The following is a 143,402-nucleotide window of genomic DNA, read 5'->3' as shown; positions in this document are numbered from 1 at the left end:
TTTACTGGTTCATCTGCCCCATTCAAACCAAAAACAAACCTATTGGGATTGTAAATTTGAAAAGAGGCTTTGATTCTGTAGGAAGGTGCTGTGGGGTTGCGAGAGAGACAGATACCAGCCATACCTAGAAGCAGAACATTTGATCTGGTAAAAAAAAAAAAGTGAAAATTTTCACTACAGATGATCTGGTAAGCAAGGTAAGCCCCATGCTTACCTTGTCTATTGCAAAATATACCCTTGACGACTTCCCTCCAAATCAGTAGGAGATAGGGTATAACATTTCTTCCTGGACAACCAAATTGTCAGTTTTATCAGAAAACAGAGTTTAGTACTATCTCTGCCATTTACTGGGTGACCTTGACCAAGTTGCTTCTCTTCTCTGGGACTCATTTGACCCATCCGTAAAAGAAACATAGTATGGAGGGGGACAACTTAGGTGATGTTCCAAGAAAGCAATCAAAGAACCTCAGTAAGAGTGGCTGATCTGGTTGAAGGTAAAGAAACATAGAGGGGGTAACCTAGAGTCCCAGCGCACACTCACCTGCCCTTTTAACCCACTGGTACCCTTGAAGCGCCAAACTTTCTGGAATCCCTAGGGTATCAAGGAGCACAGTTTGGGAACTCCTCTCTGTACTGCTCTCCTCGTTGTAGAGATGAGAAGGGTGAGGGTCTTGCCAAGGTCATACAAGAAGTTAGTGGACATGACGAAATCAGGACACAGGTTACTTGACCTCTAGTTCAATGTTCTTTCCCTCATCATTTTGCCTCAAACCTGTCGTGGCCACTTATTGTTTATTGAGTGAGAAACACCCTACAAACCCAAACATGAGCTCTGCCCTCTGGGAATGGAAACTGCAGCCCACGCACCAATCTTTGCCACCACCTGTGCAACAGCACCCACACAGATGGCCAGGAGTACAACTCCGACCCTGGGAGATTGTCCTTGTTTGTAACTAAGTATGAGATTCTTGAGGCCCCAAAAGCCTCTGTTAAAGATTTGTCGGGGATTAGGATGAGCCATTAGTTGAGTCTCAGGCAACGTTATCATTTGTCCTCCGCGCCAGCGCGGTGCTTAGTTATGCACAGCCTTGTATTCTTACAGATAAGACCGATACACTCTCATGAGTATTGGTCTTATCTCTCCAACTAGATGTTCTACTCCATAAGAACACAGTTGCCCAATGCTCAGTTTCGTGTTCTGTACACGGTGGGTGATTCATTCATAGCGTCTTTTCTCAAGACCATTGGAAATATCTCTGCTTCTAAAATGGGGAGGAGAGCAACGTCAGAAGAGAGTTCCTGGGGCAGACAAGCTTTTGAACCTATCTGAAAGGGCATGGCACCGCTTCACCCAGATGCAGAGCAGGAAGGAGCTAAGCTGGTATCAGGGCAACCAATGGGAGCATACTACAAATAGTAGTTACCAATTTGGAGTGAAGCCCTGGTGGCACAGTGGTTAAAAGCTTGGCTGCTAACCAAAAGGTTGGCAGTTCAAATCTACCTGGCACTCCTTGGAAACACTATGGGGCAGTTCTACTCTGTCCTATAGGGTCGCTATGAGTCGGAATTGACTCAACGGCAATAGGTTTGGTTTTGGTTTTTTAGAGGAACCTCAGAAGAAAGGCCTGGTGACTTCCAAAAAATTGGCCGTTGAAAACCCTATGGGGCGCAGTTCTACTCTGACACACATGGAGTCACCACGAGTGAGAACTGACTTGATGGCAACTTTTTTTTTAACGGGTAACATAAAGAGCTTGAGTATCATATTTTTTGATATTGCTCTGTCTGGCCTTTACCCTTCAGTCCACCTTACTGTCTCCCCCTCCTGTAGCCTCCCAAAGAATTTACTAATGACGACACAAGGGAAATGGCTACAGAATGTGTAGCAGGTGACTTTGCAAAGTAAACATATTAACCTGGCCCAGAGGCCACTAGGGACGGGGGAGGGGGTGCTGGTTGAGACTTTAACGTAGCCAGAAATTGGGCAGTAAATACAAAGAATCTGTAACATTTATCCAAAAGGCCCTTGGATCAGGAACATTGTGAGCCTACTAAGTGGTCCACAGATATGATCAACTAAAGCTTTCCTCAATGACCACTAGGGGCTCCGAGAGAGTGAGCAGGTGGTTACTCATGGATCTCACTCAGAGTCTGACAGACATGAGTTTGAATCCCAGATCTGCCATTTGTTAGCTGAGGGAACATGGGACAAATTACCTAAGCTCCTTGAAACCTCAGCTTCCTGTTTGCTTCTTGGGAATAACAACACCTTCCTCAGCAGATTGTAAAGATTAAATCAGGTTCTTATTTACTGCTTAGCAAGAATCTGGTATTTTATAAGAATTCAATAAACAGTTGCTGTTATTGTGATCATTATTAATATTATTCAGGTTCAATGTCTCATCAAGGTAGATTTGGTCCTTTCATTGAACTCTCTTCAGTTAAACCCTTTTGAATGACATGCCCTTCTCCTCCTCTGTGCCTTCATTTATTTATTTTCCAAATCTGGATCAGAGCCTCCTCCCTTACCTCCAATCCAAAGCTTCCTATGCTTTGGTGTCTCCCCTCTCTGCCTGATCCTCCAGTCCCCCAAGAAGCCTCCTGACTTCTACAGTACATAACAATACTGTTGTTACCATGGCTATACTGTCAGGGCAGCAGGCTCCTGTTTCTATTGACCTTGTGGCTCTATGACTGATGGGCTTGTTAATCTTCTCACCCCAGCAGGGGATGTAGTTCTTTGGGAGTAAGGAATGCTTTAGCAAATGGAATCCTAAAATCATAAACACAGTAGGAACCTTAGAAGTTATCTCATCCCAACCCATTATTCTACAAGTGGGGAGGTGGAGGAGGCTTAGACACAGAAAGAGACTTATTTATGATCATGGAGTTACATGGTGGCAGAACCAGGTCCAGAAGACAGAGTCTTCTCACTACTTCACTATGCTACAATATTGCACCGGGCATTTTAGTAGGCCTTCAGTATGCTGATGACTTGTCCCCCAGTATTTGCCTCTAGCCCAGACTTCTCCCCAGAACTCCTGACTTGTAAATCCCACTTCCTATTCAACATCTCCATTTGGATAAATAAGGGACATCTCAAAGGGTCCAAATATGAGCTACTGGCCTTCCTCCCCAAACTTGCTCCTCCACTTTATAACAAACGAAAAGGAGCCTTGGTGGTGCAGTGGTTAAGTGATACGGTTGCTAACCAAAAGTTTGGCAGTTCAAATTCACCAGCTACTCCTTGGAAACCTTATGGGGGCAGTTCTACTTTGTTTTCACCAAATCTGTTCATGGTAACTCCACCCTTTTAGTTCTCAGGTCCACACCTTCGCGTCATTTTTGGCTCTTCTTTATTTCACACCCCCATGTAATCCATCAGAAAATCCAGTAAACTATGTTGTTGTTGTTGTTAGGTGCTGTCCAGTCGATTTTTGACTCATAACAACCCTCTGTGACAAAGTAGAACTGCCCCCATAGAGTTTTCTAGGCTGTAATCTTTATGGGAGCAGATCATCACGTCTTTCTCCCACAGAGCCGCTGGGTGGGTTTGAACCACCAACATTTTGGTTAGCAGCCAAACATTTAACCATTTTGATACCAGGGCTCCTTTCATAAGCTATATGGGCCCACAAATTAGGTTGCTGGTCCCTGACCAGAAAATATACCAATCAGAATAGAATCAAAATTACTTTGAAAATGTCCAGAATCTAACCTCTTTTCACCACTTCCATGGCTACCACCATGGCTTAAGCCGCCATCATTATTCTTACAGATTATGGCAATACCCTTATAACTGATGTCCCCTTGCAGTCTATTCCCAACACAGTATTATCTTGTTAAAGTTATCTTGTTATCTTTTTAAAGCATACATCAAGTCATAGCAGTCCTTTGCTCAAATCTTCCCAATGGCTTTCCATCTCACTCATGGTAAAAGCTAAAATCCTTCAGAATGACATCATACTGTTCCAACTCTTGTACTATCGAGAGGTTGAGACCTCCAAGTTCAATTTCACATAATATGAAATAGACTACTTTAACCCGAAAATTTGTTAGGCCAGATGTTTTCTGTTATCAGCTGTTCACCCTTTAGAGAGAATTTTAGTGTGGCCTATGTAGTACTTTCTCTATTTTTCCCCTCTGCTTTTCCTGCTAAGGACTATCTTCTTGGAATTGCTTGTATGAAAGAACTGACAAATACAACTCTACGTGGGAGAATGATTTTAAAAAGGGTAGTTGCTGTCCAGTCAAATCCAACTCATGGCGACCCCTGTGTGTCAGAGTAGAACTGGGCTCCCTAGGGTTTTCATGGCTGATTTTTCAGAAGTAAATCACCCTTGAGTGGACTCTAACCTCCAACCTTTTCATGAGCAGTGGATAGTGTTAACCATTTGTACCACCCAGGGACTCTGGGAGAATGATACAACCCGTTGTACAGATTGATCAGAGATCAAGTGAACACCTACCAAATACCAATATCTTTATTGATGCTAAGCTTCTTCCTCCAGCAAAGATAACCAACAAATTCAACTGCTTCTTAAGACTGCACTAAGTCAGGAAAAATCAAACCAGGTTGAAGGCCACCAAACAGTACAAGATCTCTAATTTTCCATGACAGGTAAGTACACACCAACTTGTCCAGGCGAAGACTCAACAGGAGGGCTCTACCATATGCAGTCCTTTCAAATATCTTTTGTACCACTCAGGGACTCCCTCAAGTATCTTTAAAACTGGAGATCGTGTTTCTCATAAGATAATGCCTCCTCTTCTCTGACTTTTGCAGTTGTCTTATGTGTTCATGGCAACCCAGTAGTGGTTAAGAGCTACTGCTGCTAACCGAAAGGTTGGCAGTTTGAATCTACAAGGCGCTCCTTGGAAACCGTATGGGGCAGTTCTGCTCTGTTCTGTAGGGTCACTATGAGTCGGAATCAACTCAACGACAACAGGTTTGGTTTTGATTTTTTATGTGTTCATAGCTGAAGAAATAGTAACACAATCGGAAACTATACCAAAGTCATAGATATTGGCCCTATAACACTCTATGTCTGTTGGACAGAAGACAGATAAGTTGGTCCACTCCTCAGAAAGTCTGCATGGCCTTGAGTCAGTTTCCTTTTGTTGGTCTTTAGGAAATAGAGTGTTAGAATGATTATATCCAAACTTCACAGGATAGAAATTAGTGATAACGCAGAGAAGGGAAAAGGGAAGCAGAAAAAGTCCAAGGTACAGTCAGTTCCTTACTGACAAGCTGATTACAGGTGTTGCTTTTCGGCATCTGCACACTGTTTTCTGTCATTGCTCATGCGGTCAGGGAAGGCACCTTCCTTCCTCAAGACATCTTCCTCAGCAGCCTGAACAAGCTTAAATTTCTCCTGAGATGAAAGCTCTGTTCTTTCCATGAGATCTGCCCCTCCTAGACTAGAGGCTAAACGTGGCTTTATCTAATTTCTTCAATGTACCCTCACAGAACCAATGACAGAACAGAAAAAAAACCAAAACCCGGGGCTGTCGAGTCGATTCCAACTTATAGCGACCCTATAGGACAGAGTAGAACTGCCCCGTAGAGTTTCCTAGGAGCACCTGGCGGATTTGAACGACCCTTTGGTTAGCAGCCGTAGCACTTAACCACTACACCACCAGGGTTTCCAACAGAAGACAGTAAATGAAAATAGACATGAAGACATTGCCTCTTAAATAGAAAAAAGAAAAAACTCTGTTCCAGTTTGAGAGAAAAGGAGCTAACAACAGGGAGAGAAGAAGGAGGTTTTTGATGTACATCTAGGAGGTGTTCCTCAAAAATAATATTTTAATAAGATGCTCAGATATCTATTGCTGTGTAATAAACCAACCCAAAATGCAGAGGCTTACAACAACTACCATTTATTAGTACTCACCATTCTGTGAGTTTGTTGGGCCAGTCTTCTGCTGATCTTGTCTGGCTCTCCCATAGTTGCATTGGGTGGGCAGGTCAGCCAAGCCCTAGGCTCAGTGGCAACAGTGAAGATGGCTGGGAATCTCTTTCCATGTAGTCTATTATTGTTAAGGAAGCTAGACTGGGCTTCTTCACATGGCAATGGCCGCATCTCAAGAGAATGAAAGCAAAACCTGCAAGGCCTTTTAAGACCTAGCCCAGAAAGTCACACACATCACTTCTGCCACATCCTATTGGCCAAAACAAGCCAAAAGACCAGACCAGGTTCAAGGGGTGGGAAATAGACTCTATCTTTTGATGGAAGGGACTAGAAATTATACAGAAAAGTAGTGTGGACACCGGATAGGCATGATTTATTAGGGACCATTATTATAACAATCTACCGCATAGGGCAATTGTTGGGTCCTAGGACATTGGAGCCAGAAGGACCTGGACTGAAACCCAGGACTCTTAACTTCTAGTTCAAGCCTCTTCCCACTGAACCAGTTATTTCAAGTGATCAAACAACAGCTTGTTACTTCTCTCAAAATTGCCAAAAGATTCAAGTACATCATGAGGCTGGCTGTGGCTTCCAGCATCAGCCTAGTGAAATGGAAAGGTCTGCCTTCTGCCCTGAGTGAGCCTGGCATCTTCCTGCCCTTCCCCAAACTTTGCACACCATTTTTATACTCATTGCAGCCTGAAAACATTCTCCATAAATTTTAACAAGTCGGCGAGGAATTTCTACAGTGGAAACTTTTATTTTTCCTGTAGAAAACTTGAGCAACATCAAACCCATCATTGGAGGAGCACATGTCTGGGAGAGCAGCCATTTTTAAAGAAGAGTACAGGAAGTCACCAACAGTCACAGCTGATCCACATAGCAGTGTCACCATACATGCCTAACTAAATATTGAAATCCCTCCAAAATCACTGCACATCATGTTCCAGAAACCAATTTTGTAAATGAACTTTAAAAGAGTACATTTTGTCCATTGGGATGTATAATATGTATTTTCCCCCTGCTTATCCTACCCTTCTCCCAGTGTTCCATTTTTCACCATTGTCAAAAAACATTTCTATGTGTACAGACTAAGGTTTATTAGTGGGAAAGTCAAAACCAAACCTGTTGACGTCAAGTTGATCTGACTCATGGCAGCCCCATGGGTTACAGAGTAGAATGACCCATAGGATTTTCTTGGCTTTTTTTTAATGTTTATGAAAGCAGATCACCAGGCTTTCTTCTGTGGCACTGCTGGGTCGGTTCGAACAACCAACCTTTAGGTCAGTAGGCAAGTACAAACCATTTGCACCACCCAAGGGCCTTGCCAGAAAAGGAGGAGGGGGAAAGAGGGAGTCATTGCTTAGGGGGCGCTGAGCCTATGTTAAGGGTGATGGAAAAATTTGGAAAGAGATATTGGTGATGGGTGTACAACAGGATGAACGTAGTTAATGTCACTGAATTGCACATGCAGAAGATATTGACACAGCTAGTGTGTTGTTATATATACTCTTAACAAAATTAAAACATTTTTTCTATAAAAGGTTAATTTCAGGTAGGGCAGGGCAAAGAGAACCACCCTTCTTCTAGGACAGTGGTTCTCAACTGGGGGCAGTTTCCCCCTTTAGGGGGACATTTAGCAATGTCTGGAGACATTTTTAATTTTGACTGGGGTGGTGCTACTGGTATCTAGTGGGTAGAGGCCAGGGATGCTGCTAAATACCCTGCAAAGCACAGGACAGTCCCTAACACAAGTCCAAGATGTCCATAGTGCTGCTGTTGACTAATCCTGCTCTAAAACCCATTGCTGTCAAGTTGATTCCGACTCAGAGCAACCCTGCTAGAGGAGTTTACAATTATGAATCAGGCTGGCCTGTTTTCCATTCAATGAGAACGGTATTACAGATATCTGGAAGCAGATACAGCAACTGCTGATGCAGGAACAAGAGGTTTGAGACCCTTTCCTGTTACAAACAGAAAACTAGCCTCTTCCCAAAAAGGGCCTGGATCGACAGGTGGAGTGAGACAGGTCAAGGTCTGATCTTGTCAATTTCTGAGCATATAGCTCTGGAATCAGGTGCTCTTTCCCAGGGCTCTCTCAGCCATCCAGGCCCAGGAAAGCCTGTATCCAGCACTAACTGTAACAGCAGAGGGTAGACAGTCTTATCTCCATTGTGAGCCAGGAACTCAAGCTCAGAAAATTTATGTGATTTGCCTAACAACGCAAAACTGGTACAAATTGAAACCAGATGTGAAGCCCAATTTTCTGTCTTGTAGAGTGGGTCACTTTCTTACTGACTTGCTATGTCAGAAAGAGCGCTAGATTGGGAGTCAAAAGTAACTCCAAATTTTCTGTGCCTTTGGGCAAGTATTTTCAGTTTCTTCTTCTGTAAAGTGGGATAGCAAGAGCTTCAGGTGTTTCCATAGCCCCTCACAGTTTCTGTAATCTCTTCAGATCCTTGAGGATTCTAGTCTACTTCATCCATAAGAGCGAGTAGTAGCTGCTGGAAGGGGACAAGGCTACTGCTGAGTGGCTGGAGAGGTGAGGGGCAGGAGTTGCTGGTTCACCTCAGGCTCTCTCTGCTCCAAAATCAATGAGGCCAAGGATAAAGAGGGTGCGATGTGAACATGGGCCTTGCAGAGCCTGGTAGATAGGCCAGGACTGCTATAGCAACAAGAGCAGAGTCAAGCTAGACAGAGGCTGGACAAAACAGAGCCCTGGAGACCATCTTCCTGACTTTTCTTTAGTATTGGAGAGTGCCATTCATTCAAGTATCCATCCATCCATCCACCCATCATCCATCCACCCATCATCCATCCGTCTACCCATCACCCATCCATCCATCCATCCATCCATCCATCCATCCATCCATCCATCCATCCATCCATCCATCCATCCATCCATCCACCCTTCCATCCATCAAGCATTCATTGAGCCCAAACTGTGCCAAAAACATGCTGGGGAGTTCAAGTTGACTAAGACAGGATGGATTCCTGCCCTCCTGAGGTTGAATATCTGAGTAGCGATGTGGAACAGCAGTTAAAGAGTGTGAGCTTGGGCGTCAGTGACCTGCATTTTACTCCTAGCTCTGCCACTTCCTTGGGCAAACTCTTTAATGTCTCTGTGCCTCAGTCTCCTTAACTGTAAAATGAGAATAATAATACCCATAGTAAACTGATTCTGAGAGTGTTAAATGATGTAATTTAGGTAAAGCACTTAGCACAACGTGTGGCACATACCAAGTATTCCATAAATGTTCACTACTGTCATTGCTATTAAGTGGCGAGACAGAGACGTCATTAGGCAATTATTAGCTGGTAGGTGGGATTCACTGAAGGAAGCGGAAACATTAAGGCAGGAAACAAGGCATCAAAGAAGAGAAGAGAGAGAGAAAAAGAGACCAATAAATAAATAAAGCCACAATGGTGGTTGTATTTTTCCCCCCTACTTGGGCAGAAGAATGAACAAGTAGAAACATCTCCATAATTGGAGAGCTCAGATGCCACTAAAATGTAGAAAGTACTTGCCCAAAGCCAAGCAGATGTGTCTTCATGGCCTCCGTTGAACCTTGTTACAAGTCTGTGAGATGGGTAACAAGCCTCTGGCTGTACATTTGTATTTGTTTCATGTGTCTGGTGCAACAAATTACCACAACCTTGGTGGCTTAAAACAACAGAAATTTATTCTTTCACAATTCTGGAGGCCAGAAGTCAGATTCCACATCACTGGGCCCAAATCAAGGGGCCACCAGAGCCACACTCCCTCCAGAGGCCCTCAGGGAAAATCTTCCTGGCCTCTTCCAGCTTCTGGTGGCTGCTGGAATTATTGACTTGTGGCCATATCACACCAGTCTGCCTCCGTGGTCACATTGCCTCCTCTATCGCGGTTATCTTCCTCTGCCTCTCCCTCATACGGACACTTGTAATGGCATTTAGAACCCACCTCTAATCCAGGATAATCACCTCATCTCAAAATCATTAATTTAGTCATATCTACAAAGACCCTTTTTCCAAATGAAGTAACATTTACCGGTGTCATTTTCAACCTATCCCATCACCCCATAATACAGATGGGAACACTGATGCTCTTCGAGGTAAGGAAACCTGCCCAATGCTACAAAGAAAGCAGAGGCAGAGGCAGTCTTCCAAACACAAGGTTTGGGCTCAATCCATTGCTCCTTCCATTCCATCAAGCTGTGCCCCAGATGAAGAGCAGCCAGACAGAAGGACCCTGCTGAGGAGGGCACACCCACCGAGAGGTTCCACACCAGAGAAGATGGCACAATGACTCAGCAATGGACGGTGTGGTGAGAGAACCTATTATCAGTTTACTTGGGGTGAGACCAGAGACCCATGCTTATGATCAAACAATTCCTAGAAGAAAGGAATGTGACATGAGCCTTGGATCCACAGAGAAATGGAATTTATTTTGGAAAATGTCTCAGGTGCAAAAGGGCCAGGTCGGCTGGAAGAACTCCGTGGTGATTCCGCTCAGCAAGCCAAGCCTGGAGACAATGTTTGTTCTCTTCAGGAATGAAGCAGTGGACACGGAAGAACTTGCTGTGTCTTGTTCAGACACTCAGAGGCTCCCAGACACAGTGAGGGTAGTGGCCTGCGCTGTGGTTTGGACCTAGGAGTAGGAGGGGGGATGGGGCTGGGACTCTGATAGGTGCTTTTCTGTTTGAGGAAGTAGATGCTTGCTATAACCACAAGGAGCAGATGGGGCGACCAACTCACCCCGATTTGCTGGAGACTTCCCCCGTTTAAGCGCTGAGATTTCCACATCCCAGGAAACACCTTATCCCTGAGCAAACAAGGACAGCTGTTTACCCTAGCTCCAGCACTCATTTGAGTATAACGAGCGCTCATAAATGTATCGCAGATGTCGAGGTCAAGGCCACACACAACTCTGTCTTCTCAGTGAAGGGAAATGGTCCATCTCTGCAAACTGCCCCAGACCAGGAAATCTTACAAGAGGTGCATTCATTGGATATGGGTCTGGCTGCTTTCACAGAGACTCCAAGTAACAGTAGCTGAGACATAATAGAATTTTATTTTCCTCCACTTAATTTTTTTAATAGTCTGGACTTATATAACTCAGAGATACTCAGATGGCTTCTTGGAGTGGGAGACCCAAGTTCCTTCAATCTTGCTGCTCCACCATCTCTAGGATGGTGTCCTTGTTCATGTGGTCCGTGATGTTCACATTCCTCACCATCTGGCTTCTCAGCTCTTCTATCCCCCAGGTAAACAACTCCCTATATTAAATTTTCTCTGTTTAGAGATGTTTCTGTTTTCCTGATTGGATGCTGACTAATGGAGTCACCTACCTCAAAATGATAAATCCAGAGAGAAAACGGGCAAAGAATGCTACCAACACACCCACTGCAGACACATCTCAAGAATGGAGACAAGACAGAGCATGGGCATTTATGCTTGTATGTGCTGGTAGTTTGAACTGGGTGAGGCTGCAGAATTTAAACCTGGGTGGAGCTGGGACAATGGGCTCTTGAGCGAAGATCCATTCAAAGATGGAACTGGACTCAGGCAGTGGGCAGGTCTGAGCTGGGATGAGGAAGACAGGGCATACTCAGCAGGCTGGCTGGAGGAAGGAGTTGATGCCAAGTAGGACCAAAAATAGACCGGCAGTGGAGCAATCAGAGACCCCTGACCGCATAACCAGGATGCTGGAAAAAGGAGGGGTGAGCAGCAGAGACAGTCAGCAGACGGATGGGAGATTCTGGGGTGGCGAAGTAGGTCAGCCAGGACCGGACCGTCAATTAAGCCTCCGTATTTACCGAATATTTTGAGTGATCAAACCTTTTTTTTTTTCTTTTTTAAATTTTGAAAAAATCAAAAAGTACAAAAAGAGTATGAAGAATATTAAATAAATATGATATTCTCATTAGACTACCACTGTAAAAAATGTTTTCTTGTTCATATCACATACTTTTGATAAAATAATTAAAACATTATGAATATGGTTACAGTTCCTTAGACCCCCAACCCTCAGCCCTTTTCTCTTCTCTCCCACCTCAGAGGCAATCACTGTCAAAGAATGAATATGAATTTGTTCAATCCATGTGACCATGAATAACATTTGGTCTTGTTTTCTGTGAGTTTTCGATTTTCTACAACCATGCTATATGTACTGTGAACCTTGGCTCGACTACTTCCTAACCTCATGTTTGGTATTTCCCAAAGTATAGCAGCCAACTGTCATCATAGTACAGGAGATTATGGTAAAGATACATTGACTAACAGGACATTAATAATGTTGAACACAATAGTGACAGAGTTATTCCCCACAGATGAAATCAGAAGTCTCAGGGCGGGCTAGGTCTTTAATACTAGCTGATTGCCCTTTTTAACAGAGAAAGTGCAGGCTCTAAGTTTTCTGCAAGCAAAGTTATCTGGCTAGATTTTCATAACATTGTCATTTTCCATGTACTCATTTCTACAATCATCTTCTATTTAAGGTAAGTGATATTGGTCTTTTATTTATGACAATAAAGGTACCTAATGATATTTTTTTTTTTTTTTTTTAATGATATGGACTGAACTGTGTTCCTCCAAAATGTGTGTTGTAAAAGCTAACCTCTATGCCGGAACAAAACACCGCCTGGTCCTGCACCATCCTTACAATTGTTGTTATACTTGAGCCCATTTGTTTGTTCTTCTGGCAATACACGGTATATTCAATATTCTTCCCCAACACCATAACTCAATGGCATCCATTCTTCTTTGGTCTTTCTTATTCATTGTCCAGCTTTCACATGCATATAGGGGAATTGAAAACACCATGGCTTGGCTCAGGAGTATATTAGTCCTTAAAGTGACATCTTTGCTTTTTAACACTTTAAAGAGGTCTTTTGCAGCAGATTTGCCCCATGTAATACGTCTTTTGATTTCTTGACTGCTGCTTCCATGGGCGTTGATTGTGGATCCAAGTAAAATGAAATCCTTGACAACTTCAATTCTTTCTCCATTTATTGTGATGTTTCTTATTGGTCCAGTTGGGAAGCTATTTGTTTTCTTTATGTTGAGGTGTAATCCATACTGAAGGCTGTCTTTGATTTTCATCAATAAGTGCTTCAAGTCTTCTTGACTTTCAGCAAGCAAGGTTGTGTCATCTGCATATTGAAGGTTGTTAATGAGTCACTCTCCAATCCTGATGCCGCATTCTTCTTCATATAGTCCAACTTCTCGGGTTATTTGCTCAGCATTCAGATTGAGTAGGTATGGCGAAAGGATATAATCCTGACGTACATCTTTCCTGATTTTAAACCACTCAGTATCCTCTTGTTCTGTTTGAATGACTGCCTCTTGATCTAGGTACAGGTTCCTCATGAGGACAATTAAGTGTTCTGGAATTCCCATTCTTCACAAAGTTATCCATAATTTGTTATGATCCACACAGTTGAATGCCTTTACGTAGTCAATAAAACACAGGTAATCATCTCTCTGATATTCTCTGTTTCAGCCAAGATCCATTAGACACTGGCAATGATATTTGTAGTCCCACATCCTCTTCTGAATCCAGTTTGAATTTCTGACAGTTCCCTGTTGATTTACTGCTGCAACTCCTTTTGAATGATCTTCAGCAAAATTTTACTTGTGTTTGATATTAATGATATTATTAGATAATTTCCACATTCTGTTGGATCATCTTCCTTTGGAATGGGCACAACTATGGATCTCTTCTAGTCTGTTGGCCAGGCAGCTGTCTTCCAAATTTCTTGGCATAAACAAATGAGGGCTTTCAGCTCCGTATCTGTTTGTTGAAACATCTCAGATGGTGTTCTGTCAATTACTGGAGCCTTGTTTTGTTTTTTGCCAATGCCTTCAGTGCACCTTGGACTTCTTCCTTCATTACTGTTGGTTCTTGATCCTATGCTACTTCCTGAAATGGTTGAAACGTCACCCAGTTCTTTTCGGTACAGTGACTCTGTGTATTCCTTCCATCTTCTTTTGATGCTTCTAGTGTTGTTTAATATTTTCCATGTAGAATCCTTCCATAGTGCAACTCGAGGCTTGGATTTTTTTCTTAATTTCTTTCAGCTGAGCAGGTTCTTCCTTTTTGGTTTTCCAACTCCAAATCTTGCCCATTTCATTATACTTTACCTTCTCTTCTTAAGCTGCCCTTTGGAATCTTCTGTTCAGCTCTCTTACTTCACCGTTTCCTCCTTTCACTTTAGGTATTCTACATTCAAAAGCAAGCTTCAGAATCTCTTCTACATCCATTTTGGTCTTTTCTTTCTTCTCTGCCTTTTCAATGACCTCTTGCTTTCTTCAAGTATGATGTCCTTGATGTCATTATACAACTCGTCTGGTCTTCAATCATTAGTGTTCAATGTGTCAAATCTATTCTTGAGATCGTCTCTCAATTCAGGTGGGATAGACTCAAGATAGTACTTTGGCTCTCGTAGGTAGATTTAAATAAAAAAATATTGAGTTAAAAATTGTAAGATTGTGTGTGAATATTGACAATTAGTGAAGGCACCCAAACCAGGCAAATGAACTAAGAAAGCTAAGGGACTGGAAGACTGTCTAAAACTTTAAAGCATTCAATGAATCTAAAAAGAAAAGCTTTTAAAATGGTTAAGAGAGATCTGTGAAAAAGGCAGAGTGAGGAAGGTGGCAACATGTGTGGAGACCACAACAGCTTCCTGGGAAACCAGCAAGTCAACTTAGAGTGAGGAAAGAAACCAGAGCAACCAGATGGTGCCCGGTTACTACCACCAACTGCTCTGGCAGGGATCACAATAGAGGGTCCCGGACAGAGTGGGGGAAAAATGTAGAACAAAATTCAAATTCACATGCACACAAAAAGACCAGGCTTGCTGGTCTGACAGAGACTGAAGAAATCCCATGAATATGGCCTCCTGACACCCTTTTAACTCAGTACTGAAGTCACTCCTGAGGTTCACCTCTCAGCCAGAGATTAGACAGGTCAATAGGGCCAACAATAACACACGTGAAGGTCGTACTTCATAGTTCAATCATGTATACCAAACTAATGGGCACACCAGCTCAAAAACAAAAACAAGAAGGCAGGAAGGGACAGGAAAACAGGACAAACAGAAACAGAGAACCTGGGGTGGAGAAGGAGAGACCGTTGACACATCGTGGGGTGGGCAACCAATGTCACAAAACAATTTATATATTAACTGCTTAATGAGAAACGAATTTGTCCTGTAAACTTTTACCTAAATCACAATTAAAAAAAAAAAAAAAAAGAATGAGGAAAGAAAAACAAAGAAAATCCATACCCATAGAGTAGAAATCAACGGGTTAGGAGATAAAGAAGACTGCAGGAAATGGGAGAATTACGCTAAGCAGAGCTGACTCATGAAATGTTTGCTCTAACAGGCCCCTGGGGAGCTTACCTAAATTCCATGGTGGGAGTGACAGCTGCTAGCCTGGTCTCTGATGGGCCACTGAGAGATTTCTGGGGCCAGCTGGCCAATGCTCCGGAAAGAAAGAGTGGGTAGATGCTGTCTCCAAAGAAAGCAACTCAGGGCCTTGGGAAAAAGTAAAGAGGGCAGAGGAGAATGGAGATTTGAAGTGAGCGGAGCAGCAAATGGCATGGCAAAAATGCTTCAGTTCAAAAAGGAAGGCCAATGCCAGGGGAAATGAACAGACAAATGACGCATACAGCGGGGAAGAAGGCAACCACCAGCCGGCTACAAATGAGCATGTGAATTTCTGATGTTCATGAGAGATGTGATACGTGGATGGTTTTGTTTGTGGGAAAGGACATGTAATACTTATGTTACACATTTAATTGCATAATTTGTGAAGAATTGAAAACCCGCACAAAACAATACCAGATGTTATTCGTGAACACCTGGATTGCAAAAGAAGACTCCCTGAGGAGGTGACCAGGCTGTATACATGCAAGGAATAATTCTTCTACAGCACAGACCTCTGAAAGCGAGAGCCACAGACTGGGAAGAGTATTTGGAATCAGACTTAAATCTGCATGCTGCCACTCTTAGCAGTTGATTATAGTTATTTAAGTTACTTAAATTACAGCTTCATTATTCATAAAATGAGGGAAAGTAATATTTGTCGTGGCTGTGCCACAGGGTGGTTTGCAGACTTCTATGGGGAAAAAATGTATGTGTAATAGCTTTGTAAACTGTACATCACTTCAAACATAAAATATTGTTTCTTTGCTCATTTATTTACTATAAATCCAAGTATTCCCATTACTGCAGCTAAGCAAAAAGTGTTAGCACAAATCCTATAATTCAGTCCTCTTTGTCCTTCATTTTATTTTTGTTATTAGGGAAAGGTGGGCTGACATGGGGCTTCATCTACACATTCTTTCACTTATCGTTCTTTTTGTTGGACCCATCATTCATTCAAACTACAGTGACTGAGTCAATTCCTGGGGCCTTGTTTTTCGTCAGTGACTTCAGTGCAGCTTGGACTTCTTCCTTCAGTATCATTGATTCTTGATCATATGCTACCTCCTGAAATGACTGAATGTCAACCAATTCTTTTTAGTACAGTGATTCTGTGTATTCCTTCCATCTTCTTTTGATGCTTCCTGTGAAGAAGAATTGACTCACTTGAATCATAGTTTTGGCGAAGAATATTGACTATACCACGGACTGCCAGAAGAATGAACAAATCTGCCTTGGAAGAAGTGCAGCTGGCATGCTCCTTAGGAGCAAGGATGGCAAGACTTCGTCTTACGTACTTCGGACATGTTATCAGAAGGGATCAGTCCCTGGAGAAGGACATCATGCTTGGTAAAGTAGAAGATCAGAGAAAAAGAGGAAGAACCTCAAGGAGATAGTTTGACACAGTGGCTGCAACAATGGGCTCAGACATGGCAATGATTGTGAGGATGGCACAGGGCAGGGTGGTGTTTTTTCTGTTGTACATAGGGTCACTATGAGTCAGAACTGACTCGATGGCACGTAATAACCAGAACAGTGACTGAGACCCTACTGAAGGCCAGACATCCTACAAGTCACAGGGGAGAGAATGAGGCATTTTCTATCCTAGAGAATTCATTGGCTAGTGAAAGTTCGATGTCCCAACAACAGGAGGGGAACAATCCTCTGTACAGCACAGTCTAAGCCTCAACACCATTTTACCTCCATTCATGGTGGAGTTCGTTCTGTTTTGAAATTTTTGCCAAACCAAAGCAAAATTTTCTCCAGGCTTCTAGAGATTAACTTGACTTCTACCTGGGCCACTGCTAGTTTTTCTCATTTCCATTTCTTTGAGACCCAGCTGGTTTCTGCTCAATGTGTGTGTCAATTAACCCCAACCTTGGGGAGACCACTTTTTTTTTTTTAATTTGTTCCAGCTATAAAAAAAAAATATGACACCCTCTCCTTGGACTACAAATTTCTTAAGGGTAAAAGCCTCATTTCTCTCAAATTAACCTAACCTCTAAATCCCACGACTCAAAAGATGTAGAAGTACTGTCCTTTGGAGTCTATCTATCATCCCTCCAGGGAAACTCAATACTTGGGAAAGATGTATCAGCATTCCTTCTTTATCCTGCTCCTTCCTCAAGGTGACTTCCAAAGCCCGAGTTGGGAATATGAAAAGCTAAGTCCGGACCGTGGTCGTGCCCTTGGAGGTTGATCACAGCCAGCTGGGAATGCTCACCCAGGGGCTGTAGGAAGTCCTGCAAAGAAGTGGAGGAGTGGAAGCATCTGTCAGTGCAGAACATCGGTACTGTAACATGGGAGGGTGCCATGAGCTTCTGTGGTCACAGACTGAGGAGCACAGTGGTGACAATTCAGGTTATTTAAGTTACACTAACACAAAAATAGAGTAAAGTCTTGATGCCCTCTCTAAGCCTAGGAACTCTTTGCTGAAAAAAAAAAAATCTACTAGTAACACGCCCCATCCATGCTCCTCCCCAGTGCATGCCTCATCCAACTCATGTCCCCTCCCTACCATGGTTCCCTTCTCTGATCCACTTCCTTCTATTGCACCATGTTTTGTTTTGTTTTTTTCTAAGCAAAACACTCCTGCACCTGGTACCTTTTCCAAGCATGCTCAGGACCAATTACACTTCAGCTCACCTGAAACGAACTTGCCCCAGACGCTATTCTGTCTTTGAAAACTTTACTTTTCCCCTCTCCTGAGACAGGACAGCGCACCTAGGGTTCCTCCGTGTCCCAAATCCATGTTATTATTCAGCTACCATCAACTAAATGCTTCTTCTCCTCCTTCTCCTTCTGCCCCCCTCCTTCTTCTTTTTAATTTTATTGTAGTTAAAATATATATAGCAAAAAACTTGCCATTGTAACCATCTATAAGTGTCCAATTCCGTGACATTAATTACATTCACAATGTTGTCTAGCCATCACCACTATCTATTTCCAAAACTTTTTCATCACGTCAAACAGAAACTCAGTGCCCGTTAGCAATGCCTCCCTTTTTCCCCCTCCCACCTATCCCTGGTAATGAGTAATAAACTTTCGTCTCTACCCATTTGCCTTTTCTGGATATTTCATAGATGTGGGATCATGCAATGTCTGTCCTTTTGTGTCTGATTTATTTCACTTAGCAGCATGTTTTCATGGTTCTTCCATGTCGTGGCATATATTCATTTCTCTTTATGGCTGAATAATATTCCATTCTTTGTATAGACCACATTTTGTTTATCCATTCCTCTATTGACGAACAGTTGGGTTGTTTTCACTGTTTGGCTTTTGTGAATAACACTGCAGTGAACACTGGTGTACAGGTATCTGTTTGCATCCCTGCTTTTAAGTCTTTGGGGTATATACCTAGGAATGGAATTGCTGGAGCATATGCTAATTATATGTCTACCTATACTCGAGAGTCCTTTCCACCTTGTAGGGTCTTGCTCCATCACTGTTTCCCTTCTTCTAGCATCCTTTTTTTTTTCTTTTTTCTCTCTCTATTGACTTCTTCCTTTCTGTCTTGCAGGCCTGGGTGAAAATTCAACTTTACCCACCCAGGAGATGGGAGACTGCATTGTATCTAGGAAGAGACCACAGCTCTGGAGGCAGCTGGGCCTATTGCTTATTAACTCTCTGACCTTGGCAAATTATTTTATTTTTTAAATGGTAATTCCTTCATCTGTAAAATAGACACAATAGCACCCAACCCAACGAGGTAATACGAGAATTGAATTAGATGTCGTCTGGAAGATGTAGACTGGGAAGCAATAGCATTGAGAGCGCCGGCATGGGTTTGAATCCTGGATCCGCCGTTTCTTAGCTGTATAACCTAGGAGGAATTATTTGACCTCTGAGCTAAGGACCCTGGTTTTTCTATGTGCAAAATGAGGATAATAACTGTACTCACCTCATAGGATTAAAGGAGATAATGTGTATATGGCACTCAGCATGGTCCTGGGACATGGTGAACCTTCTGCTGTTAGAGACAATCCCACCATATCTGGTACACACCAGACTTCCAGGGAACGTTCGTTACCTTCTTTCCTTCCCAAGCGAATACTGTAAACACGATAATGGGAACCACATTTTAACTATTAGAGAGAAATGTTTTCTGGGACTGTAGAACATTTTATGCAACCACTGTGCCTAATTACCAGTCTTATTAGGTTATTTGTGTTTCTCTCCTGCACTAACCTGTAAGCAGCTCCAGGGTGGGGCTGTGACTAGTCATCGTTGCTTCCCCAGCACATAAAACAGCCCTGGGTACACAGTAGGTGATCAGAAAGGTTGGCTGAATCATTATTTTACATTGGCTCTTTAGGGGGAAAAAAATGAAGCATTGCATGAAAAAAGAAATGCAAAGTAGCATTAATATTTTCTTGGTGGAATATAAATATAAAATAATAAAATCTGAGGACAATTTCTGAGGGACAGGTACTATTCCGAGTATGTGATAACGTGTTTTAATCTTGCTACAACCCTATAAGATGTGTACTGTTGTTATCCCCATTTTATGAATGAAGAAACGGAGGCTCAGAGAGGTTAAGTCACTTGCTAGAGGCTGTGTAAATGGCGAGTAGTAGAACCAGGACTGGAAGCCAGGTGACATGGCAATAGAGCCTGTCCTTCTAACCACTATGCTAAATTCCCCTCCCTCTCAGGATTATGCCTTATATCTGTCCAGGGACTTGTGAGGATTAAATAAATGTAAAACACAATGGCCCAGCACACACTACATGCTTAATAACTATGCAAACAAACAAACAAACAGAAACAGCTGCCATCAAGCTGATTCCGACTCATAGCCACCCCATGTGTATCAGAGTAGAACTGTCCTTCATGGCTTTTCAATGGCTGATTTTTCCAGAACACTTTTCTTTTGAGGCACCTCTGCGTGGACTTGAACCTCCAACCCTTCAATTAGCAGCCAAGCACATTAACTGTTTGCACCACCCAGGGACTCCTCCAATAACTATTAGCTTCTTAGAAAAACACCCCAGCTACCCAGGCCATTAGAGATTTGCACTTGGCAAGCTAGGAATGCGAGAGGGGTTGCTCTTGACAGACGTAGGGGTTGCTCTTGACAGACGTGTTAGCAATATAATAGGGTTTCCTTTAAAGACATTTTCTGACTAACTGGACTCCTCTTTCACCTTCTACTTCCATCTCCCCACCTATGACCCACACCTTTCAGTTGATGTAATCCTTTGTGCAGGTATCTGACTCCTCCACCAGATGGAATCTCTGACTTGAGGAAAGAGACCAGGTTAAAAGGTGACTGCCATCAAGTCTGACTCCTAGCAACCTTACAGAACAGGGTAGAACTGTCCCACAGTGTTTCCAAGGAGTGGCTGGTGGATTTGAACTGCCGACCTTTTTTTGGTTAGCAGCCGAACTCTTAACTACTGCTCCACCAGGACCCCAGAGACCCAATAACGCCTCATTAATCTTTCCATTTCCTGCCGTGCCTAGGACAGTGCTTGGCTCATAATAAGCGTTCCATAAATAGTTGTGGAATTTTTGAACTAAATGAAATCTTCGCAGTGGAAAAACGAGAATGAAAAAGGGAACGTAATCTGTAGCATCATAGCGCCAATGATTTATAAGCTTTATGCTTCCTTTTAAAATAAAAATTCCATTTCATTAGGCAAATAATACATATTTGTGGTAGAAAAATGAGAAAATATAGATAAGCAGAGAAAACTGTTGTAATCGCCTATGATTTCATGGGCAACATTTTAGCTTGTTTCCTTACTTCTCCTTTTTGTTTTTCTCTGCTCACTTCTGATCTGTACAGACAGACACTTTGCATAGCAACGCTAAGTGAATATGACCTATTTTCTGATCATTTTTCTCCCTAACTGTATTTTATATAGACTTACTCATTTGTTTGAAGATGGCACAGGACCGAGTTTTGTCGTTATACATGGGGTCTCCATGAGTCAGAGCTGACTCAAAGGCAGCTAACAATGACCATCCATGTGTTTAACGGGGGAATCTTTGCTGTTAACTTTCACTGTAGAAAATCGGGGTCCAGGTAGCGCGGTGGTGAAAAACCAGAAAGCTAGGAATAACAAAACAGAAAGTAAACTTAGTCTTGGCACCCAGAGTTAATATCTGGGTCTTTCCTTGCTCTCTCCGCCTATACACACACACACACACACACACACACACACACACACACACGATATATATAACAAAATTAGCACCTTCTATTTTTTATGTACCTAGTTTTATATCTTTTTTTTTTTTTAGAAACTATACCTTACATTTATATAGTGAATATTTATTTTCCTATGTTTTCAAGTGTTCTTCAAAAGTGTGAATTTTCATGGTTACTTGTTATTCCGTGAGTTGGATGTTACCATAATGTACTTTTTAAATGTTGTAGGCTATTTAATAATAGGCAAAAACTTTAAGGCTCAAGGTTCAAAGGATGAATCTCTCATGGGGAAGTTTTTTTTTTTTTTTCCTTTTAAAAATAGCTTTATTGAAGTAGAATTCAATGGTAGTAAGTGTACCATTCAATGATTTATACAATTGTGCAAACATGAAGACAATCCAGTTTTCAAATAATTCCATCTCCCCCAATGGGGAGATTTTAAGCATTATAGATAGGTTTACCAGTTGGTATTGAGTTGATTCTGAGTCACGAGACTCCTGATTTTTCAGAAGTAGATTGCCAGGCTTTTCTTCTGAGGTGCCTCTTGATGGACTCGCACTTCCAACCTTTCAGTTAGCAGCCTAGTGTGTTAACCTTTTGAACCACCCAATGCAGGAAACCCAGGTTCAATTCTTCATCAATGAGCCTTGCAGGGCCAATGTCCCTCAAGGGTAGTCATCACCCATCTGTCAGTGGAAGCTCGCGTGTTGCTATGATGCTGAACAGGTTTTGGTGGAGCTTCCAGACTAATATGGACTGGGAAGAAAGCCCTGGTGATCTGTTTTCGAAAACCAGCTGTTGAAAACCCTATGGAGTGCAGGTCTACACTGACACACGTGGGGTTGCCATGTGTCAGAGTCGACTGGAGGCAACTGGTTCGTATCCTACACCTATGGAATCAGAAACTCCAGGGTTGGGCCCAGGGATGTGATCTGTGTTTTAATAAGCCCTGCAGGTGGCCCTGGTGTTTGCTCAAGTTTGGGAACCAAACTGGCTGCAAAAGAACTCTTTAAAGTGTGGAAAAACAAAGATGTCACCTTGAGGACTAAAGTAGGCCTGACCCAAGCCATGGTGTTTTCAATCGCCTCATATGCATCTGAAAGCTGGACAATGAATAAGGAAGTTTGAAGAATTGAAGCCTTTGAGTTGTGGTGTTGGTGAAGAATATTGAATATATTATGGACTGCCTAAAGTGGACTTGAACTGCCGACCATTTGGTTAGCAGCCATAGCACTTAGCCGCTATGCCACCAGGGTTTCCTCTTAAAGAACAAACAAATCTGTCTTGGAAGAAGTACAACCAGAACGCCCCTTAGAGGCAAGGATCTTGAGACTACATTTCACATACTTTGGACGTGTTATAAGGAGGGATCAGTCCCTGGAGAAGGACATCATGTTTGTTAAAGTAGAGGGTCAGTGGAAAAGAGGAAGACCCTCAATGAGATGGATTGACACAGTGGCTGCAACAATGGACTCAAGCATAGCAACAATTGTGAGGCTGGCACAGAACCAGGCAGTGTTTTGTTCTGCTGTGCATAGGGTCGCTATGAGTTGTAATCAACTTGACAGCACCTAACAACAACAACAACAACAACAATATGAGACAGTAAACTGATAGCCAACAGGATGAGTGAGGCTCACAGATGTTTTTGCCTGGCCTACACAATGGCTGAATTTTTTTCAATTCTCAGCCAAACCAAACCAAACCCGTTGCCGTCGAGTTGATTCCGACTCACAGCGACCCTATGGGGCAGAGTAGAACTGCCCATGGGGTTTCCAACGAGCGCCTGGTGGATTTGAACTGGCGACCTTTTGGTTAGCAGCTGTAGCTCTTAACCACTACATCACCAGGGCTCCCTTTTAGGTGCCAACATATTAAATTGTGCAAATTTCACATAAAATCTCAGATTTCCACCTTCTCAGTTGGCTGGAGGGGACTAGTAGCTGCCCTTAAAGAAGCAAGGCCCATCTACTCCACTTCCTGGTATATGTCACCTGGCAAGTTTTACGCATTCACTTTACCTATCTGAGCCTTGCAGCACCTGTTATAAAGCCATTTATCTATAAGGGGTATTAGATGTCATTCGACAGAACCCTCACCTGGTGCAGATGAGGGGACAGAATCCATGGAGGGGAAGTGGTCTGAGTGCCTGCCATGACCAAGTCCCAAGATGATGGGACCCCAGACCTGCCCTCTGGAGGGAACCAGAGCACGGGGGTCACTGATGGGTCAGAGCCTTTCAGAGCCTCTGGCCTCAAAGGTGAAGTCATTAAGGTGCTTTTGAAGATGAGGCTCTGAAGATATGGAGAATTCCCCTTTTGCCTTGGAGGCTGGGAGTGAGAAGAGAGAGGATGAGCTGATGGAGAAGATCTCTTACTTTTCTGGGCTCAGCCTGACAGAAACGCCGGTGGGGAGAGAGATGGGGGGAGGGGCTGTTGCTAAAGAGGGACCCTGAACATCTGCGGGGCCAGCCCAGACATTAGCTTTTATCATGCAAAGCGGGCACCCCTCAGACTCCATCGGGGCTAAAGCCGCAAAGAACAAAGCCCCAGTGGCCGCCTGGCTAAAGCGAGGACAGCCGCAGCTAAGTCGGCTTAACTCTGAGCAACCCGCGTTATTTACTTCACGGGGCTGCCAAGAAAGAGCTCACTGAGAGGAGGAGCAGGAGGAGGACCCTGCAAGGCGAGACGTGGTTTCCAGGCCACCAGGGAAGCTTCTTCCTCTAGGTTCTGGGAAGGCCACTCTGAACCTTTTCCAGTTTTTCCTTTACCCGCATCACAAGTCACTTCTCTTCTCAAACTTGTCCTTGAACACCTTTTTGCCTCCTGTTTCAAGGACCCCCCTTCTCATCCTCCCTTCGCCTTAACCCCTCTCCGCACTATGAGGTAAGATATCCCTCTGAGGGAATACCTTTTCCTCAGAACTGACCCCAGACTCCAGACCCCAAACATTATCCCCTTTCTTCACGAAACGCTGGTGGCCTAGTGGTTAAGTGCTACGGCTGCTAACCAAGAGGTCGGCAGTTCAAATCCGCCAGGCTCTCCTTGGAAACTCTATGGGGGCAGTTCTACTCTGTCCTATAGGGTCGCTATGAGTCGAAACCGACTCGACAGCAGTGGGTTTTTGGTTTTCACGTAAAAAAAAAAAATTTTTTTTTTTTTAATAACCCAAAGCCTGCTCCCTTCAACTCCTACCTGCTCTGACTGTAAAATGCCAACCTTCCCCCATCGTTGCCTCCTCCTCCTTCCCTCCGAGCCCCAAGGGCTATCATGGCCAACTCCCCCGCCATCTACTTGTCCACACCCAGAGCACTTGTCTGGATTCCTACAGTGGGGAGGCCTCTGGGAGAGGAGGAACAGGGTCACTTAGAGATCAGAGGGGGAGGGGAAAGTCAAATCTCTGTGACTCCGAGGAGGAAGGGAAGGATTTGTGTGTAAGAGAAGAGGAAGTGGTGTTTGTTTGCTCAGAAGGAGCAAGGGTGTTGAAAAGCGTGAAGGGTAGAATTACGGAGAATTTAGGTGATTTAAACTAAAGCAGTGGTTTCAAATTTTTTTGACCATGATCCACACGGTAAGAAACACATTTTACATTGCAACACGATCCACCGCACATGCAGACGCACACACATACACATAATCGAAACTCAAGTTGCACAGAATATTACCATTGCTGCATCTGATTCACCAATATTTTCTATTGTACGTATCATTTGTTCCCTATATGCTTGTGTTAACCTATTAATGGGCTCCTCACAACTCACTAATTGTTCATAACCCACAGATTGAAAAGCAATGGCCTGAAGAACGAACTTCTTACTGGATTCTAAATCTATGGGGAGTCAATAGTAAATAATTACAACAATAATAAATAATGATAGCTAACCAGCACAGTTCTAAGCACTTATACATACACAATTTTATTTAATCTTTCTTTTTTTTTTTTTTTTTTTTACCAGTTGCCAGATTTCAATTCAAGGCGACCTCATCAGTGTCAGAGTAGAACTGTGCTCCATAGGGTTTTCAATGCCTAATCTTTTGGAAGTAGATTGCCAGGCCTTTCTTCCCAGGCACATCTAAGTGGACTCAAACTTCCAACCTTTCAGCTAGCAGCCAGGCATTGTTAACCTAGGGACTCCGTAATACAAGGGCACTCAGTTAAATCTGGATTTCAGATAAACTGAATAAATATCTTTTACTAAAAATTATTTGCTATTTATCTGAAATTCAGATTTAACTGGCATGCTCTAGTTTATCTAGCAAAGGAGCTAGAGAGCACTTGCTTCTGGGCTCTGGTCACACCACTGCCTCTTGGGGTCCCTCCAGCCCAAGAAGGCTTTCTATCACCTCTGGAGACAATTTGCTTTATTAAAGTAAAGGACCTAGAGTGCCCCTGTCCCTACCCCCTACCCATTCCCTGACTGGACCCTGACTGATGCAGACCGTGAGAAACCTCCACTCCCCAATCCCTAAGTCCCTGATGTCAGAATAGGGTCCCTGAGTTAGCGGGGCAATTCTGAGTGTCCTCCCATCTCACTCAGCCCCTGCTCCATCAGCCCTTCGTTCCTCAGCAGCTCTTAATCCCCTCTTCCAGAAACCAGGCCAGGTGTCCTTTTAATTCTCAGGTGCACCTCCCCCCGCATAGCCTCGGGTAATTGCTTCCATGTGTCTGTCTGCCTTTGTCAAACAGCCTCCCCCTCTATCCCCCCCGCTCAGCCATCCGCCCACCTGCCTCCTTACTCACAGCTCCTTGTCTCTCAGAGCCCTTCCTGTGGCACGTTTGGCACGTCTCCTGCGTCTGCAGGCTCTCCTGCTCCCTCCCTGCCCCCTTTCAGGACACGACAAAGGAAAGAAAGGGGTGGCTCTTGTTGCATTCACTACTTTTATTAATGAACGCATGGACAGAAACAGCTGGCCGTGCGCACATTTCTGCTGAGCTGGGCTGTTGCAAAAGGAGGCAGAATCCTAGCATTTTGGCTTTGGAAGAGACCTTAGAAGCTAACAGAGCTCACTCCTGTACAGTTCAGGGGACTTTTCCCGAATCTTCGAAACCAGAAACATGGAGGGAGAGTCTCTCACCAGTCTTTAAGGCTGGGATGGGTGGTAGAGGTTACCCACTTCAGCCCTTGGAATCCAGGCAAGTAATTCTTTTCAGGGCCCAACTGGGGACTTGGCATCCTCAAAGCCCGTGGAGTGTATAGGGAGGCGGCTTAGCATAGGGCCACTCAGAGTGTGTGGCCAGTGGACCCGAGCTGCCCCATGTTTCATCACTACCCCATGATGAGATGAGCATAGAAACCAAGAGTTAGCCTTCAGAAACGTTTAGAGCAATTATATCGCTGCACCACCTGAGGGTGTGATCATTTTTCTGGTAACTAATTTCATTATTGTATTTGACAAGTGTTAGCCTGCAATTAGTTGCAGGGTAGAAAACTAGTCCTTGGCCACTGAAGCACTGTTTTAGAGAGTGGACTCTGGAACCGAGTCTGGGTTTGAAAACAGGATATATGTGCTAAGGAAAGTGATTTAACGTCTCTGTAACTCAGTTTCCTTATCTGTGAAAGGGGGATAATAACAGTTCCTACCTCATGGTAAGAATTATACGAGTTCACAAAGATAAGCACCAGGAGTGTCTGCCATATAGCGAGTAGCATATGTGTTGTTGTTGTTAGGTGCCATTGAATCCATTTCAACTCATAGCAACCCCGTGTGACAAATTAGAACAGCCCCATAGATTTTTCTTGGCTGATCTTTCCCCTATTGTGCTGCTCGTTTGGTTGGAACCTCTCCGTTAGCAGCCGAGCGCTTAACCATTTTGTCACCAGGGCTCGTTGGTATATGTGTTGTTGTTGTTAGGTGCTGTTGAGTTAGCTCCGACTCATAGCAACCCCATGTACAACAGAGCAAAACACTGCCTGGTCCCACTCCATCCTCACGATCATTGTTACGCTTGAGCCCATTGTTGCAGCCACTGTGTCAGTCCATCTCATTGAGAGTCTTCCTCTTTTCTGCTGACCCTCTACTTTACCAAGCATGATGTCCTTCTCCAGGGACTGATCCCTCCTGATAACATGTCCAAAATAATGTGTTAGCTGTTATTATTGCTAGATGCTTCTTGATTTTTGAGTTGACTAAGCCACCAAGATCACTGTCCATTGAGCTTCTTTCTGGGGGTATCTGAGAATATAGCATCTTTTCTCACTCTTTTTTTGTTTGCTGTTATAGTAATTACTGACCTTAAAGTTCTTTCCTTTCAGTGGGCACATTTCCATCCCTGCCCCCACATCTTTTTCCTTTCTACTCTACGCTTCATCTCTTACTCCGTCCCTCTTCCCCAATCTCTGCTCAACTGGCATTAGCACCTGTACAGCCTTTCTAAGGTACTTAGACCCTACGTGTGGTCCTGGAGTCTCCAAGCCTTTTCTCACCCTGGGTCCCCTACTTACTTGGACTAATATTAAAATTTACAGTAATATATAGAAATCTCTCTCGTGGTATGCCTCCCCTACAACTCAAGATCACACTCTCATCATTTCTCCATGGACGTGGCCACAGCTTTCTGTCTTCCCTACCTTCAAACTCTTTCTCCCCATACGGTGATGTACGTACATGATACAGATTTCTGACACTAATCTCTGTAAGTAAGTTCCATAATAAAGTCTCGTCTGATCAAACTGGCTTTTACTGTCTCTTTTTTTGGAATCTGACCTGTGCCCCTTGGAACCACTCCTGCGGCTGGTCTGGTAGGGTGCAACGCCACTACAGTGTGAATTTCCGGAGAAAGAATGCATCAAAATGGGTCACCAGCCAAGCCTGTCTCTAGGAAGGTGCTGAGCAGGAGGCCTCCAACCTCACAAAGCTTGGGCTTGCACACAAGAAAGCTCTGTCCTGTATCATGTACTCAGTCCTGCATCAGAAAGAGATGCAGGACTGGGCCCTGAAAGTTGCTCTCTATTTGGAGACATGAGAGATGTTCCTTCACTTTATCTATTCATTTAGCATATATTGATTAAGCTCGTACTGTAGGCTGAGATTTGGGGATATAAAAATGAATTGGAGTTTAAATTGAGAAGAACACATTCTTTTGTGGTTGGTTATGAGAGGGGGGAGGGAGGGAGGGTGGGAGAGGGTTATTTACTGATTAGATAGTAGATAAGAACTACTTTAGGTGAAGGGAAGGACAACACTCAATACAGGGAAGGTCAGCTTAACTGGACTGGACCAAAAGCAGTTTCCTGAATAAACCGAATGCTTCAAAGGTCAGCAGAGCAAGGGCAGGGGTTTGGGGACTATGGCTTCAGGCGACATCTAAGTCAATTGGCAAAAATAAATTCTATTAAGAAAACATTCTGCATCCCAGTTTGAAGTGTGGCGTCTGGGGTCTTAAATGCTAACAAGTGGCCATCTAAGACGCATCAATTGGTCTCAACCCACCTGGATCAAGGGAGAATGAAGAACAAGGTCACAAGATAAATATGAGCCCAAGAGACAGGAAGGGCCACATGAACTAGAGACTTACATCATCCTGAGACCAGAAGAACTAGGTGGTGCCCGGCCACAACCGATGACTACCCTGACAGGGAGCACAACAGAGAACCCCTGAGGGAGCAGGAGAACAGTGGAATGCAGACCCCAAAATCTCATAAAAAGACCAGGCTTAATCGTCTGACTAAGACTAGAAGAATCCCGGCAGTCATGGTCCCCAAACCTTCTGTTGGCCCAGGACAGGAACCATTCCCAAAGACAACTCATCAGACATGGATTGGACTGGACAGTGGGTTGGAGAGAGATGCTGATGAGGAGTGAGCTACTTGTATCAGGTGGACACTTAAGACTGTGTTGGCATCTCCTGTCTGGAGGGAAGATGGGAGGGTAGAGAGGGTTAGAAACTGGCAAAATGGTCACGAAAGGAGAGACTGGAAGGAGGGAGTGGGCTGACTCATTAGGGTGAGAGTAAATGGGAGTATGTAGTAAGGTTATATGTGAGAGACTGACTTGATTTGTAAACTTTCATTTAAAGCACAATAAAAATAATTACATATTTAAATCTTCTAATAAATAAATAAATAAATAAAAGATGAATTGGACTCCTGTAGTCCTTGTCCTCAATGACCTGAAAACCTAACAAAGCAGGCAGGGCATGTGAATTTAGGTGAGGGCAGTGTTAAAGATACACCCACGGCAATGTGGGGGCCCCTAACTCAGCTTGGAAACGGCTTCTTGGAGGTGGTAGAGATTCAGGAACTGAGCCTCAAGGACGAAGAGAGTTGGTTGGGCTAGAAAGGGCTTTCCTGGCCATTGGAATGGCCCAGGCAAAGGCACAGAGGCAGATACAACCTGGGTGCAGGAGGAACCGTTAGTGGTTTGGTATTGCTGGGAGGTCAAGTGTAAGACTGAGGATGGTGGGAAATGGTAGAAGGGGCTGGATCAAGAAGTAACTTTTAAGTCCTACTAAGAATCTGGAAGGGAGCAGTGGTGGTTCAGGGGTAGAATTCTCACCTTCCATGCAGGAGACCCTGGCTTGATTCCCAGCCTATGCACCTCCAGTACAGCCACCCCACATCTGTCAATGGAAGCTTGTATGTTGCTGTGATGTTGAACAGGTTCAGCAGAGCTTCCAGGCTAAGACAGACTAGTAAGAAAGGCCTAATGATCCACTTGTGAAAAACCAGCCAGGGAAAACCCTATGAATCATAATAATCCCATCCTGTTGTGCATGGTGTCACCATGAGTCAAAACTGACTTAATGGTAACTAACAGCATTGAAGATTTTAAGCAGAAGAGCAAATTGGATAAAAGTGCATTTTATGTAGAACACAGTGTGCGGTGAAAGAATTTGAAGGTAGGGAAGCCAGTTAGAAAGCTGTGGCCATGTCCACAGAGAAATGATGAAAGCATGATCTTGAGTTGTAGGGGAGGCATATGACAAGAGAAGTTCAAGAAAGGTTTAGTAGGTCTATACATGGAATGGAGCCCTGGTGGCACAGTAGTTAAGAGCTCAGCTGCTAACTTCAAGGTCAGCGGTTTGAATCCACCAACTGCTCCTTAAAAATCCTATGGGAAATTCTCATAAAAAGACCAGACTTAAGGGTCTGACTGAGACTAGAAGAATCCTGGCGGTCATGGTCCCCAAACCTTCTGTTGGCCCAGGACAGGAACCATTCCCGAAGACAACTCATCAGACATGGAAGGGACCAGACAATGGGTTGGAGAGAGATGCTGATGAAGAGTGAGCTACTTGTATCACGTGGACACTTGAGACTGTGTTGGCATCTCCTGTCTGGAGGGGAGATGGGAGGGTAGAGAGGGTTAGAAACTGGCAAAATGGTCACAAAAGGAGAGACTGGAAGGAGGGAGCGGGCTGACTCATTAGGGGGAGAGTAAGTGGGAGTATGGAGAAAGGTGTATATAAGCTTATATGTGACAGACTGACTCGACTTATAAACTTTCACGTAAAGCACAATAAAAATTATTAAAAAAAAAATCCTATGGGGACAGTTCTATTCTATCCTATAGGGTCATTACGAGTCTGAATCGACTTGATAGCTACAAGAATACATGGAATAACTAGGATACAATACAAACAATAATAGCAGTTTCCACCTATTTAACTTCTCTATATGCCAAGCATTATGTTGAGAGAATTTGGTCTTTAGTCCTGAGTTCCTGAGAGATAACCTAGGAAACCTTAGAAATTCCCCAGTGATTGAAATGTCTTTGATGATGGTTTCAGACCACACTTAACCTAACAGGTTATGCTAATGCGGCGTCTTAGTTATCTAGTGCTGCTATACCTGAAATAAAAGAGAGGTTTATTCTCTCACAGCCTGTAAGCTACAAGTCCAAATTCAGGGTGCTAGCTCCAGGGGTAGGCTTTCTGTTTCTGTTGGCTCTGGGGGAAGGTCCTTGTCATAAATCTTTCCCAGGGTGAGGAGCTTCTCGGTGCAGAGACCCCAGGTCCAAAGGACACGCTATGCTCCCGGTGTTTCTTTCCTGGTGGTATGAGGACATGTTGTCTCTCTACTCACTTTTCTCTTTTATGTCTCAAAAGAGGTTGGCTCAAGACACAGTCGAGTCTTGTAGATTGAGTTCTGCCTCATTAACATAACTGCTTATAATCCAATCTTATCAACATCATAGAGATAAGATTTACAACACACAGGAAAATCACATCAGATGACAAAATGGTGGACAATCACACAATACTGGGAATGATGGCCTAGCCAAGCTGACAGGCATTTTGGGGGGACACAATTCAATCCCAGACATAAGGTGACTCTTGAGTGGGGGCTGGCCAGGCCAGAAAGACCCACCTCCTGATATCAGCTGACCTCAGGAGAGAGGGGCATGATTCAGTCAATCATGACTATGTAATGAGACCCCAGTAAAGGCTCTGGACATGGAAGCTCCAGGGTCTTCCTGGTTAATGAAAACCCTCAATGCATGTGGGAGAGTACTCTGTCCCTTTTTGGGACATGAACTCTCCACTTTGGAACCTGCCCAGACCTTGTGCTATGCATCTTTTCATTTGTATCCTGTTTTGGCTGTAATAAAACTATAATTATAAGTGTAACATTTTCCATGAGTTCTGTTAGTCATTCTAGTGAATTATCAAAACCAAGGGAGTAGTTGGAGCCAGAGGGTCAGGAATGAGGGTGTCATGGGAACCCCTCACTTAGGGTTAGCATCTGACAAAGCGCTGATAAGGTCTGTGCACTGTAGTGAGGACTGGGTGTTTATGTAACATATCATTTAATGCTAATGTGTAGGGAGAACAATGTACCTACCTATGTGCAGGGGAGTCTATAAACATGGTTAATGGAGTGGTTTTTGTACTAGTCAATGAGTTTCAACTGATATTACTCTGAAATCAGGTGTTTGGTGTGTTTCCTGGCCCAGGTCACTGCTGGGTCAGGTACTCTGGTTCTTCCCAGAGTCCTTTGTGGGCAGGATCTATCTTGTATTGTTCAGGGCCCTCTCAACTGGCTTCTATTTTTCATCCCAGGTACAGTGACCATCTGACCCAGACTGAGGTCAGGCATTTCTGTCTTTGCCCTCATGACACGCACTTAGGCTACGAGACCACAGGTCCTGATTTGAGATTAGGTGCCATGGTAGCCCTGCCCACAGCTCTTGATTTCCTGCCCTTTCACCTTTTAGGAAAGATTTTCACAGATTGGATGAGAAAATAAAGGGAAGTATGCGGTGGTGTGTAAGAGTCACGTATTTATTCAGCAAATTGTGTGGTACCAGACCTGGTTATGTTCCAGGCTTATGATGGTGAGGGCAACAGACACAGTCCTTGTCTCCAAGGAGCTTACAGTCTAGTGGGGAAGAGAGATATTCACCAAATACTTGCACAAACACATGTGAAACTATAACCATGAGGAGGGCTACAGAGAGGTCCAGGGCACTCGGAGAGTTTGTAGGAGGGGCTTGACAGAGGACAGAGAGGACTTCCATGAGGCTGTGATGACTGAGAAGACATCTGAAGGGAGAGGCAACTAGTGAAAAGGGAAGGGGAGGGTGTCCCAGGAAGATAGGTCCCCTATGAATGGGCTTGGGCAAAGGGAGCGTGGCTGGTTGGAGAAGGGAGAATTCACTGTGATGAGGCTGGAGGGAAAGAGAGTCTTTATCCTAAAAGCAATGGGAAGCCACTGAAGGGTTTGAGTTGATCAGGTTTGTGCCCTGGCTGCAATGTGGAGAACCAATTGGAGCTGAGTCCTGTTTTCTTAATAGGAAGGTAGTGAGGAGATACCTCCTCTGGGGTCTGCCAGCCAACCGTCCCACTGTTTCCTGTTGCTCCCTCCCCATGTAAGCTCCACCAGGGCAGCAACAGTTGTCTGCTTTCTTTCCTGATTTAGCCCAAACAACTAAAACAGTGTCTGGTACATTATCAGGTGCCTCCAAATTACCTGAAAGCCTCAACAATTGCCAAATGCTTTGGGGCACGTTTATGTCATTCTCAGATCTTTCTTGAGTTAAGGTACAAGTCATCTTGGCTCCATTCACCAAAGGTCCAGGGGCCTAGCATGTGCTGATGGGGAGGATACAAAGGACCCCATTGTCTTAAAGGGAAGAAAGATGAGTAATCAAGGAAACAGCAAAGGCAGGATAGCAAAGGGTTCAGCTGTCTACAGTACAGAATGATGAGTTTATCAAACTTGATCTGTTGGAGTTCCTGGATTAAATCAAAGTCAGCAAAATTTCATTGGATACCTTTTTTCTGCAAGCTGTGTGACCCTGGGCAAATCACTGTAACATTTTAGAACCTCACCTTCCTAACCTGAAAAGCAGAGATGATAAGAACTGCTTTGTAGAGTTTTTGTGAGAATTAAATAAGTTAATTGTTATAAATTTTGTGAAAGGCTGACCACATAGCTGTGTCACTGTTCTCTTCCTCCTTCTCCTTCCTAGTCCTCCTCCTCCTTTCCTTGTTATTGTTGTTGCTAGCTTAGCCAGCCTCCCTGGTGTTTCTCCAGAAAACCGTTAACCCGTTGCCAGCCAGTTGATTCCAACTCATGGCGACCCTATAGGACAGAGCAGAACTGCCACATAACGTTTCCAAGGCTTTAATCTTTATGAAGCAGACTGCCACATCTTTCTCCCATGGAGCAGCTCGTGGGTTCAAACCACTGACCTTTTGGTTAGCAGCCGAGCACTTTGATCACTGCGCCACCAGGGCTCCTTAGAAAAGCATTAACCATGGTTAAATAAATAAAACCCTGCTGCTACTCCCTTACAATTATGTAGAGTTGCCCACGTGAGAAGCAACTCAATTGCATCTTGGAGTGTAGGTCCTGGTGACTTTTGGTTTGGGGTTTGTATTTGAAAAGATGTTTATTTTCTCTGTCCTCATTAACTTAATAGGTACAGTGTCTCTCTAATTAGAAATCACTCTGGCCTCTCATTGCACCCCTGGTGAAGCTACTCAGGAGAATGGCACCCACCCAGCCCTTGGGGGTCCCCCCCATCCAGGCCACTTGAAAGGGAATTTCACATAGTCCTCTGAGCCAATATGTGAAGTCGAATCATTTGAAACAAGCCCTCCAAACTGGGTGGAAAATCTCTCCAGCCATTTTTATGTGAGGTGGAAACAGAAAATGTTACTTTTATAGGAACGACCCCTCCAGGGCTTCATAATCTAGTGGAGAACGTGGGGCAGGCCTGGGATGTGTGCTACAGGAAAGGCTGCCAGCTTCCGGGAAAGGTCACATTAAATTCCTGTCTAGCCTTCAGAGCGACCGAGAAGCACCTCAGGAGACAGAAGGTAACAGGGCCCAGCCCTTTCCCACGTCCTCACCAAGGCAGTTTGGGTGAGCAAAGGCGGACTGACTGGCTGTTGAAATGCACGCACTCACATCACACTGTGGCCAGAAGCCACTGGGGCCCAATGGGATGGGGACAGAGTCATAAACAACTCCACTGGCTACATCACACCGTGCTTATCTTGGCAAATATTGACTCTGGAGGATCAAACATGAGGCCTAAAAAACAATAATATTTTCCCCCAGAGAGAAGGTCCTGTTCCGTGCAGCCACCACCAAGTGGGGTGGGTGGGCAGCCACAGGAGACACACCTGCAAGGTAAAGGTCTCTGCACAGAGGTGCTGTGCTGGCTTAGTGGATGCCCTTGAAATTGTTATGGCCAGGTAAAGAGAGGTGGGGCTTGGGGTGCAGTCAGGTGGCCCTGAAGAATACTACCAGTTACCCGTTGCTGCTGAGTCAGTTCTGACTCATGGTGACCCCCGTGTGTCAGAGTAAAACTGTGCTCACTAGGGTTATCAGTGGCTGATTTTTCTGGAAGTTGATTGCCAAGCTTTTTTTCCAAAGCACCTCTGGGCAGATTCAAACTTCCAGCCTTTCAGTTAGCAAACAAGTATGTTCATTGTGCCACTCAGGGACTCCTGAAGAATACCGGGCACTCCATATTACTGGACACTCTGTATTCTGAAACAGAATTTTCAAAGTTACAGGATTGCTTCAAGAGGCAAGTGCTTCACAGTACAGGCCCAGCTTCAGGTTTGGCAATGTGAAAATGGTGTGGCGGGGGCGTCTGACTTCCTCTAACTTCACAAGACAGACGGAGAATCAAGATCAACAACCAAGACTGACTCCAATGAGGTGGAGGTCAGACATGCCTCCACCCTCCAACCTTTTTACCAGTGCTGACACCAACTGTCCCTCCCACGGCATTCTCTACTTCTCTGCTGGGTTCGATAATTTGTTACAATGGTCATACAGAACTCACAAATACTCATGATTATGGGGTTTATTAGGGAAGTAACAGGTTACAATTCAGGGTCAGAAATGCTCCAGGATACAGTTCTTCAATTAGGAGAGCCTCTTCTCAGCCGTGCCTCCAGACACTCCTCTCTCTGGCCCCTCAGCCTTTGCCTTGCTCAAACAAGTGTTACAAAGCTCTTTTAGCTTTGCCATTAAGTGCCCAGAGGCACCCTACTCTGCCAGTAAGCCTCGTGCCTAAAGGCGCTCAGCTTTCTTGCTTTTGTGGGCTGGGAAGCCCCACTGCAGCCGTCTTGCACTGGCCTCCTGATTCCTGCTATCTCGTACCATCTTTCTTGCTGTCTTCTGTGTTACAGCTTCTCTATCTGTCTCCTGGATCTAGGAGGTTCTCAGCATAGGTATCCCAGGTCCAAAGGGTGCACTCCGCTCTTGGATTTTCTTTCTTGGTGGTGTTGAGATTCTCTCTTCCTGCCTCTGGGATGGCTCATTTTCAGCCTAGTGGGATGGCGAAACTGACCAATTCCCTCGTGAGGGTTCCATACACCTTATTTACATGATCCTACCCCCACAAGGGTGCCATGCACCTTATTTACATTATTAGCAAGCTATCCAATCCCTTTGGTGGGCTACAAGCACGTCATTTGCATAGCCCCACCCAATCATTTGGTGGGAGTTACGAAGACTATGGCTAGAAGGGCCATATTAAGTAATTCACTCTACTGCAAGGCAAACATTTAGTTGAGCCCGTGCTGGGCTAGGCATCCTGCCAAAGGTTTTGATGAAGTGATCCTGCTCAATCCCTACCCATTTTGCAGATGAGGAAACTGAGTTTCCAAGCAGCTAAGTGACTTGTACAAAGTCCCACTGTGGGTTACCCCAGCACGCCTGGAATTGGAACCCCCAAATAACTACCTTTAAAGTATGTTGTGCTCATTCTGGTTGTATTAAACTATGAATTTCTTTGAGTTATGATTCCAATGTCCCTTTACACACTGAAAGTCCAGAGAGCAGGCTTCTGGACAAAGAGTAGGAACTGAGGTCATTGACCTGGCTGAGCCTCCAGTTTGTTTATTATTTTGTAAAGATGTGGATGGAAATAATTATTGATTCTCCACTTTGGCCCATGGGCAGGAGGCACAATTTGGAAAGTGCTGGCGAGATGTCTAATGCTGCCCCCCCAGCCATGCAGTGGGTGTGAGCGTGTGTGTGTGTGTGTAGGTGTCTGGTCGTTGTGACCCCCAAACCTTCCCTTCTGCCCAGTCCTCAGATGATGATACCTTAGAGTCCTTTGCCTGCTTATTATCATTACGACATAGCAGAGTCACTACAGATTTCTCTGCAGAAGAAAAGAGCTGGTTCATAGAAGGAAGTCTCCAGCAGGTGGTGCGGGGTGATGACAGATAATATCCTTAATGAAGGTAACAACAAGGGAGGAAAGGAGGCAAAGAATGCAAAGAGAAAGAGAGACTAACCCCGAGATGAGCTAGAGTGTGACAGACAGCAACAACAAGAGATAGAAATAGTTGCACTGTGAGGAGAAGCAGAGAGGAGACAGAAACACTTTACAGAAAGTGAGGAAGAGACGTTTCACGGGGGGGCGGCAGCAGGGAAGATGTGGAGTGAGAGACAGTTCATACCCAGAGGCTGTGCCAGAGGGGGGCAATGGGAGGCTGTGGGGAGGACTTCAGAGCAGCAGAGGGTGCTGAGCACTGGGGACACCCAGAGACACAGCACCGTCACTAACGGCCTTGCAGCCTGGTCAATGGCCAGCGGCCTCCAGAAAAAGAGTTTCCAACAGGCACCAGCCCTCCAGGACTGCAACTCAGGGGGAAGGAGGCAGTGAAATGTAGGAGAGGGAAAAAAGACTCTAGAAATTCTCACAATCAAGGATCCAGAGCTCTGATTGCTAACACCCCTCCAGGAAGTCTTCCCAGTCCATTTTTTAGGCTGCAGCGTTACCCAGCATTCATCCAGAGGCTCACAAGACCCTTGCTTTGCATTCATAACCAACCAATTGGTGTTCAAGTGGATTCCGACTCATGGAGACCCCATGTGTCCCAGAGTAGAACTGTGCTCTAGAGGGTTTTCAATGGCTGGTTTTTCAGAAGTAGATTGCCAGGCCTTTTTTCTGAGGCACCTCTGAGGCACTGCTAACTTTTGGTTAGCAGTCAAGTGCATTAACCGTTGGCACTACCCAAGGATTCCATTGCATTCATAGCTGCATAGAACCAGGGTTATAATTCTCTACACCAAGAAAACCGAACCCATTGCTGTCGAGTTGATTCCAACTCACAGCGACCCTATAGGACAGAGTAGAACTGTTCCATAGAGTTTCCAAGGAGTGGCTGGTGGGTTTGAACTGCCGACCTTTTGTTTAGCAGCTCAGCTCTTAACAACTGTGCTACAAGGGCTCCTAATTCTCTATAGGTTCTTTTGTGTTTTTCATGTGGGTGTATATTGTTTCTTTTAATAGCCCGTACATTTCTCTACTATTTCTGTTATAGCTCTTTCACAGTGTCTAGTATAGGACTCCTATTCTTTCAAGCACATGCAGAACTCTTCATTCCTTCTCCTTTTAGCGATTTATACTTTAAAACAACTCCAAGTTTATTAAATTTTATGCCTTACTCCTGGCCATGTCTTCTATTATGAATTCCGTTTGGTAGCTCTTTGTACTGTTCATTGCCCTTCATGAGGTATTTATCTCATGAAGATAAGGCAGGCATTATTGTTGCCATTTTACAGATGAAGAATCTGAGCCTCAGGGACCAGCCTAAGTTTTTTTTAACTCAGCCAAAAGATTGAAATATCCTTTACATGCCATGCCAACATACGGTACGCAAGATGATTTCAGGTGGTATTCCAAGGAACACTTTGTATTTGAAAAGTTACATATTTTGATTTCATGTGTAAGAAGAAAAACAGCACATTAAACCTGTGCTTTCAAGGATATTATTGCTTGCAATAAGGCTAAACTTGTTTAAATAAAATAAGTGAGTTGATTTAAAGGCAAATATTAAGGAAATAACAATTGAGATGGTTCAAAGATATGGCAAAAATTAGGAGGAGGTCCTTGAATGACTGATGTTTGGAAAACACAGTTTGGGATTAGCTCTGTACACAGCTTGTTCAGTGGTGTCTTCTTGCCTGACTATAGCCAGGATAAAGAGGTAGGAGTGCCAAGTGGAGTGACCAGAGCTCAGAGAGTGGAACTATAGAATCATCCAATGGCCTTGAGTGATGAGTTTCCTTTCTTTGGGCTACACTTCTATTTATGCGAAGGGGAAACATCCTGGCTGCTCACATCTAGATATGTTAGGAGAATGGGGTACTTTCTGTCTACTGTGATAAAACCTGACAGAAGCATGTCTGGAGAGAAGGTGGTGTTTTAGAGGAGTCAGGGAGACCAGTCCCTGCCCACACAGAACTGTCAGTGTCATGGGGCAGATAGAGGAGATGGAGGTAGAACACACTAATGAGCCCAAAGAAACATAAACCTAGGTCTTAGAACAGCTTGGATGGAGCTCTATCCCTGAGTGGGAGCGTTAGGAGTAAAGGACAGGGCTAGATGAGGTTTGTCTGGGAAGGCTTCAAGAAGGTGCTCCGCAAGGATTGAAACAAGAATACACATTAGGAGAACCAAGGCTTCCAACCCAGTTGGGTTTGGTTCAAGCCCCTGCTGAAAATTTGCATTTCTGACAAGTTCCTGCTGAAAATTTGCATTTCCGTTCCAGATGTACTGAAGCAGAATCTTCATTTTAACAAGATTCCCAGGTGATTCTTAAGTATAACTTCCGGGGGAACTTCTTAGAAATGCAAATTCTCAGCAGGGGTTCGAACCAGACTGAACCGGTTCAAAGCCCTGAGGAGAACCTTCCTCCCTCAGAGTGCTTCCCTAATCCTCAAACTGTCCCATAAAGAATACCTAAATTGAGGGTCCTGGTTTTCCCCTAGGGGGATGTTTCTTTGCTACCTCCATCCCCCCAGTGACCCACTTTCCAAATTGAATTATTTCATCATTTCCTTGCATATACCTCCCCAGCCCCCCATCTCGGCTCAGCAATTGCAGCCTCGCCAGCTGGCTTCTGATTGGAGGAGAGAGGCTGCAGGTTAATTACAGAGCAAAGGAGAAACAAGGCTTGCCTGTAAAATTGTACTGTGTCCTCTACACATCCTTCTCCCAGGCAAGAGGCAGAGGGGTATAGTTCAAACTCATTTTTCACAACCACCCAGCAGCAATTTTGTAAGACAGCAAATGTGCCTCCAGCAACTTCTTGCTTTACATGACTCCCGCTGAGGCAACAGATTTCTCGGAAAGGGGAGCGGGGCTGGAGAGTGTGTCTGTGAATTGGGGAGAACAGAGTGGGACACATTTGGGGAAGAGGGAAGGTCTGTGCACTCTGCTGGACACCTAGATTCTGCAGTCTGCATGGTAACCCCCTTTGCCATGAACTTGAGTTTCAGCTGTACGAAGGGTTCAGCTTGTTGTTGTTGTTGTTTTCTATGGTGCTGTCGATGGGGGAGGTGGGTGCCTGTGGGGGGTGGAGAGGAAGGCCAGCTGAGCAAATGACTTTGTGATTCCACATTACCAGGGCCTTGGAAAAGCTGGCTGGGTCGCTTCCCTTCCTTTGTTTATTTAGCCTTGCCTGCTTCTCGGTGGCCTCAAGAGGGTGAGGGTGGGGTTAATGGCAAGATGAGATAATTAAGGGGGCCTGAACAAGTTTGCTCAGACAGTATTGTGTGGCTGAGATCCATTGAGCAAGCAACAAAGAGAGGAGAGAGAGAACCCCTGGGAAGAGAGGGGGAGAGAGAGAAACCAAGCATAAACAATTCTAAAACTAAACGTGAAAACTCAAAAACAAAAAATATGTCAGAGTAGAGAGGGGCCAAAGGTGACCCGCCTTCAGAACGCCTATGAAAGTATATGAAGTCTTTCCCCAAGTTGGGAGCCAGGGGTGGGGGAGCAGGGGGCTTGCTGGGAGGGAAGGGGAGGGGGCGCCTGCAGGCAGATTTAGGATTAAGAAGTCGGCTGTGTTTCGGGGGCTCCCCCATCGGAATAAGATGGGCTATTGTTTGCCAGGGCCTGAAAGGTTTATTTAACGATTCCAGATAGAGTGTCGCCAAACAGATGTAGTCTTGTTCCTCGAAAGAAAAGCCACATCGAAGAGGAGGGGGTAGGCCCATATGATGGAGGCAGCAGCCCCGCTCAAATTTTTCACAGATGCTGCACCCTGCTTGAAACCTTTTTCAGGCAACCTAGTTCTCTCCCACTCAGACCCATTGCATCTGTCCTGCCTCCCTCTACCTCCTGTCCCTCCTTTTTTCTCCAAGCAGTCTCAGGGAGGGCCCTTTCTAGCTCCGAGACTTGCCCCAGATGAACACAGCGTCTGCCACGGCCTGGCCAGCTGCTGTCTGGTGATCTTGGGGACCGGGAACACCCCACAGTGGGATTCTGGCAGGGAATGGGGACCTAGAGAGTGGGAACAGAGAGGGAGGGTTGTATAGATTGAATTGTGTCCCCCCAAAAGATATGTTGAAGTCCTAACTCCTGGGACCTGTGAGTGTGGACTTCTTTGGAAATAGGCTCTTTGAAGATGTGATCAGTTAACATGAGATTATACTGGTGTGGTGTCCTTATAAAAGACAAGGGACACAGAGAGACAAAGGAAGGACAGTCATGTGAAGATACATCTATAAGCCAAAAAACACCTGGGGCGACCGGAAGCTGGGAGAGACAAGAAAGGATCTCCCCTGGAGACTTTGGAGGGAGCACGGCCTGGCCTTCTTGCCTCCAGAACTATAAGGCAATAGATTTCTGCTCTCGTAAGCCACCCTATGTACCACAACGCAAATATTGCCCAACAGAGTACTGGGAGATGAGCCCCTTAGGTTGGAAGGCACTTAAAATATGACTGGGGGAAAAAGTAAAGTCAACCTTAATGACTTTAATGGAGTAAAGCCTTGGGACCTTCAGTTGCTGATACGGCATGACTCAAAAGGAGAAGTAACAGCAGCAAAACTGGCCTGGTGGTGCAGTGGTTAAGAGCTCGGTGGCTAACCAAAAGGTCAGCAGTGCGAATCTACCAGCCTCTCCTTGGAAACCCTATGAGGCACTTATGAGTTGCTATGGGTTTATGGTATTTTATTACAGCAGCCCTAGGGAACTAAGACAGAAAGGGTGGGTGTTGGAGACTGCTGGGAAAACCAAATTCCACTTCTTTGACACCAAATGTAATGATCGATTGCAATCAGTTCTATTCTGTTTTGTTCCCAACTCAACTGCACGTGCAGTACTTCTTCCTCTGACCCTAACCACTCAGAGCTCGGTCAGATCTCACAAGACAAAGAGCACAGTCCTCCAGGCTGCCAAGTCTGCCCAAGATGTCAGGTGGGAGCTGCAAGCTTAGGGGTTCCCATGACACTGTCACTTCGGATCTGCTGGCTACAAATTTGGGGGTTTCCCACTACCTCCTCAGGATACCAGCCATAGGCTTGGGGGTCTACAGGGCCTTTCTCATTTCTGACTTGGTGGCTCCTGCTAGTCCTTCTGTTTGATAATTCACTAGAATGATTAACAGAACTCATGGAAGTGTTACACTTACAGTTACAGTTTTATTATAGTAAAAAAAAGGATACGAATGAAGAGACGCATAGTACAAAGTCTGGGAGGGCTCCCATATGGTGTATCTACGTCCCAAAACGGGATGTACTACCCTCCCACGTGTATGTCTTTCATCAACCAGCAAGTCCTGGAGCTTCTTTCATCAACTTGGAGCTTCTGTGTCTAGAGCCTTCACTGAGGCCTCATTACATGGGCATAATTGATTGAATCATGCCTGAGGTCAGCTGATATCAGGAGGTGGGTCTTTCTGGCCTGGCCAGCCCTCATTAAGAGTCACCTTATTAACATAACCTGTTAGGTTAGGTGAGGTCTGGAGCCCTCATCAAAAACATTTCAATCACAGGGGAATTTCTAAGGTTTTAGAGGTTCTGTCTCAGGAATCCAGGACAAAGAAGATCAAATTCTCTGGGTAAGGTTAAATTCTAAACCTCACAGGCCACTCCCTAGTCTTTGGCCATGTTGTTTTTGTTAGGTGCTGTCGAGTTGCCTGCGACTCATAGTGACTCTATGCACAACAGAAGGAAATGCCGCCTGGTCCTGCGCCATCCTCACAATCTTTGCTATGCTTGAGCCCATTGTTGTAGCTGCTGTGTCAGTCCATCTTGTTGAGGGCCTTCCTCTTTTTCACTGACCCTCTACTTTACCAAGCATGATGTCCTTCCCCAGGGACAGGTCCTTCTTGATAACATGTCTAAAGGCATCAATTCTACTTCAGTCTTCCTTATTCATTATCTAGCTTTCCCATGCCTGTGAGAAGATTGAAAATACCATGGCTTGGGTCAGGCACACCTAAGTCCACAAAGTGACATCCTTGCTTTCCAACATTTTGTTATTGTTGTTAGGTGTCGTCGAGTTGGTGACCCCATGCACAACAGAACAAAACACTGCCTGGTCCTGCACCATCCTCACAATTGTCGCTACGCTTGAGCCAATTGTTGCAGTGACTGTGTCAATCCACCTCATTAAGGGTCTTCCTCTTTCTCACCGACTCTCTATTTTACCAAGCATGATGTCCTTCTCCAGGGACTGATCCCTCCTGATAACATGTCCAAAGTATGTGAGATGTAGTCTCACCATCCTTGTTTCTAAGGAGCATTCTGGTTGTACTTCTTCCAAGACAGATTTATTCGTTCTTTTTGCAGTCCATGGCATATTCAATATTCCTCACGAACACCACAATTCAGAGGCATCAATTCTTCTTCAATCTCCCTTATTCATTGTCCAGCTTTCGCGTGCATATGAGGCGACTGAAAAACACCACGGCTTGGGTCAGGCAGACCTTAGTCCTCAATGTGACATCTTTGCTTTTCAACGCTGTAAAAAGGTCTTTTGCAGCAGATTTTCCCAATGCAATGCACCTTTTGAATCCTTGACTGCTGCTTCCTTGGGCATTGATTGTGGATCCAAGTAAAATGAAACCCTTGACAACCTCAATCTTTTCTCCATTTATCATGATGTTGCTTAATTGGCCCAGTTGTGAGGATTTTTGTTTTATGTTGAGGTATAATCCATACTGAAGGCTGTGATCTTTGATCTTCATCAATAAGTGCTCCAAGTTGTCTCCTTGTTCAGCAAGCAAGGTTGTGTCATCTGCATAACGCAGGTTGTTAAGAAGTCTTCCTCCAATCTAGTCCAGCTTCTTGGATTATTTGCTCAGCGTACAGATTGAATAGGTATGGTGAAAGGATACAACCCTGACGCATACCTTTCCTGACTTTAAACCATGCAGTATCTCCTTATTCTGTTTGAACGACTGCCTCTTGATCAATGTACAGATTCTGCATGAGCACAATTAAGTGTCCTGGAATTCCCATTCTCTGCAATGTTATCCATAATTCGTTATGATCCACACTGTGAATGCCTTAGCATAGTCAATAAAACACTGGTAAACATCTTCCTGATACGTTTTCTGCTTTCAGCCAGGATTCATCTGACATCAGCAATGATATCTCTGGTTTCGTGCCCTCTCGTAAATCTGGCTTGAATTTCTGGCAGTTTCCTGTCAGTGTACTGAATGATCTTCAGCAAAATTTTGCTTGTATGTGATATTAATGATATTGTTCAATAATTTCTACATCCAGTGGGATCGCCTTTCTTGGGAATAGGCATAAATATGGACTTCTTTCAGGTGATTGGCCAGGTAGCTGTCTTCCAAATTTCTCGGCATAGATGAGTGAGCACTTCCAGCAATGCATCCGTTCATTGAAACATCTCAATCGGAGATGTTTCAACACTTTAAAGCGTTCTTTTGCAGCAGACTTGCCCAAGGCAATACGCCGTCTGATTTCTTGACCGCTGCTTCCAGGGGCGTTGGTTGTGGATACAAGTAAAATCCTTGACAACTTCAATCTTTTCTCCTTTTATCATGATGTTTCTTATCGGTCCGTTTGTGAGGATTTTTGTTTTCTTTTTGTTAAGGTGCAATCCGTACTGAAGGCTGTGGTCTTTAGTCTTCAGTAAGTGCTTTCAGCAAGCTAGGTTGTCTCGTCCACATATTGCAGGTTGTTAAAGCATTTTCCTCCAGTCCTGATGCTGATGCTGAGCTCTGTCTTCTTCATATACTCTACCTTCTTGGGTTATTTGCTCAATGTACAGATTGAATAAGTATGGTAAAGGGATACAACCCTGACACACACCTTTTCTGACTTTAAACCACACAGTATCACCTGGTTCTGTTTGAACAACTGCCTCTTGGTCTATGTAGAGGTTCCTGACGAGCACAATTAAGTGTTCTGGAATTCCCATTCTTCACAAGGTTATCCATAATTTGTTATGCTCCACACAGTCAAATGCCTTTGCATAGTCAATAAAACACAAGTAAACATCTTTCTGATATTCTCTACTTTGGCCATAGTTCTTTTTATATGCTTCACACTTGAAGGATTACTCCTACTGCGCCCTTCATTTACTGCTATTTATATGATTATCTGGAGCCCTGGTGGTACAGCGGTTAAGAACTGTGCTGCTAACCAAAAGGTTGGCAGTTCGAGTCTACCAGCTGCTCCATGGAAACCCTATGGCGCAGTTCTACTCTGTCGTATAGGGTCATATGAGTCAGAAATCAACTTGATGGAAATGAGTTTTTGGATTGGTTATATAATTATCTAGATCCAGTTGTTCCTCAAGCCAGTTACTTATTACATCCTGAGGAGGCTTTAACTCAATTTCCCAATACATTTGACCATCAATACCTGTATTATAATCCAATCAATGATACCAATGTTATATCATATGGCAGAACGATAGAAGGAACTGGCATATTACTAGAGTCCCAGTCAGTCATTAGCAATTAGTCCAGTCGATCATCATATCAGATGAGCGAAGCATATCCAAGGCAAGGCCGTTCAAATTTGCTTCAGGCTTCTATTGGATCTTGACAGGTTCTAAAAGCAGGGGTGATCTAAGCAATATATACCTTCACTCTTTCGGACATCTGGTATAACTGTGCTAAAAGACAGTAGCATCTCTTGCTCAGAGCCTCTTTTGAGATGTTAATATAATTTTTGGATTTCCCTTGTTCCTCTTTTGTCTTCTTTTTTCACGATCCAACTTTTGTATACATCTGACCATGGCTTGGATGAAACTCACCTTAGCTATCAAAACGACATCTTTGCTTTTTAAAAAGTTTAAAGGATCTGTTGTAGTAGATTTTCTCAAAGCAAAGACTAAGACAGACCTGGTGAAGAAAGAAAGGCCTGGTGATCTACTTCTGAAAACCCTATGCATCTCAGCAGAATCTTGCCCAATATGGTACTAGGAGATGAGCCCCTCAGATTGGAAGACACTCAAAATACGACTGGGGAAGAACTGCCTTCTCAAAGTAGAGTCAACCTTAATCACATGGATGGAGTAAAGCCTTTGAACCTTCATTAGCGGATATGGCATGACTCAAAAGGAGAAACAGCAGCAGCAAGCATGCATTAGTAATTGGAACATAGAATGTACAATGTATGAAACAATAAAAATTGGAGCTTGTAAAAAATGAAATGGATGGTCCAGACTGGAAAAAACAAAACAAAACTAACCCTTGTACGCTAATGTTTATAGCAACATTATTCAGAATAGCCAAAAAGTGGAAACAGCCTAAGTGTCCATAAACAGATGAATGCACAAATACAATGTGGTACATACATACAATGATGGAATGTTGTTGTTGTTAGTTGCCGTCTCTTGGGGACCCCATGTGTACAGAGTAGAATTGCTCCATAGGGTTTTCAAGCTGTGACCTTTTGGAAACAGATCGCCAGGTCTGTCTCCTGAGGTGCCTCTGGGTGGTTTCAAACTGCCAACCTTTCTTAATCAGTCATAAAGAGAAATGAAGTCCTGATACATGTGACCACATGGGTGAACCTTGAAAACATTACGCTGGGTGAAATAAGTAAGTCACAAAAGGATAAATATTGTATAATTCCACTTAAATATCTAGAATAGGCAAATGTACAGAGGCCAAAGTTCATTAGTGGTTACCAGAGGTGGGAGGTAGGAGGAAAGGGGGAGTTATAACTTAGGGAGCACTGAGTTTCTCTTTAATGTGATGGAATAATTTGGAAATGGAGAGTGGTAATGTTACTATAATATAAACATAATCAATGTCATTGAATTGTACGTGTAAAACATGGTGAACTGGCAAATGTTTTGTCATATATATTTTTACCACAATAAAAAAATTATGAACAGAAAAAAATGAAATGTAACAATTGAAGATCGATATCCCAGGTGTTAACAACAGCTACAAAAAAATCCCAAAACCCATTGTCATTGAGTCGATTCTGACTCACGGTGACTCTAAAGGACAGAGAAGGACTGCCCTATAGGGTTTCCAAGGAGCAGTTGGTGGATTTGAACTGCTGACCTTTTGGCTAGCAACCAAGCTCTTAACCACTGTACCACCAGGGCTCCATCCCAGATGTTAGTGAGCTTAAACTGGCCATTTTGAATGAGACAATCACATGGCCCACTATGCTGGGAACAACAAATTGAAGAGGAATGGCGTTGTACTCATTGTCAAAAAGAACATTTCAAGATCTATCCTGAAGGTCAATGCTACCAGTGATAGGTTAATATTAATATGTCTACAACAAAGACCAGTATTACGATTATTTATTCAAATTAAAGCACCAACCATGAATGCCAAAGATGAAGAAATCAAAGATTTTTACAAACTGCTGCAGTCTGAAACTGGTCAAACATGTAATCGAGATGTACTGATAATTACTGGTGACTGGAATGTGAAAGCTGGAAATAAAGAAGAATCAGTAGTTGGAAAATATGGCCTTGGTGATAGAAATGACGTAGGGGATCACATGATAGAATTCTGCAAGACCACTGACTTATTCATTGGAAATATTTTTTTCAACAACATAATTGATGACTATAAATGTAGACCTTGACAGATGGACTATAGTTATCAACTCAACTACATCTGCGGAAAGAGATGACGGAGAAGCTCAATATCACCAGTCAAGAAAAAGCCGGGGGTTAACTGTAGAACAGACTTGATTAGGCCCCTTTAATATTGGGGAACCAACAGGAGCTCCCACTGGTTCACCTAACTTCCATAGGGCTTCATTAAAGTCTCTGTTTCAACCCCATCAATGCCCACTTATTCATCTTGTTATCAATAACCATCTAAAGACATCTACCCTGCAAAAAAGCCCCAGGTAAGTAAAGCAAAATTGAAGAAGAAGAATAAAGTAAGGGAACTTGCACTACCTGATCTCAGAACCTACTATACAGCCACGGTAGTCAAAACAGCCTGGTACTGGTAGAATGACAGATACATTGACCAATGGAACAGAATTAAGAACCCAGGTGTAATCCATCCACCTGTGGTCACCTGATCTTTGACAAGGGCCCAAGTCTATCAAATTGGGGAAAGACAGTCTTGTTAACAAATCGTGCTGCCAAAACTGGATGTCCACCTGCAAAAAAAATGAAACAGGACCAATATCTCACACCATATACAAAAACTAACTCAAAAGGGATCAAAGACCTAAATATAAAGCCCGAAACCATGAAGTTCGTAGAAGGAAGGATAGGATCAACGCTAGAGGCCCTAATACATGGTGTTAACAGGATATAAACCACAACTAACAACACACAAGCTCCGGAGGATAAGCTAGATAACTGGGATCTTCTAAAAATTAAATGCTTATGCTCATCAAAAGACTTCACCAAAAGAGTAAAAAGAGGACCTACAGATTGGGAAAAAATCTTTGGCTATTACGAATCAGGCAAAGGTCTAAGTCTCTAAAACTACAAGAAAATCTAACACCTACACAACAAAAAGACAATCCAATTAAAAACTGGGCAAAGGAAATGAATAGATACTTCACCAAAGGAGACATTCAAGCGGCCAACACACACATGATGAAATGCTCCTGATCTCTAGCCATTAGAGAAATGCAAATCAAAACCACAATGAGATACCATCTCACCCAAGCATTATGGGCATGAATCAATAGAACAGGGAATAACAAATGTTGGAGAGGCTGTGGGGAGATCGGAACTCTTATGCACTGCTGGTGGGAATGCAAAATGATACAACCATTTTGGAAAATGATATGGTGCTTCCTTAGAAATCTAGAAATAGAAATACCATATGATTCAGCAATTCGACTCCTGGGAATATATCCTAGAGAAATAAGCGTCATCACACGAATAGACTATGCACACCCATGATCACTGAAGCGTTGTTCACAGTATCAAAAAGATGGAAACAACCTAGATGCCCATGAACAGATGAATGGATAAACAAACTATGGTACATACACACAATGGAGTATTACGCATTGATGAAGAACAATGATGAATCTGCAAAGCATCTCATAACATGGATGAATCTGGAGGGCATTATGCTGAGTGAAATAAGTCAATCACAAAAGGACAAATATTGTATGAGACCACCACTGTAAACACTCATGGAAAGTTTATATACAAAAAGAAAAAATCTTTAATGTTTATGAGGGAGGGGAGGGATGGGGGCGGAAAAACTTTGGTGAAGGGTAAGACAGTACACAATACTGGGGAAGCTAGCACAGCCTGCACAAGGCAAGGTCATGGTAACTCCACAGACACATCCAAACTCCCTGACGGACCGAATTGCAGGGCTGAGGGCTGTGGGGATCATGATCTCGTTGAACACTTAGCTCAACTGGCATAACATAGTTTATAAAAAATATGTTCTACAGTCTACTTTAGTGAGTAGTCTCTGGGGTCTTAAAAGCCTGTGAGTGGCCATCTAGGATGCTTCACTGGTCTCACCCCTTCGGGAGCAAGGAAGAATAAAGAAAACTAAAGATAAAAGGGAAAGATTAGTCCAAAGGACTGATGGACCACATCCACCATGGCCTCTTCCAGACTGAGGCCAGTAAAACTAGACAGTGCCCAGCTACCACCACTAACTGCTCTGGATAGGGATCACAATAGAGGGTCCTGGACAGAGCTGGAGAAAAATGTAGAACAATATTCTGACTCAGAAAGGAAGACCAGACTCGCTGGCCTGACAGAGACTGGAAAAATCCAGAGTATGGCCCCTGGACACCTGTTCAGGTCAGTAATGAGGTCATTCGTGAGGTTCACCCTTCAGCCAAAGATTGGACAGGCCTATGGAACAAAGCAAGACTAAAGGGGTGCACCAGCCCTGGGGCAGGGACTGGAAGGTGGGAGGGAACAGGAAAGCTGGTAATAGAGAAGCCAGGGTTGAGAATGGAGAGTGTGGACATGTCGTGAGGTTGTTAACCAATGTCATAGAACAATGTGTGTACTGTTTGATGAGAAACTAGTTTGTTCTGTAAACCTTCACCTAAAGTACCATAAGACAAAAAAAAAAAAAAGATTTCCACCCTGTTTGGATGAGTCCTTTTATCTTAACCTTTGTCTTTTTCCACTTTGGTGAGGATGGGGACTAAGTGGAATCTTCGTACACTGCTGGTAAGAGTATAAGTTCATATATTTACTTGGCAGGACTTACTGACTGTATCTACTGCAGCCAAGCATATCCATGACCTAGCAATTCCAATTCTAAGTGTAGTCCCCACAGAAATGTGTGTATATGCTCAACAAACAAAATGTCCTGGAAAGTTCATAGCAACTCTATTCATAATAGTCCAGAGCTGGAAACTACCCAAATGCCTATCAGTAGCAGAATGGATAAACAAAGGGTGGTGTAGTCATACAAAGGAAGGAGCCCTGGTGGCTCACACATTCAAGCACTAGGCTGCTAACTGCATAGCTGGCAGTTCGAACCCACCTAGTGGCTCCACAGGAGAAAGACCTGGCAATCTGCTTCTGTAAAGATCACAGCCAAGAAAACCCTAGGAGGCAATTCTTTTCTGTCGCACAGGGTTACTATGAATTGGAATCCACCTGCGGGCACTTAACAGCATACAGAGGAACACTACCCAACAATGAGAAGGAATAATCTACAATACAGCCAAGAATATGGGTGAACTCCACAAGCATAGTTGAGCATATTAAGCCAGACACAAAAAAGTGCACACTGTGTGATTTCATTTATGTAAAATACAAAAACTCACCTGTGCTAGAAGAAACCAGGATAACGGTGACACTTGAAGGGGCGGGGTGTAATAGGTGGAAGGGAATGTGAAGGAGACTTCTGGGTGCTGTTAATGTTCTCTTTCTTGATCTGGGTGCTGATTACATGGTATAATTAGTTTGTGAAAATTTACTGAGTTTATATTGTACATACTTTTGCATGTATGTTATACTTCTTAAAATGTTTTTAAAATATTCCTATCCTTGTGATTACTTCATGGAGAAAATCTCAACTTGGGTCTGGTTTGCCTTTAACATTTCTAGACTTGCTCATTTATTTTATCTAGGAGAGAGTGTGCCAGGCTCAGAGGCTTCAGCAAGCAACAATACCCGGCTCAAAGTGAGTAACACTGATTTGTTTTCATTGTGTTTATCTTTATGGTTACCATCCATCTATGGCCATTAATACTGGTTTCCCATTTATGGCAGCAATATAAAGTTTCTATTAAAAATAGCTTTAAGTAAAAAAAAAAAAGAGGAATTAACTAGCATTAAAAAAAATTACGTAAATAATAGTACAGGTAGTATTTAGTTATGATACACCTTGTGAGGGTGGAGTTTGTGAAACACTGTTCAAATGGAAAAAGACAGGGATTTGAGGGAGGAGAGGAAACCAGTCTCAGCCTGTCCTCATCTCTCAACTGGTCCTCATTGCTGGGCACAGACAGGCTCTCAGGCCTAAGAACTTATCCTTTGCCGAGGACTGATGAGAAATCTAAAGTAAGGAGTGCTCCAGGGAATCAAGAGGAAAGCAGAAGACTAGGCATAGAGGACTTGCACTCACGTAACAAATACGCATTGAGCATCTGTGTGGCAGGTACTGTTCTAGGCCCTGGGCCTACAGCAATGAGCAAAACGGTCACGTCCCAGGCCAGCCAGTAAGCAGCCAGACTTGGAGCCTGGGCCAACTCCCCCCACATTGCTAGGTTTCAGTTGATTGAAGATATTCTGTGATGCAAGCCTCACTAGCAACTGGCCTTTCTGGAGTGGGAGTTTCAGTGTTATGGTGTTCAGGAAAGGACTTAAAAAGATGGGGTTAGTGCTAGAGGTGGTGGTGGGGTAATCACTGATTGTTAGCTAGGGAGCTAGAAGAAAGAGAAATCTCACAGAGCACTTTGCACTTGTCAAGTTAGCATCCCGTTGTCTGCCTTCTCTGTAGTCCTTGGCTAAGCAAGAACTTTAAGAGAAGGAAGGAGAATGAATTGCAAAAGGTAAGTGAATAGCTGAATGAATGAATGCCTCTCCTAGCCTGTTAAAAGAGCCATCATTAAGTTTCATCCTTAGTTGCTAAGCATTGTAAGAGAGATGGAATTGAATGTGCGGCCCTGCCAGGAGTATTTTCAGAGAGACATTCACTCACTCATTCATTCATTCAACAAATATGTACTGAGTAACTACTAGGTGCCAGACACTATATTTTTGATCTATGCACTGTCCAATATGGTAGCTGTTAGTCATATGTGGCTACTGAGTATTCGAATTTTGGCTAGTTCAATTTGAGATGTGCTAAGTATAAAACACACTTCAGAGTTCGAGGACTTAGGATGAATACTTTTTAATAATGATCACACATTGAAGTGATAATATTTTGGATCTCTTGAGTTAAAGTGGGTTATTAAAATGAATTTCGCCTGTTCCTTTTTACTATTTTTTTTAATGTGGCTACTAGAAAATTGAAAATTACACATGTGGCTTGCATTTGTGGTTTGCATTAGGTTTCTATTGGACAGTGTCATGCTAGGCACTGTCCTACGCTGAAGGAGCTTAAACTCCTTCATGTTTAATGCTATGACCAGCAGAAACACTACAAGACGCCAGGGCACACGGAGGTGAAGTGATGGGAACCTCCAATGCCTATCTCGACTTCTGCTAGGTCTGCACTACACACAGTTCCAGATGATTTCCAGAGGCCCAGTCCCGTCTATTTCACTCCTCTGCGCAAACATCAATGGTGCCAAGTGAAGCCAAACCTCCCCACAAGCCAACTGGCCTTTCCTGCCAATCTCCCACTGTCCCTCCAAGCACTCTGCTCTTTGGTCAACATGGACTTACTTTCTGGTCTCCAGCCTCACTTTCCCGTTTGGGGGCCCTTGCTTTGGCTAGTTCCTTTGATTGGGTGCCTTTGCTATCCCTCCACTACCCTTGATAAAATTCCCAGCTCCAACTTCAGTTTTGACTCCCCAGAAACCTCCTTCCCAGGACTCCCATCACCCCTCTGTTTAAATATCTCTGCTCCTCAAAGCCTCTGGCAACCAGTTCTTTATTTGTCTTACCCAACTCTGCCACAACATTGTTAGTTCCTGAGATCAGGAACTTATATGAGTTTTACCATCTTCCGGGGCATCTAGCTCACCTCCTTCAGGGTCACGTGGCCACTTGATAAGTAGCTGTTGAATTGACTCAAATGGCTCTGAGCCCTATAGTTAGAAAGAACTGGAAGGAAGGTGTCTGGAGGGGAAGGGTGGCACTGGGGTTGTTGTTGTTAGTAGCCCTGGAGTGGACTCTGACTCATGGCGACTTTAGGTATAACAATTTATATCATGAAACAATGTTGGGTCCTTCGCTGTCCTCACTATCCTTGGGATGTTTGAGCCCATTATTGCAGCTACTGTGTCAGTCCATCTCATCGATGATGCTCCACTTTACTAAACATGGAGTCTTTTATTCTAGTGATGAGTCTTTCATGATGACCATAGTGGGGTATTGGGGAAATTAAACCTGGGCTGGGCTGGAGACAGCTTAATAATTCATCTCTCATTGACTGAGTCTTCTTGACAGGGGTCTTTGTTAGGGTTCCAACCAAGGGAGATGGGTGATAATTAAGGCCAAGTCCTGCCTGGAATAATGGGGAGTGGGGGCAGCTCCAATAGTAAATGAGACAGAACAATGGTGGCCGGTTTTGTCCATCTGTGTTACTGGAGAGAGCAGTAAATGCCCTTCTCCCAGGATTTACACCTGGAGGGCTGACAGCTCCAAGACCCCTCGCAGTAGGGTGTTCTGGGATTTCTCCTGCAACAAATGTCTCTGGATTTGTGGTTGAGGCCCCAGGTCGCTAAGGCATTATGGGGGGGGGGGGGAAGGAAGGGAAAAAATGGAAGTCTCCAAGTTCCCAGAAACTGCATTTCTGGTTCTTACCAAGCGCTCCCAGATTAGGAAGCTGGTTATCACTAAGAGGAGCCCTGCGGGGACTGAAATCTACTTGAAGGTATTTCCTTTGTATCCTTCCCACACCCTGCCCACCCCAGCAGTTAGTCCAGCGCTGGCACATGTGAAGCGCGCAAACCAAGTCCTCCGAAGTAAACTGAGACCGGAGACAAAGCACCCACTCTTCTCCACTCCCACGTGATCCTACCCAAAGCCCCACGTTATTCTTATTCTCCGGGACTCAGGGAACCCGAGGTAGAAGACCGAGGAGGGACAGAGTTCGAAGAGAAGTCGGGACCCATTGAATCAGGAGCAAACCGACGGTGGGCAAGTAGGTGTGCGCGCCCGCTCATGCCCGCGCGCGGGAGTGTCGGGGAAAGGGGGTGGTCTCCAAAAGGGGGAGGGGAGAAGGCAGGGGGCGGGGAGAGACAGGGCCCTTTAGGACCCGGCTGCGGCGGTCTGGGAGGAGAAAGAAGTGGAGGAGGCGGCTCCCGCGCTCCTCGGGTCGAACCACCTGCCCGCTCGCTTGCCGCCGTAGCGCTCACCACCGCCAACATGCTGCCGCTGCTCCTGCCGCTGCTGCTGCTGCCGCCGCTGCTGGGCGCGGGCGGCGGCGTGCGCGCCGAGGTCCTGTTCCGTTGCCCGCCCTGCACGCCCGAGCGCCTGGCCGCCTGCGGGCCCCCGCCGCCCGCGCCGCCTGCCGCCGGGACCGGGCCGGCCGACGACGCCCGCGCGCCCTGCGCTGAGCTCGTCCGCGAGCCGGGCTGCGGCTGCTGCTCTGTGTGTGCCCGGCTGGAAGGCGAGGCGTGCGGCGTCTACACCCCGCGCTGCGCCCAGGGGCTGCGCTGCTATCCCCACCCGGGCTCCGAGTTGCCCCTGCAGGCACTGGTCCTGGGCGAGGGCACTTGCGAAAAGCGTCGGGACGCAGAATACGGCGTCAGCCCCGAGCAGGTTGCAGGTAACGCGGGCGGGTACCGCTAGTTTGGAAAAACTTGGAGGGCGACGGGGGAGCCTGCCTGGCGACCGTTATGTAGGGAAGGAGTGCCGGGAAGGGGGGCGGGGGATGGCCTCAGGAACTGTTTTAGGGGAGGAAGAGCGGAGTCCCTGACCAGCTCTGGGAGGTCGTGGGAAGGGTGCCCCCGAAAGTCAGGCCTGGCGAAGGGATCTGGAGTTCGAGCGTGCGGAAGAGCCCTGGCTACTAATTTGGTGGGGGTACACGGGGAGAAAAAAGGCGCCCTGCTACTATAGTGTTCCCGGGCTGGAACGTAGCCTGTCTTCTATTTTGGTGGGAGGATTTAGCGGGGAGGAGGTTGGTGATCAGATCTGTGGGAGCATGAATCTTGAGGCTGCTTTGGGGTACAGCTTCAGTCGGTGGTCGCAGACCAAAGGGTCCTTTGCGGAGGACGCTGCTGGGGGGCGGAAGCTGCCGGATGCCACTCCCCGCAGGGACCTCGGGTGAAGGAAGGGGGCGCTGGGAGAAGGCACCGGCGTAGAGGGACCCTTCCTTCACTGGACTTGTGAGGTGGGAAGAAAGGATTTGTTGGTACTTTGTAGGGTGGGCTGCTTAGGGGAAAAATAAAAACTACCGCTGTTATTTCACATAGATTATGACGACTCTTGCTACCGTGCTGGATGGAAAAATGAAAGGGGGGCACTTGGGAGGCGAGGAGCAGTTCAGTTAATGTAACTAAGCCCTCGGATCACCGGCTGGAATCCCGGGGCGGGGACTGCCCAGCCGAGTGGCTTGGCATGGGGGCCCCGGGTTGGTGGCAGCAACTACTCCGGGGCGCTGTTAGCCCCCAACTCCGATCCTAAATCGAGGGAGCCCTTCCAATGCGATAGAATGGGAGCTCCTCCAGGGTTCTTAGGAAGGGGACCTCATCCCTCCCAAAAGTTCTTTAGGGGAGAAAACCAAGCTTATATGGATCTCAGTTTTTTTCTTTTTTTTAATTACAAAAGCCTCCTGCCACAGTGGTCTGGAGGAAGCTGTAATTATTTTCTTTCCTCTTGAAAGCGGTACTGAAATGTGCCCACTGCCTGCCTGCTGCTGTTGTTTAAAAAGCAAGCTAGTCTGACCAAGTTTCTCAAACTAAGAAAGAAAAAGTGAAAACATTTCAGCGTGCTTCCCAGACCTCTGCGGTCATTGTGCAACCCCCCTCACCTCCCACCCTTCTCTCTCCCCTCCCCCCGCAACGGGTTTCTGTCCCGATTCTTCTGGCCTGCTATTGTTTTTCCCCAGTTCTCCTTGAGAATGGAATTAGGGGTCAGAGTTGAAATCTTTCTTCTATTTCTCTGGCGCGTTTTGACCTTGAGTGCTGAGCGAGTTGGGGCTTCCTCCAAGTGGAACCTCTCAGTCCCTTTCTTCTCCCTCCTGCTTGCTTCCCGCCCCAGCCGGCAACGCCATTAACCCTTCCCTCCAGCTCCTTTGAAAAAGGATAATAAAAGGAAAAAGACTCGGCGAAGGTCCTTTCCTGCGGGGCGCCCTCCCCCACTCACACGTTCCCCCTCTTTGCGCCCTGTTTTTCGTCCACCCTTGCACCCTGTGGCCCACCTAGGCGATTTCTGATCTGAACTCTGACATTTCCTTCCTGAATGTTTTAGGATTTTTTTTTTTTTTAATTTCACTCTTGATTCACTTTACACCTGAAACCCAACTGTCCTGCTTCCAAACTCCAGCAGCAGGTTAGGGAGCGGATGCTGGAAGTCTCCCCATTCACTTCTCCCTGGAGCCTGGGGTGGGTGGGGGGAGTTGTCAGGGGAGCCCGGGGACAATGGGTAGGTTCATGGGAAGAATGTCACTGTGGATTTTCTGCCTGGGGTTTGGGACTCCCTTCCGCCAGCTCGCCCCAGCTGCTTCCTCAGCCTTCTCCTCCTCCCAGTGCCCAGACGCCTTCCGCATTTTTCTCTTGTGCCCCAGACTGAGAAGAGGGGACACCAAGAACTTTATTTTGGAGGGTGGGGGGTAGAAACTGGATGTGGAGGCTGAGTGGGCCCACTGGAAAGTGGCCAAATGCAGGGGTGCCTGAGTCAGGAGAGGGGGAGGGCACTGTAGGGAGACGCCTGGGAGGAGAGAAGGGCAAGGGCTGAGGCAGGCTCCCATGTGGGAGAGGGTCTCCTGCTGAGGCAGGGACGGGGTGGGGGCTCTGCCCGGAGTGGGGAGGATACACGCTGATCATAGCCTCAAGCACTGAATGCTGCTGTTCGCACTATCATGGCACACCTCCTCTCTCCCCACTCTAAAGAAGCTCCCCTCCAGCCTGCATTACTCTTTGAGCAGGTTGCTTTTGAGAATTTTAAACATACTCTCTTATTTCCAGGCAGCAAACCCCAACAGTTCCGGCTTTGCTATTAGCTCTTTTGTCTTTGTTCCCAGGACTCAGGGGCTGTGTCGCTGGCTTCCTGGGGATGGCAGGGCTGCAGGGGGTGGGGGTGGGCACATCAGCCGTGGAAGGAGTAGGTGGTGGTGAGCCTGGATCCCATGGGAGTGATGGGCTGGGACTTGTTGGCTCAAAGAAGCTGAGAAGTCAAATTGGGGATAGGGGTAGGGAAGCCTGGGAGAAAAATGGGAGGGGGATCTTGAGATCTGCCTGAGGTCAGAAGAGGGTCTGGACTTTAAAAGTGTGTGGGGGTGTTTGGTGGTGGAGGGGGCAGAAGTGCCTATACATGTCCGAGGAAGAGGAGAGAGTGGGCCTGGGCTAGGCTGGGCCCTTTCAGAATTCAGGGCCTCTGAGCAAGCCAGGCTGGACTGCTTCCTTCAGCATCTCCCCTGCCTCCGTCCCTGCCTTTCGCTGCAGTGTACAATGCCGGGGATTATGCCGAGGGGCGGAGCCGCCTAAGTGGCTGTCTGGCCCGCTGCACATATAAAGGTGCTATAGAAATGTGCAGTCATTCAAAGTCCCAGGGCTGTGGGCCTGGGGAAGCTTTGCATCTGCAGTTGCTGAGAGAGAATAAAGGGTGGCAGAGGCGAGCACTGATTTACAGTGGTTCCTTGCAACTTCAAAAAAAGGGGAAAAAAGCAACGAGACTTCTGGCTCCCAGCACGGCTTTGCATCTTGTCTTGCATAAATTTGCATACCGAGTTCAAAGTTGCAAAAAGGACTTGGGAATTAGTGGGACCCACTGTCACTGATTGCTAGCACCACTACCTTCCGCCCACTTCCCCCCTTCTGGACAGAACACCCAGAACTAGCTCTACTAAGCCTCTGTGCCTGACTCACCATTGTGGGGCTGCAAGGAGGCAGTGGAGCTGAGGTGGCTGCTCCTAGTTCTGTCTCCGGAGACGTGCAGATCCTTGGCTAGGAGAACTAGCAGGGTGTGGTTCTGTGCACTCAGGCCCTGGAGGCAGCGTGGGTCTAAAGGATGGGTTTCACTGGTCCCTGACCAGGGCGGTACAGCAGATAGTGTTCCCATTGGCCACCTTGGGCTGGGCTGCCATTGCACTTGGTGGACTGGGATTTGGGGAAGTCATAGTCTCAGGGCCCTCTTTGTCCATGTCTCCTTTTTTGTGGTGATAATGAGCCATTCCTTTGACAAAGTATTTAAGGAAGTCTTCGGAAAAATGTCCTATATAGGTGCACTTGACTACTAGCCAAAAGGTGGGCAGTTTGAACCCTCCCAGAAGTGCCTCAGAGCAAAGGCCTGGGAGTCTGCTTCCAAAAGGTCACAGCCTTAAAAACCCAATAGAACAGTTCTACTCTGCACATGTGGGGTTGAATGGGTTGAAATTGACTTGATAGCAACTAACAACGACAACGTAGAAATGTTAAAATCTCTTAAACAAAAACAGGGCTAAGGAATTTCTGAACCAGAGTAGGTGGTAAAGTCTAGGGAGAAAGAAATCATCTGTTGTTGTCATGAGGGTCTCTCTGCATGGTGATTCTTTTTCCAAATTGGGCTATTGAGTTTCCTGGTAGCCAAAGTGAAAAGAGTTAAGTTAGACTGCTCCTTGTTAGCTTACCTAAACATTTAGCTTTCAAATGAATTTCTCAGGCAAATCACTGCTTTGGGTTAAGGGAATATGTGGACATTGTTGTTGTGTGCCATTGAGCTGATTCCTACTCATAGCGACCCTGTAGGACAGAGTAGAACTGCCCCATAGGGTTTTCTAGGCTGTAATTTTTATGGGAGCAGATCTCCAGGTCTTTTCTCACTGAGCTGCTGGTGGGTTCCAGATGCAGACCTTTCAGTTAGCAGCTGTGTGCTTAACTGTTGTGGCACCAGGGCCTCTTACGTGGACAGTAAAAACCAAACCCATTGCTGTCGAGTCAATTCCGACTCATAGCGACCCTATAGGACAGAGTAGAACTGCCCCATAGGGCTTCCAAGGAGCACCTGGTGGATTCGAACTGCCGACCTTTTGGTCAGCAGTGGTAGCACTTAACCACTACACCACCAGGGTTTCCAATGTGGACAGTAGCCCTATAAAAATGCCTGTAGGTTACCTGGAAACAGGAGCGTATTCAGTCACTGATTACCACATGTTTCTCTGAGGGCTTTGAGAGAATCACGGCTCTCTAGCCCAGTTACCAGGTTAACTCCTGTTGGTTCTCAGATTAGCTGTTCTCCGCCAGTGAATCAGAGCCACAGAAAATGGGACCTACAGCTGCTAAGTATTGATGTGAGGAAGGAGTTCAGCAAATTCTTGGCTCTAATGAAATGAAGAACAGGGCAAAAACTGTACCAGGAGTGTCATGTCAGGGGCTGCCTGAAGGGAATGAGGGAGGGGCAGAAAATAAACAGGCTATGTCTGCATTTGTGTGTGTGTTTTATTTTAATTGTATTGTCATGAAATATATATATATCTCAAAACACTTGCCATTTCAACCATTTTCCAGGCACATTTGGTTTTGTTGTTGGCTTTCAGCATGTACTTTGATGCTACCCAAAACAAAAAAAAAAAAATTTTTTTTTCTTTAAGGGACGCTGTATCTGGGGGCTTAATTTAGTCATCTCTCTTCTCAATGTCTCCGGCCCTCTATGTCTTCCCCTCCTTTCTCTATCCTGTCCACCTTTGTCCCTTCTAGACCATTATCTTCCCTCCTATGCTTCTCTCTTCCATGCCTATCCCACTGCTGGCCTACTACTTAATACTACCTGTTGCCATCAAGTCGATTCTGACCTATGGCAACCCCATGTGTTACACAGCAGAACTGCTCCATAGGGTTTTCTTGGCTGTGATCTTTACGGAAGCAAGTTGCCAGGCTTTTCTTCTGCAGTGCTGCTGGATGGGCTTGAACTGCCAACCCTTAAATTGGCAGCTGATTGTAAACTGCTTGCACCATTCTGGGACCTCTACTACCGGCCTAGTCGAGGAAGACACCTAGATGGACTTTGAGTAGTGACCAGGGCTCAACAAAGAGGCATGGGGAATTTATTGGCTCCCTCCTTTCTTCAGAAATCCTTTTAGAAGAATCGCTCTGTAGGTGGCTGAGGACTGGAATGTTTGGAAAAAGTCTAATCTTTAAAGGAGGAGGGTGGTGGACTGGCAGCACAGGGGCTGGGCTTTGTGGGAAGGGGCTTCTGGGATGGGAGAGATAATGCTTCCCCCCTAAGGGGGTTAGTGCTAGGACTGCTTCTAAGGAAACAAAGGCCCTAGAGAGGGAGTTTATGATTCCACCAGGGGAGCTGGTGATCTGGTTGGCAGATGTTCTAGGCCCCTCTGTTTCTCCTTGCTGTCTCTGGCCAGCATTTTGCTGAGGTGGCAGGCAGCCGCCAGGAGATTGGTCCTCATTGAACCAACTTCTTTGCCTGCTTTGTCTCCTGTTACAACATCCCCGTGAGGGATGCGTTAGCGCCCCCATTTCACAGGTGCGGATGTTGGAGCTTAGTCAAGAGGCAGCTCAGCTGGTAAGTAAGGAGATGACAGAGTTTCCTGCCTTGTGGGCAAGGAAGGGGTTGAGGCTGTTGGCAGAAAAAAGCTTTTTGACCATATCAGCCAGAAGTTTTATTCCCAGGGCTGTAGTAAGGTAAAGTCTTAGTTGACTAGTGTTGCTGTAACACAAATACTGTAACATAAAGCCACAAGCAGGTGGCTTTAAAGAACAGAAGTTTTCTCATAGTTCTGGAGGCTAAAAGTTCAAATGAGAGTCTTGCCTGTGTTGTAGCCCTGGGCATTCACTAGTTCCTTGGGTCCTTGGCTTATAGATGTTCCTCACATGGCGTCTGTCTTCCTCTGGGTGTGCCTGCCTCTGTATCTAATCTGCTCTTTTTGTAACTCAGAAATGATTAGATTTAGAACCCATGCTACAAGAAGGCCTGGTGGTATAAACGGTTAAGTGCCCAATTGCTAACTGAAAGGTTGGCCGTTACTACCCACCCAGCAGCTGCGTGGGAAAAAGACCTGGCAATCTGCTTCTGTAAAGATTACAGCCAAGCAGACCCTATGGGGCAGTTCTGCTCTGTTACATAGGGTGGCATGAGTTGAAAATAACCGGAAGCACCTAACAGCTACTTGGGTGTGGCCTAATTGACATAGCAAAACTCTATTTCCTAATGGTATTATGTTCACAGGTATAGGGTTAGGATTCCAACACATATTTCGGGGGACACAATTTAATTCCTATCAGGCCATTTGTAGAAAGGCTAATGGAACCACACTGAATGCAGTATAAACCCAGCTGATGGTGACTAAATGATCGCTGTCAGTAGGCCTGCTGTTTGGCAGTGCTCTTTGGGGCTGTTGTCTTAATGCTGGAAACAGACCAGTCTGGGTCAGGAAGCTGACTCTGCAGTGCCCAGATCGGGGCTGGGAGGGATGGTGGGGCTCAGAGATGGTTCTAGAGCTCGAACACCTGGGTTCTTGGGTCAGCCTTGTTCATAAGCAGGTGACAGAGGGCTGAGTCCCGCCTTTACCTGGCCAGCCAAATTAAAGGACCCTGTCCTCCAGCTGCACGTGTTCAGGGGATCGATCAGAGAATATTGAGGCTGACTCTCAGGACTGGGAACCACTTTCCTCCAGAGATGGCTGTCCAGAGAAAACGTTCTGGGACCCAGGCTCCGGAATGGTGGGATCAAGTACTAATTAAGCCCGTTTTAAGGGCTCAGTACATAAGGTACGAGGGTATGCAGTTGTCAAAGCCAATGAAGATCCTGTGGCATGCATTTCCTGCTCCAAGAAAATGGGCTTTCAAATCTGCCCTCTGAGCCTAGGGTGCCAGAAAGTCGTATGTGAACCTGGCAAAGAAATTGGATGTTCTGTCCAAAAAGTGACATTTTCTTGCTGCAACATCTCCAGAGTTGACCACAGACCTTAGTGAGGGAGCAGCAGCCCATCTTGCAGGGGGCTTAGGGGTTCTCAACAGAAAAACTGGGGAGGGACAGTGTGTCCTGGGTGCTGGGGCTGCCAGGGGCTGCCAGAAACACCTGTGGAGTGAGGGTCTGTCTATCTGCATATTGATACCTGCTCCTGCTCTCAGGTGTCCAGCCCAGGTTGTCAAGATGGGGCCCATTTGGAGCTGAGGCCTCAGAAAAGCAGACAAAACTCAGCGCCTGAGTCTTAATCAGATCTTGATCTGACGCATATCTTGATCAGACCGTTGTGCTCTGTTGGGTTTTCATTGGCTGATTTTCAGAAGTAGATTGCCAGGCCTTTCTGTCAGTCTGTAGCTCTGCTGAAATGGTTCAGCATCATAGCAACAGGCAAGCCTCCGCTGACAGACGGGTGTTGGCTGCAGCTGAGGTGCTCTGGCTAGGAATCAAACCCGGGTCTCCGACGTGGAAAGTGAGAATTCTACCACTGAGCCACCACTGTCCTTGGTCAGCTCATACTTAGGGTGAAATCTAGGACAATGGGGACAGGAGCAGAGTATTGTCCATTGGGACAATTTGGGGTGGACGGTCCCCCTTAGACTCTGAGGACCTTTATAGCAGGGAAGGGGAAAGGAAAAGCTCCTTTTATAGATGAGGTAGTAGGCCCAAAGAAATTGGTTGGTTTCCAGGTTACAAAGTAACATCCCGTTTCTCACCTCTGGCCCCAGGGTGAGCTGAATGCATGGGATAAAAAACCAAACTCCTTGCCATCGAATTAATTCCAAGTCACAGCAACCCTATAGGACAGAGTAGAACTGCCCCATAGGGTTTCCAAGGAGCAGCTGGTGGATTCAAACTGCTGACCTTTTGGTTAGCAGCAGAGCTCTTAACCGCTAAGGAGATTTTGTTTTACTACTGGAAGAGGGTCTCTCTGCCCTGTGCCCCTCCTACTTGGCTCCTAACCCCGACCTTCTCCCCCTCTCTCCTGGCCTCTCCTGTTTTTTAACAACGCCAGGGAAGATCTGGGCTGGCTCTGTTCCTGGGTGTCAGTCAAGGCTCAGAGGGAGACCTTGCTCAGAAAGCCGGCTCCCCCGGAAAGAAATACACAGAGCCGACTGTAGTCAGGAATTTTTTCTCTTCCTTTTTTTTTTTTTTTTTTGTATGTGTGGGGTGGGAGGGAGAGGGGACATTTGGCAGCCCTTTGGGTCCTTCTGGCCACCAGCCCCACATCTCTTCCTGGCTGTTGGGAGGCAGGGCTGGAGTGGAGATTGGGGAAGGGAGCAAGGGTTGGCGGGCCTCTGGCTGCAGGCGGGAATTGGCCTGCAGGCCTTGGCTGGGTTGGCCCCAGCAGAGCCTGGGGAGGTTTCTAATTAGTGAACTGTGTAGGTGTGTCTTCAAGGTACTGGGAGCTCTGGGCTCTGGAGCTGGGAGGTCAAAGAGAGGAAGGGTATTGAGCCCCAGAAGACCTTGGCAAGCTGGGGGTGGAGGTGAGAGTCTTATGCTCAGCTCTGTTCGCCTGAATAGGCATTGAGAAGATAGGGGGCATTCTAGCTGGAGGGATGCCAGTTCCGTTGTAGGGGAGTAGAGCATCCTGGGTAGGGAGTGGGTGTCGGGTGAAGGAGCAAGTGTGCCACCACCTCAAAGGGTAAATGATAACATGATGATTAAAATAGATTTCTTCTAGATGTCCGTTCCTACCAAAGAGCCCGTAGTTTTTTTTTTTTTTTTTCTCTTTAATTTTATTAAAATACACCTAAGCCCACAGTTTTTTTTCCAGCTTAGGTTAGCAGCAGGGTTTGCCCCACTTCACAGGTAAATCAAGACTGTGCTCATGTTCAAATATCAAGTCAAGCACAGACTAGGATGGAGTCTGGGTCTCGGGGTTCTCATTCCATCAGACTGACACATGCAAAAAAGCAGTGAATTATATAGTGCTTCTTAGAAAAGCTCCTTTTCCCTGGGAGGTAGTAATTAAGGCATAACTTCTCAAAAATGTTCCTTTATGCGACTCCCCAGGAAGTTTCTTTTAGGTCTATTGTCCTTTACTTCTGGGTAGTGGTGCCAAGTCACCTCTGGATGGTGAACTTGCTTTCTGTGCCTGAGGCCAAGATAGAATGAAAATGGCAATTCCCCTGTGCCCTGAGAATGCCTTGTAGTTTCTATAGCAACAGTAGCGGGAGGTGAGCAGGGCAGGATAAAGAGGGTAGGGGCGAGAGTGGGTTTAGGGGATCATGCAGGCTTTGGGGGTTGGGTGGGGCCTGCTGGCATACGGACTGATGGATTCCTTCCCTGGAAGGATGGTGGTGCTATGGAGATGGGGAGGGGGAAGGTGATAGAGAACAGGATTGAAGATCTTGGGTTAAAAGCTTTTGGTTGGAACCTTTTCCTTATGTGATGCCAGATGACCAGAAAACCATTCTGATTCGTGGAGCTATGAAGCTGAACAACCTGGGTTTGGTTGTGGCAGTGTCACTGATGACGTGACTTGGTACAAGTGACCACAAGTTCAAGTTCTCTGGAGCTTTTGTCAAGTATGAGCAGAGATAAGGAATAATCAACTTTGTGGAGTTGCTTGATGATAAAATGAAGTAATGCACACAAACCACCTGGCACAGAGTAAACTTCTGTGTTGGCTATTAGTATTAGAAACTCAGATAACCAAACGCCATCGTGCAGGTTCTGATCCACCCCTTTCTGCTCCCTCTGAGCTCAACATCTAGAACAGAAGAATGACAAATGCTGGTTTTTTAGGTGTTTTCTGATTGGCCAAATTTATTAAGAGTGGACACTTTAGAATCCTGCTACAGGGTGTGGCCTATATGGTGGGGGTGTAGCCTTATCTGGTGTGGTGTGGCTTATCTGGTAGGGTGTGGCCTAGCCCATGGCGTATAGCTTACTTGGACAGCCATCCTTTACTTTGGAAAGGATTTAATGAGTCCCAGAGTAGAGTCAATGGTTGAGGTATTTCCAGTGGGCGGTCACAATGCCAGTGGCACTCATGGTTCTACAGATAGCTGATGGCCAGCTGGCCAATTGATGATGCCCCAGGGCTTGCGGTTATCTCTGGAGACTCTGCTGGTTGTATCTAGTTTGGTTTGCTGCCTCTTAAGCTCAGAGAGTATTACCTAGGAAGGCAACTGGTGTGATGCTGTGTTATATCACACAAAACAGCGAACTTTTCGTCGAGGAAAGAGAAAAACATGGTGACCTATTTAAAGACACTGATTTATATTCAGGACACTTCTTGTGCTGGTTTGAGAGTGTGGCCCGGCAGTCCTAGACATCTTTGCAGGTTTTTGATTTCTTTTTCATCCTCTGGGTTCACTTGGTCTGGCCTGGAGTATTTGGGAGTGGTCTTGTGAGAATGGAGAAGAGGCCAGCCGAGGGGAAGATGCCAAGACCGGTGAGTAGGATTCAGTGTTGATTACGGAATCTGGGCTGTGGAAGTGCATCATTGGAACTGGGTACAGAGACAGTTGTTTGAATGTGGGTCCTTCCTGTCCTGTCTCATACTTCCATTTTCTCAGTGCCTTTCACCACCACTGGAGTTCCTGGGCGGTGCAAGCAATTAAGGGGTGTGCCTGCTAGCCAAAGGGTCGGAGGTTTGAGTCCACCCTTACGTACCTCAGAAGAAAGCCCTATGGAGCACAGTTCTACTCTGATAACATGAGGTTGCCATGAGTTGAAATCAACTTGATGGCAACTTTTTTTTTTTTTCCTATTATGACTCTTGCTGCTGTGGGGCCTAGATGGTTGAGGTAGAGACCAGAAAGGGGAGAAAAAGAATTAGTACAGCCTTGGTTGGTGGAATGCTCTCTGTGTAGTCAGCTGTTCTAATCTTTAAATACTGAGCATATCCTGTGCGGAAGTTATGAGATGAGACTATATAAAAATGCAGTTGTTGTATCGCCTGTAACACATGATTTTCGATCCTGGAGGGGAACAAGAAACACTTAAAAAAAATTGAATATTATTTGAGAAAAAAACAAATTACAGAGGTGTATATAAATATAGGAAACCCTGGTGGCATAGTGGTTAAGAGCTACAGTTGGTAACCAAAAGGTCGGCAGTTCGAATCTACCAGTCACTCCTTGGAAACCCTATGGGGCAGTTCTCCTCTGTCCTGTAGGGTCACTATGAGTCAATTGACTTGATGCAGTGGGTTTTTGGTTTTATATAAATCTTATGCAGACAAACAGGTGGCTCAGTGCTGCTGTAACAGAAATACCACGAATGGATGGCTTTAACAAACACATTTATTTTCTCACAGTTTAGGAGGCTAGAAGTCTGAATTCAGGGCGCCGGCTCTAGGGGAAGCCTTTCTGTCTCTGTCAGCTCTGGGGGAAGGTCCTTGTCTCTTCTGTTCCTTGGCAGACCTCGTTTGGCATGGCATCCGTCTTCCTCTGCCTCTGCTCTGCCCCTTGCTTGCTTAATCTCGCGATTTTGTATCTCAAAAGAGATTAAACACATTCTATACTAATACTAATACTGGAAACCCTGGTGGTGTAGTAGTTAAGAGCTAGGGCTGCTGACCAAGAGGTCAGCAGTTTGAATCTACCAGGCACTCCTTGGAAACCATATGGGGCAGTTCAACTCTGTCCTATAGGGTCGATAGGAGTCAGAATCCACTCCACTGCAATGGTGCAATGGATTTTGGTTTTATACTAATACTGCCTCCTTAACATAACACAGAAAACCCATTCCCAAGTGGGGTTACAACCTCTACATGGGGTGGGATTTACAACACATATTTTCGGGGGGATACAATTCAGTCCATAACAGAAGCTAAGACAAAGTTGGTGTTTTTGAGAAGGCCATGCTACAAAAGAGGAAGGAAAGGCATAGACCCATACCTTTTTGCCAATGGATTCAGGCTAGAGTGCTGTGGATGAAGTTGAGTCAAATGACAGGAGTGTTTGCCCAGTGATGCCCTCCACTAACTCAATCAAGTGGACTTTGGACACTTCTAGGCCAGTTTGTCCATTCTCCTTCCTGCTGAAAAGGTTCCTTTTAAACTGACCAGAAGAAGCCTGTAGAGAAAGATTTTTTTCCAGCTGCAATCTGTCACTTGTTTTAGTTTTTTCCCATGAAACTCTTGGGTGGCTTCTAACCTGGATTTCTTCTGTTTCAGCTTAAGGCCGTTTCCTCTCTAGTCCTCAGGGAGCTGGAACAGCTTTCTTCTTACCACTGGGCATTTCTAGCCCTTGGGCTTCTTCACTTGCCTGCTCCCTCTGGCGCCCCCTACTGCCCTGTGGACTGTACCAGGATTCGCTCGTCCTGTGGCCTTCTCTTCTTGGGCAAGCCATCTTGATTCCTTTCATCTTCTTCCCTTGATCCTGTGACTCTCTTCCACTGTGTTTGGGTCTTTCCTCTGACTCATTTCCCAGTTCTTTGTGGCATAGAGAACTGGCTAGGAGCCCATGGTCAGACCGATGGTGGCTAGGTGATAACGTCTGCTGTGTCACTGTTGTTCGGCTTTTTTCCAGCCAGTAGGCTTCCAAGGACACCCCAAGTTTACTGATACCTCTGCTTGATAAGGAGAGGTGGAGGGCGTGAGAGAGGTGACTCTTAAAATCGAAAATTAAAAAAATGCAGAAACACACTAAAAATAACAATAATAACACCAGTCTACTACCCAGAACTGAGAGTGACTCTTATTTTGTTATATTTGCTTCTAATCTTTTTTTTTTTTTTTAAGTATCAAAAATAAAACATCCCCTGATGGCCCTCCCTATCCCACCTCCTGTTTCCTGCCCCTTCTTCCCAGAGGCAGCCCCTAACATACATTCTTTAGTGTGTATCTTTCTTGCCTAAACAAATTTGCATGCATGCCTATGATTAAAAAAACCAAACCAGTTGCCATTGAGTCGAGTCCATCTCATGGCAACCCCAAGTGGGTCCGAGGAGAACTGTGCTTCATAGGGTTTTCAGGGACTGATTTTTCAGAAGCAGATCACCAGGACCTTCTTCCAAGGCACCTCTGCATGTCGCCTCTGGCTAGACTCGAATCTCCAACCTTTTGGTTGGCAGCACAGTGCATTAACTGCACCAACTGAGACTGTGTACGTGACGGCTGACCGTTATCTGCAGTTGGTCTCTGAAAAGAAATTGAAAACGTACACAAGATGTTCCATTATATAACTTTTTTGTCGTCTTCACCATCAGCATTAGGTTTTTGAGATCTACTGCTATTGATACACACAGGTCAGAGATTGTCTTTTTAAATGCAGTATGATAGTCCATCATATTATTCATTCTGCTGACAAGGCTTTTGGGTTGCTAGTAGTTTTTGCACCTATAAATAATGCTGTAATGAACATTTTTGTGCACACGCCCTGTACACATATATGAGAAAAGCAGAATTGCTGGGTCAGGCATGTTCTTCCTGTTCCCTCAGCCCCTGGTCCACATTTGCATCAAGACACATTCTCTACCCACTTGGGCCTTCATCAACTCGGTCACCTTGCCAGATTCCCAAATGGCTTTAGTTGAACTGGAGGAGAAATGGTAGGGACCCAGGGAAAGAGGTGAAAGCTGATAGCACTGTTTGCCATTTGAGATCAATCTCCCCTGGTTTTTCAAGGACAGTGTAGCTTGCAGAGCCCCAGAGAACCTTGACTGAATTTGAGCATATTTTTGTTTCCTCAAACTGCCTTCCTCAGCCCTGACCCTCTCTGGGTCTTTGCCATCCCAGGAATGACCCTTGTGTTTATAAAGCAGGCCTTTAGAGAGCACATAGGCAGGGAGGCTCTGGAGAGGCTGCGCCGTTTCTGCTCACACAGGGGGAGCCCAAGATGAGATGACGAGGTGAGAGCATGCTCCAGAAATCCCTGTGAGCCTGGCCCAGAAGGGCGCCTCTGCGTGCATCCAGATGGTCGTGTGGATCTGTTTATGAACCCACGAGTCTGTGGGTAGGAAAAGCTCACGAAGCTGTGTCTTTCAAGATGTGTACATGAGACCGTATCACTTGAAAAGAAGAGGTATTGTTCTTCCTCCGCCAAAAAGCTCATCAGGAAACTCGGGTAGGAGAGAGAGAATGCCGGAGCTTCAAGGGGGTTGTTAAAAACTGACTCTTTTGCCCTTGTCCAGACTTGCTGTCTCTGAATGGGCGGGGCCTAACTCCGTTGCCATTGAGTTGATTCCGGCTCAGGGTGAGGTGACCCCATGTGTTTCAGAGTAGAACTGCGCTCCGTAGGGTTTTCAATGGCTGTGATCTTTACTGAGGCAGATTGCCAGGCCTTTCTTCCATTGTGCCTTGGGGCGGATTCACACCACCAACCTTTCGGTTAGTTGCCAAGTGCTTAACCGTTTATATCACCCAGCAAGCTCTTCAGATGATTGCTAGTGAACAGCTAGGTTTGGGAACCACCAACCTCCTCTAATAGCGTCACTCAGAACCCCAGGGTTGGTGGTAAATCCCAGGCTAGTGCTCCTCCTACTGTGCTAGAACTGTCTAGTCAAGGCTTTGAACCCAAGAACCTGGTTCCAAGGGAAAACTAAAAGGCTCCAGGGTGGCTTGGAATGGAGGGGATTAAGTGGCTTTTGTACCCATTTCCACAAGCTGTACTTCCTGTAGCGATTCCTTCACTGTTTAAAGGTGGTGGGGGTATGTGGTATAATTTTTGTCTTCCATATGAGAGATCCGGGTTCGATTCCTGGCCAGTGCACCTCAAGTGCAGCCACCATCCATCTGTCAGTGGAGGTTTACATGTTGTTATGATGCTGAACAGGTTTCACTCAGCAGAGCTTCCAGACTCGGACTAGGAAGAAAGACCAGTCAGCTGATGAAAACCCTACGGATCACAATAGTCTGATCCACCACAGCCGATCATAGGGACGGCACAGGAAGGGGCAGCGTTTTGTTCTCTTGTGCATGGGGTTGCCATGAGTCAGAGAGAGACTCAACAGCAGCCAGCAGCTACCACAGTAAGGGCGGTAGTCTGTCTGCCGGGTGTTGCACTCAGCAGAGTGTACGCACCTTGACAGCACTCAGCGAGGTGCTAGGCCTGTGGTAGCCGCAGCACATGGAGATGATCCCGAGGTGAGAAAGACCAGTTTCTGCCCTTGTTTGATATTAGAACCTGGGTGACTTGTGGTTCTAGAACACTCTGAGGAGGCTGTTTGCAGTCATTTCCTACCAGAAGGGGAATTCAGAGTGGAGGAACCGCCTTTTTTTGTTTTAAAACTATGCTGAGGATATAAGGGGAATTTCTCCCAGAACCTGGTGGCATCGAGGGATGCCAGGCTTTGCTTGGCTGGCTTCTTTGCAGGGAGCAGGGCTCAGAGGGTAGGAATGAATGGGAGGGGCCTTTAGAATGAAGCCAGGTGTCAGCAGGGGGTAGATGGACCAACTGGGAGAGAATGTCATTAGGTTGGAATGTATGCTGGGTTCCAGCCTACACCACAGCAGACATACATGCACCATTCAGAACTGCAGAACTCCAGAGTGAGGGGTTCCTGATGGCTGCCACCCCTGACCTTTTGAAAAAAAGGGGGAAGACACATAAACAGTGTCACTCACCCACAGAGGCTGTAGGCTTCTGGTTAAACTTTAGCCAGAAAGTAACAAATAGACCCCCATCCTCCCCACTTCATGTCTGACTGGTGTGCCCCCCCTCGCCTTCCCCCTCTCACCCCCCAGTGTTGCCTGAATCAGCAGTCCTAGCCTGTGGGTGGGCCATGTTGTTGAACATAGTGGGCACATGCTAGCTGGTTTGACCACAATTGGCCATCCAAAGGAACTGGCTTTGCATTCTAACAAAAGCTGTTTCCCATGTATGATTTTGAGTTTACCTGTGAGCCCCACCTCCCCCGCACATACACAGCAGCTGGGACCACCATCTGTCTCCCACCTAGCTTCCTACCTAGCTCATTGTCCCTTAAGACTTCAGGGTGGCTTTGAAGAAACCTGACGTCTGGACCATATCTCGTATAGCCTGCAGAATTTCCTTCATGTCTGTGTAGCCCATTTTTCTAATCTGGACCGTGGGAAGCCTCAGCCCTGCCTGTTATTATATCACAGGATTTCTACGGAAAAGAAAAATGAAAGCATTCTTGTGAATAGATTGGAAATTTCTGAAGAAGGTGGTCTACGAACTTTCTAGAACCAACCTCTCTCACCTCCCTCCCTCTCTCCCTCCCTTCCTTCCCCTCCATTCCTTCTTTCCTTCTTTCTAAATCTTGTAAACAAAGTTAATTTAGGCAAATCCATGCTATCCAATGACTTCCATCAAATGGTAAGAGAGCTATGATTCGTAGCAATATAGTGTATTTATATAATCAACCAAAGCAAGCTTTAGAAGAAATATGCAAATACAAGTATAGCAGAACTTTCTGATAAGACTTTTTTTTCAATGTGCTTGGCCATCTTACAGATCAGATGTTACTCTTTCCCAGTTTCGTGTAAGTTACATACCTTTCATTCACCCATTTGTTTGCACATTTCTTCCAAAACTTGATTTTTCCCACACTGTGAGTCTCAGCAATAATAATACTGCATCGCATTTAAATAGCAGCCTTCCCTTTAGCAGGATTATTATCCCTATTTTTCAGACTTGAGAAATTAGAGCTCAGAAAGGTTAAAGGGCTTGGGCAAAATCATGGCTGAACAGTAAGCAGCAAAGCCAGGACTGAAATTCAGGGCTCTCGAGTCCTGGTGTTCTTTGCCCATTTTAGTTTGTTAATGACTTGTTCACTGCCCTGTATATTAGTGGAGAAGTTGTCCTGGGAGGAGTAGGAGGGTGGTGGTTAGTATTTATTCTTTTGCCCAGCATATGTCAAGGTTAAATGCATTTCGAGAGAAATTAACAAAGAAGGAGCCATGTGAGTTTTCTGCATAGCCAGGGCGGAACCAGGAAAGCAGCCCGTGTTTTAGGCCTGTTACTTGGCATCAATTCTTGAAGGAGCTGGAATGCTGTTACGTGTTGAAGGAGGTGAATCCACTAGGAGGAATGATAGGCTCAGGATTGGATTACATCATCTCTTGGAGTCCCTGGGTGGATCGAACAGTTAAGCACTTGACCACTAGCCAATAGGTTGATGGTTCGAACCCATCCAGAGGTGCCTTGAAGACCCTATGGAGCAGTTCTGCTTTGCAGACCTGGGGTTGCCATGAGTTGGAATCAACTCGATTCTGACTAACATCAAAACAGCACCGTGCCCCCAGCTCTTATATTTCTAGATAATCATGAGATAAGAGGAGAAGGCTAGAATTGGTTAGAGTTTCTTCAGAATTAAGAAGAAGGGAGACATGTTGACATGTACGAAGACATGTATGAAGATGCATGATGGGTTTGGAAAAGGTCTCATTTTCTCACCAGGCCTGGATAAGGGCCAATCCTAAGACTCCAAGCAAGAAAGAGGAGGGGGCTGCTTTCAGATTCTTGGGGTTTATTTTCCTAAGAGAGCTCAAAGGTCTCTCACAGATCCAGGGTTGCCTTGCAATCTGTTAAATGGAGAATGAAGTTAGAGCATTGCAGTAGGAAAAAATGTGGCCTCCTGAGAGTAAAATCTATCTACCACAAGGGTTTGGATTCTTTGTATAAGGTCATTGGTGCTACAATCAAGATTGTAATGGGAAAAGGGGCTAAAAGTACATTTTAAAAGCAATGTATTAATGCACAGAAGTAGACGTAAGCTCTTCAGCTCCCAGCTGCTCTCCTTGGCTGGAGAAGTAAGAGTGGGTCAAGGGAGAATGTGGGGACCCCATGCCAATCGTGATGCACCTTTGACGGTGGTTGAGAGGTTGTGTTTGCTCCTTTTGGGTCTTAGGTTTGCCATGTGAAAAATGGAACGACTCATCCATGTCCTCAGGTTCCACCTGCCTTTGTCATCTCCAGCTCTCTACCAGGTGTATAAGGTATACCAGTTACCAGTGGCTGTCGTGTCAACTTCAACTCACTTGAGCAGAGGTGCTCCATAGCATTTTCAATGGCTGATGTTTTAGAAGTAGATCACCAAGCCTTTCTTCCAAGGTACCTCTGGGTGGACTTGAACCTCCAACCTCTCAGTTAGCAGCTGAGCTAGTTAACCGGTTTCACCACCCAGGGACTCCTTAGAAGGTATAGAGATGTGGCAGTACCCTTATGGCAGGGGCCGGAGTTCTTCCCTGTGCTCCAAGCCCTACACTAAACGGGGCTGGGAAACTCCGGAACAGTCTCTGTAGTCTCTCCTAGTCTCCCGCTATAGTTTCCCTCACTTTTGAAACATTTCACCTTTTGTATATAATCATGGAACTCCGCTTTAGTGCTAACCCTCTTCCACAATCACTATGTAGGGAGAATAACCAACGCCTACTAATCCTTAGGGGAAATCTCTTCAGGGGCCTTGGAAGTCCCTGTCAGTCAGCTCTAAGCTTGATGGTTTTTCCAGCAGTGTGATATGGGCTTCTAGCAGCTGGACCAGGTAAGGTCTGTTTCTTATAGTGACCTTTACACTGCAGCTCACACAGCTATCTACATAAGTGGTTGCTTAATAAATGTTATTCTGAACCTAACTGTCTTAGGCAGAAAAAATGCATTTTTGTTCTGAGGGCAAATTCTATCTCTACCTGGAGTTGTACATTGGACAGTTTTCTGACAACTGCACCTGTAGCCTTTAAGAGAACGTATGGGAAGAGCTTGGTGATGACGTTCTTGTCTGACTGAGGGGAGCTGTGTGGGTCCTCCTCTCTTGGAGGGGAGGAAATGGAAGCAGCTATAGCTAACGCCACATGCTGCTATCGTGTGCCAGGCACTGTATATACATGCAGCCAATCCGGAGTCTTCCCAGCAGCCCACTGGAGGTGGCTCTTGCTTGTCCACTTTTTACAGATGAACGGTGGAGGCACAGAGAGCTTAAGTAACTTATCTAGGGATGGACAGCTAAGTGGTAAAGCTAGGATTCAGACTCAGTCAATTAGACTTTGGATTCTGAATTCCTGAACTTCTGCAGTCCTTTCTGATCTCCACCCAGTCCACCGTTTCATTTCCCTTCCCCAGGCTTCTGTTTCAAGATGTGGAGTTCAGTGCTGGGCATTGGACTTGGTTCCTGAAGCCTGTTCCAGAAAAGAAACGGATGCTCTAGCTCCTTTAAAAAAGGCTCTGCGCCAGCAAAGCAGGCCCATGGATTTCCTCATCTTGCTGGCACATTCATTGGTAGTGGTGGGGTCAATAAAGGAATGGAACAAAACATACCCTTGAATCCTGGTGGCCTCCGTGAGGGTGGACAAACTGACCTTCACCTCAGAGAGGTTGGAGGTACTTCAGGATACGAAACCAACTCTGTTCTCCCTGGGAAAACAAAACAAAACAAAAGGGCCCAGTTGACCCCCATCTCTGGGACCTGGAGCCATGGACGCATTATGCCTTTCGTAGACTCTAGGCACTTTTGCCTTCATGAGCCTTTTCTTCCATAAAAAGATACTTTAAAATTTATTTTACAACTGCATGGGTATAAAGAAGAATGCTTTAAAATATAATATTGTGTAATAAGACATTTCTATTAACTGAAATGTTTATTTTTTTTCTTCTGATTTTAAAAGAAATGAAAACATTTTTGTGGGTTCCTAGAAGTGTCATGAAAGGCGTTGGTAGTTCAGTGGTAGAATTCTGGCCTTCCATGCAGGAGACACGGGTTCAATTCCCAGCCAGTCCACTTCATGCACAACCATTGCCTGTCTGTCAGAGGAGGCTGGTGTGGTGCTATGGTGCTGAACAGGTTTCAGAGGAGCTTCCAGACTAAGACAGATTAGGAAAAGAGATCTACTTGTAAAAATCAGCCATGAAGACGCTGTGGATCGCAGTGGTCTGATTCTGTTTTGCATGGGGTTGCCCTGAGTTGGAGGCTGACTAGACAGCAGCTAACAACAGAAATGATGGACACGTACGTAGGTCCTGTCTGGTGCCTCCAGGTCTAAGTGTGTATTTCATGCGTGCCCTTCTCCCTTTCTCTTTCAAATATGAGTCCATTTGAAGTGAGCCTTGTTCTAAGGGTTAAATGTGGGCAGACCTCTAGGACTTGGCCAAGGGTTGCTTCTTTGGGCACTGTCAGTGGTACCAGTGGCTGGAGGGCTTAGGGAAGAGGCAGGGACAGGCTGAAAGCCCTCGGGAATGCCCAGACCTCCCAGAAGCTGTGAACTAGCAGGCCAGGTAAACTGCTGGAGCTAGAAGAATGTGGAGGAGTCTTAGTGATGGGTGGAGAATGTGGTAGAACTCAGATCTGCTCTCATATCTTGTAAATGACCCGGAGCTGTTTAAGCAACAGGCTGGGAAACTTACAGACCTTTGAATAAAGTCTAACTCCAGAACAGTGATTCTCAGCTGGGCGTGATTTTGCCTCCAAGGGACACTTAGCAGTGTTCGGAGACATTTGTGATTTTGATTGGAGCTACTGGCATCTAGTGGGTAGAGGCCAGGGATGCTGCTAAACATCCTACAATGCCAGGACAGGCTCCCACAACAAAGACGTATCCAGCCCAAAATGTCAGTAGTGCTGGGGTTGAGAGACCCTGCTCCAGAAAGCTCAGGTGAATGGCGCCTTCTCAGAAGATCCTGATAGGGTGAAACATGGGCCACTTCCCCTTCTTCTGCCAGAGAACGTGTAATTATAGCTGCAGTGGAGACTACTGGCTGTCTTAGCGCAAGCTTTGGGGCAGGCAGCAAGCCTCCCAAAAGGGAGGAGCCAGGTGAGCTTCTGAGAGTCAGGCAGGCTTCCTGCCTGCAGATGGTCCCAGATCCCTGGGGTCCTCATCTTCTGTACCATGTGAGTGGAAATGCAGGATCTCAGGTGTCGTAGAGTAGTGGTGTTGAGGACTCCAGGATTTCTTTCTGCCTCTGTTGGCCTGAAGCCAGCTGGGAAGGGTGCCATGAGAGTGGAGGACCCAGGGGTTCTGCCCAAGGGTGATCACAGGTAGAAAGGGGATTGGATGTGGGCCATTGGAGGGTCCCAGTATGGCTTTCCCAGTTTGATCCTGGGTTGTTAGGGAAGGAGCATTTCTCTGTAGCCTGATGCAGCAGGGGAAAAATGAGTCTTCCTAGTTCCCTTGCTTGCCTCCTCTTTGCTTTGTGTTCCCTGGGCCAGTATCTGCAGGGAAAAGGTGGAGGGGAGCCTGGGACTATTCCACCCCAGGTCTAGGTGAAGAGAGCCCTGTCAGGGGTGGGAAACAGCAGTAGAAGGTAGATCTGACTGGAGGTGGAGGTGGTGGGAATGGGGGTGAGTCCCTCCCGTGCTGTGCCAACATCTGCATTCTGCAAATTGAAAGTCAATTTTAAAGAAATAGAAGGTTATTGGAACTAGACCGCTCCTATTTGTTTTGGTTTATTTCAGACTTTCCCAAGCCCTTCTCCTCCCAGCCTTCTGTCCTCCACCTCTGATGTCCATCTGAAGAGGGAATGGGGGATCTTCTTTGTGGTTGGCCCCAGGTGCCTGACCTATTCCCAGAGGGTGGCCCCCATGCAGACATGGGGAGCAGTGACGTAGTGAAAAGTCTCCACAGCAAGGCAAGGGGACTCGGATCTTCATCCCAGGGCAACTTGGCAAGGGAAACACAGAATACTTCTCATGGGGCCCCTGGATTTCTGCTGCTCTCAGCCTCAAGAAGCAGTAAGGGACAGGCAGGAAGGAGGAAGAGGGTCTGACTGAACCCAGTGGAACAAGACCGGAAGTGCCTCAGAAGAAAGGCCTGGTGATCTGCTTCTGGAAAATCAGTCATTGAAAACCCTGTAGAGCACAGGTGTACTCTAACGCATGTGAGGTCGCCCAACCCTGGCAATGGGTTGGTTTTTGGTAGGTATGGGGCAGTTCTACTCTGTCCTATAGGGTCGCTATGAGAAAGAATCGATTCGAGGGCACGGGGTTTTGCGTGGGTATTTATGTAAAACCTAGACTACCTTTAGGTCCTAGGGAAATAGCCATTCTAGATAGAAGAATTTTCCAGGTTTCCGAGGATTTATTCATTTAAATATTTCAATTTTGTTTTTCTAAAGTTTAGTAATTTGGATAGAAGTTTTCTTTCCAATGCTGGAAAATTTTAACCCTCTCCCCTTTTTTGACATCCCCAAATCATCATCGTCACCATCAACATAATTCTTGTTTTATGCTATCAAATGTCAGAGTTCTCAGAGGCCACCGATGGGTGTGGAATTGTTTGCCGTGCACTAAATGTCCTCAAAGTTCTTAAATTTGGTTTTTTGTTTTTTTTTTTAGTTTTCTCTTTCCTCCCTGCCATTTGATATTTCTTGCCACTGTCCGCATGCATTCCTTCTTTTTTCTTTTAATCTTGTTAATTTTATTTGGCAGTTGACTTGGAGGCTAGGCATGCAGGCCTGCTGGGGGAGTACTGTTGTGAACTGGCAGGGTCCTTCATGGGACGAGTCTTCTGGTGACTCCTGGGGAAATGCCCAAACTTTAAAATATGTGGACACCATGACAGCTATTGAGCATGCTTAGAGGGTGCTCATTTTCCTCTGCTTCCTTGTTCTTGGTTGGGTTCCAGATTGCAGAGATAGCAGATGAAGGAGGCAGCTGTCATCTTCTTCATCATCAAAGTAATAACCACCACCAGCGTGGGCATAGAGTTTCCATGTTTCAGGTCAAGCTCTAGCTGCTTTACCTAGAATATACTCTTCACAGTTCTGTCAAATAGGAACTGTCATTACCCACAACTTACAGCGAAGAAAACGGGCACAGAGATGTTCCATGCAGGGGAATCGCCGCTGATATAGAAAGTGGTGGAGCTGGAATTTAACTTGAGTATGCCTGCTGTCTTAGGGTTCTCTAGAGAAACAGAGCCCTTGAGCGATCTACCTGCCTCCCTCCCTACCTACCTCTCTATCTAGAGATTTATTTCAAGGAATTGGCTCATGTGGTTGTGGGAGATGGCAGTTCCAAAATCTGTAGGTCAGGTGCCAGGCTGGAGACACCTGCAGGTTTGTGTCCCAAGATCTGTAGGTCAGGAGACGGAAAGAATGAAGAGTGAAGAGAGTGAGTTCTGCCAAAATATCTGTTTATAGTCTGGAGGCAGAAGACACCCTAAGGAAACTTTCTTTTCAACTGATGATTGATTCCACTAGATTACATTATGGAAGGTGATTACATTACATACATCACATCACATCACCAAACAGCAACTAGTGTTTGGCCAAACCACTAGGAACCAAAGCTGAGCCAAGTTGACACATAAAATTAACCATCACACCCTCTTACTTAACCAGAGCTGACTACCCTGGAGATAATGTGTTTTAAAGGGATGTTGCTATAGCTAGTGAAAACCAACTGCTTTATCATTAGAGCCCAGCAGGAAGGGGTGGGATGGGAGCAAACCTTTACTGATCACTCCCATTTGCTACAAAATCAGCCTGGTGTTTGTCACCTGCAGTCTGCTGGGCTGTGCTTTCTGTAGAGCAGGTGTTGTGATAATGCCAGCACCCTGTGCATACCTGGCATGGAAGAGGCGCCCCTTCTCTTAGCTGGTGAGTGAGCGAACACTATAGTTCGCGAAGACCTGGGGGTGGACATCACCACCCCCATTTTACAGGCACAGGCTGGCAGCATGTCTGGCTCTTTCCATCGTACAACGCTGCCCCAGAGAGCCCACCACACTGTCTTATCTCTGAAATCCGAAGGGCCCGCCAAGCATGAGGTCCCTTACCTCAAACCCTTGTGTAGAAATATTTCCAAGAGTCATTTGGTTGTGTTATTGGACTGTAAGTTTTCGAAGGTGCATTAAAAGGGAAGACAACATGTGTAAGGTTTGTTTAGAAACACCCCTCCCGCATCCACGCAGGTCTTGTTGGGACCTGCAGGGAGCCGCTCTGGGCACTGTGGTCTGGGGCTCTGTTTGCTTTGCTGTGTCTACAAAGGGCTGGGTCTGGGCTGTGATTCCCTGTCCTTCTAGGACTTGCTGGGACTTGTCTTCCTGGTCACTCTTGGTGCTGACAACTCTACCATACTAACCCTGACTGGACATGTCTAAGCCAGATGAGACTGGGGTAGCTGTGAGTTGCTTCAGGGTCTCCACCCAGGCTGCGCACACAATAGAAGTCTTTTCCTTGTGTTAACTGACGTGTGGCTTAAGACTAAAGAGCCCTGGTGGTGCAATGATGAAGAACTCGGCTGCTAACCAAAAGGTTGGCAGTTCAAATCCACCAGCTGCTCCTCGTAAACCCTATGGAGCAGCTCTACTCTGTCCTATAGTGTTGCTGTGAGTCAGAATCGACTCGATGGCAACGGGTAATAGAGACTGAGGAGTCTGTGGGTGGTGCAGACTGTTAACTTGCTCAGCTGCTAATCCAAAGGTTGGTGGTTGGAGTCCACCCAGAGGCACCTTGGAAGAACAGCCTGGCAATCTACTTCTGAAAAATCAGCCACGAAAACCCTGTGGAGCACAGTCCTCTGACACACAGGGGGCTACCAGGAGTCAGAGTCGACTTGGCGGCAACTGGTTTGAAAAGATTTAATGAATGTTCCCTGGACAAACATCCAAGACTCAGGCCCCGTGATAGTCTCTGAAACTACAAAGCTGAGGAAGTCACAGTTTATGTTCTTGGGATACTCGGTGTAAAGAGGGGGCACACAAACAGACATGGAGACAAGTAGAGTCAATGGGGATGTGCTATAGCAGCTGTGGGAGCAAAGCACTTTGGGGAACACTGAAGCCAGGTGGGCTGGCACATGAAGAGTGAGGCGGCAATGGAGCAGGGGGTGCTGGGACCTGGGGAATCTGGGTGGCAAAGCAGATATCTGCTTTCTGCCTCCCTGCCAGACATGCACGGCTCAGCGATCTCTGCAGCATGCATCTCATCTGCACCATTTCAAACTGACCATAAGAACTTAAACTGGGGGTTAGTGCCAGGAGACTCTGGGAGGTTATTCTAGAGAAGAATGGTGGACTTCAGAATGGACTGAATCCCACTGTGGGTTAAGGGCCCAGTAGACACGTTCATCCTTCATGCTCTGCTCTGTCTTGGTCTCCTAGGATGAGGCAGGATACAGTGGGTGTTTGAGCCATTCTTTTGGAGTTGGCAGCCTGCGTTCAAATCCTGGACCCCTCACTTAGCAGATTTGTGATCTTAGTCAAGTAACTGACCCTGTAAGCATCAACTTCTCCTATCTGTAGAAGTTGGGGGAGGGTGCTAATAGCACCCACCTGAGAGTTACTGTGAAATTTGAAATAGATAATCCATGTAAATGGTTTAGCACAGGGCTTGACACAAAGTGAGCACTCATTAGCATTGATCATCTCTATCCTTGTCATCATTAGCGGTCCAAACGGCAGCCGAGGGCCCGTCCCTCTGGTAAGCTGGGCCTGGAGCTCTCCTTCCCTTCCTCTCTACAGACAATGGCGATGACCACTCTGAAGGAGGCCTGGTTGAGAACCACGTGGATGGGACCATGAACATGCTGGTTGTTGGAGGCACTGCTGCCCGGAAGCCCCTCAAGTCGGGCATGAAGGAGCTGGCTGTGTTCCGGGAGAAGGTGACTGAGCAGCACCGGCAAATGGGCAAAGGTGGCAAGCATCACCTTGGCCTGGAGGAGCCCAAGAAGCTTCGGCCACCGCCTGCCAGGGTCAGTGGGGCAGAACTGGTTGGAGGGATTGAGAGAACATGGAAAGGGAGGCTCCCATCTGGGGGAGGGCATTTCAATAAGATCTCCATCCTGTGTTGCCTACAGTCAAAGTACTTTCATTTCCAGCTCTGCCACTAACATATTCCATGACCTTTGGGTCAATCGTTTAGCTTTTGAGGCCTCAGTATCTTTGGCTGTGAAATGGGGTAGACATATGGTTGAAGTTTGTTCCTTCTAAAAACCTTGACGTTTCTGTTTGGCTCTGGGCCATAGACAAAAGAAAATGGACCCCAGGGATGAAGAAGGATTCACTTAAACTTGCTCACTCTTGTGATAAACTGCGCACACTCAGCTACCGTCCTTCCTTTTTCCAGCTCCTCTCTTGCTGTCTTGAGTCTTGGCCCTAGCTGGATTTATAGAAACGAAGAGGGAGAGCTGGAGTCTAGATACTTAGAAAGAGAATCACTTGAATTCAGTATTCGCAAATAAATCTCATTTTGACCCCACAAAGGCTTTGCTACAGAGCAAGGAGGGGTGGAAAACTCTGATCCCTCTGATTTCTAGGGGTGGGGTGGGGCGCATAGTTCTTTGATAGCGCAACCACTGGGTGGGGTGGCAGAAGTCCTGGTATGGCCAACTAGCTGTGGGACCTGGGAACATCCCTTTCCAGAGATGAGAGTCTTCTTGAGGTTTCTCCCAGAGCCATTGTTCTGTAGCCCACCCGACCACGCTTGTGCCCCCTGCAGACCCCCTGCCAGCAGGAGTTGGACCAGGTCCTGGAGCGGATCTCCACCATGCGCCTGCCCGATGAGAGGGGCCCGCTGGAGCACCTCTACTCCTTGCACATCCCCAATTGCAACAAGCATGGTCTCTACAACCTCAAACAGGCAAGTGGGGGGGGGCTCCACCTGGGCTGGGTGGGTCTTGTTCCCGCCTCACCTGCCTGCAATCTTCTGAGGTTTGACAGCTGAGCAGGAGACCAAACTTCTGTAGTCACGGGGTGCAAGCTGCCAGGCCGGGGAGGCTGGAGATCGTGCCCTCGCCTGGGCGGGTCTGAGGCAGATTCCGCTTACCCAGCTACCTGCCAGCTGCCCTTGGTGTTGGGGTTGGGAGGGAGCCTGTTGGAGAAGAGAAGTGGGTATAAACCAAAGCTTCTCAAATTTGATTGAGCATTAGTTACCTGGAGGTGGTTCCTGGGCCCTGCCCCCAGAGATTTCAAGAATTAGTGGATCTGAGTTTGGACTGGGGTTGGACGGAGAGCCTGCATTTCCAACAAGCTCCCAGGGGATGCTGCTGCTGCTGCCGCTGCTCCTGCTGCCGCTGCCGGTCCGTGGACCACACTTTGCAAATCACTGATTTAAACCACTGACTGATAGCTTCTCTAGTTTTCAAGTGCCCCAGGGATGGAGAAATGTCATTTAGAATATTTGTAAAAATGGTAATTAAAAAACAAAGCCAAACCCACTGCCGTGGAGTTGAACAACGTTATAAGCACATTCGAGGACAGTTAAGAAAGCGTAAGTAAACCACTCAAGAGAGGCCCTCCATATACATTTTAATGATCATTGCGCATATGCAGCGTTCTCCCTTTTGCCCTCTATCATCGCTATTTTTCACACAGCTACATAGATGTCCTTTTATTTAGCCTACTCCTGTTCCCCACCTCCTCCCTTTTATGGGGAGAAAAAGTGTAAGTGCATTTCATTTAAGGCCAAGTGAAGTGATAAAGAGGCCTGGGTACTATGGGCCTCACCTGTCCTTCTGTTTTCAAGGAGAGATTCAACCCTGGCTGCATATTGGGGGAGCCTTAAGAAATAAGGACACCAGGGTCCTGCCCACACGCAGCTGCTCTGCGCTGGGGAGCAGGGGGTGGCGACGGGGGAGACCTGGGGATCTGCTCTCATATGATTATAGCCTCGAAAACCCTATGGGGTACTTCTACTCTGTCACATGGGGTCATTATAAGTCGGAATCCACTTGACAGCACTCAACAACAGCTCTGGTGGTCCTAATGAGCTGTCAGGCAGACTCTAAGAATGGATGCCTGGAGCAAGGAGATGGAGTCAGGGCTCTGCCAATCCTTTGTGGGTCTCACTCCCCCACCTTTTCGCACAGTGCGGGCATCTTGGCCTTCTAGTTATTAGTCTAAGGATGCTGGTGGCACAAAGGTTAAGCACTCAGCTGTTAACCGAATATGTCACATTGGGTCGTTAGGAGTTGGAATCAACACGACAGCACCTAACAACAACAGTTATTAATCTAGTATTAAGAAGGCTATTTGTGTGTAGCAAGCCAGCTACCTCATTTGGAACACAAAAGAAGAAACTGATTTCTTCTAATGAAAAATAGGCTGTCTGCTGTGCCTTGAGGGCGATTAAAGGGCTTTGCAAGAGGCAGGTCAGAGCATGGACCCTGGAACCGCAGGTGGGGGTTGCATTTTAGCTCTGCCTCTTACTCGCTGTATGATCTTGGGAAGTTACTTAGCCAACCTATGCTTCAGTTTCAGCATCTGTAAGGTGGGGATCATAATGGCGTCAAATTTACCGGGTGGTTGTGAGGATTAAACGAATGTACAGTGAAACCTGTGAGAGTCGGAATTTGACGGAAGTGCCTCATTTTTCTGGGTGTTGCGAGTTTTCCGCCTTAGGGTGCAGTTTTACCATTTTTCTGTCATTCTCTATTAGGGGAAAGTATGAATTTTCCTTCTCTGACAGGTTTCCACCTTACACAGTTTCCAGCTTTCGAAGGTTTCACTGTAATGTTAGATATGCGGTATAAACGAGCAGAGTATATATTGGTTCCACAGTGCTGGGCACACAGCGTGGTAAGGGTTATGACAGCACTGGCCTTTATATTACATGCATTTTCACCTTCCACTCTGAGGAACTCCAATGAGATGAGCACTGACCGGGTCCCCACTAGAGGGGCCCAGTCTTTTAATCCCCAGGCATCCCCAATAGTCTTGTTAATCAGAGTGTGGTCCCTGGGCCAGCAGCATCAGCATGACATGGAGCTTGTTAGCAACGCAGAATTTGGGGCTGCCCGAGTTCACAGCGGGAATCGGCATTTTAAAAGATTCGTGTTGGAGAAGCCCCCCCTTGCTGTGCTACCTCTGAGCACACAGTCCCTGCACAACACCCCTCTGTGAAGGAAAGAAGGAAGGCTGGGGGCTGGGGGCTGGGGGCTGGGCAGGGGGTGGCTTCCACATTCTGCTCTTCTCTCTCCTTAGTGCAAGATGTCTCTGAATGGGCAGCGTGGAGAGTGTTGGTGTGTGAACCCCAACACCGGGAAGCTGATCCAGGGCGCCCCCACCATCCGGGGGGACCCCGAGTGCCATCTCTTCTACAACGAACAGCAGGAGGCTCGCGGGGCCCACGCCCAGCGGATGCAGTAACTCCCAGCCAGCCGGTGCCTGGCACCCCCCCTCCCCTCCCAAACACCGGCTGCCGGGTGGTGGGTGGGGAGGATCTTCCAGGAGTTTTGACACGTGTATTTATATTTGGAAAGAGACCAGCACCGAGCTCGGCACACCCCACTGCCCTCCCCCTCCCCAGCTGGAGATGCCCACACCCTCCCTTCTCTCGTCCTGCAGGCGAGGATGGGGCGGTGGTTACGGGGGAGCTGGGTAAACATTTGGGAGGAGGGGGGGAAAGAAATTTTTATTTTTGAACCCCTGTGTCTCTTTTGCTTAAGATTAAAGGAAGGAAAAATAAAGTGTCTTTTGCCTGAGTCTTTGGGGCCTGCCCGTCCATTTGAAGGCCCGCTGCCCATCCCTGCCCTCTTCCCCTACACTTTGCTCTGGTTTCCTGTGTCTGAAAGAGATTGGAGGCCTCGGAGTCGCCTTCCACCCAACTTTGTCCGGTGAAATGGGGAAAGGCCTGGCCTTCCCTGGGCCTCAGCTTCCTATTCAGAACATGGGAATAAGAAGGATGGGGTGTCTTTTCCCTGGAGTGGAGCTGGCCTGTGAACAAGCTCTGAATCTAGATTGGACCTCCAGACTCACCCCAGGAGTCCAGGTCTACCAGGCTGGACTCTGAGGTGAGGCATTCAGCCCCGCCTGGTTGGCTCAGGGACAGGATGAGCCATGGAGGAGCATATGGTATGAGTGTTTTCCTCTCCTGGTTAGGTTAGAAAGGGAAAGTGAAAACATTGGAATTGAGGTTCTCTGGCCCCTGAAATGGAGCCCTGGTGGCACAGTGGTTAAGAGTTCAGCTGCTAACTAAAAGGTCAACAGTTCAAGTCCACTAACCACTCCTTGGAAACCCTATGGGGCAGTTCTACTCTGTTCCATAGGGCTGCTATGAGTTGGAATCCACCGGACCACAATGGGTTTGGTTTTGGTTTGGCCCCTAAAGTAAAGGAGAGTTCTCTTCCCCAGCCTGAGATATTTCAACTATACTCGAAGGGAAGGGGTCCCAGGGCCACTGTTATTCACAAAGGTGTTAGAGAATTCAGATCCAAGTGTTAACTGTTATTAAAAATAATCAAAACAATGAAATAGAAACATGGTTTATTCTGAGCAGTTATTCTTTATATATATAGGGAGACCACTCTGATTCCAAAAAGGTCAAACTGTTCCAATAGGCTGGTTACAGTGAGGTTTATAAAGAAAAGAGGGAGAACTAGAGATCAACCACTGGCTTACCTTAACATGATTGACTGAATACTGCCCTCCCCCTTTTAACTGAGATCAGCTGATACCGGTCACAAGATAGTTTAGTCTCAGCCTCTCCACCCAACTGCAGCTATGCTATCTCCTGGTATTTAAATTAAGCTCCTTGGAAACTCTCTGGGGCAGTTCTACTCCGTCCTATAGGGTCGCTATGAGTAGGAATCGACTCGAGGGCACTGGGTGGGTAAGCCTTACTTCAAACAGGAAAAAAAAAAAGAAGATTAGCAACTTTGGGTGAGAAAGACCCTGGCAGAATGTGTGGCCAGGAATTTTTTTTAAGGCAATATTTGGTTTCATGGGTAAGAAAAACCTTAAAATCAAAGTAAGATGTCTTACTAATTTTTCTCTTCAACACTGGGTATGAAGGTGTGTGTGTGTGAAAGAAGGCTGAGGGACTAGGGAAACTGAGGCAGAGTGCAAGCCCTATTTCTTAACTCTGAGATCTGTACCCACTTTCTTCTCTTGGTCCCCTAAACCCCTGGTGCAAGTCCAGGGGGCCCCCCCTCCCCTTTGCAATGGGGCAAGCGGTGAGGACATACTCAGTATGTGTCCCCCCCCCCCCCCCCCCCCGCCCATACACACGTACACAGCACAGAGCTTCACAGCTCACGTTGCTCTGCTCTCCTGTGTCTGGAGTCAGAATCCTTTCCGGCCACAGAGGAGGGGACGCCATTGGCGGCTTTGCCCAATCCATGTACCCTGACCTTCCATCTTACAGCAAGTCTGGAGAGGCAAAGGAACACCTGGGGCTTTCCGGGGATGGGCTTTGGGTGGAATAAAATCAGGTCCCCAAGGATAGACAAATTCCAGCCAAGCATGTTCCAGGCCGCTCCAGGCCAAGGCCGCTCCAGGCCAATGCCAGCAGGAGATCTGGCCACTGCGCCGGCCGCACACGAAGTACATTAATTCAGTTAATTAATCCTCGTAGCCTCAAGTAAGCAGCTGTATTATTAACAGTACTTTACATATGTGGAAAAATGTCCCTAGAGGTGCCCAACCTCCACCCCGAGGCTGCCCCCCTACCCCCTCCAGCTCCAGAGCCTGGATGTTACTCCGCCCTGATTTATACTGCCCCCTGTGGGCGGAAGCAGGGTGGGCCGCTTGGAGAGAGCTTGGAGTGCTCTGGTCCTTGCAGGCAAACGGTCCCGATGTGGAGCCTGATTTCCTGTCATCCAGTTGAGGGGTGCTCCTGCGTCCCCACCCCTCAGTTGTTGATTGCTGACGGCTGGGGCAGCGCGTGCAGGCTCTCGGGGAGCGCAGTGCCCATTTGCGCGACCTTGGCTGAACCGATTGGGGCACTTAAGAGAAATTAGGATGCCAATGCCTGACCCTCAGCGATTCTGACCCACTTGGTCAAGGCGGAGCTCAGGCCAGGTATTTATTTATTTATTTTTTAAGGCCCCCCAGGTGATTCTAATGTAATTCTAACGTAGGTCTAAGAACCAAAGTGAGGCTGGGGGAATACTGGACAGCTGGCTGTGAATTCCGTTGTACCACTTACCATTACATTGCCCTGGGCGGTGCCACTCACCTTCTCTGACCTTCAGCTTTCTGCATCTGCCTAATGCGGATGGGTTCAGCCTCCGATAACAAGATGGTGTCAGTGTGAGACACGCTTTGAAAACTGTAGGACCCTGAGTGGTTATCATGGAGCCATTGGCCAGGTCAGCCCTCGAGCCAGCCCTATGCCCCCAGGTTACCAGCTTGCTTGGGTCCTTTCTGTAACATTTTGCAGAGGGTTCCTGAAGAAGCCACAACCTCCCTGCCCTTGCCATGTCACATGCCCTCTGAAGAGGTGGGGCAGCATCTCCCCTGTGGCTCTCAGCTACCAAAAAAAAAAAAAAAAAAAAAAAAAAATCCCGAAACCGTTGTCATAGAGCCGAAGAGCCGATTCCAACTCACAGTGACCCTGTAGGACAGAGTAGAACTGCCCATAGGGTTTCCAAGGAGCCGCTGGTGGATTTGAATTGCTAACCTTTTGGTTAGCAGCCGAGCTCTTAACCACTGTGCCACCAGGGCTACACTAACTGGCAAACTGTTGTTAGCTGCCGTCGCCAAGTCGATTCTGGCTCATGGAGACCTTATCTGCAACAGAACAAAACATTGCCCGGTCCTGCATCATCCTGACAATCGCCAGCATGTTTGAGTCAACTGGTATGTAGTATGACCTAAAAACCTTTACTAAGATAAAGCCTAATTGCACCTTTGTGGGAAGGTGGTTGGCTGGGCAGGGATCTTTAAGATGTCGAGGAGATTGCTCACTTTCTAGAACTGCCTCTTTAAAATTTAGCCTTACAAATTCCGGGGCTATACCGCCACAGTGTGGCAGCATCGGAAACTGCAGGTGATCTTACATGGACCCTCCAAGACCCGTGATAATCATTCGTAGTCCTACACTTGTTTCTTAAGAGGTGGCCCCAGAAGTCTAGAATGGAAGTGCTTGTTAAACGTGCAGATTCATGGGCCCTATGCCACACCTCCTCAGTTAGAATTTTGGGAAGGTACCTGGTAATCTCCATTTAACATGCCTCCTGGGTGATTCTTATGGACTGTTGGCCTAATTTGTGGGGCCTAGGGAAAAATGAAAATAAGGAGCCTGTTTTTCAGAAATTATTAAGAATTTCAAGATGGTGGCAGTGGAGCATTAAACCAAGCACAGGGTCGTACACCCATGAAGTTGACCGTGTCCGTAAGCCCTCTAAATTTGCCGTTTTCACTGACTGCCTCCGTTAGATGTGCCTCTGTAGGTATGCCTACATAAGAGGTCGTGGTTAAGAGCGTGGAGGCAAAGCAGCCTTTGATCAGGGGTGGATTAACCAGTAAGCAAGGTACACTGGGCTTAATTGTGTTTACCTACTTATCTGTGGCGAACAATTTCACACGGGTCTCACCACATCGCTGAGACAATATTGGATGAGACAATATTGGACAGTAAGGCTTATCCAGGGCTGGGGTCCTGCAGGGAGGGAGGTGACACCTGCCAAGTGGATGCTAACAGCAGAGCTGTGAGCTTCTGGCTCCTTAGGACAGGGAGCTGAGCCAAAGAGGGCTGATGGATTGGAAAAAAAGGGGGAGGGGACCAAAGGCTGGTGCTTTCATTATGTAAAATACTGGCTGTCCAGCTCCCTCTGCCCATTTCTCCCACGTGATAGCTTATGATTGGAGTGGGATTTTCAGATTTCAGGTGTGGAACACTTTAGGGAACCGAGGCTCAGACTGTGGCTAAAGCGGAGGGGCCTGAAGACTAATGGAGCTGAGGAGGGCAAGGCGCTGTGTTTCCTAAAGCGTGGACCCAGGAGCAGCCACAACACCAGTGCGCGTGAGGGTGGGAGAAAAGCAGATTCCAGGCCCTGCTCCTGTCCTGCTGAATCCGAGGCTCTGGGTGGGGCCCCGGTACCCACGGTGAATTGTAGGATCACTCAGGTGTTATGTAGGTTGTCCCTGTGAGCACTGAGTTGCACAGGGTAGTGGCAGGACAAGCGGTGGAGCAGCCTGGAGCCAGTGTCTAAGTGACTGAGGGACGTGAGCAGGGAGCGAATGATGAGAGTATAAGGGGAGAGGGGAGAGAGAGAGGAAAATGGAGAAGTTGATAGGGTTGGGAGGTATGGGGGTGAGATGAGCCCTCAAGGAGGATCAGTGAGCTAGAGGGACAATGGCTGGTGTCTGTGGGGGTGCAGAGGACTCCTGATTCACAACCCCTCCCAGCAGCAGTTGAGTGAGCAGCTTCTCATGGCAAAGCCTGCAGCCAGTCTCAGGCAGATGGTACATGGGTGTGATCCAGACCATCGCTGGCTTACTGTGCATTCCTCTTCCTGTTCGCCCACTCCTCTGTACACTCAGAATGCAGTGAGGAGGTCACCAGCTCCCTCTCTGTAGCTCCTAGTGCGGCATTCATACCTCCATCTCCACCTTTACTCACTCCTCCATCTCCACCTTTACGGCTGGGTGGTTGGAGGTTGCCGCTAGAGGTGACACAGTGCAGTGGCTGAATGACTGGGTGTGGGAAAGCTGTCCACAGCCTGTTTGGCTAGTCAGACAACTCTAAGACCTTGAGGAAGCCGGGTGCTGAGAGGTCCTCAGGGCAGAGTTTCAGCGACCCTTCTGGGACTTACTCTCTCAGTTACTCCACCTGCCACGTGAGCTGGACGCTGCAGGACACTGGGTTTCTAAAGACCTCAGCCCTTGAGCTGGGGAGAGGGGAGGTGCGGCCAACTCAGCCACCTTGGCTGTCTCAATGGGCTAGGAGGTTTTTGCTAGGGTCAGTCAGGGAATGAACAAGGGGCAGTTTGTGGCTGTGGGCTCTATGAATAAACAAGGGACATGGAGAATTATTGGAAGAGCCTGAGGGAGGAAGGAAAAGTAATCCGTGATTCAGGGAGAAGGGAGGAGAATGTACGAATTGCACTCTTTAAGTTGTTGAAAGGTTGAAATCAGAACATTCATTTCGTGGCTTTCCTCTTCATGGGGCAGAAACAGCAGTAGGGGGTTGGGTAAGAGTGGGAGATAGGATTTGCCTTGGCCAGAGGTTCCCAGGAGTTAAGAGATTATAAACCTGTTGTCTTCGAGTCAATTCCGACTCATAGTGACCCTATAGGACAGAGCAGAACTGCCCCAAAGGGTTTCCAAGGAGCGGCTATTGGATTCGAACTGCTGACCTTTTGGTTAGCAGCCTAAGCTCTTAACCACTATGCCACCAGGGCTCCGACAGCTTATAAGGTAATGGGGTAAGTGACTGAGAAATATGCTAGAAATGCCTTTGTGAAATTTCTCTTTGAGACTCATCATTTGCTTGAGGGAGGTTTAAGGCTGGAGTCCCTGGCTGCGCAAATGGTTAAGTGCTAGGCTACTAACCTAAAGGTTGGCAGTTCAAACACACCCAGAGCTGCCACAGAAGGGCCTGGTGATCTGCTTCATCATAGCCACAAACACCTTATGGAGCGCAGTTCCTCTCTGAGACACATGGGGTTACCGTGAGTCAGAATCAACTGGATGGCAATTGGTTTTTTTGGCTGGAGTTTAAGGCCACTTTGTTTAATGGCAGGGGCTGGGATTAAATGATTATAACGACAACAGGTGGCCATGAATTGAATATTCGCTGTTCTAAGTGCTTTATGTACATGAACCCATTTAATCTTCACGAGAGTCCTATGAGGTTGTTACCCAAGAGGCCAGGGGGGTCACAGAGAGGTTAAGTAAGTTGTCCTAGGGCACACAGTTGCAGAGGCTTTGCTGGGAAAGCAGTTTTCAATGGGATGAAGGGACACCTGTGTTCTGGATTGGGGGTTTGTCTTCAGGGATCAGCCATCTCCACTCAGGGCATGCCCTCTGGAGGGAGCAGGGCCCTTGGCCTGACTTCTCCTGGGTCCCTTCTCCTTCCTCTCTGGTTTGTGGCCTGAGGAGAATCCTGGGGGCTTGCTTCACCATTTGCCTACCTTCCCTGGGCCCTGGGAGGAAGTTGACGCAGGCTAACTGAATGCATAACTTTATTAAATAAATGCTTTGTCATGACAAAAGACAAAGATCAAGGAGTAACATAAATTATAAGTTGAATAAATAGTATACAGCAATCTTCACTTTTTAATAAAGTGTGAGATCCTGTTTTTTATTTTCTTAAGTATGAAATGCTAAACAGGAGCCAAGCTCGTCCGCATTCAGACAATGTTTTTCCGCCTTTTTTTTTTCCCACAAATTTCTTTTGCTTGTTGGTTTATTATTTTTTCCATCCTTTTCACCAGTCAAGATTATGAGCATTTATTTAAAAAACAAAACAAAACAAAAAAAAAAAAAAAAAAAGAGGAGAGAACAGAGCTATGGTATGTATGTCAAACTATAAAGAACTACAGTAATACGTGCTGTGGTTATTGCTGTCTTTAAAAAAAAAAAAACCAGTCGGCAACTCGGAATCTGGAGGAATCTTGTCTGACAACTGTGCTATCCATGTGGGCTACTGTGTGACGGTGGTGGTGGTGGCAGGTGACCAGAGACCAGAGAAGTAGGGTGAAGGGGCGCAGGAAGCTGGGAACCCCTTCGCCTCTGACCCTCCTGCCTTCCCTTTCCCCATCCAAAAGGAGTTAGAGAGGAGGCCAGAGTCTGTGGAAACGGCTAAACTATATACTCCGTTAGAAAACCAAGAAAGTGTTTTTTCAAAAAAGAAACAAAAAACCTAAAATAATAAGTGGAGAAACAGTGCAAAATAATTCTTGCACTTTTAGTGGTTTTAAAAATAAAGACAGTACAACACCCAGGTTGCTAGTTGGTACAACCCCTGTGCCCTGGTCCAACCACTTTTCAAAACGTGGCCAAAACGTTCCTCTTGGAGACCAGAGTTTCTTCTCCTTGGCCCACACCTCTCTGAAGTTCCCATTCTGAACCGGCGCCCTCTAGGGGTCTGAGTGGATGGAGACAGGGGCAGGAGGTGGCGGGGGGGGGGGGTGGGGGTGGGGGGGTGGGGAACAGATGACCCCACGTTGGGCGGGGCTTGGTGGTCACCCTGGCAGTCCTTTTGCTGCTAAGGAGCTAGGAAGTAGGGGACGGTGGTTGAGGGCCACCTCCCCCAGTGGAGGTTAACCCTGTGGGGTTACCATAGAGACCACAGAGGGAGTGATGGAAAAATTGGGCAAAGGGAGAGGAGGTGGGACTGTACAGGGCCCTTCCGGGGGCCTGCTGTGCCTGCCTTCCTCTCCCGTGGGGGTTCAGTGTCTCCAGGCCTGTCTGTCTAGGCCTGGCTGTCAGTGAAACTATCGAGTCTCTTCCTTCCCAGATGCCTGGCTTTGCCTCAGTGGGTCAGAGCAGGCCAGGGGAAAGAGGATCTGTCCTGGCTAGGCCTTCCTCAATTACCTGGCAGTAGTGGGGGAAGACAGAGGTATCTTCTCCACGCTGGAGTGAGGGGATCAGAAGGAGGATGAGAAGAGACCTCCTGTGTCTCTTAGATGGGGGCCATGAAAGGATATTCTGATAACCTGATGTCTGAGCCCTCCAGGTGAGCAGAGTTGGCCAACAGCCAGCCTGCCATCAAAGAGATACCCTCTCAGGACTAAACATCCTCACACCATCCCAAACCTGCCTTCCTGCCAAGGGAAGAGTATTCATTTTTCCTTCAATGACTCCCTTCCCATTGTCTTGTGCCCCTGGCTCAGGTCTGACTTCCCATTTGGTAGGGTTAGTTCCACCTGTCCATGAAGTTCCAGCTTCCTGTAGGAGTGGGCAGCCGCCCAGAATCACCCATCACAGGTTTGGGTCAGTAGGCATGAGCTGGGAACTCTTAAGAGTCTGGCTGAATTAAACCAGCTCATCATCTCCCACCTTATGGTTGACAGCAAAGAAAGAGCCAGTGTAAGGGGCAGAGGCCCATTCAAAGTCCAGCAAACACTGGGGAAAAAGGGAGAGCCCCCTCTTAAGAATCAGGTCCAGGCCTTGGGAGGGCTGGGAGGGGGTATGCGATTCCTGGCTCAGTCTTTTCTTAGGGTGAATGGCACCCTGGTATCCACTTGGCAGATCTCATAGGACTGCTCAAGATCCAAAGAAAGAATGGGCAGAAAGAAGAGTAAGGTGGAAACGGTTTAGGATACTGGCCTAAGACATCTAGAAATGTGAGTCAGGGTTTTGGGGACAGTTGTGCAGAGAGATGGGACATGCTGACGTGGCAGGTCAGTAAGTCCTCACTGTTGCCTTCCCCATCTGGCCCTTTGTCTCATGAAGATTGGCCACCTCTCCCATCCCTGGCCAACTGTCCTGTCCAGGGGAGTAAGAGACATCCCCCCAAGTTCCATAGCGGCACGTTTTCCACTAGTTGAAATAGATTTGCTTCTTTGCCCCAAGTTCAGTGTTTGAGTTGGCTTCCACTGTGTTACGCCATCAGGTAAGAGTGGAGAGTGTGTCCACAGAGAAAGAGAGAGAGACAGCCTCTTTTGCCAGTCCAAGTCCCCTTTCCAGGAAGGCTATTTCTAGCCTTAGAGGACAGCCCCAAGGCCACCCATCAGTTGAGGAAGTCAGTGGAGAATGAGATTTTTCTTGGTTCAGAATCTGGCTGCCAACGATGGCTCCCCCTGAAGCATCCATTCCCTGGTTATCCTGGTCCTTTCTTCCATCCTCCATCCAAGGGAGGAAGCAGGAACTGGCCAGAATGGATGAAGAGCTTGAAAGACACTTTGGTCTCAATCCCTCATTGCAGGCTGAAGGTGGGCATCTGAGCACATAGTCTTGTCCCTTCAAAAGCACGCCAGTCTCTACTGATCCTTGCTCCCTTCCAGCTTCTAACGTCCAGAATCCACCTAATGTTTCCCACCTTCGCTGACTCTATGGCCTGTGTTAAGTTCATTTCTATTTACAATCAGTTTCTCCATTTTCATCTCTCCTTTCTCTTGAATCCCAGAGGGCTTATAGGGTGGGAAAGCCAAGGAAGGTTCTATTGGCTTTTTCTTCCTTTCTGTTGGCTTTGTTCCAAAGCTAGAATGGGCAGTCAGCCCTCTGCTCCTCAAGCCTTCTGTTCCTCCACTCAGGCTACCCTGGCCTGAACCATCAATTTTACTCTTTTCCTTGTATTTAAATGTTTCCCCTTCTATCTCCTTCTTTGCCACCTCTAATTTCAATCTCTCTCCTGCTCTGCCAGCGTAAGGACTGAGAGAGGCTTTCAAAATGTATGCTCTGTCCAGAGGAAATGAAAAAGGTGGTGGGGCAGGATGAGTGGGTCAAACTTGGACCTGTTGAAGTCTTATTGGTGTGATGTCCAGAGACAGTTACTTCCTGATGGTTTGAAGACTAACGTGGGATGTACTGGGGACATGGTGTGTGCATCATTGAATGCTGGCATCTCCCCGGTGTGGCAGCACACACATGTACATATGAAGACACGTGTACATGGGAGATCATTAAAAAATCCAACAGTCTGTCCCATAAAGGCTTGACTAGAAGCAGGTAAAATTGGTATTATGGATTGTAGTAGAAGAACTGGGTTCTCCTGGTTTACCCAAAATGAGGACGCTCCTCAAAGCCCTATAGGAACTACTTCGAAAAGTTAATGCAAACTCATTGAAAGAAAGAAAGAAAGAAAAAAAAGATTTATATGCCTATATATGACTACATGGAGTCTTGCAGATAAACACAAGCCCACACATTTTTTTTTTTTTTTTAACCTATCCTCCCCCCAGGGGCTGTGCTAGCCATGGATTGAATGAAAGGTGGGGCTGAAACCACATACTTGATTGAGCATGTGTTTTTAGTCACCCCGGAGGAACGAGTCTTTTCAATATTGGGGTGTGTATTGATTTCTAAAAGTCTGTATGGGGGGAGGGGGTGGGTGGGAGAAATATGCACCCATATTTAATATTTATGTATCTGTCTAGGAAAATCTATCTATTATCACTCAGTTATTACTTTGCTCTTAAAGGAGTGGAATGCATTTTTGTTTTTATTAATTTTGGGGACAGAGAACACCCTACTGGGGCAAGGGCAGAGGAAGCACAGGGGTTGAGCCATCCAAATCGCTGGCTGGAGGAGGAGAAAGATGCAGGAGAGGTGTCCACATATCCTTTTTTTTTTCCTTTCTCCTACTGACCAATCCAAACTGGGAAAACTCCCAGTGTGGCACCAAATGCCACATCTCGGGCCACACCTTGTAGTGCCCAAGCCTCTCCCCATCTCGGGCCAGGGCTGGATGCAAAAGATGTATCCAGCCGTAGTCCCGGCAACCTCTCCTCCCTGCCCACCACTCTAATCAGCTTTCCTTCTCTCCTACCCACGTGCTTTCTTTCCTGCTCTGTCGCTGTCTCTCGTTCTTCCTCTCCTCCTTCCCTGTTCATTCAACTTGCCTCAAAAACAAAGAAAAAAACATCGTAAAAGGGGTCTCCTTAGCTTTTCATGTCTCTGTTGTTGCCACTTTCAAAGTTGAGAACTTGCTAGAGATTCCGAGGTCCTCAGTTTCCTCAAATAGATATATATATATTTTTTCCCTTAAATGAGATGAAATGAGTGGCGTCCTAGGGTGAAGGAGGCGCTGGGTGGATTCGGGGCTGGGGGTGGGATGGGGTGAGGGAAGGACAGGGAGGGGACGCATCACTCAATGTTGCTGCCGTCGAAGGCGTGGCACTGAAAGTCCCCGTCGACATACTCCAGGCCCGGCAGCTTCATCCCATACTTGTCCACGCACCAGCAGATGCCACGTTTGCGGCCACGGGAGGGCTTGCACTGGGTTGGCGAGAACAACAGGCAGTGAGGGGGGCTGCACCCCCCAGCTCTGCTCCTGCCTGGCCCATCCTCTTCCCCATTCCCAGGTAGAACCCTCATCCTAGAATGCTGTGGAGGGTTATAGTCAACCCTTGGGGGTCTGGTGTCTCCATTTCACCAGGAGGGCCCAGGGAAAAATGTGAATTTAGGTAATCTGCCCTTGGCTAGCTTCCACAATTTCTTTTTTACGTTACACCTTTAGGGTCCTCTAACCTGGCATTCTCAAAAGATTCTCAAGAGAGCTATGGGATCTTATATAGTAATAATAATAGCATCACTTGTATGGCTTTATCATGTGCCAGAGACTAATTACCACTTACCACATAGTGGGTGGAAACCCTGGTGGCGTAGTGGTTAAGAGCTACCGCTGCTAACCAAAAGGTTGGCAGTTTGAATCCACCAGGTGCTCCTTGGAAACCCTATGGGGCAGTTCTACTCTGTCCTATAGGGTTGCTATGAGTCAGAATTGACTCGATGGCAACGGGTTTGATTCGGTTTTATATAGTGGGCACTGTTCTAAGTGCTTTACAAATATTAACTTCTTATTCCTCCTAATTGTGTAAGGTGGGTATTATTATCCCCCATATTACACAGAGGCACCCACCCATAAAGCCCATTGCCATCAAGTTGATTCCAACTCACAGAAACCCTATAGGACAGAGTAGAACTGCCCACAGGGTTTCCAAGGAGTGCCTGGTGGATTCGAACTACCGACCTTTTGGTGAGGCACAGGATAAGTAAGCATTCAGTAACTGGGGTAAGGTGACACAGCTAGGAAGTGGCAGAGCTGAGATTCGACCCAAGGCAGTCTGGCTCTTCACCACGAACTTAGCTCAGGGGTGCACTGAAGGCAGGGGTTCTTGAAGTGTGGTCCCGGGACCTGTAGCATCAGCATTCATCTGGGAGCTCGTTAGAAAATTCTCAGTGTTCACCCCAGACCTAGCAATCAGAGCCTCTGCAGGTGGGGCCCAGTAATCTGTGCTTTACCAAGCCCTTCCGGTAATTCTGATGCCCTAGAAAGTGTGAGAACCACCGTCTTAAGGAAATGTGTACCCCTTTAATAGACTAAGGATTACTCGTTAAATCTGAAGGAGGGTTGTCTCAAGTGTGGCTTGGTTATGTACCACATGAAATGACTGCAGGTGGTATATGGGGAAAACATATATTTTATATATATATATCAGCAGAGAATTTAAGTAGCACCTACAACATGTGATGTGATGCTGTCACATAAAGTTTCCCCTTTAAATGAATTCACGTCAATACTGTGAATCCATCAACATTAAGTAGATTATAGGAAGGGTTGGGAACACTCCTGACTGTGCATTGTGAATGGATGCTGGAGCTTTGGAAAGCACTGTATCCTTTGTGGTAGAAGTCTCAGGCACTTGTTTGAGGGCAAGGTCTCCTCGCAGGTGCCATTTCAGGACCCTTCTAAGCCCAGGACACGTGACGTACCTGCTTTCTCTTGTAGAATCCTTTGCGGTCACAGTTGGGCAGGTAGACGGCCCGGGGCACCATGCGAGGGCTGGCTTTGAGCTCCTGCAGGGACGCTTCCATGTGTCTGCGGCAGGGGCCCTGCGTGCAAACAGGGAGAGATGAGAAGTGTGTATGGGACCGAGGTAGAAGCATCCAGATGTGCAGAACAGGGGGCCCAGGGTGCAGGGGCCAAGGGTCTGCAGTGTGACGGCCCACAGTAAAGTCCCCACTTTTTGTCCCAATCAAGGATCTTGCCTCCCTCTCACCTGTCACGTGCCCTGGGGGGTGTACAGCACCTGTATGTGGCCAGGTACAGAAGCCATATTGTCCCACTGGTCTTCTATGCTGCCCCCTCCCAGCGTTTCCGTTTTGCTGAGTCATTCAGTCCAGAGGTTGCCCTCTCTGGATGCTCCACAGAGGGTGGTCAGCCTCTGGCTAGGACTGGGCAGAGCTACGGGCTTGCACCCCTGGCGTGTGGTTGCTGTGGCTGGCTGGCTGGCAGCGACTCTCTTTAAATTAGCACCACTTCCGCTCCTGCTCCCACGTGCAAGCTCTTGGTCCTGATAAATGCTGCTGTCGTTGTTGGCTGCTACTGGGACATCTTTCCCCCCACCCCACCCCAGAGCAACCCCATGCACAACAGAATGGAAATGCTGCCCAGTCCTGCGCCATCCCCATGATCACCTGGGGATTGGATCGTTGTCATCCACCTGGTTTTCGGTGGCTGATTTTCAGAAGTAGATCCCCAGGCCTTTCTTTCTTCATAGTCTGGCTTAGTCTGGAAGCTCCACTAAAATCTGTTCATTATCGTAGCAAAACACAAGCCTCCACTGACAGAGGGGTGGTGGCTGCACATGAGGTGCACTGGCTGGGAATCGAACCCTGGTCTCTTGCATGGAAGGTGAGAATTCTACCATGGAACCACCAACGCCTCACCCTGATAAATATAACCTCTGAAAGCTCTCCATTCACCACAGTAAGTGGTAGGTCTTTGGTTGTTGGATGCCGTCAAGCGGATTCCCACTCATAGTGACCCCATGTTACAGAGTAGCACTGCCCCAGAGGGTTTCCTAGACTGTAATCTTTATGGAAGGAGTCCTGGTGGTGCAGTGGTTAAGCACTTGACTGGTTACTGAAAGGTCAGCAGTTCGAACCCACCTGCGCCCCTGGGGAGAAAAAGTCTGGCAGTCTGCTTCTGTAAAAATTACAGCCTTGGGAACTCTATAGGACAGTTCTACTCTGTCCTGTAGGGTCACTATGAATCAGAATGGACTGGAGGGCAATGGTGTTTTTGGTTAATCTTTACAGAAGCAGATCGCTGGGTCTTTTGCTAGGTCTAGCCTAAACACTTCTTGCTGCACGAATGCCCCTTGAGCTGCTGGCAGACAGAGGCTGCTGGGGTGGGAAACAGAGGGAGCTGTGGGGTGTCCCTCTGGACTCACCTGCTCAGACTCCTGTCTCATCTCTGGGGCTGTGATGACGTGGGGGTGGGCAGTGTTCTCCGCTCCGCCCACGAACTTGGACTGGGTCAGCTTCTTCCTGCGGTCCTTCTTCACGGCCTCAGCCTTCAGCTCTGAGATGCGGGTATGCTTGGGCCGGAAGATTTTGGGGGAGTAGGTCTCCTCTGCCATCTCTGATGTGGTGGGCTCCTCGTGCTCACGCGAGTCTCTCTCTACTGGAAGAAGTGGGCGAACTATCATCCTCCAGGGTCCACATCAGAGGTTTGGGGTGAGGAGGTAATAAAGGGTAAAGTAGATTCAACCTCTGCTTTCATGGACCTTACTAGACTGGTGAAAGCATGGAAACCAGGACAGGGAATAAGCTTCAGCCAACATTTAAATGGTGAGAAGTAGCTGGGATGACTGGGGTTAAGAACAGAAAGTCCAGGAAGACTTCATGTACTAGGTGAATCTTGAAATTGTTGTGCTGATTTTTAAGGGGAAGTTTGACAAGAGGAAGAAGGCATTCTGGGGGATGGAAAGGGGAGGGACATGGTCTGAAGATGAGGGTGGTGGTCAGTTGGGTTGCCTGCCAGGGAGACAGCTAAGTAGACGGGGCTGAGATGTAAGAACAAAACCTAGAGGCCCATGCTAACAGAGGAAAATAGGGGACAGCCAAGGTGTGGACAAGAAAGGTCACACTTGTCCTCGTTGTGGGGTCTTTGTGCTTTCAGAACTGTTGGGAGTTGAGATATTTTGGGGCCTGGACAACGGCAGCAAGAGGCTTCCGGGGGTTTGGAAGTGGCCAGGGAACATCAAGAAGAGCAGGAGAAAGGGATGTGGGGGATGGTAGAGCCAGAAATACAGCCATGGAGAACAGGGCAAATGGGACCGGGAGGTCTCGCTCCCTGCTCTAGCTCAGAACTGGCTCTGTGCTCTGGGCCCTACATGGCTGGGACATTACTCAGCTCCAGGCGGAGATGGGCGACAGCTGGCCGGGGCTGGAGCAGTTATATATAGGAGTGACTTGGTGACAGTCTATACTTAGCTGACTTATGACCTTTAAAGAAGTAGGACTTTGTTCATTTATTTGTTGATCTGTTAATTCCACCCTCCCCTAGCCTTTTTCTTGGGTCCAAGGATTTCAATTACGTTCTTATCTCATAGGCACCCTTCTCTGGGACCCCATTTCTCCTCTTAACGCCTCGACTCCACCAGCCTGGGTATATGCAAAGTGGGGAGAGCATAGGTTGCTGTTCCCAGGTGGGCAGGGTGTGGCCAGAAGGCTCATTGGTGAGACCAGGTACGAGGGCTCAGGGGGGACAGGGAGGCCAGATCTTCACTGCCCTCTTTTCAAGCGCTGCAAAAAAGAACTAGGGCTTGGGGGTGACCCTAGATAACTAAGATGGGGTGAAGGAAAATCCCGTTCTCCCCCTCTTCCATATCCACAGGGACTGGGATGCCCAGGAGGGGGAATGACTAGAAAGTGGGCCAGGAAGGGGTTGGTGCAAAGAAGCAGAAAGTTTTTGAGAACACAATGTTTTGTGACTCCGGACGCTGGTGTAGAACCTGACTGCTGAGCTCTCGGGGGGTGGGGGTGGGGGGAACCTGTGCACCCCCTCCCGGGGGGAGAGTTCCAGGTGTGTGTGAGGGAGGCAGTCAGAGACCTGGCCTCACCTGGTCAGGATGGCAGGTGGCAGGAAGCACCTAAGCACCTGTTTCTCTCTTGGCTCAGGATTTATCAAGTTGAATTAAATGGGTATCCGGTCTTTAAGGCCCTGGCAGGGATGTTCTTCCAAGTATTTGCAGCACTCCGGGTGGTTAGTGTGAGGGTGGTTAGTGAGCGTATTTATTCACAGGAAAGGAGGGGAAGTAGTTACTAGGTGGGAGGATTGGGGGGGGGGGCAGTAAGCAAGTAGGAAAGTGGTAGCAGGCTGTCCCTGAGCAAAATGCAATTTGAGGATCCCCTCTGGGCTTTTCATCCCCTCTCCCCAGCTGTGTCTTGATGTCCTCAGTGCCTTAATTCTACCTGATGAAAACCTGCCGTGAGGATTAATTGGCATGATAGCGTGTCTCATAGGTGCAATGCGGCCTTCTAGGAATCAGCTAAGAGGGATGTTTGGAGCTAAGCCAATTTTCTTGGTTGTGGGACAAGTTAGAATGAGGGTGAGGGTGCAGCGGGGAGCACGGCTGATCACGGAGGACTCTGCAAACTGAAAGGCCAGGACTCTGTTATCTAGAACACGGCTCCGAACCCAAGGCTCAAGAAAGAACTAACCATGGCAAAGACGGGTTGTTGGGCCTATCCTGAGACACTTCGCTCACCTTCTCTGGCCATTACCAAGCGTTCTAATCCTCAAAAAGCCGTTGACCACTGCTGGGGTGGGGGCAGGGCAAGAGATGGTTGTCACTGAAAGGCTGAGGGCATTGTGGGGGTGCATGGCTAAACCTCTTTCCCCAATCCTAATTGTAACCAGATCATTTTAGGGGCAGGAGGGCAAGAGGGCTGGGGTGGGTGCTGACCACTGAGTGAAAGGAGGAGCATCGCCTTCAGTGGGCTGCTCCAGCGCAGCCCAGAAAGCCAGCAAACTGTTCTCAGGAGCATCTGTGGAGCTGGATGCCCAAGACTTATCTCTTCAAAAGGAAACAGCCCAGAAAGCTGCCTCACCTCCAAGGGATGGTTGCCTCAGCTTTGGCATCCTTTCAGTAATCTCCCTGTGCCCAAGTAGAAACTGTCCCAGTGGTGTTCTTTCTAATTCTTAGACTTCTGCAACGGGTATGCCATTCTGCCTCCTCTGGTCACTCATTTTGGGGGTCCCTTCTGTCCCTTTAGTCAGAGAGGTCATCCTTCAGATATTGTTTTAGCTTGTTCTTTCTCTCTTTGGCCTCCCCTCCCCTCCCAGATCAACAGCCCTTCTCAAGACCCTTTTACTTTTTAGGCTTTTTCTAAGTTGTGCCGTAGTCCACCCTTAACCGTTAAGTCACCTTTCCTTGGGAGCTGGGAATATTAGCAATAGTTCAGTAAACCTTGGGGTAAGTTTAACCAAAGGGTCGGCAGTTCAAATCTACCAGGAGCTCCTTGGAAACTCTATGGGGCAGTTCTACTCTGTCCTGTAGGGTCGCTGTGAGTTGGAATTGACTCGACGGCACTGGGTTTTTTTTTTTTTTTTTAGTTTACTTTGACCTCTCTTAGTCTTTTCTTTCAAAGTGTTCAAGTATTGCCCTGAGGCCAAACAGTGAAGATACTGGAAAACATGTAGATTCCTGTATCTTTCTTTGAGGAACTTAAGACAATTTTGCAAACCCTTTCTCCTTCCACCAGCCTTCCCCAGGCGGGGCTCCTGAGGGCATACCCTCCCCAGTTTGCAATTTGGCTGCTTCTGAAGGTAGGCTTAATGTCTTGATGCGCCTCCTGGTTTTTGGTGCCACCTAACCCCGTGGGACCTATATTACTTAGGCAGCAGGAGAGTCGAGTATCAAAGACACTAATCAAGGTCTTGTGGTCACCTGTAGGCTCCAGAGAGACAGTGGAAACTTGGAGGGGAGCCAATGCAGAGCCACGAAGATTAAAGGGCTGGAAAGTAAGACTGGAGCTGGAGTGCCAGGGCCAGCTAGCCCGACTCAGCTGCTTTGTGGCCGAGTCATAAATAGGCTTTCAATTTTAGAAGGGTTTAAGTTTTAGATAAAATGAGGAGGCACAAGTAGGCTGGCTATTCCTGAGCTATTTCATCAAGAGAAAATGGACCAAAGTTGCAGAAGGGATTTAGGTAGGATATGTGGGAGGACTTCCTGAAAAAGTTTGATCTGCACGTGAGCAATCAAAGGTATTCAACAGTGGGCTCTGGAACCTGTTTCGCAAAAGGACAGTACCCCCAAATGGCCAGTAGATGGCGCAGGAGACCGATGCCCACACACCATGTCCCAAGGCTTATTCCTAGAGACTGTAAACCCTGGTGGCAGAGTGGTTAAGTGCTGTGGCTGCTAACCAAAGGATCAGCAGTTCAAATCTGCCAAGTGCTCCTTGGAAACTCTTTGGGGGCAGTTCTATCCTGTCCTACAGGGTCACAACTATGAGTTGGAATCGACTAGATGGCAATGGGTTTGGTCTGGCTTTTTTGTAAGCAATTTTAAAATCTAAAATTAGTGTGCCTCCCTCTCCTATTTCTCAGTCACTCAAATCCTCTCCCTCTCCCTGTGTGTCTGCAGCATGTATTAAAAAGCCAGGAAGAGGGACAAGTGAAGACTGGAAAGAACCGATGTGTGGGGAGGGTGGAGAAGGCAGGTGTGTGTTCTGGGAGCTAGGATGTGGGGTGGGAGGGGCCAAGGCTTATCTGTGCATAGCTCCCTGCTGTTTCCGTAATCTCCAACTGAAAAATGATTAGAGAGGGAAGAGACACATACCAGAGCTCACTCCTATCTCTAGTTGCCATTTTGAAAGGATTCTGCAGAGGATGGGAAAGGTGGTATATTTCCCTCCTCCTGGAAGCTAAAGAAAAACCAGTTGCACTGAGCTGATTCCAACTCATGGCGACCCCATGTGTGGCACAGTAGAACTGTGCTCCACAGAGTTTTCAATGGCTGACTTTTCAGAAGTAGATTGCCAGGCGCCTCTGGGTGGACTTGAACCGCCAACCTTTTGGTTAGCAGCTAAGGGTGTGAACTGTTTGCACCACCCAGGGACTCCAGAAGTTATGGAGGGACCTTTAATCTAATGATCTTTCCCAGGTGACTAAGTAAGTAGGGCTATCAGATTGTCCTGATATTTACTTTTGGGGTGGGTTGCGGGTTCTATCCCCAATCCTTCCCAACCAGATCTCTAACGTCCCAAACCCCAGCCATGTTAGGGTGGCCAACTCGGTTCCTCCTTCATTCAGAAAGCATTCCCCAATCACACTGGTGCAGTGGCACCCACAAATGCACATCCAGGTACATTGGCTCCTCCCTTTGACACGCCTGAGGACTACACCATTCTCTGTGTCCCAGCAAACCCAGAGAGTGTCGGGTGCAGGCCCAGCTGCTACGGTCACAGAGGTGTTGTGGGGTGGGCAGGGTTACACATAACACAGTGCATAATGCATACACCCTACCCAAGCTGAGCCACTCTCTCCAAACTCACCCTCTTGTTGCTGATGCTATCTTGCAGGGGTGAGAAGGTTCACCAGCAGAAGTAGGCACATACTCTTCAGAAGTACTCTGACTCCACCCTGCTGCCTTGTCTCAGCAATGGGTGGGTCCAGCCGGGGACCTGCTGCTCCCTGAGGCTTAGTCATGCCCTGGCACCGTTAACAACCTGGTCCTGAGCTGGCAGGAGTTTCCTACTCTATCTTGACCTCATAATCACACTTAAGAGGAAACTGGGTGGCCCAGATATTGTGACTTGGCTTATGGAAATTGCAGAAACTGAGGTGTCAGTCATCAGAATTCACAGCATTGGAAGAATGTAGGGCTTTGCCAGGCCACCTGCTGGGGGAAAGGAAAGTCTCTAGCCAGAGGACAAGGTGGGGACCCCCAGAATCTCTCTATAAGACATGAAAAGGGGAGCTGGGTTTCCTCTGGCTCTCATTCTAGCTGGAATTTAAACTGTAAACTTCTTAAGGCAGAGCTTTGTCATATGTCTTTGTCTCTCCAGTGTACGGTGTGTAATAAATATTCTTTAAATGGAGAGAGGCATGAATCTGCCCAAGAGACAAAGAGAAGTACATCTGGAAGCATTTCTGTAATAGGAGCTGGGGCAAGTTAGAGCTCAGCAGATGTTTTGAGGGGTCTTCTCATCCATGCCCCTGACTTCAAGCACAGTAACTCTGCTGAAGAAGGCAGTGGGGAGGCAGAGAGATAGGCATTTCGAGAGCGAGAAAGAAGTAGGTGTCTCCTAGACTTACTGATTTCTCTTTGGTCTAAGGCTGTGCTGTCTAATACAGTAGCTACTAGCTACATGTAGCTATTTAAATGAATAAATTATTAAACAATATTGAAAATTCAGTTCCTCAGTTGTTCTGGCCATATTTCAAGTGGTCAATAGCCAAATGGCTGTGGCTACCATATTGGACAGTGCAGATGTAGAACATTTCTATCATTGCAGAAAGTTCTATGGGACAGTGCTAATCTGAGGCACTGATCCCTGCCTGAGTAGGGTTGAAAATACTAAGGCCCAGGCTAGATACCTTGTCCCCAGCCATCTTGCCCCATTTTCGAGCCAAACTGCAGCCTCCTGCTCTTTGCTACAACATGAGGCTTCTGGGAGAATAATGGACTGGCTGCTCACTGTTTAAAAAATGTAAGCCATGTCTCAGTCTCCTGAAGTCTGACTGTTCTGCAGCTGTGGCTGCCAAATAACTCAGTTACAATGTGTGGATCTGCATTTATATGGAGAAGGCAGGGAGGGGCTGTGGAACCTTCCAGGGGAGCTGCCGTGTCCCTCCTACCACCCTGTCCATCTCTGGGCAGCGTCTGCCCTCCCCCATCTCTCTTGGAAGACACCGTTTCCTTTTCCTCTGTGGTCAGTGACAGACAAGCATGTTCTGGGCTCTTTTTAACCCATAACTCTTTTTATGGGCTGAGAAGGAAACAAGCACTGATCTTCCAAGAGGAAAACACACCCAGACAACCACCATCCCAAGGAACAGTCAGAAGGGAGGCGGGCCAGGTGGAGGACACTGGAGGGGAGTCTTCCTGGTATGGGAAGAATGGTGGAGAGGGGGTAGACTCAGAGTCTTATGGCTGGATAATGGGGGCAAAATGTTCACCTTGGCATGAGCCACTTTGCAGCTCCCTCCCCATTTCAAGAGAACTAGTGGTTTGGTATTCTAAACCAGCAATGAAGTTGGCCAACATGGAAATGTAACATCTCTATCCTATCTATTGATATTGCTTTCTCTATCCTGACCTAGAAATAAAGAACACCATACAGCATAGTGGATAAACATTAAGAATCAGGACACCAACTGGCTAGGTTCAAATCCCAGCTCCACCACAGAATGGATACACCATGCAGTGCATGTTACTTCCCCACTCTGTTTTGGTTTTTCCGTCAGAATTACGATGAGGAAAACAGTAGCCCCTTCTGCGTGGGGTCATTGTGAGGATCAAATAAGCTGATATGCACTAATTAACTGTTAGCACAGCCTCTGCCTTTGTAGGTCTCCATTGCTTTTCACCTCCCTAATTCCAATCATCAACTAAAAATTGCTGGCTTCTACCTGGAGACCACAAAATCTAAGGCTCCTTGAACTGCAGAAAGTTCTGCCAGAGTATAATGGAACTATTTTTGTCTCCAGGGAGTCTTATTGTCAACCCCAAGTGAAAGGGACTTTGCACAAGTGCTTTTGGGAACCAGTTCCCAGAGAACTCACCCCAGGCATTCTCCCCTCGGTCTAAGACCATTCCTTCATGCTCCATTAAAGCACCAGGTCTCCTTCCATAAAGATGGAAATACAAAAGACCCACCATCTTCCACAATGTAGATGTGATGAAGTCAAGTTGGTGACACTGGCCCAGTGTGAAAGCCTGGGGTCCCACTTACTCATCCCCTACTGTCCATGGACCAGACATAAAGAAAGGCATCTCCTCATTGCTTTCTAGGTCAACCTAGGATTCAGGGCTATGACTTCACTGCACATTTTTGGTTCCTGGGAGGGAGTTAGTGATATGTTTACACATAGGAAATACACACTTAGGTACAACTCCCAAGATTAGTATCTCTAGCCAAGTTTCTCTGACAGTTGAAGAAGGACCAATGTGCCCAGTAGAACGTCAGTGTCTGCTCCCCATGCACACCCCAAATGAGAAGATAATGGGGTGGTGTGTGGGAGCTGGGAACAACCTCTGAATGGAAGGGGTGGGGGCAGAAGAGGCTGAGGAAGCCCTGGGCCATTTCCTGAGACCTGGAGACATTTCCCCTCATGGTTCATCACCACTTGGGCTGCCAGAGACTCATTCAGAACATTACAATTAGGCAGTCACCTTCCCCTCAGAGTCCTGGGTGACCAGGAAGGGGGCGGCAGGGATCAGGCAGCACTTTCTCCTTCATTGCCCTAAACACAGACTCTGCTGGGTCCAACAAGGGAGTGGGACCTGGCAACGAAAGCTCAGACTCTTTGCCTTTTCGACTCAGACTGGGGGCAGGATGAGAGCATGAAGGCAGTGGTTCCCTTCTACGTGAGACAGGGGCTTCTACTGGCCTCTGTCTTGTCCAATATGGCCGGCAGCCACTAGCCCCTTGTGGCTACCGATCACTTGAAACATGGTTAGTTTAGCAGAGAAGCTGAATTTTCAAATCTACTTAATTTTAATTAATTTAAAATTAAAAACCAATAATTTGGTAACTGGACAACTTTTAAGTATGTTTGGAACAACTTGGCTCCATGCACCTACTTTTTTAACGGTAAATTTTACAAAATCTAAATATAGATGGAGTATTTTCCATGAGATATCTGTGTTCCTTTTCAATGACAAATCCGTGTTCCTTTTCAGATGTGCTGTGAAGATTAAAAGGAACGAAAGAATGTAAAATATCTCAAAATTTTGATTTTGAGTACATGTCGAAATGTTATTTTGGATATATTGAGCTGAAGAATATTATTAAAATTAATTTCACCTGTCCTCTCTTTTACCTTTTTAAAAACTGTGGCTTTAAGAAAATTAAAAATTGCATATGTGGCTTTCATTATATTTTGATTTGACAGCCTTGTTCTAAAGGAACCGGCATGAAAGTCATCTTTGCTGGGGTGCAAAAGAGAATTCACAGTTGTGATGGTGTAATTAAATGGCTCAGGGTAACTGGAGCTCACATAAAACGTCTCCCCAAACCAGCAGAGGTCAGCTGGGGGCTGGATCTGAATGCAAATTCAGCTGAGGCCCTGCTTCAAGATGTAGCAAAAGAAAGGGCCGGTACTGAAGGTTTAGGTTGAGGGGTCAGAGATGAGATCAAGTATTTTCTTTAAAATTCTCCTAGGATTCACCTGGTGGACCTAACCTACTAAAAAAAAAAAAAAAAAAACCTACTAGGAGGAAGGAATTTTCTTCTCTGCCTCTTTCTTAAAACCCAAACCAAACCCATTGCCATTGAGTTGATTCTGGCTCCCAGCGATCCTATAGGACAAAGTTGAACAGTGGCTTCACTAGAGGGGTTTGGAGGGTGTGGACCACACCAGGTGACACTATCAGAGGGGGTGATACCCAAATGACTGTCTATAAAATTTTTGTGCGGTGTTTTAGCAGAAATGTATTATTTTTTATACGAATATCCCTGTGGTTAGTTATAACAACAAAAACATTTTTCGTAAGCCCAGCTTACATGTATCAATATAGTGACAAGGCTAAAAGTCTATGCTAATTTACTTTTTGAACCTTCTAATGCACTCTGGTCAGAGCTGTCATTATTACCCAATCACAGCGATGCTTCCAATCACGAGGTTTTGTCCGCATGTGCTATTAATGACAACTCTGTTGTTTCCGTTGCTGCCGGTGTTTTTATAGTCGCTTATCTTGTCAAGTTTTCTGGTGTTTTAGCTACAATATTGTGGTAATTAGTATTTGCAAGCCTGTATTAATAACTGTTTTGAGAATGAAGTAGTAAATAAAGGAAAAAAAAAGGAGTGATATACAGGGATTACGATTTACGAGTAACCTTAGTACAAAAAACATTACTAAGGATTCTGTAGGGTCTGGTACGGGAGGAGGCCCATGGCGGGGTGGGGGCTGACCCGATGATGAGTTACCTTACTGGGTGACACCAAACCTAGTGACGCCACTTGGTGGATTAACCAGTAAGAACAGCACACACTGGCTTACAGTAAGCAAGGTATGCCCCGGGTTCATTGTGTTTACTTACTTATTTGTAGTGCACAATTTCACATGGGTTTCACATCTCTGATGTGGTGAAAAACAGGTGAAATTGTGCACTATAGATCAGTAAGTAAGCACGAGTAAGCCCGTGCATACCTTGCTTATTTGGTAATCTGTCCCTGACGCCACTGGAGTAGAGCTGCCCCACAGAGTTTCCAAGGCTGTAAACTTTATGGAAGCAGACTGCTACATCTTTCTCCTGCGGAGCGGTTTGAACCACTGGCCTTTCAGTTAGCAGCCGAGTGCTTAACCACTGCCCCACCAGGATTCCTTGCCTCCTACTTACGCACCCCCAAAGCCTTATGGATATATTAGCTGCACTGTCAGCAATTCCTTCCCATCAGCCTAAGGCCTCCAGCTACAAGAGCTGAAAAAGCTCCAACATACCTGCATACGTTTGACGAAAGGGGACCCTCTTGCTCTCTTCCTTGTCAGCTTTTATTGCATATGGTTTTCTCTCTTTCCTAGTGATGCAGAAATTCCCCCAGTCACCGCCCACACCACACCCCACCATACCTCACATGTCATCCCCCTTGCCCCGCTGGCCCCTTGCTGTTGGAGGCAGGGTTGCCATGGGAAGCAGACCACTTCCATGCGGTATTCTCCTTAGAGAGGACTGCCTGAAGCACAGCTCAGTCCCTCTGCCCGCCCACATCAGGAGAGTGCCCTGGTGTTCAGGAAATGAGGTTTGGCATATGGGCCAAACACCACCCCTTCACACCCTGCTTGCACCCCTTCCCTGACCAAATCACTGGCCTAAACCAGTCTTCTTTGCAAGACTGTGTAGAAGAAGGGACAGAACAGCCTGTGATTGAAAAGAAAAATGTAGGGGGAGTTGTATCCTCTACTTTTGGGGCTACTTTACTCCTTCCCTTACTAACCACCCCTAAAGCAGAGCACCCCCAAATTCTGAGCCCTTATTTCTTCTTCACAAGCCCCATCATGGGATGAGAGCATCTGGTAATGTTTGCACAAGGCCTTATTGCAGGTTAGACCAGGCCTGGGCCCCCGCTCTAGTCACTGGTGAAGGAAGCCAGGTAGAGTGGAAAGGAGTCCTCTGATAGACGGAGTTGCTGAGCTCCACCCCTGTCTCTGCCACTAGCCTAATCTTGGGCAAATGACTTCCCACTATGGGCCTCAGCGTCCTCATCTGTACAATGAGGCCCTTGACTGTGATGATTGCTGCAGGCTCCTATCAGCTTTAACGTTCTGTAGCCAATACCCAGACAATTCCTGGAGAGAAGCAAGGACCAAGCTAAACTGAGTGGCCAGGCAAGAAAGGCCACTTCCCCTCTCGACAGAGACTTCCAGTCACTCATCAGAATTTATATTAAAAAAGAAAATAAAGAGAAATGACATCATAACAGAAATGAGGGAAAGAAATGAAATTGGAAACAAAAGAGGGGATTTCTCTAGACATGGGCCGAAAAGGAAGGTAGAGAAGCCTGCATTGGTGTCCTTGGTTATTTACTTATATACTTTCGCAAATATGCATAAACCTTAGAGATTTGAGAAACGATAGGCAGATGAGAGTTTAAGGATGGTCTCTGGGAACTGCAGCTTTTGGACTGACTGTAGTGAAATAGTAAAACAAGAACACAAAGGCTCTAAGTTGCTACTTGTCTCTTACCGCAACTGCTCTCCTGCCCTCTTCACCTCTGCTCCTGCTCCCTTGTTGGTATCTGGTCCATGTATATGTTCTTGTAATTTCTGGAAGCAGTGGATCTGGAGTGTGGTGATTCCTTCTCCCAACTATTATTTTCCACACACACTAAATATCTCAAAGTGTCACAGCCATTGCTCAGGTGTAGACTAAAAACTTTACACAAATAGACTTCCCCTTCCTGTGCTCTCCCAGCCCCTTTGAAAGGTACCAGGGCTTCTCCTATGCCCTTTGCTCTAACGCTCCCAGTGACCTCTCGCTTCTGGGGTCAGCCCTGTCCTCCCTCCACAGCTGCAGGCCCACCTGCCTGCTCAAGTACAACCCAAGCCCCAGAACTAACCAATAGCTGCTCTGTCTCTCTTCAGACACAAACCCTCAGGGGATGTCTTAGAGTTGGGGTGGGGGATGGAGAAAGGGAAAAAAAAGAGTGGGAGGATAAGAGAGGGGAAAAAGAGAAATGGAAAGAAAAGGAGCTCTCCTTGCAGCCAACTGTGCTTGTTCTTCCAGGCTGAGCTGACGCAGCAGAAACAGAAAGGAAGGGGGAAAAGGCAAGAAAAGTCACGTTAAAGCACGGTTGCTTGTCTTCCCCACTCCCGTTTTGGTTGGCGCAGGGCACAGCCAGACTTTCAAAGGCTTGTTTCAAAGGCAGGGAGTACGGGTGGGAAAGGCTTCTGGCTCCTCCAGTTTTCCATGAGCTTGTTCAACCCAGACATAAAGTTGGCCAATAAACCTAACTCTGGAACTTGCCTTCAACATGGCATTGGGACCAGACTTGGAGTTGAAGCCAGGGTGATGGTGCCAAACCCCTCCAAGACTCAAAGACTGAATTCATTTTTATTTAAGTAATGCTTCCCCCACCCCACCCCCAGGCATATTTTCTGTCCCTCCTCTCCTATTTCTCAATGACAGAACTCAAACACAGAATCCCCCCCAAATAAGTAAAGCTCTGTCCTGGTTGCCTGACTTTCCCCGGTTTATTTTCCGGGTTCCTCTGACCCATTGCCTCTTCCCACATGCCTCTTTGCGGGATTTTTTGAGGGTGCACTTGGCACATGCCAGGTTTCACAGGGTAGGGTGGCAAGTGCCCCTCAAACCCAACCTCAACCCTGACTCTCCTTTGTCTCCAAGGGATGGCAGGCTGCCTTAGCGCCCCCTTCAGGACATACAGACACTTCTCTCATCCCAAGCTCGATGCCTCACCAGCACAGGACAGACCTTCCAGAACCCAGCGAGGGTGCTAGGCGCCCATAAAGCCACAAGGCCCCTGCCCCAAACAACGCCCAGTTCTCTGCACCCTCCTTGATCCGATAGGCGCTTGGGTATTTATTGAGTTTGGCCCAAGAAATAACTCCCGTCTCCCTCCAGCATCACACGCACCGCCTTCTGTTTCTATATCTATCTCTGGCCCTGAACTGGCCAAAATAAAATGCAGGGCCAGGCCGACTCCCTCTCGGGTTGCTGAGCGACGCGTCTAGCAAAACACCAGTCGTGGCTGCCCGCCCTCTCTTCTTCCTCCCAGAAGCTTTGGCTGCCTGCCACCTCCGCTCCACATTTCTGATTCTAGAAGTGCACCTTTTTTTTGTTTTTGTTAAAAAAAAAAAAAAGTATATTTACATATATAAATACATATATATGTACAAAAAAGAAAAAAAAACTTTTTGTGTGTGTGTGTATATATGTCATATATATATCTACTCTGTCCTGTAGGGTTGCTGTGAGTCGGCGGCACTGGGTTTTTTGTTATATATATATATATATATATATATATATATATATATATATATATATATATATATATATATATATATATCAACCGCAGGAAGGAAGGGGAAATCCGTTTGGCGCTGCTCATTTTTGGGGGTGTATTTTTTTATGGGTTGGGGGGCCGGAGATTTGGCCAAAGGACTCCCCACTCTCTTCTCTGTCCAGTTTTTATCTCCTTAAGAACTGTCTCTGCGCTATCTCCAACTTTTTAGGGACCCACTCAACAGTTCTCGAGCTGAAAGGCACTCGCCAGGGGCGCCCGCTCCCACCCCATCAGCCTAGAGGAAGGTGTCGACAGACCGCGGCCGCCTGCCAAGCGCAGCCCGCCAGCAACTGTCGTTCTCTAGGCACCTGCCTTTGGCGGGGTGGAGTCCGCGAGAAGCCGAGGCAGGCGCGGGAAGGCGCACTTAAAGTGGGGGGTTGATTAAGGGGCTGTAAAGAAATCCAAAGGGGAGCTTTCTGGGGACAAAGCGGGGGGGGGGGGCTGTGTGTGGAATGGGTTGCCCAGGAAGTTGGATGTGCCTGTTTACTCTTCCTGCAATCGCGGGCTCGTGTGCGCCCGGGGCGCACACCCTGAACACCAACCACATCACACCCACCACATGGCTGGCCAAAGAGAAGCAGGCCAGGATGCGGCTGAGGGGATACTTCGCATACTTTTGATGTGACCGGATTGTTACCAGAGCGCTTGCTTCCAAGTCAGGAAATCAATTCAGACCTTTTCCCAGCGCTCAGCTTTTCTAAATCCACAACCCCCAAGATGAAGGCGAGCAGGACCGCCTTTGAAAAGCGGCTCTTAATAAAAAATAATCCCGCGAACCGGTCTCTAGGACCTCTGGGGCCTGCACTTGGCCCTCCTTCTCTTTTTGCAGATGGCAACCAGGACAGCGACTACCTCTTTCAAAGCTGAGAGGGGCGGTCGCCTGCAACAGGCAAAGCCCAGGAAAGCTCTCCTGCCTTTTGTCGAATGCCGGTTCACTCCTCTCCTACAAGATAAAAGTCTGTAGTTTAAGAAAACCATTTTGGGAAGCTCCTGCAAATCTGCTCTGAATAAACAGTATTTAGCCAAGTCGTTACCCCTCCGGGAGAGAATCAATTACCAGGTTGTCGCCTCATACCCCAGCCTTTTGTGTATAGTTCATTAAACTTTTTTTTTTTTAAATAATTTACTACCAGGTAACTTCAAAAACAAATCCAGTCTAAGGGGGCAGAACTATTGATTGAACAAGTAGCTCTGTCAATCATTTAGACCCTAGACTACCCGCTCCGCGAATTTAGGGGCGGAGCAACGCGGGGGCGGGGCAACTTGGATGTGGGGTGGAGACTCCGGGTGCGTGGCTTTTCTGTCTCCGCCCCCTTTAATTTGCATTCTGCGTTTCCAGTGCCCCTCAGCGCGTTTACACCACACCCACTTGTGATGGGGTTTGAGAGACTAGGGCTAGGGATGGAGAAGATGAACACAGGCGGGGAGGTAGGGATGTCTGAATCTCCCATCCCTTATTGCCTCCCAACCGCGTATCCTCCTTTCTTCCGAGGTAAAATCTGAATTGGGGAGGGGTGAAAAGAATTCATTTCAGGGACGAAAACCCAGCAAGAACACCGATCCTTCCCTCCTCCTGCCCTCCCTCACCCAGCCCCCTAAGGTATTTTTTCCTTTCCTGAGAGGAAAAAAAAAAAGTATTTTGCATTTGAATATTCAACAATCGCCAAAATCAATCATATCAAGTCAAAAGTAATGGGCGCACGTGGAACCGGGGACCAAAGCCCCCACCCAAAAGGCACTTACTACCTAGAATGTGTGTGTATGTGTTGGGGTGGAGGATAGAAACGTCCAGAGGGATTGGGGAAGACAGGGGGACTGGAAGGAACAAAGGTGGAATTAGCTCAGAAGACGGACACTGCCTCTCTCTCCAGGCTCGCAATTAAAACAATAAGTTCAGGGAAACTATATTGGCTGGGGGATGAAGGAGGGAGTTAATAATGGGCATACACTGTTTCAGACTGGAAATGGGGGACCAGGGGATCTGGACCTGGAGGCGGAATACTAGCTCAGAGTCAGCATTCAGACTCGTAGGATGGGTGGGTGTGGTGGAGTAGGGTGGGGGCAGGGAGAAAAAGGAGCGAAAATGGGAGGCTCGACTAGGCAGCAGCCTAGGGTAGCAGGATCGTCTAGGGCTCCGATTCAAAGATCCAGGAACCCTCCCCGCCCAACTCCCGGACTACACCCGGCTCTAGGCCACTTGCTGGGCACAGCGCGCGGTTCCGCTGAGCCCGTGTCCCCCGCCCGTGCGCTGGGTGGCTTCCGGGCACCCTGAGCGCGCTCACCGATCTTGGCTTGCTCGCGGTAGCTCTTCTCGTTGAGGCAAACCCCGCGGCCGTGCAGTAGGGCATGCAGCGGCTTCTCCTCGTCCTGCCGGGGGAGGCAGCGTAGCCCCTGGGCGCAGCGCTCAGTGTAGACACCGCACGACTGCCCCTCGGCCAGGGCGCACGTCATGCAGCAGCCGCAGCCCGGCTCCTTGACCAGCTCGCAGCCCAGAGGGCTGGGGGGGCACATGGACAGGGCTTTCTCGTCGCAAGGCTCGCAGTGCACGAAGGAACCCAGGCCCTGGGCTGGCCCCGCGCAGGCGGCCAGCAGCAGGAGGACTGCGGTGAGCACCATCTTCTCCGAGTCTCCCCCTTTACCTCGGGGCGGGGCAGGAGAGAGCGAGAGCAGGGAGAGAGGGGCCAAGAGAGCGCCCGGAGATTTTTTGGGGGTTTTAATTTCTGGCAGGTAGAGCGGGTGCCCTCTCGCAGACACTTGCAAAATGTAGGGAGAGTTGGAAGGTTGGGGTGCCTGCAAGCAAGTCCCGGTTGCAAGGATTAAAGACTAGCAACAGGTTGGGGAAAAAAGCAGCGCCAGGTGCACGGCGAGGGAGTGAAGACCGGAGAACCTCCCAAGTCCGACCTGCTCAGAATCGCAGGGGGGAAAGCCACCCCAAGCAGCCACCGGAATAATGAGTTCCGAGGCTGTGGAGGAGAAGGGAGGGGCCGGGGGGATTTGTCTTTTAAAATTTTTGTTTCAAATCTAAAACACTCCCAGCTCCTTTCTAACCTCCAGCAGTCAGCGGCGCGCGGTCGCCACTGAACTGGTAAGAAGCGGCGGCTGCAGCCGAGAGGGTGGGAAAAATGTTGAAATCAAGGGGGGGGGGGGAAGCAAAAAACAAAAAATAAAACCCCCTAACACCTCTGTTCTCCACTCTACCACCACCTCTTCGAAATTCGCAGAAGAAGGGTGCAAAAAGCCCGGAGAAGGGTGCAAACGGAGGAGGGGGTAATTAAAAGGAGGGAAGAAAAAAGAAAAGAAAAGAAAAGAAAAACCCAAGACTGCCTTGCAGCGCTTTGCTAGCTCTTTTTCTCCGGCAGAAGTTTCCAAAGAGACTACCGGCTCCGGGCGAGCAGGCGCTTTTAAATAGACGGCCCCTGGCTGCCAGCCAGTTTGTAGCTGCAATTTGAGCTCCCCAACACCCAACCCAGGCAAGGATGCCAAAGAGCTTTGCAGCACAAACTCACATGGGGTGGGGGTGGGGAGAGGCCTTCTAGACACACGGGGGCTCCCCTTCGCTCCTGAACAGCGCCCTCCTCCCCCCGGAATGTAAGAAAGGGGCACAGAGACTGGGCTCTGGCTCCTGGGGGTGGGGGTAGGTGGGGGGGACAAGTGGAAGAGAGAGTTCTCCAGAGCGGGGGTGGATACAATAAGAGGCACTCGTCTGCCCCTCCCTCCTACCCCTTCACTAGCCAAGGCACAGGCTGGAGGGAGACTTTTCTCATTAGCCAACTGGATATATGCAGAGCCCCAGAACTCGTTCCTAAGCTTTGTTAAACCGGCTGTCTGCTAGTTACCATGTAAGGTTTGTGTGTGTGTTGGGGGTGGGGTGGGGGAAGGTAGCCTAGGCTAGCCAGTGATGGGTGGTGAGCTCTGTTAAAAAGAAAGAAAAAGAAAAAATGGATTTTCCCTGCCCTGAGTCCAGGGAAGGGGGCTTAATCAAGGTTGTGTCTGTTGCTGGTGGTGTGACTGTCTTTGGTCCTATGGTCTTCTTCAGCTACACTGTGGGATCAGGGAATCTGTACATGCGTCTGTGTTGTGTGTACTTGCAGGAAGGGACCTTCATACAACTCAGCATTGTTGGGAACGGAGTTACAGAGACGACAACACATTGTTAAGTCTGAAACCTTTGCCCAGTGATTGGAAGTGTCCTGGTGTGGGGTTTTTAGATGGAAGGAAGGCAGACTGGAGCGCTACCTTCCCTCCACCTGGTTTGAAGGGATTGGCCAGGGCCACGTCCCTGGAGGGAACCGGTCACAGAAGCCCTTGTTATAAGGTTAATTGGTACACACAGGACTATCCCAGGAATATAAGCTGAGAAGGCCACAGGACTTGCTCCTAAGAGACCCTGACCCAGAATATTATCATCCTGCTTGAAACCTCCTCGGGCAATCCATTCACAGGCTATGCACGTTTTCCCTCCTTAGCTGAATGATAGAAAACCAAGGTGGTGATTTCTGAAACTAACATGGGCAAGCTGTGGACTTCGTGGTCAGTCCAAGAAAAATGACCCATCGTCACTGCCCCGTTTGGGTGTCCTCAAAGTGGGGCTATTACCTTCTTTGCATTTTCCTCCTTCTCTTTAGAAATGTTCTAACTTTTCTCTGGTGAAGGGGCTGCATTTCATGAAGCTTGCCACTAGACTGCACCCTTATCTATGATAAGAATTTTTCTGGAGGCCTGCTTTCAAGAAAACATTCCTCTTGCTAGCTTGGTTTAGGAGGATCTTGCTTTATGCTTCAAACACTCCAAAGATCCTGATCTCGCCTCTCACTTATCTGTTTGCTGAAAGGCACATCTTAAAACGAGGCTCAAGTTGAAGGTTGTGCTTTTGCTTGTATTGCCAAAGGGATTTTAGGTGTTGGCTGGGAGAGAGAGGAGGAGCTGTGTAAAATGATTACAAAAAAAACGAGTGAAAGAGGAGCAAGGCCCATTCTCATTGCATCTCCTCTCTACCTGGGGGGTTGCTAAAGTAGGGGATGCGTTAATATTAAAAAAATTTGGTTGAAATATTTTAGGAGCGAGGGAGATGATGCACTACCTTCTCACTTGTGTCCTGTTCAGACTAGAAGGGCAGCAGGACAGTGTGTGGTGTGTGTTCCAGCCCCAACTCCTATTTCAGGACCACCTGAGCAACCCCGCCGACTTCAGGCACACTGGCAGCATTTCAGATGAATGGGGGGAATGGTGGTACCCCTTCCAGAGAAACAACATGTTGCCTAGTTCCAGCCACCCTGTATTCTGAGAGAGACAGCCACTAGGGACATGCCTTTTGTCTAGCTGACTTCCATTGACTGGAAAATAAAATGTCTGAGGTTAGGTACAAGGAAGAGGGGTGACTCGTGGAGAAGATGAAAGGGTAGAGAAGGAAGGAGATTGTGGTGGGAGCTGGTCCGTGGGGTCCAGCGGTTAGAGGATGCCAAGTAGAGAGGATACACTCGGCGAGTCTGTAGATATTAAGCAACCATCCATTATTTCCACCCAGAAATGGGCTTATGTCATGAGGGATTTCGATTTGACTGATAGAACTAGAACCATTGTCCAGAGGACCCAGGCTTGGCTTCCTGTGAGGGCATAAGACAGAGAAGAATTCTGGGTAGTGTGGGATCGTTTAGAGTGATTTTTGTCCAAAGGTGGGGGGACTGGCTGGGTGGGTTTTGCTTCTGAACTCCATAATTAATGAATGACAGCACGTGGGAAGGCGTTGGTTCCATTATAATGGCATGTTAGGGGTGCTAAGAAAGCCTTTTTGATTCCATTTCTCCCTCCCCTCCATTCTGAAGGCTTAGATCTGCTCACAATCGCTGTTAGAAGATTGCTTCTGGAAAAATAGTTTGCATCAATGAGTTTAGCTGGGATGGGCTCACTTATTTCTGCCAGATGCAAATGTCAGAGGCCGGGTTGTCTTCCCAGAGGCCTCCTTCACTGCTGACTTGTTTTCATTGCCACGAGCTTCCCAACTCTGGCACATACAAGTTTTGATTCCCTGTAACCACATCTTTCTTGGAGAAATAGGAAGTTAAATATCATCCACCGTGTCACGTTTCCCCAGAGAACACTCCTCCCCATTCCTTAAAAGATTAACTGCATATCAAAACCAAGTTCCAAGATATGGAAATGAGTAGAAGGTTTATGTATTTATCTGGACAACTTTTCCAAGGGTGGACAGCATTTTTGTTTTATAAATTTTCAGAGTCCTTGTCTCTGATCATTTTCTGTGAGTTTCTATATGAAAGTTCCAAGGAAAGGGTAAGGCCTGATAACATGGCGTGGGAAAGCTAGACCTTAAAAAAAAAAAAAAAAAGACCTTCTTAGGAGGGCATAAAATATTATGGATTCTTCTATTTGGAAAGGAAAGAAGACAGCTGGAGTGGTCTTTCTTCATTCTCTTCTGTGCACCACTCTCATCACTCTGAAAGCCAAGCCTGCCTAAACCATCGCCTACCAAAACCAAACCAAATCTGTTTCTTTCAAGTCAATTCTGACTCATAGAGAACCTATCGGACAGAGTAGAACTGCCCAATAGGGTTTCCAAGGAGCACCTGGTGGATTCGAACTGCTGATCTTTTGGTCAGCAGCCATATCTCTTAACCACTACACCACCAGGGTTTCTACCATTGCCCGCTATGAGTATTTATTCTGTTTTAAAGATCTCATGAGATTGACATTAGCACCTTTCCTAGAAGCCAGCTCATAGAAAAAAAAAAAAAAAAACAACCAAAAAACGGCTCATAGTAGGCATCTAATGCTGCTGCCTCATTCTGGTCCAAAACTAAGGTATGTGATCTTCAGGGAATGACATGCTTAGTCGCTCAGGTCCCTGCCCAGGTAAGGGAACCTCAGCAAGACTGAGGTCTGTGCATAAGAGTGTCTTCAGGCAGCTTTGTTGTAGTAACGTTGCCGAAAGCTAGGTGGCAGAATAGATACACCGTTAAAAGCACGCCTCCTTTCGGAAAGGCCAAAGAACCAGACAGTGGTAGAATCTTTAACAATGGGGTGGGGGGCGGGGGGGCGGGGAGCAAAAGTGTGTATGGAGGAACAGACGTCAACACCCTGTGGTCCATTTGTCATGCCACTCCAGCCTTGGCGCTACCGTTTTTTTTTTTTGCCAGAACAGCATCGATCCAGCCTCAGGTACAAAATCCTCCAAGTTTCCCAGGGAGCCCCTTTCATGGTTACTTTACCTGGAAGACAAGGTGGGGCCAGGCCAGAACTTGATTATTTTGGGTTCATCAAAGAATGTGCAAAAAGCTTCTCTGGTGTCTAATTAGAATGTGGTCTTCAGCCAAAGTGCATATAACATTTCCTGTTTTATTTTAAAATGTTATTATGGCATATTTCAAACATACAAAGAACAAGATAATATAGCGGTTATCCTACACTTGCTACACACATTCAACAAATGTTAACATTTTGTCATCATTGTTTGAAATTTCTTCAAAAAAAGAAATAAAATGTTACAGATAGCTGCTAACTTCCTGCTTTACCCCATTTGTGTCTTCCCTCCTAGAGGTAACCACCGTTCTGCAATAGCTCCCTATCCTTTCTGCCCAGGTTGTCTAGGTTTATAGGAAGTTTTTTATAGAAGAGAAGTGGAATGATTTTGAGGACAAAACCATGTGCTACTTGAGAGTTAATTTTCTAATGGCACTCACTCTGGTGGCAACTAGAGCCTCAATTTGACCCCTGGGCTGGCTTTTGAAGGAGTGGGAGCCAGCTGCAACTCAGAGTGATTTATATTTCTATGTGAGTAGTATATAAGTGAATAGTTTCAGCAATTGATGTTTAGGAGGCTTCTGGAGCAGTTCCAGACAGACAGGGTAGAGTAGCGAGGGCTCCATAAATAGTCTCTGGGTTGGAGGCTCCTATCTTCCAGGATGATGGGGTCTGGTGTGTTCCTACAACGGACAGTCCTGAAGCTGTTTTGAATTTTGGAAGAATGAGATTAACCAGGAAAAGTGGTCTATTATGATTTAGAAGACAATGTTGGTAGATCCTTATCTAGAAGGGAGAGAAATGGAGAGGAGATAGAGTTGTACGGGCTAGGAGGAAAAACAAAGAGTGTTAGCTGCTTGAGGCTTTAATATGATGTATCTGAGCCATGAAAAGGACAAATAAAACCACAGTGCCTGGTTGGAACCTAGATTTTGTCACAGTTCAAGAGGGAGAAGCAGTGAGGGCTAGCTTACCCCTGCTAGCCCGTAAGGCAGATTTGCGTGAATTAGGAAAAGACACCTTTCTCCGAGACAAATTCATTCATCAGAAAATTGTCAAAGTACTTCACTGCCCCTGCTAGGGAATTGTCATAATGAACATACATATTTATGATGTCTGCTGTGTGAATAGTACCACTTCGGGGACTCTGTCGTGCAGTGTACCACCTGTATAGCTGTAAGGGATAGCCCTGGGTGGAAGAGTTTGGTTTCCAAACCATCAGGAAACAAAGCTCCTTCTACTAATGTGGAAAGTGTTAAAGTCCCTGGGTGGTACAAATGCTTAATGCACTCAGCTGTTAACTGAAAGATTGGAGGTTCGAGCCCACCCAGAGGTGCCTCAGAAGGAAAGCCTGGTGATCTACCTCCAAAAAATCATCCATTGGAAACCCTGTGGAGCACAATTTTGTTCTGACACACATGGGCTTGCCATGAATCAGAATTAACTCAATGGCAACTGATTTTTGGTATGGGTATTATTGGCCTGGTGACATGGTTTGATCTGTTACCTGGGCTAGGAATGGCTCTGAACTCCTTCAAAGTGATCACCTCTGGCTCTTTTCTCAGCTGGGCCAATCTACACTCTTGTGCCGTTCCTTAGATAAACCATGCTCTTCCACGCCCTGTGTCTTTGCACAAACTGTTCATTTTGACAGGAATGACTTTCCCCCTCCTTACTGACTGATCAACTTGTAAAGACCCAGATGAAATTGCACTGATTTGGGATGGTTTCCCTGATTTCCAAAGGCAGACAATGGCTCCCCTGTGGGATATCATAAGGGCACCTAGCTAGGTAGAAGCGTTTATCCCTCGTGCACTTCTGTGTCCTCATCAGCTAAATGGGGGAATAGTATTGCTTACCCCATCGGATTGTAGTGAGCATTGAATGAGGCTGTCCATGTGAACCTCCTTAATGCTTAGTCAATATTACTGTTATAGCGCTGTCTTCCCTGTTAGCTGGAATGTCTTGAAGAGCCCAAGATCTTATTCATCTGGGTATCTCATTTTCCCATTTTCCTTCTTTCCCTATGTTTTGGCCATGAGCCCCTAGCACAGTTCCTAGCACAGAAGGCACATAAGAAATTATTTTTGAATGATTCTAACATCTCCTTTGGCTAATGGTTGGTAATGTCCAAGTTCCCGTGTTTCGGTTTTACCCGTTTTTATAGTCTGTTCTAACCCCGCATGTCTCGAATGTCAGAATGTCAGTAATTTATTGACCTTTCAAAAATAAGAATAGATTCCAACAGACTTCTGTTTGTTGGACTTGAAATATGTAAATTGTACTGTAACCCAAATACCCACATATTCAAGTATAAACTTTATATATTCTTATCTCACTGTAAAACCCAACCCTATGTAAATAAACTCAATCAAATCTACAAAGCCACCAAAATTGAAAATAACAACATTAGTTTAGTGTGCTGGTTGATGTTTTGCTGAAAATAAATCACTACTTATCTTGTGATTATGGCCTGTTATGGAAACAAGTTTTTTTTGAGCTTGACATGCACATACTACTGAATCCTGCTTGATAATTTAATTCTATCACCACTTTTTTTTTTTCTTTTTAACTACATTGGAGTCATGTCTTACATAGTGGTTAGTTTCAAAGTCAACTTGAAGTACAAAAATTGAATATAATCAAAATTACCCACGAAAATCCCTTAAATCACTTGTAAAACAGAACAGTATTGCAAAACCTTCACTTTTATAATGTGGCATCACATGACTCAGCTTCCTCTCGCTCCCATACTTAATTTAAAATTTAATTCCAATTTTGCTCTTTAGCCCATTAGCTAATAAAAATGAAACTGGTGTTACTTGGTTCCTATGCTTTTAAAAACAGAAAAGGTCTTCTAGAGCTGGATTGTAAGGTTATCAGACAACCTAGAATACATTTAATTTTTGAGACGACTACTAACAAATGAAATACACACACACACACACACACTTCTATGTGAAACAATTCTTCATTGTTCTTCTCTGTCTTATCCGAGATGGTTTGGTACTCAGGGAGAGCACGAATAGTGTTCAGTGACTGCTTCCCTAGTCCAGGGTCACTGGTGTCCCTCCTTAACAATGCAAGGAATACAGACACTTGACCATGAGCCCAAAGTTGGGTTCATAGTTTCAGATTTTTGAGCCAATTAGGACTCTCGGAAACTTGTCTTCAGAGATTCTGTTCCAACTCACGTCCTGCTGGTAGGATTGTGAACTCATTTAATTTAACTAGGCAATTAGTGACTTTAAAACAGACCTAGGACCTGTCTTTTGAGAGCTTCACTGTAGGTTGGACACACTTGACAGGCTGAAATAAGGAATCTGGACACAATGGAGTGAAAAGCCTTGGACAAAACCATAAATAACACGAACAGTGTGTAAAATGATGACAGGTGGGTATGGGGGTGGTAATAGAAATTGTACACAGCGATGGCATGAGGTCAGGAGAGCTGGCTTCCAATTCGTTAGAAAATGAAGTAGTAGGAGTGGAGATACTTGCATATAGAAAAAGCACCGTGACTCATTAGGGTTATCCACGTGTATAGACTTAGGCAAATGCACCAATTCAACCAACAAGCAAGAAAAGGAAGCACCTTAACCATGAGCCAACCAAAGTGACAACATCTATTTGGAGCAAGGATTGAAAGGCTGAGTGGAAAGACGTGGGATTTACCCATTCGGGGTAGATTGGGTGTGGTGGGCGGGTTTCTCTGAGTTCCAAGCTCTGAACACCACTGTCCTTTTTTGACTAAAACAGCTCAACCTTGAGTAAGTTACTGAACTTTCCTCTGGCTCAGTTTACCCTTCTGTAAGCCTGGATGGCACAAGGGGTTTGCTAGTTAATGGAAAGGTTGGCTTTTGGAATCCATTCAGTAGCTCTTCGGAAGAAAAGGCCTGGTGAACTGCTTCTGTAAAAATTATAGCTAAGAAAACCCTATGGAGCAGTTCTACTCTGTAACACATGGGGTTATCATGAGTTGAGGCCTGACTTGATGGCGGCTAACAACAACAAAACGGGATAAGATGCCTATCAAGGGGTTGTGCCTGTTACGTAGTAAGCTCTCAAAGGACATTATTCACAATATCCTCTTCAATCATCTTTATCCCAGGTATTTTTATAGTCCAAATTCTTGGATCTTCATCTCTATTCTAATTGTCCAGGCCTTGACTAGAGTGTCCAGTCTAGATGTCTAGAGTGAAAGCCCCATGAGGGCAGGCACTTTGTAGCATTCACCATTGCATGATTGCCCAGAACAGCAGTAAGCACACAGTAAACCCTCAGTCATGATTGTGGATAAGGGATGAAGTCCCTTTCTTTTTTTTTTTTTTTTAAAATATCTCAAGGGCCAGCCTATCTCCTTGGTTACCTTCTCCAGATTGCCAAAGTATTAAAGGCAAAAGAAATGAAACCAAACAAGTTTTAATTTCCTTTGTTGATAATTATTAAATCCTTCCTAGCTCTCTGCAGCCAGTTAGAAATCCACCCAGATGGGAAAGGACTGTGGGGGCAGGGGTGGGAGGTTGTCTCAACTAGAGCTGGGCATTTCCTAGGGCTTCACATTTACCAGGCTCTAGAGTTTGGAATAAATAAGACCTAACACCACTGAATTAGAGGGACTGGAAAGAAACCAGGTTCTAGAGGTTGCAAGTCAAAGTCTAAATGAGAAGCCAGGGTCCTGACAGGTCCAGGGCCTTTATTTGGTCCTCGGAAAGGTGAGATGCATGACCCCCTCATCTGATGAAAGGATTTCCTGGTTCACTGACCAATAGTGCAGGCCCCAAAGATTGTGCTATCCGGATCGGATGAGTTCTGCTCTGAAAACATTCTTAGACTCAAACAGTAGCTGGAGTAGGAAATGGAGGGAGACAGTGCTCTGTGTTCTAGAGACCCACAGATGAGTATGTTAAGTAGCTCTGGGGAAGGAGGTCTCTGGACCCACCTTCCTCCCTGACGGAAAGGAATGACTGAAAACACACTAATAATTATGGATGGATCAGCGTCATCTATGAATGTAGATGTTTACGTATCTACTGCTTTTCTTACAGCTGTAGAACTCAAGTTATAAATATACATAGTGGCCAGCAGGAAACAGGAGTGACGCAGGCTGGGTGGGGACTGGAGAAACATGCCATGTTCGAGGGGGACAAGTGCAAGTCAGCTCTGGCCTATTGTTACTGTGTGAATAATGGCTGACGTAAGGCTAATTTCCAAAGTGTGATGATAACTCATATCCCCACTTTCTCACTTCATCATCCAGCCACTGCATGGCACTTTCTTTGACCTAACCTCCTGGAGCTGGGCCCCCACAGGTTAAGACACTGTCCTTCCAAAAAAACCTGTTGCCATTGAGTCATTTCCAACTCATAGTGACCCTATATGACAGAGCAGAACCGCCCCGTAGGGTTTTCTGTGCTGTAATTTTTACGGGAGCAGATTGTCAGGTCTTTCTCCTGCAGAGTGGCTGGGTGGATTGGAACCACCAGCCTTTTGGTTAGCAGCTAAGGACTTAATCATTACACTACCAGGGCTGCATCCTATACTGTGCTGTTTTTAGATGCCATCGAATTGGTTCTTACTCATAGCGACCTTATGTACAACAGAATGAAACACTGCCTGGTCCTGTGCCATCCTCACAATCATTGCTATGTTTGAGCCCATTATTGCAGCCACCGAGTCAATCGATCTCGTTGAGGATCTTCCTCTTTTTTACTGACCCTTTACCTTACCAAGGATGACGTCCTTCTCCAGGGACTGACCCCTCCTGATAACATGTCCAAAGTACGTGAAAAGAAGCCTCGCCATCCTCACTTCTAAGGAGCATTATAAAACCAAACCTGTTGCTGTCGAGTAGATTCCGACTCATAGCGACCCTATAGGACAGAGTAGAACTGCCCCATAGGGTTTCCAAGGAGTAGCTGATGGATTCAAACTGCTGACTTTTTGGTTAGCAGCTCAGCTCTTAACCACTGAACAACCAGGGCTCGAAAGAGCATTATATAAAAAAAAAAAAGTAGTTACCCATTTATTGTAACCAGAAAGGATATGAATGTAGAGATGCATCTGGAAGGCCTAGGAGAGGTTTCAGCATGAGGCTTCCATTGTCCCCAGGGAACTGCGCATCCTCTCCTGTGCATGGATGTTCTCACCAATCCTGGAAGCCCCAAAGAGAGAGCACCAAGGTCCAGAGACCCTAGTTATCTGGACCTCAGTGAATACGTATGACTGCATCTTGCACCCCTCCTTTCCTAAGGCCTGTTGCCAGAGTGTGACCTGTGCAGCCCCCAACTTATTTACACTTGCTTAAGTCTGGCTTGGCTCTTTTAGAAGGACAAAGAGCACCTTAATTGCTCAGACTTTTTTTTTTAAAAAAACCAGCAACAATAAGCCAAACTTAGTTATTTGTCCCACAATTACATTGGGATGATGAAGACAGCATTGGCACACCCTCCCCTCACCTTGTTTATAAAGATTTACCTGGTTATTTAAAGTTGTTTATTTTTTTTTTTAATAGAAAGACCATTTTATTACGAAGCCTACCACCTGCCTGTCAGTTTGTTGTACTGTGGTAGCTTGCGTGCTGCTATGATGTTGGAAGCCACCAGCAGGGTCACTCATAGTGGACAGGTTTCAGCAGAGCTTCCAGACTAAGAGTAGTAAGAAATGCCTGGCGATCTACTTCTGGAAATTAGCTAATGAAAATCTTATGGATCACGACAGAACACTGTCCAAATCACTTGCTTTGGACATGTCATTAGGAGGAATTAGTTGCTGGAGGAGGACATCATATTTGGTGAAGCAAGCCAGTGAAACAGAAGTAGTCCCTCAGTGAGATGGAGTGACAACAAATAGCAGCAATGATGGGCTCAAACATGCCACTTGTTGTGAGGATGGTGCAGGACCAGGCAGTGTTTCGTTCTGTTGTACATCAGGTTGCAATGAGTCAGAGTCAACTCAATGGTAGCCATCTGTCTATCTATTATATTTTCAAACATGCATTGTCTTAGTTATCTAGTGCGGCTACAACAAAAGTACCACAAGTGGATGGCATTAACAAAGAGGAATTTATTCTCTCACAGTCTAGGAGGCTAGAAGTCCAAATTCAGGGCTCCAGCTTCCAGGGGAAGGCTTTCTCTCTCTCTCTGTCGGCTCTGGGGGATGGTCCTTGTCATCAATCTTCCCCTGGTCTAGGAGCTGCTCAGCACAGGGACTCTGGGTCCAAAGGATACACTTTGCTCCCCGCATTGCTTTCTTGGTAGTATGAGGTCTTCTTGTCTCTCTGCTTGCTTCTCTCTTTTATATCTTGAAAGACATTGTCTTAAAACTTAATCTAATCTCGTAGATTGAGTCCTGCCTCCTTAACTGCCACTAATTCCATCTCATTAACATCATAGAGATAGGATTTACAACACATCGGAAAACCACATCAGATGACAAAATGGTGGGCAATCACACAATACTGGGAATCATGGACTAGCCAAATTGATACACATATTTTTGGGGGACACAATTCAATCTATGACACAAAGGTAGACTGAAGAGTATAATGAGCCCCCACGGATCCAGCATTCAGCTTGAATAACCATCAACTCATGGCCAACCCTGCCCTGTCTACACGGCAATATCCGCTTTCTCTATTTTCACTGAGTTTTAAAATATATTGAAAATATAACTCTTTAGCTGCAGGAATAATATGTTTATGAGGTCTCTTTTTCTCTTATCCTCTGAAAATTCACCCAAACATTCCTGAATAATAAGGAGGGAAATAGATGATTTCCTTCCCTGTTACAGAGGAAGAATTTGGTGACCAGTAAAAGCCAGTATTTGGGGAAAGTGGGTTGGTGGAGGATAAATGACTTTGAGGTTCCTGCGCATGGGAGGATGGGGTGGAAGGGAGATGGTCTGGGCAGAGGAGGCACTGAAGAAGGAGGTGGCGAAGAGAAGGGGGAGCAGGGACATCCAGGTGAAGCTACCCTGAGGACACAGGATAGAGCAGATCTGGAAAGGACAGGGCTAGGGTTGCAGTTCTGGGATCGTCCACAAAAATGTGGCAATATCAGCCTGAACTCCCCAAGGAAATGCTCTGTAAAGTAGAGCGCCGGGGTTAGTGCTTAGGAGGAGAGCCCAAGTTATTGGAGGAAAAGAAAAGGAGGAGCCACCAAAAGGAACTGAGAAAGGTCAGAGACATGAAAGGAGCTATCGGGCCTGAGTTCCTGCCTTCCTGAATCTAGTGACTCTTTAAGAGAATGTAGAAACTTAGGATAATAACACTATTTGCTAACATTTACTGAAGGCTTATTACATGCTGAGCACCTGACATGCATTATTTCCTTTCATCTTTACTTTATGAAAGTTTCCTGGGTGGTGCAAATCGTTTGTGCTCGACTACTAGCCTAACGGAGCCCTGGGGGTGCAGTGGTTAAGTGCTGCAGCTAACCAAAAGGTTGGCAGTTCAAACCCACCAGTGGTTCCTTAGAAATCATATGGGGCAGTTCTATTCTGTCCTGTAGGGTCGCTATGAGTTGGAACCAATTGGACGGCAATGGTTTTTCTTTTTTTCTCTTTTTTTGGTTACCGACCTAAAGGTTTGCAGTTTAGACCCACACAGCAGAAGAAATGCCTGGCGATCTGCTTCCATAAAGATTACAGCCAAGAAAACCTATGGAGCAGTTCTACTCTAACACACATGGGGTCGCCATGAGTTGAAATTGACTTGATTGCAACGGGTTTGGTCTGGTTTACAGGCTTATGAAGGAAAGCACATTTATTAGTTTCATTTTATAACTGAGGAAACTGAGATACAAGCTAGTTTAAAAAATAAGCCCAAGGCCACACAGCTAGTAAGTAGAAGAGTTGGCAGTGAGTTTAGGCAGTTTGAGCTGAGCGTCTACACATTTAGCCACCGTGCTAAAATGACAGCCTGCCAGAAGGAGCCACCGGATGGTTTGGCAGATAAAGGAAAGTCACTGAGACCCTAATTAAAGGAAAAACTAGTTGCCATCAAGTTGATTCAGACTCATGACAAGCCCACGTGTCAGAGGAGAACTGTGCTCCATAGGGTTTTCCATGGCTGATTTTTCTGAAGTAGATCTCTTAGCAGCCGAAAGCATTAGCCATTGTATCACCCAGGGACTCCAATAAAGGAAAAGTGCAGTAGATTGCCTAAAGGAAAAGCCAGTAAGAGCCCCCACATGGAGCCATCAATACATACACATACCAACCAATCTAAGAGATTATTTTTGAGAGAAGAGAGATGGGACAGTGGCTAGAGCGAAGGCCCTAGGAAGACACTGGCTTTCTTCAAAGCAGGGAGGATGAGGCCAGGGAAGGTGGAGACATTGGTCACTAGAGAGGAAGGGGTGGTGGTAGGAGTGGACTTAGGAAGAAAGCTGGAAGAGATACTTTCGGGTGTAGGTGAAGGGGCTTGGTTTCTGGGTAAGCAGGCAGCTGCTTGCCTGTGTGAATTTTCCAGGAAGGCAGAGAGGTGGTGCTTGGGAGGGAGGAGAAGTGGAAGGCACTGTTTGTTCTGACCTTGGTGAAGGAGGTCAAGAGTGGTCATCATGCCAAAGCAGAGAGAAATGAACATTTGAAGCAACTGGGATGAGCTGAGGGCTTGGTAATAAAGGAGGGAGGACTCGTGCAATTGCCTTGAAGTGGCTTAGTCTGAGCACCAGAAAAGTATGCAGTTGTATTCCCTGCTCATCTTGACCAAAAAGAGTACCAGCAGGGGGGAAGGTCAGTGAAGGCAGGTGGAGGCCTGTCAATGAGATCAAACCTGCTCCTTGGTGCCTTCACCCACCCTCTGCCAGCTATGTACCTGGAGTGCAAGGAAGGAAAGAGGGAGGTGGTTTGGAAGCAGGAGGCAGGGCACCCATACTCCTGCCGTACCTCCTGCCACCACCTGGGCAGCATCAGACTAAGTTCAGGAGGCAGGAGTCAGACTTGGATGATCGGCGGTCTCCTCCCAGAGTGAAGTGCTTCCCAGGGCCAGGGCTGCTGAGCCAACTCTCTGGCCAGCATTTCAGAGAGAGGTGGCTGACATGAGCACCGTGACCCCATATGTCTGAGCCTGCTCCTCTTCTCACCTGGCCCTAAGAGACATAGGGCATCTTCTGGAGCTCTAAGCTTTCAGCCCTGCTGCCTACTAGGGTGGCCAGCTATGCTCAAGATTTTTAAGGATGTTAGAGGATGGCCTAGAAAGGAGATACTCTTATCTCCTCAATTCAGTTCAACATTTGGGAGCAGGCACTTTAGTTCTGGTATAGATACCAAAATAAATAAATGAATGAGTGAATGAATGAATAAATAAATAATCAAAGATCTTAGTCCTTGCCCTCATGAAGTTTCTAGTCTGGTAATAGAAGTAAGACAAGAACACAAGGAATTTTGTACAAGGCAGGTACTAAACCAGAGGAGACACATACTTACCTGTGATTCAACGGGAGAGGGCAGTGGGTGTGGGAGGAGGGGTTGGCGAAAGGTCACTTCCCTGCAGTGCAGCCTCCACTTCCGCTCTCCAGCCGTGTGCTTTCTGTGTAATTTTTCTAACCTTTAAGCCTTCAGGGCAGGACCCTCAGACATCCACGTTTATATTCTGGGGGTCTGGGAAGCCTCTGGAGCAGAAGCTGAAGTGTTGTGTGCACGCGTGTGTTTGTGAGTGTGTGTGTGTGTGTGTGAGAGAGAGAGAGAGAGAATGACAGAGAGATGCATTTGCAGGGGGTGTTGGAGGGTGGGTAATGACCATGGCTTTTATCAGACTCTCAGAGTGGTCCCACCATTCTGAGAGAGCAACCAGAGCAGCTCTTTTGGGTAAGCTCCTCCCTGAACTCGGGCGGTGGGGGGGATGACCAGGGAAACATCACCCGAAGTCTCTGTAGTGACCCTAACTCCTCACCCAAAGCCAATTATCCAGCATGCATAAAGAAACGTGAGTAAATTCACCATCTCCTTTCTAGTTTCTGCTGGATGGGGGTCTACCATATGTATCTGCCACATATATTGGCTATAAGGAGGTGGGCTTCTCTTAGTCACATGATGTGGACAGCAACAGGAAGGAGAAAGATGTGACTGGGTTAAAACCCATTGGGAAATATGGGCAGGACCAGAGCCACTTGAGAAGTTTGGGGTACCCTTGGGTCATATTCTTCCATTTCTAGGTCCACCTTTGTGTGGTCAGTTACGAAATACTTTTCAGGTGCCTGTCTGCATGCCACGTACCACACTGGAACCAGAGCTCTTACAGGTAAATGTGTGTTGGGGGCAACATAGGATAAACTGGTAATGGCCTTGTTCCTTTATCTGGCAGGCCAACAAGTTTTCCTCAGTAAAGAGCTTCCTCAAGCATGGTCTCCTCTTGGGAGTTTCCCCTCAGTCAGGCTCAGCCGTATTTATTGAGTCCTTGCTCTGTGCCTGGCCTTAGGCTAGGACCTGCAATGAAAAAGACAGATGTGGTGCCTGCCCACATGGAGATTACAGTCTAGCAGGAAAGACAGACACTGGAAAAGTAAATGCAAAATTGAGGCCAGCTGAGGAGACTTAAAAAAAGTGTTAAAGGGACTAGAAGAGGAGGGGAAGATCAGCGAGGTTTGCTGGAGCTAGTGAAGTTGAAACCTCACAGAGAACCTCTCACCCAGGATAGCAGGCCAATTGCTAGACGTGCTGATGCCATCACTGTCAAAGCAACACAGATTGGAAAACCTGCCAGGCAGTTGGTGACAATGAGTGGCTCAATCAGTCCTTTTGCAGCAAACTACCAGTTGCCATCAAGTCAATTCCGACTCCTGGTGACCTCCTTTGTGTCAGAGTAGAACTGCGCTCCATGGCGTTTGTGACAGCTGATTTTTCAGTAGATCACTGGGTGGAAACCCTGGTGGCGTAGTGGTTGAGTGCTACGGCTGATAACCAAGAGGCTGGCAGTTCGAATCTGCCAGGTGCTCCTTGGAAACTGTATGGGGCAATTCTACTCTGTCCTGTAGGGTTGCTATGAGTCGGAATCGACTGGATGGTGGTGGGTTTAGGTTGCTAGGTTCTTTTTTAAAAAAAAATTTATTGACTTTTTGGTGAAAGTTCACACAGCAAATTAGGTTCCCTTTTAACAATTTCCATATATAACCAGGCCTTTCTGATGAGGCACCTCTGAGCAGACTTGGACCTCCGAACTTTTGGTTAGCGGCTGAGCGTGTTAATTGTTTGCTCCAGCCAGGGAATCCTACAACGAACTAAGGATAGGCTAAAGCCAGAATGAGTTAGGGATGAGGCAGAGATTGAAAACACACACACCATTTACACTTTAAAAAAAATACAGTTTTTGCCCTTTTTAGGTATATGCTTGAATTAGTTTTCTATGCTGTGAAAAAGATTGCTACAAATGTACAGGGTTAAAACACCCATTTATTATTTCACAGTTTCTGCACATCAAGAGTCAAATACAGCTCAGCTGGATTCTTTGCTTAGGGTGTCACAAGATTGAAGTCAAGGTGTCAGCCAGGTTGTCTCCTCATCTGGAGGCTCAACAAGGGAGTGATCTGCCTCCTCCTTGGGGCTGTAGAATTCATGGCAGTTTGCTTCTTTAAAGCCAGTAATGGAGAGAGAGAAATTCCTGCTTTGAGTATCGGATTTCAAAAAAACCCTAGACTCTCTTTAAAAATAGCTCCCCTGACTAGGTCAGTCCCACCCAGGGCAATTTCCCTTTGGATTAACTCAAAGCCAACTGCTTAGGGACCTTAATTACATCTGTGAAATCCCTTCATCTTTGCCATATAAAGTAACATAATCATGAATTTTTTTTTTTTTAATCATGGGAGTGACATCCCACCACCTTTGCCACATTCTATTGCTTAGAGATAAGTTAGAGGCCCCACTGACACTCAGAATTACACAAAAGCATGGTCATTGGGGGTCATAACACCTCCAATAATACTTGGCAGGTCAATTCCATTTTTGGTCTCTGTTTCCCCACCAGTAAAAAGATAGGGTAGAACAAGAAGATCTCTAAGCTCTTTTCTGACTCTAAGCCGGATGATGGTGATGGTAATGATGATACTAATAATATTAATGAAAACAATATACTAACTGATATTTATACAATATGCTTAACGTATGCCACTCAGCGCACTCAGCCTTTTATAGGGATTGTCTCATTTAATCCCCACAGCAGCCCAAGAGCTAAATTCTGTTTTTATCCTAATTTTCTTTTGGAAAACCTGTGGCTAGCGGCTACATTATTGGACAATGTGGATATAGGGTAGATACTTCCTTAGGTGCAGAAAGCTGTAATGGCTAACACTGTTACAGGTGATAAATAAAACACCCATCTTAACACGCGGCTCATACATGATTCTTAGAGTCTGAGAGCCCCTGGGCCAGCGCTGAATCTCATGTGTTGACACAATTGTCAAGAAGGGACGGATTTAAGAGAGGAAGAACATTGGTTTTATGCTTCTCAAGTTTTGTTGTGTTTCAAAAAAGCCAGAGGAGACCACTAGCAACAGAACTGAAGTCCGCAGACGTTTAACGAGAGCACGTTAGCACCAGGCACTTCACATTACCAGGGACACAGATATGAGTGTTTCCTGACTGCAGGGATCTTTATAATTTTTTTTTTATGAGAGACTGGACACATATAGTTAATACAACATAGCCTAAAGGTAATATCTTAAGAGAGATGCACGCAACTAGCCTGGGGGCTATAGGAAAGAAAGATCACATCTAGTTAAGACCCATACCCAGGACATCCCCATAATATACACAGCTTGATAAGAAATGCTGAATGTTTTTTTGTCACTTAAGTGACCCTTTGTATTTCTGATGGCCCCAGGGAATAGGACTAACTCTGGAGGACAACACACAAACTCTGTTGTTGCATGGCTGGGCTTTAGCATTGGCTGACATCTGGTCAACCTCACAATCATACAGCTCCACAGACCCGCAGTGCAGAAGAGGCTGACAGCCCCAGTAAAAAATTGAATTTTTCAGTTCTAACTTCCAGCAGTTATTCAAAGTGTCAGGATGGGAAGACATTCAAGAAAATTGAGGAGGAGTGTTTGGGCTGAGGCCTTTGGAATCTGTTCTCTTCCTGAGGCTGGCCTGGCACTGTAGTCTTGACCCGTGCCTTTGAAGTGTGTTACCTGTACGGTGAGCTAAGCCAGGCTTGGCAGGAGGGGGAGGGAGGCTGTGTGGTCTGGCAAAGGGCAGAACAGGGGGCAGAGGCACAGAGCTGGAATCTTTGGCTGACTCACAGCACCTCTCACGCCAGGCATTTCACTGTTCAATCCAGCTGGAAAATGAGGGGAAGACCCAAGTCAGGATCTCACTGAGAAATCCAGATGTCGTCCTTGGGAATAAACAAGGCAGCCCTCAGCTTTGGTCTCTCTCTGTGTGTGAGTGCGAATGTGTGTGCCTGTTTCTGGATCTCCAGGGATGTGTGTGCATCCGTTTCTGGACCTCTGTGTGTGTGTGTGCATCTGTTTCCGGATCTCCAGGGGTGTGTGTGCATCTGTTTCCGGATCTCCAGGGGTGTGTGTGCATCTGTTTCCGGATCTCCAGGGGTGTGTGTGCATCTGTTTCTGGATCTTTATGTGTGTGTGTGTCTGTTTCTAGATCTCTAGTGGTGTGTATGTGTGTGTGTGTGTGTATCTGTTTCTGGATCTGTGTGTGTGTGTGTCTGTTTCTGGATCTCCAGGGGTATATGTGTGTGTCTGTTTTTGGATCTCTAGGGGTGTGTGGGTGTCTGTTCCTGGATCTCTATGTGTGTGTCCATCTGTTTCTAGATCTCCAGGGGTGTGTGCATGTGTCTGTTTCTGGATCTCCAGGGGTGTATGTGTATGTCTGTTTCTGGATCTTTAGGGGTGTGTGTGTGTGTCTGTTTCTGGATCTCTAGGAGGATGTGCGTGACTGTTTCTGGATCTCCAGGGGGGTGTGTGTGTCTGTTTCTGGATCTCTAGGAGGATGTGCGTGACTGTTTCTGGATCTCCAGGGGGGTGTGTGTGTCTGTTTCTGGATCTCTAGGAGGATGTGCGTGACTGTTTCTGGATCTCCAGGGGGGTGTGTGTGTCTGTTTCTGGATCTCTAGGGCTGGGTGCAGATGTCTGTTTTAGCTTTGAGCATTTCTCTCTGTTCCTGTTCTCTCCCCTCTTTTCTCTTTGGATCAGTTTCAGGCCTCGATGTTGGTCTCTGCTTCTGTCTTTCCAGGTGTGAGTGGGTAGAGACCACTGCTCCCCTCTCTGCTCCCCTTTAGCGGCCCTTCCAGTTTAACTGAGGGCTCTGTGTTTCTGCCATGTCTTGGGGGTGGTGTGTCTCCGCAGGCCTCTGCCTCTCATCCTTAACAATGGAAATGTTGGGGGCAGGGGGTGGATAGAAAAGCTCCTGACTGGCAGAGGCCTTGCAGGGCTCTGGTTCTGCCTGTTGCTGGAGCAACGGTGGGGATCTTTTTGTTTTTCATAGGCACATCTGTGCAGGAACAAAGAACGCCAACAGCAGAAAAAAAAAATCAGTCCTTTAAAGTGAGTACTTTCTATGGCCTTGGCTTTCATTTTCTCCCCACGCCCTGCCTTACCCCAGGCAGGCCAAACTTCTTCCATCACTCTACTATTCTGTCCTTCTATATCCCTTCTTCCCCCCATTTGGTCTTCCTCTTCCTTCCCATTCTGACTCATTTAGGGCAATTCTGGTGGTAGATTGCCTTTAGTGTCTGCATCTCATTTAACTCCATTTAAGAGGGAGAACCTTCTTCAGTGGTTGACTCTGTCTAAAGTTTCAACTCTTCATCATACTCATTTTAGATAGTGACGGGTGGTCACTCTTTTAAAAAGAGCCTTGGCTTCCCCTCTCCTCTGTACTAGGCAGAGCTACCATTACCTGTCCTCCTTCTGCTTGTGGGCAGTGTGTCTCCTTGCTTTATACCTTCCCCGACTCATCAAAGTGATTGTCTCAGGGGAGGACGACTGACCCTACCAGGGCCTACCCAGGAGTGAGGCCAGGCCCATTAGATTCCCTCTGTCATAACTATGAATGAGACATAGAAGAAAGGACCAGTTGGTGGTGTCCACTGAAGCTGAGAAACCTTAGGAGTCTGGGATGTTGGAAGAAGGACAAGATGAACAAATATTCAGTAGCAAGGCGGAGGATGGAACCAATAAGCTAAAGACAAGCGAGAACAAGAATAGCCCTGGATCATAAAAGCTTTCAACTTTCCTGTTCCAGAGTCCTAGGAGGCTTTCTCATTATTCCATGACATTCAACAACCCTTCTTTTTCCTTGAACTAGTTAGAGAGCATTTCTGTTCTTTGCAACCACAAGAGCCTTTATTAAAACATCTTCCTGGATTTTCTGATTTTGTTGATGCTAGGCTCTCCCTGAAGTCCTTTTCTTCTCCCATCTGGACAGTGTTGGGATTATGCATGTCTTCACAGACATCCTGCAAGATGCTGCAGGATAAGAGTACATGATTCTGTGGGTTTTCCCATTGAAATCTTTCCTTCTTGGGAAACTCCTCCAGTCCTCAGACATTCACTCCTATTGCTGAAGTTTCAACTCCTTTTCTCATCATCATTCTTTTCATTCCCTCCGGGATCCTTGTAGCTCTCTGTCTTTTCTACAAATTGTTTGGGTTCTAGAAGGCCAGAATTTTTTTCCCCCGCATCCTAAACACTTTGAGTTTCTTAGAGGAGAAACTGACATAGAGTCTATTTTGAAAGCTTTAAACCATATCTTACTCTTGAATGTTGCCCAATGTTTTGGATCTTGGCTCTACCCTTCTGAGAGCTCACCATCTATTGACAGCCGTCACCTCTTTCATCCTCTTGACAATATCTGGATGGTTAAGTAAATCCATTCTGACAATCTGGAAACAGAAGTCCAGAAGAAGGCTGGTTGGCAGTCAGTGGCGTATTTAGGATATTGCACTGGCCCTGGGTGTGTGGAGCCACTAAGCAGTTTCCATTAACCCAGTATGGCCTAACGTCCTTCCTCAAGCACGGTAATGTGTTAATTAAAAGATCAACAAGATTAACAAGACTGACTTTGAGCGGATATAATGGTAAAGTTTCCTAAAAGAGGGGTATCAGATGTTTGGACGGGGCGCAATTTCAGTACTCCATAGGCGCCATTTTCCATAAACATGTCGCTGGCGATACCGGGTTAATAGAAAATACTCGGTGGTGCCACGCGTCCAGGGCTGGTACAATACCTGCCCTACCCTAGTTACACCTCTGGCGGTATTGCCCTCTGAGGCTAGTCAACTTCGGAAACCTGGGGAGAATACCTCCTTCCTCCACTATCTCAGGCTTGCTGCCAATCTGCCAGCTAGAGACCCAAGCCCTGGGCAGAGCTAACTTCAGAAGGAGTCAGAAACATCAGGGAGCCTTGTCAACCTGTGCCCAGCAAGGGAAAGGCCCCAGGGAAGATGTTTCAAGGAACCCTACCAAGACTTTTCTCTACTAGGAGAGAAAGCCCATCAACTTAAAGGATACACAGCTCTCCAGGGAAAGAATGTGTGCAGGGAAAGGGCACAGTGATGTCCCTGAGACCCTGTCTCCATGGCCATGGTCGGTCTGTATGGAGTACAGGGTAGAGGCCATTCATAACAGCACAACACACACCTCTAATCCTTCAGCAACAGATCTGCTAAGGCAGCAGATCGTCCCCACTGCTGTTCTGGACAGCTGTCACCCTAGAATCCAAAAAAGCAATCTCTGGATTTTGTCACTTCTTTGATTTTCTCTAGCACCTGGAAATAAAACTCTTTACACGAGCCAATGCTTTCAGTCTTTTCTTAACCAAAGTTCTCTCTGCCAGCACCAGCAAGGACTACTGTGGAGAAAGAATTTAAAATGAGTGAGATAGCTTTGGGGATGCTGAAAGGTCTTTGACATTTGGTGGGTTTGAGCACCCCTACGCCTCATTCTCTGAGTCATTGGTCACATTCTGGAGTGAAAGCAGGAGCAAGGCAGACAGACAAAGGCCTAAGAAAAGCTCACCCTCCCCTAGATTCTTGCTATGTGCTGTCGAGTGAATTCCGACTCATAGTGACCCAATGTGACAGAGTAGAACTGCCCCATAGGGTTTCCTAGGATGTAATCTTTATGGGAGCAGATTGCCAGGTCTTTCTCCTGAAGAGTGGCTGCTGGGTTTGAACCACTGACCTTTCGGTTAGCAGCTGAGTGCTTAACTATTGGGCCACCAGGGTTCCTCCTAGATCCTTTCCTGGATAATTTTCAGATGACTATAAAAAAATAGAGCATATTCACAATGGATCAAGGTTCATGTTCATGAGTAGAACATCTATGTGGGGGTAGATGAAGCTACTTCTCTCGGGGACTGAAAGGTAGATGCCTTAGCGTTAGGGCTGCCAGATAAAAATATAGGATGTTCAGTTAAATTTGAATTTCAGATAAACAATCATTTTTAGCATAAGTACATTCCGTGAAATACTTTAAACATCCTTATATGAAAAAAAAATTGGCTTACTTAAATTTGAATGTCAGATAAACAATGAATGATTTTTAGTATAAGTATGTGCCATGCAATATTTGAGATATATTTATATTAAAATTATTTTTTTTATCTGAGATTCAAATTTAACAGGGTGTCCTGTATTTTTATTTGTTAAATCTGGGAAGCCTACCTAAGGTGAGCACACGCCCTGGCATCTTCAGGTTTGTGTGGTGGTGGAATGCATGTATGTTTATATGCATGGTGCATGATACCAAAGCAAACAGGAAGGATGTATATGTAAAATGAACCCGCAGTTTAAATAGATAGGTAGATAGACAGATAGATAGATTAATAGCTGCCTTTGGGTTGACTCCGAAGAAGTCGACAATAGATCGAAATGTTGCCTGGTCATGCATCATCTTCACAATCGCCAGCATGAGTCCATTGTTGCTGTCATTGTGTCAGTCCATCTCACTAAAGGACTCCCTCACCCTTGATGGCCCTCTCTTTCATCAAACATGATGTCTTCCTCCAGTGATTGATCCCTCCTGATAACATGTCCAAAACAAGTGCGTCAGACAATGTTCTGTTGTGGTCTGTAAGGTTTTCATTGGTTGATTTCTGGAAGTAGATTGGTAAGCCTTTTTTCCTAGCCTGTTTTAGCCTGAAAGCTCTGCCACCATGAGCGATCCTGCTCGTATTTGAAATACTGGTCGCATGGCTTCCAGCATCACAGCAACATTCGAGCCACCACAGTATGACAAACTGACAGATGGGTGATAGATCTGTGTCTTAGGAGGACACAATAGCTGAACATTTCAGTGTTTTTACTTTTTTTCCCCCCAAACGATTCCAAAATTATTAATTTTCTGTTTCCAGACATTTTCCAAGTCCTTTTCCTCGGAGAATTCTAAACGGCCTCTTGAAGCCTGAGTGATTTATCTTCTTAATTAAATTTCCCCAGTAGGTTATTCGGAAGAAAGAGCTAGCTGGGATTCTTGGAGTAGTTATGTTGATCTTTCCACTTGTCTATCTCTCATCATTTAGGATTGCTCTCGTTTTTTTTCTTCTCCCTGATGAACCACTGAGGAGATAAAATATGAAGACAGAAGCTGTAGGAGCTTAGGTGTGGCGGAGGAAGACTAAATGGAATCTTTGAGGTTCCAGGGCAAGAGAGAGGGGCATCCAACGAGAGCTTTGTGGGTGCGGCTAGAACAGGATCTGGGCTGGGGCTCTGGGAAACCTGGCAGAGTTTGAGTCAGTCCGCGCGGCAGGGCAGGTCGAGGAGTGGAAAACTCCACACTGCTGGCTTGAAGCTGTGCGAAGGGAGTGGCCACCAGAGCTTTTAACCCTAGGCTCCATCCTGCAGGAGGGAGGAGGGAAAGGCAGCATTGCAGGTTGCAACTAACTCCCAAGGGCTGCTGGAGTTCCGTGGTTGCCCTGGAATGGTGGAGTAAGCTCACCCGCCAAGAGGGGCTGTCTGGATCTCTTTGTTTGAGGAAGAGTTGCCAGTGCTCGATGCTGGCTGCTAGAGGACTTGACCAGGATTAAGTGATGTTAAGTGCGGGGCAGGGGTGAGGAGGCAGGTTGGTCACAGATCTCCAGCTCTGGCAAGCTCTTGCCGTTTGCCTGGGGAGGACATGTACTCAGTAACCAAGTGTTCCTGTGGCAACCAGGGCAAGCAGCTGCTTCCCTCCTTCTTGGCTACCTTCTCCAGGGATATGTGAGTCCAGTTCTAATGCCTGGGAGCACACACACTACCTCAGCGGGGGACCGCCGGGACCAGGAGGTATTCATTCAGCCCCGCCAGTATCTCATTCCCCAGACCCAGACAATATACTTGGCTCTGGATCCCAGGAAACTGAGGTTTGGTCAAGCTGGAGGGCTCGACCTGTTGGTGCAAGCAGGAAAGCAGGACTCCTGCCTGCTGGCTTCTGTGTGCTTCCAAGCTACTGGCCAACGCAGGCACCATCCGGTCCTCTGCTGACCCTGCCAAGGCATTCCCTTCTCTGCATTGCACATTCAACTCCCATTTTGCTGAGGGCTGTGGTCAAATAAATATATCCCTTTGGACTCAGTTCCCTCGTCTGTAAATGGGTGACACATCATTCATCCTCCAGCCTCAAACTAAGGCATTGGTTTCCTAGGCTTCTGCTAATGCAGGTTAGATGTAGAGCTAAGAATCTCTTCGTAAAGACTCTTGGAGTTTCTCCTACCATTTCCATTTTTTTAGATTTGGGCATTCGTGAAGATCTTAAGATATAATCCTTGGGAATGCCAAGGGTTTACTGCACATCCAAATACTGATAATGTGTTCTATCTCGTTGCTGGGATTATGGAGGATCTTAAAGGCCTTTTTGTACCTTTATGCATGAGATGCTTTACTTGTACAGTGAGAAATAAATGTTATTTTTGAAGACCGTCTTGAGAGGGAGCTGGCCAGATCACTTATGAATGTGTTTCTTGAGGATGCTGTTGGGTCCTAGGTGGTTTGGATGAGGAGGCAGGAATTCGATTCCATGATCTCTGGAAGGTTTTTCCGGCTCACTGTTCTGAGCTCAGTGCACACAGCCTATGGTAGCCTATGGGAGAGGGTCACCAGGAACAAAAGGGTGTGGAAGAAAAGGAGAGAGAATGGGAAGGGGGAATGGAGGAGGAGAGAGAAAGAAGAGTAAGAGAAAACTGCACTGTCACGAAAAGTTTGAAACTCTCCTTTCAACTTGTTCCTTATAATTAGCTGCTGCAGCTGGAGGGGAATAATTCTTGGTGCGTTGCAACTTGTTAGGCTCAGCCCTCAGGATATGTAAGGCTGGCTCAGTGTTTGGAGGAAAACTCAGGTCTCCAGATTGCTCCTCCTCCCTCTCAGTTGGTCTTTTTCTTTTAATTCCTGCCTGGAAGGGGATTGCGAAGGGTTTGAAACTTTTTAGTGTTCTTGGCCAAGAAGTTTTCTCCCTGTGGCTGACCTGAAGATGCTGGGAAGGACTTGGCTGAAGCAGGTCTCTCACCACCAGGGATTCTTAGGCAGCTCCTCAAAGGCCTAGGTGAGAGTGATGGAGAAGGGACTGCAGGAGGAAGGAGGCGGGCCAGGGTCTTGTAGGGGCAAGAGCAGTTTGGATGGTTCCACCTGGGCAGGCAGGCTCTTGCCATCTCAGAATCACCATGCAGGCAGGCGTCCTGCCTCCAACCACATTGCAGGGCCCATGATCATCAATCAGGGCAGTTTTCTTGTCCTGTGGGTGCCCAAGGCAGTGTGCCTGTATGACCTGGTGGGGAAGAGCTGGGGATCCAATGTCAGGCCACTGGATTTGAATCTTGATTCTCTGTCTACCAGCTGGGGTAACCTGGAACAGGTTACTTAATTTCTGTGCCTCAGTTTCCTCATCTAGCAAATGGGTATAATTGTGATATACCTCTCTAAGAAAGTTGCTTAGCATAATACCTGGAACTGATGAGCATAGACATAAGCTTCTGTTATGACTGCTATTGAGGGAGACCACATGGGTTGTGTTCATAGACAAGGCACACCTGCCTTCTTGCCCCACCCGGAGGCTGGATTGCTGCAGGAAGGACTGATGTTCCCTACCAGTGAGAACTTCCAGTTGTAACCAGTTGATAGGGCCCTTGGAGGTGGATTCACTGCTTTCCTGTTGAACCAAAGCACCATCTGTTAGCGAGGCTGCTTGGAGGTGACTGCATGTTGAGCCAGGTCCCTGTAGGTGTTCCAGCTGGCCCTGCTCCTGGCTCAGTAATTGTTCCTCTCACCCTTACCCAGGCTGTTGGGTTTCGCATAGAGCAAGAGTTCAGCACCTTAGCCTTTATCCCTGAGCAGGGTCAGCTGGGTGAGTGGCAAAGGTCACAGAGGAACAGAGGGATTCTTTGCATCTTCTGACTTCCATCCTGGGTGAGGGTTTCTCCCTGCAGGTGGTCCTGGCCAATGAGTATAATTGTTGTTGGTAGTTGCTGTTCTGTTGGCTCTGACTCATGGCAACATTATACATAACAGAACAAAATGTTGCCTGGTCCTACACCATCTTCATGGTAGTTGGTATGTTTGGGCTCATCTACTAGCACTAAACCCATTGCCACAGACTCATATCCGCCCTACAGGACAGAGTAGAACTGCCCCATGGGGTTTCCAAGGCCGTAAATCTTTTCAGAAGCAGACTGCCAGATCTTTCTCTAGCAAAGCTGCTAGTGGGTTTGAACTGCTGACCTTTAGTTAGCAGCCAAGCACTTGACAACTGCATCACCAGAGCTCCCCTCTTCTAGTACTTACTCTGCTAGTACTGTTTTAGGTACTGTTCAGTTAGTTCCAACTCACAGCGACCCTGTGTACAACAAGAGGAAACACTGCCCTGTCCTGCACCATCCTCACAATCATTGTTATGCTTGAGCCCGTTGTTGCAGCCACTGTGTCAATCCATCTTGCTGAGGCTTTGCCTCTTTTTTGCTGATCCTTTATTTTACCAAGCACGATGTGCTTCTCCAGGGACTGGTCCCTCCAGGAACTGGTCTAGCACTATATTGGACAATATTCTGTAATCCATAAGGTTTTTGTTGGCTACTTTTCAGAAGTAGATTACCAGGTGTCACATTTGCTGTGAGTCTACCATATGGTAAGCAGGCTACATTTAAATGCCTCTTGTCTTCACAGCAACTTTGCAAGTAGGGATAGCTAGTCCCATTTCATGGATGAGAAACTGATACTTAGTGAATTTAAGCTGCATGCCCAAGATAAGACAGTCTGTAAGTGGGTCAGCAGGCGTTGGAATAAACAACTATGTGATTCTAAAGCTTGGGTTCCTGACAACAACTGACATGAATGGAGCCATTGCTATGTGCATATTTTTATTGAAGTCTCCGTACCTACCAGAAAGCAGTTGCTTTCTTAGAGATGGGGAAATTGAGGTGTCTGGAGAATAGCATCAACCTTTTATCATTGCCTTTCTTTAGTCCTGGCAAGCACTGTTATGCAGGTGAAGTCTATCTTGCTCCAGCGGTGGCCTTTTGTTTACTTATCAGAGAACGCCATAAGTCTCAGGGTTCTCTAGTCTGTCCTAGATGCCACTCTAGGCTGCACAGGAAGCTGTCTGTCTCCCCCAGTAGAACGCAAACTCATTAAGAACAAGACTGTGTCTTATTTTTCTAGTGCCCACACTGCCTGGGGCATATAAGCACTTAATGAATGCTTTCTACATGACATTGGTCATCCCTTTGCTCCTTGGTTGCTAACCGAAAGATTGGAGATTCAAGTCCGCCCAGAGGCACCTTGAAAAAAGGCCTGGTGATCTACTACCAAAAAATCAGCTGTTGAAAACTCTAGGAAGTACAATTGTAATCGGACACACGAGTCAGAATTGATGCGACTGGTTGCTCACTGTGGAGACATGCATACTATATGAATTCACTTATGTAATCCCCATACCAAACTCATTTGACAGATAAGGAAACTGAGGCTCAGAGAAGTACACTGACTTTCTCAGTGCCACTCAGACAGCAAGTAGCAGAGCCTGGGACTTAAGGACATTTTCTACCACGAAATGCTGTGCTTTTCTTTATATGCTGTCTGTGGTAAGCCCTTCATTTGAACCTCCTGCTTCCTCCTTCTCTACTGGAGGCTTCAAGAGATGGGTTTGACTTTGTCCTAGCTCCTTTCTCTGCTCCTGTTCTGAAGAGAGAAAGAAATCTGTATTATGTCCATCTTGGGGAAATGGGCCAACACAATTTTACTTCTTGTCAAGGAAAAGGCACTTGAA

At 46.6% G+C, this 143,402-nt stretch overlaps 2 protein-coding genes across 2 annotated transcripts; one reads left to right on the top strand and one right to left on the bottom strand.

The window, feature by feature from the left end:
• Positions 1 to 54,583: 54,583 nt before the first annotated feature.
• IGFBP2 (insulin like growth factor binding protein 2) lies at positions 54,584 to 84,769 on the top strand. Its single transcript, XM_064286697.1, has 4 exons — positions 54,584 to 55,004; positions 80,607 to 80,836; positions 81,583 to 81,723; positions 84,066 to 84,769. The coding sequence occupies exons 1-4, from the start codon at positions 54,602 to 54,604 to the stop codon at positions 84,228 to 84,230; spliced, it is 939 nt and encodes a 312-aa protein (XP_064142767.1). The 5' UTR covers positions 54,584 to 54,601; the 3' UTR covers positions 84,231 to 84,769.
• Positions 84,770 to 91,266: 6,497 nt separating this feature from the next.
• Positions 91,267 to 115,349, bottom strand: IGFBP5 (insulin like growth factor binding protein 5). Its single transcript, XM_010602072.3, has 4 exons — positions 114,243 to 115,349; positions 98,651 to 98,883; positions 97,188 to 97,307; positions 91,267 to 95,690 (listed from the first exon to the last, which is right to left on the bottom strand). Exons 1-4 carry the CDS (start codon positions 114,574 to 114,576, stop codon positions 95,559 to 95,561), a joined length of 819 nt encoding a protein of 272 aa, XP_010600374.1. The 5' UTR covers positions 114,577 to 115,349; the 3' UTR covers positions 91,267 to 95,558.
• Between the last annotated feature and the right edge of the window lie 28,053 nt (positions 115,350 to 143,402).

This window comes from Loxodonta africana, chromosome 6 (genome assembly GCF_030014295.1).
Source record: "Loxodonta africana isolate mLoxAfr1 chromosome 6, mLoxAfr1.hap2, whole genome shotgun sequence".
NCBI lineage: Eukaryota > Metazoa > Chordata > Mammalia > Proboscidea > Elephantidae > Loxodonta > Loxodonta africana.
This window is presented reverse-complemented; position numbering and strand designations above follow the sequence as displayed.

What these genes read in the sequence shown, in the direction of transcription:
- IGFBP2 (XM_064286697.1), top strand. Translation starts at nt 54,602, where the DNA reads ATGCTGCCGCTGCTCCTGCCGCTGCTGCTGCTGCCGCCGCTGCTGGGC. An exon ending in TTCGGCCACCGCCTGCCAGG is followed by an intron (nt 80,837 to 81,582) that starts GTCAGTGGGGCA and finishes TGCCCCCTGCAG; the next exon opens with ACCCCCTGCCAGCAGGAGTT. An exon ending in GTCTCTACAACCTCAAACAG is followed by an intron (nt 81,724 to 84,065) that starts GCAAGTGGGGGG and finishes CTCTCTCCTTAG; the next exon opens with TGCAAGATGTCTCTGAATGG.
- IGFBP5 (XM_010602072.3), bottom strand. Translation starts at nt 114,576, where the DNA reads ATGGTGCTCACCGCAGTCCTCCTGCTGCTGGCCGCCTGCGCGGGGCCA. An exon ending in CCGCGAGCAAGCCAAGATCG is followed by an intron (nt 98,884 to 114,242) that starts GTGAGCGCGCTC and finishes CACTTCTTCCAG; the next exon opens with TAGAGAGAGACTCGCGTGAG. An exon ending in TGAGACAGGAGTCTGAGCAG is followed by an intron (nt 97,308 to 98,650) that starts GTGAGTCCAGAG and finishes GTTTGCACGCAG; the next exon opens with GGCCCCTGCCGCAGACACAT.